General features: G+C 42.7%; 1 protein-coding gene and 1 long non-coding RNA gene across 5 annotated transcripts; one reads left to right on the top strand and one right to left on the bottom strand.

Annotated features, from left to right (window-relative positions):
• Positions 1–50313: 50313 nt before the first annotated feature.
• LOC119483935 lies at positions 50314–52406 on the bottom strand. The gene is made up of 2 exons (XR_005205855.1): positions 52334–52406; positions 50314–50984 (listed from the first exon to the last, which is right to left on the bottom strand). It is a non-coding gene; the product is annotated as an uncharacterized LOC119483935 (long non-coding RNA).
• Positions 52407–52755: 349 nt separating this feature from the next.
• On the top strand, positions 52756–141235 carry zeb2b (zinc finger E-box binding homeobox 2b). 4 transcript variants are annotated; one of them, XM_037762438.1, is made up of 10 exons: positions 52756–53030; positions 53988–54128; positions 117792–118043; positions 122737–122805; positions 125806–125994; positions 127540–127754; positions 131313–131421; positions 132141–134140; positions 137603–137783; positions 139156–141235. In XM_037762438.1, exons 2-10 carry the CDS (start codon positions 54077–54079, stop codon positions 139725–139727), a joined length of 3639 nt encoding a protein of 1212 aa, XP_037618366.1. In that variant the 5' UTR covers positions 52756–53030; positions 53988–54076; the 3' UTR covers positions 139728–141235. The 4 variants fall into 4 exon arrangements, with proteins under 4 accessions (XP_037618366.1, XP_037618367.1, XP_037618365.1 ...); XM_037762439.1 differs by having other exon boundaries at positions 117789–118043; positions 137603–137705; XM_037762437.1 differs by having other exon boundaries at positions 117789–118043.
• The last annotated feature ends 2944 nt before the right edge of the window (positions 141236–144179 follow it).

The following is a 144179-nucleotide window of genomic DNA, read 5'->3' as shown; positions in this document are numbered from 1 at the left end:
CACTGTATCTACGGCTGCACACTGTGAAACGTCTTCTTCTACTGGTAGCTTTTATACAGGAGGCGTTCACTTTGAACCCAAACAAGCACATTTTCACCATCCAATGTTCACACATTCATAATAAAAACTATTTTGGTGTACCAAGGCTTAGTCCTTACCGCAGTGGCCTCAGGTTCGAATCCGACCTGCGGCCCTTTGCTGCAAGTCATCCCCTCTCTCTCTCCCCCTTACAAAAAAATGATCTCTGTCTCTGTCAAAAATAAAGGAATAAAAGCCCCAAAAATAATCATAAAAAAAAAATATATATATATATATATATAATATTAATTTATATAAATTTAATTAATATTAATATATATTAATATAATATTGAACAAATAATAATTTATATTAATAAAACATTATATAAATAAATAATAAATTAAAGAAATTCAGTGTATTAAATGAGTTAGCTTTTTTTTTATTAAATCAACTTTATTTAATGAATATTACTCGTCAGTTTATTGCAATGATCCATGATCTTTTTTGTAATTAATTAATTTACTATAATAGGTTGAGATGTTTTTGAAAGGCTAAACGCCAACAAATACGGATTGAAGCAGAATATTTGTTAGATTTTGCTTCTAAGTAGAAAACAATATATCTTTTTAAATAGTTTTATATACAGACTCTTGTATAAATTATTTTGTAAGTGTGTTATTATGATTTTAATGCAAGTCTAATTTTGACAACTTCAGAGCAGACAAATCCTGGCAAAACAATCATAGCATATTGGAGTAGAGCTAGAATTTCCCTGATGGGCAATTTGGCTTACAGACAGTCCTTAAATGAGCAAATTTAAAAAAAAAAATACAGCATTAAAAAGAAAATAATATCAAAAAAGACATAAAAGAATGAAACAGGAGCCAGCCCTCAGGTATCCGCAGTATAGATGAGTAGAATCCACTCATCAGTTTTCATTTTAGAGTCACATGTTGACTTGTTAAAGCAGGAAAAGCACTAATTGATTGAAATATTTGCTCGAATGCAGCATCAGTATTTGTTTGCAGGGCAGGGCATTGATTTGTAATTGATTTTACCTCTTACTCTACTGAATGTGCTGCAGACAAACATACTGCAGACCGGCATCAAATGTAATTTAGTCTAATTTGAAGAATTTGCGTTTGCCAACCGTGAACCGTGTCCTTTGTGTGTTTGTGTGTGTGTTGTGTGGGAGGGATGCAACGAGCCAATCACAGTCCTTAAAAAGAAATATTGTTTTTGAAATGTAAAATAAATCGCTGCAAACATCTGAACACATAGATGGAGTAAAACGTGGAAATCTGCAGCAGAATCCAAAATGAAAATGCATTAAAACTATATTTTCTTTCCACTAGTTTGACAGAAGACGTCTTATAGAAACAAAAATCTCAAAATTGACCAGTGCATGAAAAGCTCTGTTTCTGCCTGGGGTGTCTGGCCTTAAAGTATGTGACATCAATGTATCTCTTATGGCTAATAAACATGATCGTAGCATATCATATCTCAGCACAGTGAGTAAGAGTGAACACGGAGACAGAGACGAGGACTAAACTCGCTCACCCACTTTAACCTCTTTGTTTTCCGCCCTGAGCATCATAGCAGACCCCAGGAAAGGACGGAAAGAGGGGGTGGAAGAGTGAGGGAGGGGGTGGAAGCAGCAGCCTCACGGTGGCCGCGGGCTGGGTGTGGGGGGGGGAGGATGAGACGGGGTGAGGGGATAATTAAGCGAGCACGGTGACAGCTGCAGCAGGTCCCGAGCAAAAGGCCTGAGCTCCACTGAGCTGAATTAATGGCATCAGTGGAGCCCGGCAGCGCCGCCAACGCCGCTAACATTTGATCATTAATTATTAGCCTTTTGACAGAGCCGGGCCTCGTGACCCCTCACCTGCCCGTCGGCAAGGCCCCACCTGTACCACATACACTACACGGATACATGCACATTCAGACAGGACAGCGGTGCACAAACATCCATCTAACTATGTCATATTGATGTTTGATGATGATGATTTGCACTTTATTCTTGAGACGTCACTTACCTGCATCCTCCTTTTCTTCTAATTTGTGATTTCAATATGTGCAATTTCAGTGTCACTTCCTGATGCATTTTACAAACAAACTTTTGTACACTGTATAACTGTTTCAGTAACTAGTCCTTCATCAGATCAGGCAAATCCACTTCCTGCTGCAGTCCCGTCTCGTCAGATGCTTGCTGGGCTTTCACCACTCACATGCTGGTATAATTACACAAATTACATAATTGACGCAGATGAATAATATAACTGGATGCAAGGCACACGATCGACACTCGACAATACATACCTATAGTAAGAGAGGAGACACTGATACCATTATAAATAGACATCTACCTCTTTCTGTGCCACTCTTTTTAAAAACTTTATGCATTTACAGTCGGGCTGTTAATACAAGTTAATGCAATAATAATGTGTTTCTTTAATGCATTAACGCAACTTGTGATTTTTAGGTTGTAGTGGGCTCAGTTTTAAAGCTAGAGTGAAGATACTGGTATCATATGAAACTAGAAAACCTAATGAATCCACTGATACCAACCCTGTCATACTAGCTCGTTGCAAAGGAGGTTAAATAACTCTCTAAACTTACACTAAATTTTGGCGAGGAAAACCTATCATGGTCATTTTCAAAGAGGTCCCTTGACCTCTGACCTCAATACACCATGCTATGATTTGAGCATTTTTCATGCTAAATACAGTACCTGTGAGGGTTTCTTGACAATATCTGTCATTGTTTTATGTTGTTAATTGATTTACAATAATAAATATATACATACATTTGCATAAAACATCATAATTCTCCACTCCCATGTTAATAAGAGTATTAAATACTTGACAAATCTCCCTTTAAGGTACATTTTGAACAGATAAAAAATGCGATTAATTTGCGATTAATCGTGATTAACTATGGCCAATCATGCAATTAATTGCGGTTAAATATTTTAATCAAATTTATACAGCTCTAACCTGTATAGAAGGTGCGATACAAATCAAGTTGATGGATTGATGATCCCGTCAGTTGAAGGTAATTGCAGTAACGTATATGAAATTCTCACATTTTCCTGGTTTTAACGAGGTGCGGTCACACCTAAACTGCTTTGCTTTAAGTGACATATAAGTGTAAATATAGCTGGTGTAAAAAGCAAATTATTTTTCAATGAATACATGATTTATTTGAATAGTTACAGGTTCGTTTATTTGGATCTCACAGGTGAGTTTTAACCTGTGTCCAAAACAATTCACCATATACAGTAGTCGCTGCTATATATCAGTATCCAACACCATTCCCTGCACAGGCCGTATGATATGTCAGCGGTTCCTCCCAGTCTAAAGGCCAGAAAGGGGAGAAACGTTTTGACTGGCTGGTTTACACTCGACAGACGAGCTCGCCCCTTCACTACGTGAGAGGTCTGTTTCATCATTCCCAGCGGTCCCTCCATGCATCCTCCGTGCTCTCCTTCCTCCGTACCTAGTTCTGATCTGAACGTAGGCATGGTGCGCGGCGGATGAGGTAACACCAGGCAATCTCAACATGGTGCCGCTTACATCAACCCGCCGGTTCAGATGAGCTGCCAGACCATCGCTGCTAATCAGAATTTCTGCTCTTATAATTGACCTTCCCCGATTGAATAAAAATTAAATAAAATTAAAATAGAAGACGCTGGTGCGGATCCACGGCGGGCCTGGCGCGCTCACAAAGCTTGCAATTAACGCTAATCGGGGACAGGCCGTCCGCTGATTTAGGTGAGGGCGTCTCAAGTCTGGAGAAAACCAGAGTGTGCCAAGCGAGCCTGTTAGGGAGAAGCTCAGAGGGGCCCTTTTAAAGATTGAAGCCCTGGCATGTTGCGACGGCGTTTTGATTGCACTCCACAGAGCGAGAGCGCCGGCTCGGAGGAAATTTACATGTCACAACCTCTGCAGAGAAGATACAGTTAGTAGTTAATCACAGCACACACAGCGGCCGCATCACAATCATATTAAAGGGGACACATCATGAACAACTTTATTGACTTTGTGCACATCCTTCTGGGTATCTGGAGAGTCTACCAAGACATCCAAGTCAGTTTTTTCTGGGCCATTCAGATGTGGCTCCCCTTCCTATGTCACATGCAGGCTCATTAGAATATACCGCCAGCCAATCAGAGCAGACTGGGCTTCTTAAAGAGACAGGCCCTAAAACGGAGGGTGAATACAGATATATTTAGACAGACAGGATGAGAAGAATAAAGTGTTTTTTGAACATTAAAGCACGTTAACATGTTCTAATACAAACCCAAAATACAAGTTCTGTATGAACTTGAAAATGAGCATATGTCTCCTTTAAATAATTAAATAAGTTTATGCCGATAAAAGTTAAACTTTTCCCAACTTTTCTTTAATCGCACTTCGCTGCAGAATCAAACGGCTGCAGCTTCTCATAGACATTGCATGGCAGCACGCCGCAGGCAGCATTTTGCCGCTGCTTTGGCGTGAATTCGGCGTATCATTAAGTGTCGTCATTAACCTTTTGTTGTCCCTTAAAGGGGAACTCCACGGATTCCACTGATTCGGTTCACAAGAAGCATAATCGCCGAGAAAAATAACACTTTTAATGTCATCAGGGTTATCTGATCTTGGGATTGAGGCTTTTTAAAAGACGGTCTTCAGACAAACTCAGCCTCTGTTGATGCAATTTTGACTCTTCAACTTTATGGAAGACAAACAAGTGTCTCAGTATTACTTATTAGACTTGTCTCCAATGCAAATCCGTATCTACTTGTTCTTGGTTGCAGTGCAGCATCCTGCCTTATCGCGTCTTGTCTCACAGAGAGCATCCAGTGTTGGTTCTGACCTGCGTCGTGGATCCCGGCCCCCAGGTTGAGAACCTCTGCTTTACTTAACGTGTTCATTTACCTTGAGCTATATTTACCCTGATCACAAAGAGAGTCTCTTAAGACTCCACTTCCACTCTCTCTATTGAGTCTCCTCACAAACGCCTCGCCGTGCACAATGAGAGTGGAGAGCATTCAGTGTAACGAATGGGGAGATGTGTGCACAGTGTAATGGCCCGCGGGTCCTAATTGCGCCGATTGATTCGAGTTGCCGACTTCGACCATAGAATTTTTATCTGAGGAAACCATCTTGAAGGAGAGGCCAATGATGACATTTATTTTTCACAGTTAACATCTTTACCCCCCCTCCCCTCCACACTCACCAAGTTTACATTAGAGATGGAGATCACAAGATGTGCTGACTGTATGTACCAGCTGTGTGTGTGTGTGGAGCTCTCATAGACCTCCTTTCAAAGCACTTTAGACGCTATTCAATTGATATGGCCATTAATGCGTGGAAAGGGAACCATTTCAGTGTGACTCTTGATGTGTCTGCATTTCACTGCCACGTTTTCTATAGAGAGCTTCTATAGAAAGCTTTCTTTCTCTCTCTGTTCCGCAGCATTAGTAATTATCACGAGGTTGCCTCCTAGCCTCACTGTGGAGAAAAAAAAAAAAAAACACACGTCTTTACTCGTCAGAGAACAGAGACGTCAATTTAGGCCCCGCTCCCCCCTGTTAGTGCGGATTTTGAATTAAAAACATCCTTCACAGGTCGTCTCTTTGTACGCAGCCGTGCAGCAGCAGCAGGTTCGGGAAAACTTCAATTATTTTCCATTAACAGGGATACAATTGATCTAAACATGTGGTGAATGGGCCAATAGCAGTACCTTAAAAGGAGGCGGTTTTAAGGGAGTGAAGTTGCACAGGCTGAGCACCCCTATGGATCAGCCCTCTGGATCTATACAATCCAGAGGCCCTCCTGCCTCAACCTGATTGAATACCACGCGGAGGGCCTGTGGAGAGACTCCAGTAACCGTATGCCATTGTCCAGATGCTCACCTACAGTCACCAAGTGGGGGTAAAGAGAGTGCAGAAGGAGGCAGTGGCACTATGGAGGCTAGACGAGCATGTTTTTGACTTTCTGCCAGTTCGGATCTGCAGCGGGGGAGCGACACGTTTGGCAAAGTGGTTTAAATTTTGAAGACTTAAGTACCCAGAAATCCTGACTTCAGTAAACTGTACACAGCATGTTTACATGTTTCCACAAGGCCAGACTGATGCTCCATATCCTATGGTATAGTAGTTTGGACAGACATGGATGTAAACTGCAGCTTGACTGTTTGGCGGAGGCATACAGCCGCGAGGCGATCGTTTTAGTTATATACAAATCTGGCCTGGTTCAACTTTAAATGCTAATGTCCAGATATTTGTAGAACAGGGCAGCTCCCATAATAAAATCTGTGGAAATGTTTGAAGAAAGAATCTTTTCTACATAAAGACATAAGCTGTGAGCACACACAGACTCCTGAAACACAAAGTAAGAGTCAGTGTTCAGCGTGAAGCAGCACAAATCAAGTCAAACATCGACCCTCCAGATGTCTTTCGCAAAAACCTTTTTGCAGCAGCAAAGTGTGGAATAAATTCCCTGCTACGTGTAAACATATTCATGAAACACCTGATCTTAGACTCTTTTCATGTCACCTACGTCTGTGTGCTGATGTGTATTTTGAAAAATATGAAAGGAGAAGAAATCAGACATCAAACCGGGATGAAAGTTGACTATGACAATCCGTAATCGCTGGGAAGAGGTGTTGTTGTTGTGGAAACAGGTTTATGCCGACACCTTGCCAGAGGTACAGAGGAGCAGAATACTCAGCCGTGTAATTCCTCAGCTCGCAGAATTCCTGGTCATCCTACCTTCAAAACGTAAACATCGACGCGTCTCCAATCGCATTAAGTTGTGACGCCATCGGTGTTGCTCTTGAAAGGGCCACAACTGGAGCCGACGCCAGCAAAGGCTTCTCGTACAAAGGCTCATTTTTCAGTGTCTCTTCTCGCCCCGGAGCTGTTTGCCAATCTAGCTCTGAATACACCCTTCACTGGCTTGAGCACCTTGAGGTGTGCTCATCTCTAATCATTATTTGATGACAGAAATCTGCAGGCAAAAAACCAGGAGACACACAGTTCCTTAGCAACGGGCGCCGGTAGTCCAAACAATTTCATTAAAGCGTGGCACCTCTTAGCAGGTGGGTGAGTGTTAGAGGAGATAAACATTCATGAGCAGATTGGCTGTGGTATTTGCCAACATCACAATTGATGATATCAATTTGTTTGCGAAGCAGCTCAAATATTGTAAGTGGATTAGGCAAAGGTGTCGGGGATGTTGAAGGAGTGTATCACAATGTCTTTTTTCATTTAATTGATGGTGAGCAAAATGTGTTTTTTGTTTTTGAAGAAAATTACAATTACTTTAATCCCCAAGCACAGCAAATATATAGACATTATTGATACACATAATACGGGGTAATGTATTGGTGTTTTTAAGATGTGCACAGACATTTACACAATTTTGTTATCATGTTTAAGCAACCTGATTTCATGGGAAGGCGTATAAAAAGCACGACATTACAGGGACAGTCTGCGTGTCATGAGAACGCAGTTTAGCTTTTCCACATGTCATTTGTACGTCTCTTTTCACGTTTCATTTTTACGCAACACAACAAACGGTAATGGCTGCAGTTAGATTTAGGGAAATGGTTGGGGCTTAAAATTAAGAAATATTAGTCAACCAAGACCAAAAACGACCAACTAATCAACTATAAGGAAGCATCATTTCAAGCAATTTCTGATGAATTTGGTAGCAGATGTTGTATTTTTACTCATTTTATTTATTAAACGCAGCACACTTTGTCTAATCTTTATGTCGTATCTGTATTTCCTGAATAGTGTGAATCAAAAAGTCAATAAAATGCATCAGTAATATTAATTTTTAGTGAGTTGTGTATGTTTTTAAATGGTAAAAAGGTGATATTGGCTAACCTGTTGAGGTGGTCTGACTAAAGGACCGGTTAAACCCTGAACCTGTTGAAACAGGGTACAGTTTAACAGACACACCTGAGGTGTTTCTCAAAGATTAACTCGTCTTTAGCATGAAAACAGACATCTCCTCCAACCTTTATACATTCAGGTTTAATTAACAGGTGAGTTCCACCTGGCCTCGCGCTGACGGAGGTAACTGATTCTTGACTTTGTCCCGGCCGCTAACAGGTAATATGAGATCATTTACAGATCTTGTTTTAAGGGCAGTCAGGTGTCTAAAGCTCTAACTTTGTTTTCCAGTAAAGTGATGACACTTCAGGTACATAGTGTGTGGAGTGTAGTCGAGGGTCGTGGTATTAGACTGTTGCTAGATGTGATAATGTGAGATATGAGATGTAATAAGCTGGTTTCTGTTTATTTCCCACCATAGAGAAGCCTTTGTAGCCTCCTTACACCGGATTTATTTCTTCCTTTACCCCAGAGAGATGGTCTGTTAGAGATAAACTTGTCATCTGTAGTGTTAAAGACAAACACCACTTGATTCCAGCTCTTTTATTCATTATCACTTTGATCAAGGCCAGTCCGTAGACAAGAACAGCTCTTTTGAATCCAGTGCTGTATGCTGTAATGTGTGGTGCTGTACTGTACTGTACATAGCCCAGAGGTGCTACATTGACCATGAATAAGATGAAAGAAAAGTGTGATATGATGCTTTTACATCCAAATGTGCTTCATATCATCGTCACAAGATCGACTGAGAGACAGAAAATGTGCCCTGACGTCCCGAGATATGTTCTCGTTGCCCTCATATTTCAGCGTCTTTGTAGCTGGATCACTGGTTACGGTCCGGGACAAAGACCACCTCTTTGTTTTTTAGTGATGAGCAGCAGCGGTGAATGATTATTCAGACACGTTATACCGTCTGAACACACCTGAGTAAGAGAGGAAAAGGTTGAAAGGGTTTTTTAAAGGCTCCTGTAGGTCGTCTTACACTGGATGTGAGGTCTTATTGTCCTCCTATCACCTCTATTCTAATGTATTTATGGTAAATATATATTTGAATCATGCTTTTTATTGTTTCCTTAAGAAAAATGACTACAACAACCTAAACCATAATGAATAAAGTAATATAATAATAATAAATATAATAAAAAATTCAACAGGTATTCAAAAACAAGGGAGCAGAAAAATGGTAATAATAATAATAATAATAATAATAATAATAATAATAATACAAATTAATAATAATAAATATAAAAAATAAGATATATAATAAATTAAAAAAAGGTTAAATAAAAAACATAAATAATAATAAAGTAATATAAATAAATACCAATAATTTTATTAATAAAATAAGTTCACACACCAGATTCCTCCAACTTTCTTTAGTATCTTTTGACACTTTCAGGTTGAACATTTAGTAGAAACAGTTCATCACAAGCCTCCAACACCGTCAGCATCACTCTGCACCAGCATCAAGCCTAAACCCTGTGTATTTATTGTACTTGAATGATGAATTGATGCAGATTTACAAGGTGTAACTTTTATACAAGCAGAGTAGATATACTTCATCTACATTTTTATGCAGCGGAGCGGAGTGACCTGCGGCTCTGTGTATGTTAACGTATGAATTTACGGTCGCCATCTCCATCAAAGATTGACGTAAATGAACTGGCGTTGCTTCCTGCTCATGACCCTCCCTCCCTCTGCCGCGTTTCCCTCTGTCATCTTTCTGACACCTCCAAAAGATGACATGGAAATACATGTGTCGGCAAGCCTGACAATGAGGAGCCATAAAGCAATAAAGCACAAAAAAAACGAGGAAGACGGGGACCTCGGAGTGTTTGTCACTGTCATGTCTATTGATTGATGACAAAGAAAACGATTGAGAGGTCCTCGACAGAGGGGCAGGAGGAGACAGACACAGAGAATTTCATTTGTTGAGTCAAATATTCAGAAAGGAGACGTGCGCGGGCATTTTAGCCTCCCATTTCTCTTATTGTATTACATTAATCAAAGGGCTTCCGGGACGTTCATCTGAACCGATTGTCACCGTGATGCTCTGCAAGCGAAGAGAAAAAACAACAACAAAAAAAACATCCTTCAGAGACGTCTCTTTTCCTGACAGTGGTATCAATTGTCTTGTCTTAAATGATCACGGCCACTGCATTACTTGGAAATTAACAGCTAGAATTTATGTGAGTGCCTCTCTCCTCGCTTCCTGCCGCGGCCGAGTCGCAGAAACAAATAATTGAATTGGTACAAGTACATAAAGCATTCCAGCGGCTAATGTAACAGGCCTAACTGAGTTAACGAAGGCGAGGGCACAGACAAGAGTGGGGTTATAAAAGAAAGGCCATGCAGATCTAAACCTTTTCCCTCTTTTACCAGCCCTGTTTTTCTTTCTCTCGCACGTTTTATCTCTCATCACCTTCCTCCGTGTCACTCTTCATTTCTCCCTCCCTCTTTAATTGGAAGTCTCCGCCTCAGTTGTGTATCACCTAAGATGCCGGGGAAACCCAAGCTGTCACAAAGTGTGCTTATTAAAATGGACCGGAGAGATAAAAGCCTAAACCCCCCTTTTTTCTTTACGAGGCGGTGGTGACTGTCTGAGTGCATCAGTCGTGGCTGAATGAGACACTTCCACCCTGAAGCGGTGTGTTTACAAAAAACTGGGTGAATTGTCCCTTTATAATCAGACCCAAAATCACTTAATGCACCATGTAGCATAAATGCACAGGAATTTGTCTTGGAGGCAGCGGGGCCAAGACATACTGACAACATGTACAGGAACACAAAGCATACTTGAAGCACATGACGCTGGGACGGATGCATCGGAGACCGCCAATAGCGTATTGTGTACTGATATTGGATAAAGATATTGTACTGTTTTCATCCCAAAAAAAGAAATATTCCCCCTTCGGCCGGACAAGCCTCTGAAACTCTTTTGAGTGAGCTGATTTAGTGCAGATACAGAGCTGTGGTTTATAAATCATTAGAACTAAAGGCCCTATGTATCTCGGACACATCCATCACTAAAGTGACAATGATGGAAAGGCGTTTTATAGCCCACCATTACGCAGTCATATTGCCTGAATGTACGTCCTATCGGAAGGCTGAATGTGGACCCGTGTTTTATGTGGACCGTCTGTCCAATGGTTTTCACTATTCCTTCACGCTGTACAAAAGATTTGGCACTTTATGTATCAAAAGTACAATTTGAGCCGCCGTCAAATACAATTCAACATGCTTTACACAATGACATTTATGTTCTGAGAAATGTCGCCTACTCTTTTGCAGGAATGCCCCGAACACACCCACGAAGTTACGCACATTCACAACAGCATAATCTAGACTTCACAACCTTCAGACCTTAAAAACAAACTGGTCCTCCCGCAGAAAAGTTTAGAGTTTCAGAGACTTTGAAACTTTTGATTTGACCTTTAACTCCCAGGAAATACAACTGAATAGTTCTCCCCTCTGAGGTGAACTTGGCGTGTAAATCTCTGGTATAAACTAATATTTATCTGAGTATTTCTTTCTCTTAGCTCTCTCTATTTCTCTCTCATTCTCTCACTCACTGAAGGTCCTTTCAGACACAACATGACAGCGCCACCACTGCACTCTGAAACCCGTTATTTCCAACAACTAGCGCCGCACCATGATGGCTTTTCACTGCATTGAGCAAAGCCCAACTTTGGGCGCTGCACTCTGTGGCGAGCGCAGCTTAAACATGAGCTTAAACTGCACTGTGTGGTGAGCATAGACCGCCGGAAAACAACAGTTGGTGTAGCTCTGTTGTCGTCCGGGTGGAAACAGTAGGGATTATACACACTGTTCAGTTCCAGAAACAGGTTGAGACAACGAAAAGTGTGAAAATGTGCAGATAAATAATCAGAAAAGGTGCTGCAAAGTGCAGCAGGACGTACAGTCAGTCACCAGGATTTGATTTCCCACTGTGGTCCACGTAGCGCTGATGATGCAGGATGACATTTAGCCAGCATTTCAACATCAGTCACAGCTTTACGACGAATTACGAACGGGTCAAAATCTGCCTGTGTATCCAACCTCTCTACATCAAAGCAAATGGGGAGAAAAGTTGCGTCAGATGTTTTGCTAAATATAAGCTCAGGAAAATTCTTTGAATGTGCACAGTGTTTGCTGAAATGTTACACTGCACATCTTGTGCATAATCAAGAATCAATGCTTCATGCCAGCGTATCGCTATGCAACAGTGTGGTGACCCATTTGGAAAACCTCGAGTTACATCAAATTGGAGTTCCCCGAATGCCATTCCCCGTCCACTTAACCAACTGCTGTAAATGTCCGACTCCTGAACAGCTTCTGTTTTTTGTTGATGTTTTTTTTTTTTTTGTGTGTGTGTATTTTGCTGAAGCTTTAGACTCTCATTAAATCAACTGAGGAACTGCAAGCCTCTACAAACATCAAATCTATAAATTGCACGGATGGTCTTACGCTAGGTCTCAGACAGCACTACCCTTTGATGAAAACTTCTGGGACAAAAACAGAAAAATAACTAGAGATTCTGAGGCAAGAAGAGAAAGTCTTGTTTTGACACTAAGATTAATTTACAAGTTTTCCCTCACTGGCAAAAAGACGGGGTGTGTGTGAGGGGGGTGAGTGGAGAAAGAGCAGAGAGAGATGAGAGGAGCTTTTGATATTTATTAGGCCTGGACCTCACCAAAGACCTCTCCCAGGACTGCCGATGTGACAATTAAGCCAGGTTGTGCTTTGACACTGTTTCCATAGGCAAGTGGCCAAAGTATATCTCCAGTCAAAATATCCATGCCAGCTAACAAGCTTGTTCCCTCTCCATAGAGCCGAGAAGAAAGGCAAGCTGCAGCCTTGAGACATGAACAAAAGCAAAAAAAAAAAAGCAGGACGAGGGGGTTGGTGGTGAGGTCGGGTGTTAAGGCAAAAAAATATCCCCCCTCCCCTCCTCCCGAAAGAAGCCGCTGGAGTTTGCTGAAGAAAACGGTGTCAGCGACTCGATGTGATCAAGGTGTTGTGTGCAGCTCGCATCTGAAAACGTCCAAACGCCGTCACAATGCAGCCCGATAGGAACCCGGCCCCTGGGTACGCTCCCGCTCGCTTTTGTTCCGCCTTAATGACCCTGCCTTGATTCCATCCATAACGCTCGCAGCTCTCGCTACACCTTGCCTATTTAGCCCACAGTCATGTCAGCTCGCTTCTCCCATTGCTCAATCTTCGCCCTCATTTCACTTCTTTTTTGTTATGTGTGTGTGTGTGTCCGCGAGTGTGTGTGTGTGTGTGTGTGTGTGTGTGTTTGCTGGAAAATGCTCTTGTCTTAGAGGAGCTCCCTGCCACACAATGGCCATCTAAACTCATTAAGAAAATTCCGTAAAGAGCCATTAACAAACGGGTTCTCTTTGGCCAGAGATATCAGGTCTAATTAGGTGACCGTTCTTGACAGGGTTGCAAAAACAAAAGGCGCGCTCGCATTTGAAAAGGTTCAGGTCCCGCAAAGGGCCTCACGTTTTTTTTTTCTCCCTCCTCCTCCTCCCCTCTTCTTCGTCCCCCCACTAGCCAACTAATGACTGTCGGTTTAACAACAAAAAAGAAGAAAAAAATACCTCTCTTCCCTGGGAAGGCGACGGGGAAAGGTTTGCCATCCGCCAAACAAAAGCCTTTCCACTTCGGGACCTTTCTCCCCCTCGCCAGGTGACTCGCTGTCCTCATTTACGAGACAATGAAGCCACAGACAGACTTATTGTAAACACTTTGCATGGGCTGCTAAATGGACTGCCATGCCAAGCCAGCAACTCAAGCTTCAGTGCCCCCCCCACCCCTCCCGCGCCCTCCCTACCTCCCTCCCACCGTGGTCCTCCTCTCCCAGTTTCAAGTACAGTGTGGACCGCTGCCGTTATTGTTGTACAGGAATTTGTTGTGGTGACAGACACTGGAGCAGAAACACGGTTAGATAAGTGCATCCTGGCACAGCGGGGCCTCATATCTAGAGCAGATCATGATGCACAATACACAATACCAATAAGCCTTGATGGGACCTCTGCTTTTTGTCCACTGAGAGATGGATTATTTGTGATTTTATTTCACTTTAAAAGTCTGCAAAATGAAGCTTTGTTTAGGATATTCCCTTGTTTTGGTGCATGCATGACATGATCTGTGATTTGGCCAACATACTGTAGTTTTGGACCAACATCTGTTAAGTCTACAAATATCAGAAAATAGGGAAAAAACACATCATATCTTCTCCGAGAAGAGAACTTTCTGAGATTGTTTACTGTAGACAGCTACCTCATAGCATGGTGACATATTTTCACATCAACTTACATGCAGAACAGGTTGTATTGTATGATATTATTTTAATTAAATGCAGGCAAATTTTCCTTTCGTTGCCTTTTAGTTGATGGTTCTGCATTTACAATGTCCGCTTCCGTTGTTGTGTGACGTCAGAGAGTTGGGGTAGATGGATTTCCCCCAAGTTTAAAGGAGTTTCCTGTCCGAGAACTAGATCGCCAGGTTTCACAGCTCGGTCCAAGTATTGTTTTTTCCTCCAGTTCTCTTAATACATCCATGCGTCCAGCCAAAAAAGGGGGAAAGGATGCTTTTGCATTTCCCCTTTTGGCTTGAGAATGATGCTTTTGAGCCTTGGTGACGGGAATGTCAGTTGCTCTATCATATTGTATGGGACCATTGTCCATCGCTAAGCAGTTGAAAACGGGGTGAACTGTGGTTGAATGGGAGGAATCAAATAAAAGTCCAATGGTTGCAGAGACCTTTAAGTGTGATTATATAACCCCATAGAGCTGTACCTGTGTAGGAAGAGAGTGTTCGCCGTGTGTGGCCTCCTATTGGCTGTCCCTGTCTTGTCTCTCGTTACCTCTTCAAATGAGCCCGGACATCAAGCGTGCCTCCTTTTGACGGCCACATCCGAATCTATTTACGGTCGGGACCTTTGCAGCCGGAGTAATCCATTCATGTTTGAATGAAAAGATCTTTCACCTTAATGTGTAGCGTTCCCGAGACAGATGACGGTGACCTTTGTTCTGTTTTATATTGTATGTGTGAAATATATGGGCTCTGTTTTCAGTGAGTAGCTCAGCATAAATAAGACACAAAAACTTAGACGTGCTCTTTTATTTACCGAGACATTAATGGGCTTTTTTTTGTTGTTCCATGCTATGATATACTGTATGGGAAAGAAAGGCCTGGTATCTTTCACTGTGTTTGGATGTTTTTCAAGGAATTGCTCCGCTAACACTGGGTTTATAAAGTATACCACTCTAGAAAATTACATTTCCTCTGTTCTGCTGTGTGTGTGTCTTCACACATTTGCTTCTCCTTTATTCATTTTCTGTTTTCTACCCAGCAGAACTCCTCTGACATGATAACACTTATTTTTGCCTTTTCATTATAATCTAACTCTCCTGTTTCACACAACTGCTTTAGATTAACATCTCCTTTAGCTCGGCTTTTTTCCCAAGACAAAAGAATTTTCCCATGTTTACAACTCAATCCAAACCGGCCACATTTAGATGCACACAGGCAACACAGCAGGAACATGATTAAGGAAATGGCCCATGAAAAACTTTGATTATTCCGCCGTCATTCTGCTCTTATCTCCAGTAAAACTACAATCACACCTACGGTTTGTTTTCTTTGGTCCGAACCGGAGTGGAAAATGTAATTTGAGTTTAGTTTCACACCGACCCAATAACACGCCGACCACGAGTTGTAAATAAAAGTCCTGTAGGTTAGAGATTCTGGCAGCAGAGGTGGAGCTCAAATTAAATCCACATAAAGAAATGGCCGACTTTGTTCTGCTTGGTTTTCCACGCAGGCAGCGCTGCTTCTGTCTCCTTTTACCCATAATCCCTCGAGCTGTTTCCTGTAGTTGGTTTGGATTACATTTGAACTTCTAACAAACCACATCATAGTTCTCTTGTCAGAGGATGGAGACGTTTGCAGCCATCATGGTGCCATTATTACCAAAAGAAAGAATGAAACTATGTTCATAAGCATGCTCCGAACATGCTCCATTTAAACTCAACGTATGGTTGCAGTAACACTCTACTGGATTATGGTGCATGTGTAAATACAGCCAGTGTACAGAAACAGAGATGATCAACATGATGAAGACTCACCTCAGCGGAAATAAAGGGTTTTAAAAGGGGATTCCTGCGATTGAGTCTTGTACTTCAGAAGTTTGGGGGACTTGCAAGAGACAGATTCAAATTATTAAAGTGTCCTCCTTGTAAGTGGAACGTTTCGGAAAGCTCCGAGTTGTGACGTGTTTGTTTGATTATTTTATTTTATTTTTTATTAAATTATTATTATTTTTATTTGATTTATGATTATTTATTTTAAAGCTATTTTACTTTATTTTTGTTATATTACTATTATTTTTATTTAATTTGTTGTTATTTCTTTTATTTTTTATCTTTTTATTTATTTAATTAATTTTTCTTTTCCTAATCTATGGCATCACGATGACAGTGTTATGGTTAATTTTTTCAGGCTTGACAAATTTATGCTGCGTTCCAAACAACTCGGAGGTTGCAATTTTCCCAGTTGAAACTTCCAACTTCCAAACTCCCGGCGTTCCAGCTGCACGACGCAAACAAACGTAAACAAAAGTCATAACTGACCGTGACAAACGGTTTCCTTGGCCTCCATATTTTTTGGGCATTTTTACATTTTCCTGAATAACTTTTGTGCAGAGAAGATAACTTTCAGAGATTGTTTACTGTAACCAGCTACCTAATATCAGTTTACATGCAGAGCAGGTTTCACTAGATGACAGTACAGCCCGGTCGCATGAAATGGTGTATGAATGACACTGTAATCGCAAGTCATTTTGCGTGCAATAAGAACGCCTTTCTTGCTTTTAGCGTGTCAATTGTAGGTTTCATTACGTCGTCTTTATGTATGTGTTGTTTTAATTAAATGCAGCCAAGTATACTTCACGTTGCCTTTTAGTTGATGGTTTACCGTTTACAGTGTGCGCTTCCATTGTGACGTGACGTCAGATAACTGCTTCTTCGTGAAGACGGGGGAAATGGATTTACAAGTAGGAACTCTGACTTTGATCGGCATTACATTTTACTTTTTCTTTTTGAAGGTCGGAAATTTTTGCGTCCCGAGTTGTGTGGAATGCAGCGATACTGACCTGTGTGAAATCGGTGGAGTTTCCCTTCAGATGTCTTTGCATAGCTAACCACAGTTATGAACTTTAAATTGATTGTTAATACCAATAAATCATTGCTTTATTCCTGCTTTACATCCTGCTAGCTGTTCTGAGACCCTTCCTTTTGTTGTCATACATATATATAAATATACATTAGTGCTCTACACAGGATACTAGTGTAACTGGAGGGAGGAGCACCGTGTGGAAATGTGATGTCAGTGTGATGGCATGCTGTTTGGAATACGAGATGAGTATGAGTGTCGAATCTGTCCAGACAGTGACAATGACCTGACCGCTCCCACCCATCGCCTACACACACACGCACACACACACACATACGTTAACTCATCTTTCCAAACACATGACTAAATGACTCCTGTCACACACACCCATTTCCTCTCACTAGTCCTCCAGGAGACGCCTCTATACTGTAAGTGGCGAATGTCACATTATTTGATTTCTATAACACAATAATCATAAAAAAAAGTTTTATTCACTATCTCAAAATATATAACATTACCATCTTTCTTAAGAGTATATTGGGTTAGTTGTTGTGACATCGCTAAAAAGGGCAATGAGGTGAGCAACGCGAACAATCAGAAGCCAAAATGCCGAACACAAGGCTTCAAAACGACAGTCCACAAACCAACGGGTGACATCAAGGTGACTACGTTGAATGGGGGACTTTCCTTAGAAAAGAACACATATAACCCATCTCACATGAGGATTATACAATTTGTCTCACTTTATTAACTTTTGATTTTTGTCGTCTTTTGTAGCCTTCTACTGTAATGAAGTTAGTCACAGTCTGCGTTGGACTTTTCTCATTCTTTCATCCCGTAGTTGGATTCCTGCCTCTCCATTGTGCTACTTTCATGTTTAGCAGGTGCAGTAAAACTTTATTAATAAGAAAAATGAGAGAAAACTCTCTGGAGACCCATTGGATGATGATTCACACCAGATTTGTGCGTACTGACAACGACTGGCAGCCGCGCTCGCCGCTCTAACCGGCAGCAGGACCGTCTCTTTGGCGAGTCCTCCGGTTGCTCAACAGGTGCCAGGTGAAACCTCCCCAGCTGTCTCGTGGGTATTTCCTCTCTCGGAGAAATGTCTGGTGTGTCTCCGATGTCCCGGCGCTGCATTCCTCCTCGCCACAGGAGCCGCGTGCTCCTCTCCCTACCTTAGCTGAGAAGGTTAATCACCAACAGGTGCTGGTTTATGTGCTGCTGCCTCAGCTGTTTACCTTCACGGCAAATGTGTTGCAGCAGCGGAGCTTTGTCACGGTGGGATTTCACTCCTTCCTGACTACACGTTATACGTAGATTTAATGTTTTACATACACACATCACACCTTTTGAGATTAGAAAATGATGATTTAAATTGGATGAAAACAACGTAGAGAACCATTATTCACCAGAGGAGAGCTATAAAGTCACTTTCTGTCTGCTTAAATGGAACGTAACATTAAATGTAAATCTATAACCGTCATTCTGTGTTTAGCTGAACCTGCAGCCAACATGTAGTGATGTGTGTGTGTGTGTGTGTGTGTGTGTGTGTGCTGACGGTGGGTGGGTTATGCCACACACACATACACACACCTTTCTTTCACCATTTATAACTCTCCTGGACTCCTGAAACTCTGTTTGCAATTTAAGGCCGCAAATTAGAAGCGTAAGTCATCTGTTTCCTATAATCCTGCTGTCAGACCAGGAGCTGGCTGGCCCCCACACACACACACACATACATACACACAGCCCTGAAACAGCACACACACACACACATGCATACTGTACACACAGCCAGGATTTACATGGATATTCATGCAGATGCATTGTGAACAAAACAGCAAATCACACACAGAATACCTGGACCCTGAACTTATTTATACTCTCTGTTAGTTGGAGAGTGTCTCTCTCAAGTGTGCACGCTATAGAAAAGACAATCCCGACCTGTTCTCGGGTTATTTTATGTGTCAGTTCATTTTAAAGGCAATTTGATGAGACCAGCCTTGTCTCCTAAAAATGACTTTCACATACGACTAAACTGCATTCTCAATTACGTTGGGAGGGAAACGTATTTCACTGCGGGTTACGTTTGTCTCTGACGTATCACAAATACATCCACGGAAGGCCGCGGCAAATGACATTGTACAATTAGCGACCATTATTGAAAGTTACGTGGTATAACAACATGTATATAAAGAGAGGAAGTCCACTACTAGAAGTGGACGGGTCCAGCAACTGTAGTCATTTTTGTTTCGGTGTTGTAGTCAGTTTAAACCTAACCATGTTGTTTTGTTTCAGTTTACGTTAACCACGTGTCTAAAACTGTTGAAAACTGCGACTGTAATCCGGGATAAAATACGTTTCTACGTCACGTTGTATGGGAACGTAATTTTGTAGGAGACGGGGTTGTCATGTCCTAAATCCGAAACCTAAATGTTGACATAGGACCCCTTTAAAAGTTAAGATTATAGTTACTTTTGTATTGCAAATTTCTTAAAAAAATTCCAATTAATCAAATTACTAATGTACAGACAGTGAGTGAGGTTTTTGGGCCACTGAGGTCTAGAGCCCTGGAGCAGTTTCCCACTTTGCCCAGTTGGTAATCCAGCCTTGTACAGTAGAGATCTTTAAAAATGTATTTATACAGGCAGATTGGCAGAGCATGCATGCTCTTTAACAACAACGCCCTCTGAGTGTTTGGAGTCGTCTCAGTCTTTACGATCAGCTCTAGTTTGGAGCTCCTGAAGCATCAACAAGTTCCTGAACAGGAATAACTGTTGGCCAGAGAGCCAGAGCCACAAAGATGGGACATAAGATTTGCAGATGAATAAATACCAGTGGTTATTACAGCTCACACACTGGGTATGCCAATCAGATTTATTATATACACATGTACTTCTGTTTCTTTGCTTTATTCAACGTTTCTACCAGCAGAGCATCTGTTAAAGTCAAACTCTATATCTGTTCTTTCAATAAAAGTAAGTTAGAATTTCATTTCCAGCTGTAGCAGTAATATATTTACAGGAATAAAAAACCCACCTGGTTCACGGTGGATTCATCTGCCTGGGTGTTTACTTCGTGACATAACGTCCACTAGCAGCAGCAGCAGCAGCAGCAGCGTGTAAACACTCGTGATTCTTCATACGCTGAACGACTCTTTAAACTGTCAAGCTTCCAATTTAACGTATTACAGAGACCCGCCGTAATCTGCAGAGGTTAATACTGTGTGTTTATCTGCAGTGTGTGGATCTGACGCGTGAATGTGTGCTTTTAAATGTGTAGCGCTGGCTTGTTTTTCTTGTGTGTGTGTGCATACCTTTGTGCATGTGTAACAGAGGCTGTGTGTGATAGTGCAGCAGCTCTGTGGATATGTGTGTGAGAAACCCCGGCAAAGGTGACGTGTCCTACATGTTCACTGACAGCTTTATAGGCTCTGTGGCTCTGTGAGGGGAACACGATTATGGGAAAGGAAACACACACACACACTGACACCGTGGAGCTGGCTATTGTCCCAGATACTATAGTCAGGTGAGGTCCAAGGTCCAGCGCTCATATTAACAGGGACAAGCCGGCGCCCAGTAAACACACCTACAACTTACTGGAGTGGAAAGCTGAATTGCTGAGGGTCAAGAGGGGTCGAGGAGGTCGGGTCCCGGTCTGTAATTATCTGAGTGGACAGCCGGCTGATCCACGGGGTCCTGAGAGCTGGACACGATGTGTTTGGAGAAGACGTTTCATGGTCTGTTTCAGAGTGACTTTAAAGCAGGAGTGAGCTGCCGAGCTTTATCTTTGAGCTCCTGTAGTTCGGTTCATTTCTCCACATGACAAAAATGTCATTATGTCACCAAAGACACTTCAACGTGTGAGACTCTGAGCTCATCTTTGTGTTTGTTTTCATTCACGGACACTAGATGTACATTTACTGCAGCTAACTACACTGTTTTTTAAAGTTATTTTACAGAAAATGTTCTGTATTTTTTACGTATTTTTCATAAAACAACTAAATGCATGTACATTTACAGATACTTGCAGTCATTTTAATCTTAATATCTTCTTTATATCTATCTTTCTTTTATGAAATGGCATTTTGACATTTCACATTTTGCCTTTTTTAAAATATTGCACAATTTGCACGATTTAAAAATTGCAGTAAAACATATTGCAATTTCGATAAAATGTTGATTTGAAAATGTTTTTTTCATTAAAATTACAGGTCATTAAGCATGTGGTTAAAAAGTGTTATTAAATTTACTGATTTTCTAATTTCTTTCTGTGAAGTAGCGTGGGATTATGGGAGTTGTTGTCTTCCCCACCACTACGCTGGTTTCATGACACCTTTGCTCCAGCACTGATTCATCAATTAAACTTTAATTGTGGTACTTATCACCTGTCACCTTGAGTAAATCCTCCGTGCAAAAATGACACTCAAATAGGATTTCTTTAACGGAAACCTACCGTAACATCTCTAAAGTAGTTCTCATCTGTAGTCAATCAGTAGTTCTGTGACCCTTCGAGTTCCTGCTGTTGGTTGCTTGTAATTATACTGTGTAGATAAACAGGCTTAGTTTACTGTTGCACTTGTATCTAATCCACTTTGCCAGAGAGCCTGGTGAATGCATGAACTGTAGATTTAATATGCAGATGTTCCTCAGTTCAGTCAGGTCCACTTTCACAGTGTTGAAAGTGGGAATTACCACATGCTTCCCATTTTCTGCTCGGCATCCAAGAGACTCCAAGAGGGAGTGAATGCGCATCCAAATTTTCTGACCAGGTGCTTGATACAATTGGGAAGACAATTAAACCGTCTCAGTGTGGATCTACGGTCCTTGGTGGACTATTTAGGAGCATTTGGGGCTCAGCTGTTCCTCCAACAAGGAGAACAGGTTCGTTTTCAATTTGAGTGCCAGATCCGCAGATGTAAATGTGAGTTGATCTGGGGGATACAAAGTAAAAAGCCTCCCATTATCTGACTTAACAATCCTCACCATAAGTGTGGTAACTTCACAGCACGCAGAGCACCGTAGACCATTAACCGTAGGACTTGGACATCAGTGATATCTGTCACAGATTGGACGTAATGGCTTTAGACCCTGTCTTGTGAAAATCTACATCTCACCACTGTTAACCCCATAAGAAACAAGAAAAGCATTTGACTGCAGCGGTTGGAACTCCTAATTAGGTTGAAGTAGGTCTCTTTGAACCGACGGTGTAACAGAAAAAGCAAAATGTGAAACATTTTCGGCCTCATTATAAGTTATCTAAAAGGCAAGGGCTCGTGATAATGAGGGCCATCCAGTGGGATGCGATGCGGTGGGAAGAGAGTGCCTAATTGTGTCAAATGGCTGGAAGTATTTCACTTTGAATTATGGGAGAAAAGGGGGGAAAATAAAGCGGAGACGCACAACACGGACACAGTATGCAGCATTAGTGTCAGGAAATAAATGAGGTACTATAGAAACTATAAGTGTGTGCATTTATTCAGGACTGGCTAATATAAAGGCTGTTGTGTGTCTTACACTTTGTCAAACTCACACCTCCATGTTTAGTCGCAATAACAACATACATCTAATTTAGTGAGTCCACGGGCGGAATTAGGTGTCAGAGCTTTCAGCTGGAAAACACCAACTTTACTCACATGTTTTTATTTTCTTACTCTGGAGTTTGTCAACATTTCATCACAAAGTGTTGGGGGCAAAATGATGGAAGTCTTTGTCTTAAAGGGTCATTCCACCTAAATCAGATATAACTGTTTTTTTCTTCTTATGGTATTTAACTGTATAGATAGTTTTCTTGTTATTTGCAGGTTTTTATATCTTTTCTTTTTATCTTTTCCAACCCAATTCTCATGGGAAGGAGTATAAATAAGAACGCATTTTAGCCTGTTCATATGCCACGCAACAAACTACGGTAACAGACCAAATTTGGTTTAGGCAACAAAACCACTTAGGTTTAGGAAAAACGTCATGTCAACGTCAAGTTACAACTTAAAATAAGAATGTGAACTAAGTAAAATATGTAAACTAAGTAAAAATACGTACGGAAACAACATTATATAAGTACGGAAAACACGTCGCTAACAAAATGACTCAACACTTTGGGACACAGACACGGTTATCCTGGTTAAAAGTCCTGTGTTGGTTTGATCCATCCATCATATCTCACTTTTTATTCTGTCACTACCTCTAAGCGTGGCATATTTACGTGGATGCGTTTACATTGTATTACATTACATTTCATGGCGCACAAATCTAGGGCTGCAACAAACGGTTATTTAGATTGCCGATTAATCTGTTGATTATTTTCTCTATTAATTGATTAGTTGTTTGGTCTATAAAATGTCAGAGAATGGTGAAAAAGTGTTTCCTAAAGCCAAAGATGACGTCCTCAAATGTCTTGTTTTGTCCACAACTCAAAGATATTCAGTTTACTGTCATAGAGGAGGAAAGAAACCAGAAAATATTCACATTTAAGAAGCTGCAATCAGAAAATTTTGAGTTTTTTTTCTTAGAAAATGACTCAAACCGATTTAACGATTATCGAAATAGTTGTTGATAAAGAATCAATTAATCAATTAATTGTTGCAGCTATTAATATTATTATTGTATGTGAAATTATTTGCCAATTACCGTTTAATTCCAACGCCATTTAGTGCAACCAAGCTGGTTTTTCATGGTGTTCAAATTATCCCCAAAAATTACATTTGAAAATTAATTTCCATAAAATATTTTTTTTATTTTACATTTGGTAGGAAATAGTTTCCAGTGAAAATCCCTGATGGTGAGGTCTGCTGATAATAAAAACAGCATGAAAACATGGTAAAAAAGAAGCATCTTTAGTATGTTTGTAGCTTTTCTTCCAGTCAAGGCTGCCGCACCTCTCCTCATTGGCAGTAATGGTAGCAGGCTGCACCAGTAAACCATGCCTTTGAACAGTAATTCCAAATCAAGACAAGAGGTTAAGAGGGTGGGGGTGGTGGTGGTGGTGAGGGGAGAAGGAGGGGGTCTCATTGGTGAGATGAGAGCGGAGACGTCGCTCTGACAAAGGATGAATACCTTGTTCTCACTAGCTGACAGCCACAATAGAGCAATCATCACCAATCTGCCTTGTCGGCCGATACACATCACAATGCGCCTCTTGAAAAGGCTCATTTCAGCGACAGGAGTTAAAGTGCTTCATACAGGTGACAGTCGATAGGCCTCGCCATCTGCATTTCAAAGCTTCCCCCGTCTCGTCAGCGCGAGTACGGGCGCTTGGCTCTCGGCGTCTTTTGGAGATTGCTGGTTCTGATGAAGCCAACAAAGCTGGCAAACTGTCTCCCTGGCCAGAAAATCAGGATTTAGTTTGTTTTTATTCCTGGATTTAACCAAGAAATGAACAATGTGTGCACCTGAGTTTTTACAACAGTGATCATACAGTTAGTATAGTTGCTATGCAGCAGTTCAATAAAATAGACTGGGCCATAATGGCATATTTAAGAGATACTGGAGGTTATCACTACAACTGGTAAATAGATGGTTCTCTAGTCCACCTTTTTAACATTTAGGCTTCTTTACCCTAATTTATGAATCAAATAGGTTGCATTGTTTGAGAAAATCATAATTTTTTAGTAGTTATGAGTAGTTATCTATCATTAAGACTGACTTTAAACCTTTTTGTTCACTACTTTCTATCTAAACTGGAAAAAGAAAGTTCGGAAACTTGTGTTTGGTCGATTATTTCTCTGTTACAATGAAAAATTTGCCAAAATGCTCTGCCCTATTTTTCTTGGGCGCTACCCACATAATCAGCTGTGCTGCTCATCCCACAAATGCATGATCCTTACAAGTTGGACATCATTGCGGAGGTAAATAAACAGGCTTTCCAACGATGTAAAATACAATGCAAATTAGCATTGTAACAACAGAGAAATAATCCACCAAACACAAGTTTCTGAACTTTGTTTTTCCAGTATATTTGTGGCTCTTGTGTTGAGGGGCGGTGCTTCAAGCTGATGCTCGTTATCATCCACCTGTTGTCCCAATCAGTCAATTAAACACACCTGCAGTTGATTGGGTGTATGAAGGTCACACTGGTGCTTTTGTTCCTGTTTTGAACCTGAACCTTCTACTAACTAAAAAGGCTTTTTACTGTAACGTCAATGTTCTTACACAGGTAAGTCCCTAAATGTTGCTTTTGTATACATTTTGAAGTCTATCATCTACAGGCTGGGACAGCAACACTTTACTTCTTTAGAAGAAGTATATTACTGTACTAAAAGTTGGTATATATTTGCTTGTTTGCACTGAGAAGAAGTCGTTTTCATGGTATTCGTGTCAATAAAGACACACCTATTGTTGAATAAGTGTAAAAAAGGTCAGACTGGTGCTTTTGTTCCTGTTTTGAACCTGTTTTGTTTAACTTCTACTGTGCTAAAAGTGATTTTATATTTGCTTTTTTGCACTGAGAAGAAGTCTTTTTCATGGCTGACGTGTCTAAAATCTCTGGTCAAGTAATCAATCATTCATTGGTATTGATCAGCCTGATATTTTGCTCCGTTTGTGCGATGAAGCAGCAAAATTTTCCTTTAATCTCTTCATATTTTTGTTTATATTTTTGGCTGCCAGCCTCTCCGGTAATAACGCTCGATGGGAGTTAAATAAAGGATTTAAATCTGGATTTTTTTTGTTGGTACCACACATGCTGAGTTGTTCAGATGTGGCTCCATAACATAATACAGTGCCTCTACACAGCGTTTAGCGAGTGATCTGCGTCCCAACTCTGTGAATTCCCTTAAGTTTGACATGTATCCAGCCTTATGTAAATATTCATTAAATTTACTTCTTTATTGGAAGCCGTTTCGCTCATGGAATATATATTTTTGGACAAGCTATCAGCCTGTATAGCCTGTGTTAAATCTAAAGGAGCTTTCTGCAGCCAATCCAAACACATTTGGTCATGGCTTTGAAAAACATTACCTCTTACAGATATATAGTATTCCAGACCAGTGGGGAATATGGGTAAACATTAAACTACAGCTCTGAGAAGAGAGCAGCGGTGCCAGCGATGCTCTGCTGGAATTACCCCTGTATCCATGCGACGGTCCTTCGAGGGGTTTGAGCTTCGCACAGGTACTCGTCATTGGTGAAATCCGAAGCCACAGGATTGTTAGCGAGGCCGTTTAATTCTCATGACGTACAGCATGCTGTCATGAGAAGTTTTATTTCATTTTGTGATTATTTTGGGAGGATTCCACAGGACATAGTGCAGAGAAACCTTTTGGGTGGAGCCCTTTTTTTTATAGTGGAAAAACCGCGGTGCTTCGAAAGTTAGAAATGTATGGCTCGCTGTCGGCATTCCAGTTCATTCCAACGCTGTTGGACGGGGTGCAAGTTCTTCCAATAACTGGGAAAAGCATTTCTTTATGGAGCATGGAGGCATTGTCATGTTGAAACAGAGGAGAGCTTTCTCCAAACTGTTGACACGAGATTGAAAGCTGTTGGCTAAAATCTTGCATGATGTAGTACTAAGCTTTCGCCTCATTGACTACGATTACATGCACATTAATATTACACTGTTATTCCAAATATGACAATATAGTGAATTTGATACGGGTAAGGTAAGCTTTATTCTGAATTGAGCATTTTCCCATGAATTCATGTGGGATATGCTGATATTATTCAGGTCCTTGTCTTTTGGAAATAAGGGAATAAACACATGTAAACAGTCATTGTGATGTCCACACACTTTTGGCCATATCATATTCTAACACTAGAAGCCTGTCTCCATCACTAAAGTGGAAATAAATCAGAAACTTATGAGACATCACCTTCCCTTTAAAATCCCAAAGAAAAACAAAACATCACATTTTGGCCGGCAGCGATGAGCTGGGATCCGTCCAACCGGAAAAGACGCCCAACAACCATGTAAACCTTCAGTCATACAGCAAACCTGACAGCAATAAAACAACTTTTAAACAGTTACTGTTGTGAGCCAAAGAAAGAAAGAAAGAAAGAAAGTCATGCTCTCTTTGGTCCCCTGTCCACCTGCAGCTCTCAGCGGTGACATCATGGATTACCTCACCATGAGAACATGTTCACCAGGGACGTGGCCTACATGCCGACACCGCTGGACTCCGTCCCGAGTCGCCCTGGATGGACGCAGCTTGTCGCATCTCAATCCCTCCTGCAGGAAGCCTCGCCGCTCAGTGGACATAAATCACATGGAGTAAGTAGACTGACCGTCATAAACCGCCTTCACACACTTAAACAAACAGGCAGGATACGCTATCCTCCGGTGCTCTGTTAAGTCACAGCCAGCAGGCCTTTTTACACACGTCTTGTAAATGTAGTGAACTGATGTTTTCAATTAAAGTGGGCTCAGAGGTGAGTCGCTACCCGTGATTCATAAACCAACCTTAATAAGTTTTCATCGAGTCGTATCTCTCCAGTTGTTGTGGAGAAATACGCTCTGTGAGGTGGAGGCAGCGAGGCAGCAAGGCAGCGAGGCCGGCCACACAAGAACAGGTCCAGCTGTGAGAGGAGGTGAAGGTTTGATGTTAGCTCTGGGAGGAAGTTGCTCTTATTCCAACACTCTGCTAATCAGGGATACACTAATCTCTACACTATTTGTACTCAAGTCAGAAATGTCTGTTTTTGAAAGAGAAGGTCCATCTGCGTTCTGTTTCATTTTTGTTTTGCAAATAGAAACGTCCACTCAGCCGTTAGTTAAAAGCAGTGATGTAGGTTACCAAAGTAAGCTAAGCAATAAGGTTATGAATGAACGTCAACGTTAGCTGTGTTAAGTCTGGAAGTAACTGAAAGGGGTTGTAGGTATACTCCAAGTTCTGCAAGGTAAAATGACTGCTTTGTGAATGTAGTCTGGTGGCTTTGAAGAGAGCGATATAACGGCTTCAGTTCCCCATCAGGAAGAAGTCGTATGCACTAAACACAACAAAAAACACATTTCTAGACACATATTGGGTCAGTGAGTATAGAACATTTTCAGTCTCATAAAACTGAACAATTGTAGAAACTCAAAAATACAGACTTGTATGTTACCAACACTTTTTTTAGGCTTCTAAAAAGCCGACATTTCCATGATACAGACCTGACAGCGAGGGCGCGTTCACCTTTGATATCCAAACAGGCATCAACACACACTGACTGCATTCATCAGCCTGAAAGCGTGTCTGCAGCATCCTGCAGCCGAGTCAAGACTGATGTTGTTACCTTATCAAAGGTGGAGGTGTCTGCCGCTCCGGGAGAGAGGAGCCGGGAGGGGTGGACGGCTTCCTTTGACTGGCTGGCAGCCGACGGGACACCGGGCGTATTTATCCCTCGCCGCCGGCTTATCAGCGGGGCTTGTAAATCTACCTGACAGGTCTTTACAGGTGCCGTTAATCCCGCTGATTCAATTCATTTCGCTAACTGCTCGGATGCGGCCTCTCTCCGCGGGGAAGATCAAACCCTCGCTCCGTTCTCGCCGAGTTCGTTTGTGTTGTCCTCGTGATGGAAAGCCAAATCCACTCTCTCTAACGTGGAGATGAAAGGTGTAATGCAGCCGGCGTGGCAGTCAGATTATTCCTCCAAACATGTTTGTGCTTCTTTATTTGCTGCACACTGGGGTTCGCTTTTTTCTGACTGTTATTTACAGACGAGAGATTTGCTGTGCAGGTATGCAGTTTTGTCAGCGAAGCGCTGCTACACGCTCACATTTATCTGTACCTCGGAGCTGCCTTGTTAGTTTTGTACTACACAGACAGCTGCTGCCGAGAGAAGAGCTTTTATTTTCCTCTGTGTAGTTTTTTTCGGGCTCTGTTAAGCTGATGATTTCCATTCAGATTTCACTTAAACATTCAGTGTTATTTCAGTTGCTTATAAAGTCTGAGATTTAGCAAATCCGAGGTCTGAAACCAAACTCTGCCCGAAGAAAATCATGTTTTTACAAAACCGCTTTTTCTTTTTTCCCTCTTTCGCTATCAGTGATCTGTCAGACGGTGCACTGCGGTGTCTCAGTCTGTGTTCACACTGTGAGCAATAACATCCACGAGGCACTGGAAACATGAGGACGACCAACAAACTGGTTGGACGAGCAGGTCTTGAACTTTTCACCTCTCGTCACGCTTCCTCATTTCACAACCAGGATCTCTGTCCGTCTGATACGAGGTGGAGGAGTAGGGAGGACGCGACCTGCCAAAACCACAAAATGAATAAATAAAGAGAGGTTCATTCTTGCTGGTCAGAGCATCATGAAGACATCATGCTGTCGTTGCAAAACTCAACTCTATGAAGACATTTAGTAATGTGTCCCACTTTAAGAAAGGGCAGAGGTCATGCACCGCTGCAGAACAACCTTGCAGCTGTCATGGTCAAGGGTAGTAGAATACAAGAAGGTTTTGGCGTTACCTCAGCTTACCCTGCGAGGGCTTTGCTGAGCTCAGTGCTTTAGAGCAAGGCCGTCCCGATCACTCACTTTTACATTGAAGTAATAACCTTTGTCTGCCCATCGTACCGTACTCTCACTTCCTTCCTAAATGCAGCTCCAAGCTTCCAGTCAGGGATTCTCCAAGGCCTTTTTTTCTGATCTTGAGAGGACCACTCACGAGGAAAAACAAGAGCAGATTGAATCTTGGCAGGTTTGCGTGTTTAAACGGAGCGGTCACCTCCGCCCGGCTTCCTGCTGCAAACATCAAGCACCGACCTTATCGTTTCCTCGCGGTGATTAGGGCCGCTTCCTGGTGACTCCGGCGCAGGTTCAAGTTCATTTACGCTCGCTGTGCTTTAGAGCAGCGATTCTCAACCTGGTGTGAGTCACACTGTGATTCCTGCTCAGAGGGAAAAGATCAAAACGACGACCTTTAAAAGTAATCAAGACGTTAATTGGCTGGTTCCCTCCAACAATTCTTAATCGGTTACATCTGTCTGTAACGCCAAAAGTGGACCTTTTCAGATGCATATGTTTTTATGAGCATGCAGTTATTCACGTTAGTACTTTTCTTCTTCCTGCTGCACCTCTTGGCCATCTTTACATGCAGACAACTCGTCTGGAGCGCTGGACGTCTGGTTTATTGTAGCTGTAGTTTAGGAGGATGTATTGATCTGTTGATAAAGACAGTATCTCTGTGGTTGTTAATAAGGGAGGGAGGTGAGTCTCATCCATCGCCCCCCCCCCCCAGCGAGCTGTTTTCCGGCGCTCTCTCTCCGTCTCTGATGGGACGTCCTCTCTCCGGCTCAGAGCTGAGAGGGGCGTTTATCTCTGACCCGCAGGTTCGGCCCCGCTGTCTCAGCTGCCAAAACAGCCCCATTCAACATTGTGCTGAGTTCATCAATGCTCCGCTGACACACACACACACACACACACACACACACACACAGAGGGAAATGCATACACAGATGCACACTGCAAAAAATGTCCACCATAAAATGTTAATCTTGTTTTTTTAGAGTAATTTCTGTGGCGTTTCCTCACTGCTTCCAAATCACTGGTCAATCAAACAATATGAGCTGGATTGTGGCCTCTTCTATCTTCTCTTTCTGCAGAAGTTTCTGTAGTTAGCGCTCTTTTATCGATTAAGTTAAATTAATAAACTAATCAAAAGTACGAGTGTTAGTCGACTAAGAATTTCTTTGGTTGAGGACAGAACTAGATATATTATAGGTTGCATCAGTTTTGTATTATAGAACATGATGACTGAGAATAAATGGATATTTATACAATGTTTAAATCCCAGAGAGTTTCAATGAAGATATTTTTATTTCATGAAATATTCCACAAAACATTTTCACTGTAATTTAAACTAACAAGAGTCTTGATTAAAAAACATATTTAAAGCATTGGAAATAACACTCCAAATATGTTTCCATTATTTTACCTTTTTATTATTATTATTGTTAATATTATTATTAATATTATTATTATGTATATTATGGATATTTTTTCCTATTATTTAAAACAATGCCAAAAAATGCCAAAAAATTCAGAAAATTCCCAGTCTTAATTTTACTTGTTTTATTCAAGCAACAGTCCAATACCCAAATATATATTTTTAAAATAATATAAAACAGAGAAAAGCAGTAAGAAGCTGAAATAAGCTTGAGATTTTAATTAATTATCATAGATGGATCATCCCCCTGTTGTTTATTTATTTTATTTTATTTTATTTATTTGAATTAATAATTTTTTTGTCTTTAAAAGAAAACCTTATAAATAAATAAATAAATAACTTAATTATCCTACTACTACTGCTACGTAACACTTGATTAATGAAAAATGTCAAGACTGAAATGTGTGGATTTTCTTCTCATAAAAAAAGGAAACAGATTCCAAAGCTTGATATTCAAGATAAATGAGTTAGTAAAGCAGATATTTCTTGTAGTGTGCACACAGGAAAGCCCAGGACCAGCTCGGTCCGTTTGGCTGGATATCTGGGGACCTCTGTGACAACCTCCACCCCCTCCGTCGCCTATAGTGCCTATCAACCTCCGACAGGTCAGGTCCTCGCTCGCATACACAGAGGTCCCAAACCCAGAGAGCTCTCCCCTGTCACAACTGTCACTGGACTTGAACCGCGAGCAGAAAGCGCTTTTATCAGAGAACCTGAAGCGCTGCTCTCACAAAGCGGAGGAACTGCCAGAGACTGACCCCTGTGTATATTTAGCAGCAGCTTGGCAGTCGCCCATCCCAACTGTCGAGGCTGTCAGAGCCAACCTCCCTCCTCCCCCCCGCCTCCCTTTGATTATGTAGAGAGGGAGCGCTTTTCATGTTCATTTAATCGCATGCAGTCAGGTAAATTCAAACAATTAACACCTCAGCCGTGTTTTGCATCAGAGTGATGACTCTTTTATCAGTGTTACATCCTCTACTCTTAAAATGAAAGCATGCCTGAGAGTCAAAGGTGGTGTGACATGAGCTAGCGTCCTGGCTAACAAAGTGTCCCTAATGTGAAGTTTGAAAGGCCCAGCTTGGTTTTTAAAAACATCACAGGATATCGTGTTGCATCATACATTTAGGGCGCTTTCACAAGCCAACATTTAGTCCGTTTTAATCGAACTCTGGTGCGATTCGTTTGGGCAGTTGTGAGCACAGTAAGCGTCAGCTCTGGTGCAGACCAAAACAACCAAGTGAATGAAAACACAGGCTGCCTGTGCAGCATTTGTTGAGATGGACTGACCTGGATTTCTGCAGAAGTAGTGCCGTTTCTGTAAGGGATAAGGTACAGCGAGTCGGTCATTGTTGTGAAAGAAACCCTGACAGGGCGATGCCGCACCCCGACGCGGTCATGGTCACATGTCTACCAGCTCTTCCTCCTCAGCTGTCCTCCAAAGGAACTCCCTAGAAATGTGTCATTTCACCCGGGGGGCAGTGCCTGACGTCCTGCGTCACACAGAGCGCTGTGTGCCTGATGCGCGTTCTCATCAGCTTGCATCGGGTTGCCTCGTCACTTTTTTGATACGTTGACAAAACCGTCCTCCAAAACTTGCAGCCCTTACCAGAATCCAGGTTTTTGTTTCAGTCTTTTAACTTCTTCTTCGACTTGTCTCTCTTTGTCGTTTGATGATTTTCAGAGTAGCCCTGCAGATGTCACTTCTGTTCAAACGGTGAATATCTGACCATTTCATCTTTTATAACCTCATAATTGATGAAGTAGGCCAGAGCAAGCACCTAAATTAGACATTCAGCTTGAATGCAGAATGAACGAGGGACCCTGTGCACTCTGAACACTGACTTGTAAAGATATCAAAAAGTTTTCCTGCTCTTTGTACTTCTTGCTCTTATTTCTGGAGCAGAACATGCAGCCGCACATTACCGTGGAGGGATGTGCTGTCTTTTTGATGTTTCAGACCTCTCCATATTGATAGACCTCATAACGGTGAGATAATTTCTACTTCTGAGGAACCTTTGCTTCTCTAAAAACCTCAATCAGTCCCGTTATCGCTTCATCCTCCAGCTCTGAGGATGAATCAGGACCGTCTCGCCGAGCCAGTGAGTCACACTGCAGCTTGTTAGGGTGAAATAGGCTGCGGTGTATTAGCATACGAGCCTACCTTTGTTTGCCCTCTTGTGTTTATTGTGTCAAATCGATGCTATGTGTCGTGTGATTATTGTAGTGTGAGAAAACTCATGAGGCCTCCCTGCTTACCTTCCTCTCTGTGACCTTAATGCAGCGAGCAGTGAGCAGTGGTGCAAACTTTGAGCTTTAGATGTCATGGAAGTCATTTTTGACTGAAATAGGAGACAGAAGCATCTCTTCATGATTTGGTGCTCAGTGTGTTCACAGTCTTAGTGATGAGTTATCTCTGAGGCCCGGGTTAAGTTCACACACACTGAGTTTCTCTGTATTTCAGCGCTCTCTCTGGCTGCGTGCCATGCGCTGCTTAGCGGGAATCTCAAATTGAACCTAATCGGTTCTCCAGTCACCGTGTTTAAACGGTCTTTTCGCCAGGTTAATGGGATTTCCGCCGAAAGGTCTGCACTCGACGTCTAAAGTGGTCGAGACAATCGCAATGAGCTCTGAGTCAAGTGTGATTAACCCGCTGACCCGCCTGTAGCCATCGCGCCTCTGCTCCCTCGCAGCTCAACTGTGTGTGCGAGTCAAGTCACATTTACTGATGAGGATGTAAACAAGGACGAGGTGAAACAGATAAATACGTCCCAGGTTTCAGGGAACAGGGACACAAAAGTAAGACTCAGAATGATTCATTACTTTACTTAAAGACTATTTTCATTTCCTTAAACTGTCTCAGACTCCAGACGGCGATGATACAACAGCTACAGTCTTGTTACTTAACTCATAGTCTAACTACACTAACCTCTGATAATGGAGCGAATTGTTCCGCATCGATCCACGCCGCGCCGCCGTGCTGGTAATCATCCGCTTGTTTGGGTCAGCGTCTGTAATGATTTCTCTCTCCTCCTGCCCTCTGACCTTCACGGAGTGTAGAAGCATGTGTGTGTGTGTTATTGTTGAGCTTTAGCCAATGAACCGTCTTCTGACATGTCACAGAGGCAGAAATGAGCGGTGTTATCACCTCTGATGGCGTGTTCACTTCTTCTTCTTCTTCCTGATTCAGTGTGTCAGTGAAGCGTTGCTGCCTCGGCCTTTACCTTTATGTACCCAGTGAAGACTTCCTCACATGTGACAGCGTTGTTTTCTGTTGGCTACAAAAAGAGACCTTCAATATTGCAATAAAAACATGCAAGCTTAATTCAAGTTTAATAAGTTCCTGTGACATGTTGTGCTCTGCAGGTACAAAATACTCGCCGTCAGACAGCCCTTTCCTGTCTGTTTCTCGATGCCGGGGGCGTGCCGACCACCATCTACTGTAAGTAATACTCCTACTATGGATAAGTACCTCATACATCCCCACTTCTAAACACCTGAACTATCCCTTCAAGTGGGATTTTATGGTGCAACACCACTCTACAGTTCTGCACATTACAGGCCTACAACTGGGACCCAAACCCAGCCCAGATCCACGTCTTTAGGACCCAGTTGACCTTCACCTCTGCAGGCTAATGCGAGGCCTTTACTAACCAGACCCAACGAGAGAACAAAGCTTTACACATCTAATTGGCCCGAAGTCAAACCCACTGGGTCGCAGCAGAATATAGTGTTTCAGGTCTGGCTGGTTTGGGCTTTGGTAGAACTCTGCAACACTTCCTGTGAGGTGACTGGACCAAAGTGTAGGAATACTTCATTTCTCCCATGGTCCTTAGCTGCAGAGTCTGTTGTGTTAATGATGGTTTTTCAATAACAACCTGCTTTGTTACAGATATCAGGTGGTATCTTTAAAGCCCATAGCGTGTAAAACACGTCAGCCAACGAGTTAAGACACACCTCCTTTCTATGGAAAAGTGCCATCATTTGTTTTAATTTGGTTCTTTTTGATGTGGCTTCAGTTGTCAGTGCATATCTCGTTTGGGAGGAAATCTTCACATGTTCACTTCAAACGCTGCAGGCAAAGGATTTCTCCTCCTTTTTTGTCAAAAGTAGCTTGCTTTAGAAATTAGGGTTGATTCAGTGACAGCTATAGCACACGTGTGAGAACTAGGTCACACAGTATTTAGACTAAAGAGGTTACTCATGCCCACCTAGTGTGTTTTAATGGCATCGGAGTGATTCCATCAGCTCCGACTGAAGGATGTCATTTTAGATAAGACGAAGTAAAACATGCTGCGTTCATGAGCTGGTGGGAAAGTCCTGCGTCCCGGCCGTCCACGCCGCTGGGCGTCGTTGGTGGATGTTGTACTTCTGCACTGAAACAGTTTAATTCTCTCCAGCTGAAGTCAGCCGAGCAGCTTAAGCACAGAAAAGGATTTCAAGTGTAACTCCCGAGCCAAGCGGGCTGTATTCAGTTACTAATGTTTGCGTTGTGGCTCGGAGCGGGTGACATAATATTTGACATGAGATGCCAAGTGTGAGAAACTGTGTGTGTGTGTGTTTTGTTCTCCTCAGGGTGTGAAGGTATTAAACCAACTGGCAGCATCGGTTGAGAGCCCGTCGACTGATGGACCAGAACAGCTGCACAGGTACAAAAGACACATTCACAGGATATTATAATGTCTTTTGTTTCATTTTGGTTGCTACATTTCTAAATGTTGGAAGGTTTGCTGTTAGTGTTATGTTGTTTTCTGTATTATAATTTATATGAAGTTAGATTTTAAGCATCTGTAACCTAACAAATACATCAATTTAAGGCGTGTAAAACATTGAAATGCATTTGAAGTGCTACTCATGAAGACATTCATTGTGTAACTCGACCCTGAAGTTGAATCCTGAGGTGAGAACGAGCCAAAACGTCATCCCGTACAACGACTTGTCCTTAAAATTCCTGTGAGCAAATCCAACCAAGAACACACACAATCCTCCACACACGCTGTTTCCCAACAGGTGCAGAAGAAGATCAAGTTGCAACACTTTTCTTCCTCCCCCCCTTCCTCTTCTTCTCCTTCCCGCCTCTCTCTTTCTCAAATTAATGCCAGCGAGAGCGGCTTTACAGACGTTTCTGACGTGTGTGTGTGTGTGTGAGGGAGTGGGGGGGGGGGGTCGCTAATAACCAGGCAAGGTACACTAATCTCCGATGGCAACATTTGGTTTACCTTAAGCTGGAGGGACAGCTGTATTAAAAGCAGGAATTATCCTAATCAGTTCAAACTCCATCCTCCTCCCTCCCCTCCTCCCTGCTTCACCTCTTTGCATATAAAACTTCCACATTAGGCTTAAGAGTACAACGGCTTAGCTGCTGTTCGCCCTACATCTGTCTTCCCTCGGCGACGACCAATCAGAGAGGTGGATGGAGGGATGACGGGAGGGAGGAGGAAGGTGGTTCGAGAAGGAAAAAAGATGGAGGGCAGTGACAGGGTGGAGAGGAAAGGAGTGAGAATGAAGATATTGTACTACAGTTATCTGCATGCATCTATTTACTGTTTATTCATATGCATGCTTGTGCACGTACGTTATGCATGTGTGCATGCAAAGTTAGCGTCATCAAGTGGTTTCCAGGTGTGATTTAAGCTCTAGGAAGTATAACAAACTTACATAATGACACTTTGTTCATGTTTTCATTGGTTTATTTTATGTTATTATCTCAGTAAAGCATCCTAAAGCTGTTTTTCTGAGGTGTATTTCAGACCTGTTCTGGCTGCCCTGCAAACAGCTTCTATCTGGCTCTTTTCTTTTTTTTTTTTGCCTCTCTCCGAGGCCCTCGGCACCATAAATCCGACTGATTACTCCGCACCCCTTTTGCTTGACTGAACCTTCACAATCAGCCGTGGCCGCCAACAATGAGGCCCTGATGAATCAAACATCCATGGCATTAGTTTCACCTTGCTGCCCCTTTCCCATGCGCCGCCGCCTCTTTGTCAGGCCTCGGTTTGATGAGAAGGACTACTGACACTGGCTGCACCTATTGATAGACAATTCTGTAAGGACGGACCCCGACTACCCTACCAAACCCCAAACGCTCCTCCCTCTTCTTCCCCCCTTTGCCCCCAAAAATAAGCAACAAAATTTGATTGGGGCGCTGCTCTAAAACCCCCGCTGTCTGGTTTGCAGGAGGCTTTGTGTTTAGTTTTTGGCTTTGGGGGTGCTTTATAGCAATGTCTCAATATTTGCCTGTACTTTTATGAAGTTGTCCTTCAGCACACACAGACGAAAACCTGTCTAAACACATCCAGACCAGGTCTCGTGAAAGCGTTAAATGAGCATGAAAACATGTATGTGTCCTCATTAGATAGACATGTGACAAGAAACAGGAAGTAGTGCAATTAGGTGGTAGGAGGTACAAAAACATTTACCTTCAACACCAACAGCACAAGTTAATTCTATAACTTATAACAATTTAACATTTGAGACCAATGTATGCGAAACAATAAAATTATAAAAATGTAATAAAATAGAATTAAAAGCTATAATAACAGTAATAATAATAAAACAGTGTAAAAAAAAAAAAATAGATTAATACAATTATAATAAAATAGAATCAAATTATACAAATTAAATACAATAAAATAAATGATTAATAAAATAACAATAAAATAGAATCAAATTAAACAAATTAAATACAATAAAATAAGTGATTAATAAAATAACAATAAAATAGAATAAAATTATACAACTTAAATACAATAAAATAAATGATAAATAAAATAACAATAAAATACAATAAAATTGTACAACTTAAATTCAATAAAATAAGTGATTAATAAAATAACAATAAAATATAATAAAAAATATACAACTAAAATAAAATAAAATAAGTTCTTAATCAAAGGCCTGGCTGAATAGGTAGGTTTTAAGTTTACGTTTAAAGATTTTTGTATGCCACATTTTTACCCATTTATTTTGTAATAGTTTGGTTGTTGCAGGTGTTTTCTTCAAACCTTCACATTTTAGAGCATATTTTACTCTGCATTCAAAGTGGAAAATGTTGTCTTTACACTTTAAAACTTTATGTGCAAACCCCTTTATAACATAGATGCTGCTTTCACCTGTCTGATGTCACACAGCAGCTATTTATGAACCTCTGCAGCCAGCACAGAGGTGACTTCCTGGGCTTTCTAACGCTGGCTTCTGCAGCGTGGAGCAGGCAGCTCGGCCATGCTGCAGCATCGTATCACTAGCAGAAGATCAAACCCTAAATGTACTGTGAAAGTGTTTGGGGCCACTAACAACTAGCACAGATCTTGGCAAACAGCAGTGTGTGTGGGGAAGGAGAGAGAGAGAGAGTCGCTATAACGCTCAAGGCTGCTTATAATGAGAGAGACCCAAAACACCGCACACTCTCAGCAGTGAAAGCTCATCCAACGTGCTACCCACAATGTTTTATTCATTGAGATATATTTGATTAGATTTGAATTTAATTGACATTTGGAGATAAATGAAGAGTTTCATTCCAAAAATGAGACATCCACTATTTAACAAAATGAACACCTCTTAGAAAGTGATGACTGGCATGAAAGTAAAATCACATTAAAGCTTCTTGATATTGTTTATTACCAGAAATAAGCTTTATGGATGAAATATGAGAATGTTTGTCATGACTGCAGTGATTGTTTTATCTAAATCATGTAAATTATGTACATAATGCTACAATACATAACCCAGTATATATAGATAAATATAAGTAAATAATAAAAACAAGAATAAGAAATGAGAATATAAGAAATATATACAAATATTTGCATGAACACATACAATATATAACATATAACCACAAGTCAAACTTCAATAAAAAATCATATTTGATTTTAAATCAGTGTATATTATTGATACTATTAAGGGAAAAAAAGTATTTCTATTTCATGCTACTTTATACTTCCACTCCAGTATATTTATTTTAGAGCTTTAATAAAGGTCTACTGATATTACTGTTCATGCATATTGGAGTAGATCGTTGATTTGCAGACGGGAGGTCAGCAGGTGCATTCCTCAGAGGTTGAATTGGACATATATTTTTTTTCAATTTGCAGGACATCTGGAGCCACCTCTCAGCTGTTATGAGGTGATATATGCACCATTCATCAGGTGAATCGTGTCCAGCCATCATCATTATTCATTTGCCAGTATTCAACACAATTTATTGTGCTGAGCTTCAAATTATTTTTGCAATATTGCAGGAAATATTTGATCAGTTTCTTCCTGTTCAGATTGTCTAAGTGGAGGTGTGTATTTTGGTTTCTGCAGAGGTTGTGGATAAAAAGTTCTGTCAGTAAAGCATCCTGTTTGTTTCCTTTTAGGAGACTTTAGTCGGAGCACTTCCAAGGCTTGGATGGGCATGAAACTCTCCCAGTTGAACCATCAGTGCAAAACACTATGACTCCCACGGATCATTGTGGTAAGAGACATCCAATCACAGAGCTTTAAATACTGCTGTGGGCACTGCGAGCAGGGGGTAAAGATTAGGGACACTGTGTACCCTGATAAAACATTCAGCAGTTCACTTTTAAATTCTGGGTCGTTGTTAGATGAATCCGGCATCTGTGGCGTTTTGTTCCCATTCGAAACAACAAAGAACTCTGGGATATCTATAGCTCCGATTTACACTTTCTACTGGCAGCAACGGTCACTGAGGCTCATGGGTATTGTATCGTATTTATAACCAAACTGAAGGAAAACATGATTTCTCAGTAATCAGTAAGAGTTGAAACATTTTAAAACGGAGGGCCAGAACAGAAACGTAGTTAGTATTTTGATAAATGATCCAGGAGACGTTGATGTTTGGTGTGTTGAGGAACAACTGTTCGTTACATAAGGGTTCGTTACTTAAGTACAAATGACAAATCAATCAACGTATACTTCTGGTTTCACACGGGACACGATCAGCGGTCACCCGGTGTCTTTAGACCCACCCCAACCTTCTCCCTACGGGCCCTTAGAGTGCATTACTTTTCTTAGTTATAGCTATGAGCGGTGTATGAGAACAGCCTGCAGAGAGCATGTAATCCTCTAAATCTATCTGATAATGACAAACACATTTGACGTGTTCCACTGGACAGGGCCAAAGTCCAGTTGATACCTTTGAACATACTAGTATGGAGAACCTTTTCAATGTCCATCATTAAAACAATGTGACCTTGGTTCTTTGGAGAACCTTTTATTGTGTTAAATCCTTTTGTAAAACGGCACTTTGCAGCAGCACATGGATTGTTGAAGCTTACATGCAACAGAGCCGTTTTTGTAGCACATACACAGACATTTGGAGTATTTCCATGGAATAAAAAATCCCTCTTTGTTCGGGATGATGGCTTCCCTTCAGTCTCAACATGTGTCCGGCCCAGCGAGGTTTAAATCTGCCCACCTGTCCACACACTAATCCTCCCAGCCTTATTACAAAACTGTGCAATTAATTAAAGGCTCAATCGTTGGGATTAGTAACCTACATTCAATTTGATACTCATATCGGTAACTCAAGTATGTAGGAAAAGTGTGTTTTCCAGGATTTAGGAACAAGAACGTTGGCTCAAATGTGAAACTCTCAAAAATGTTGCCAGGAAAATGATGCAAAAACAACGAGAGGTGGTTTTAGTGCAACAGCAGTGTTATTCTCGTTTACAGTGGCATTACGGAGATTAAGATTATCTCCGCTGTATGTTTACAGCATAATGAAACAGGCCTGATATAATGACCATCAAATCTGGATTAGGTCATTCACAGCAGAGGAGGGAATTTATTCCAATGATTATTGTGAGCAGGTTGCACCGCAACACAATCTCTTTCTGGGCTGACGTATGCCTGAACACCTCTTACACCTATGCACACACACACACACACACATGTGGTGGGCTTGTGCTTTAAAACACACTATTTTGTGTCATGAATAAATTTCCCATCTTGCTCATTCACATGTAGAAACACACGCATGTCCACAGAGAACAGACGCACTGCTGCAAAAATAAAATAGCAGGACAAAATAAGTGCAAACTGTGTGTGTTTACATGCATGTGTGTGTGCATGTGTGTGTGTGTGTGTACAGGGCCGTTACAAAAGCAGGTTACGGCAGCACAGAAATGACACGGTGCAACAGATGATGGGCATTATCCCATCAACCTGCTGTTTCAGTACACACTCTGTCCCCTCTATGTTCTCTTTGAAAGGACAGCAGGAGTGTGTGTGTGTGCGTGTGTGTGTGTGTGTGTGATGGGTGAAGGGGGGGGTCCGTTCACACACTCAAACACACACACTTTCATGCACACACACACTCTGCACCTGTCACAAACAGCCTGTCAGAGCAGGAGAAAAGAAACTTCAGCCATGAGGAAGAGCGGGGTGTCTGTTTAGGCCATAACTGATTCAACTGAACTGATTACAGACAGGAGATGTGTTGTTTTTAAAGCTGCAGTAGCCACGTTTAAACACTGAATTCTGAGGACTAAAATACCCATAAATCCTCCAACATGACATCACTACATTTCTTACATTCCTAAACCCAGACAAAATGTTATGAGCTCAGTTTTCACTCTGAGATTTTAGTTTGAGGAAGCCGGCCAATCTGTGACAGCTATTTAACTTACAGTAGGTGTTGTAACAATAAGATGAAGCACAATCCTGCAACACAACGGCCTAATTAACGCTGACTTACAACAGGATGAGCTCAACTTTCTGCGTCCATCTGATCCATGTTTGCCGCCATCGTAATCCCGCCTTCAAAACCCGACGGTTGTTTTTTTTCTGCATCAGCTGGCAGAACACCAAACCAGTTTAAATAAATGAAAACATCTGAAATGTGGGCAGGAATTCAGGCTAATTTGAAGTAATTAAAGTAACAATCCCACTCATTCAGCCACTAAGAGTTGAGGATGAGAATATGAAGCGTGTTTGATAGAAGTCAGGACGTCCCAGACGACCATGTGAGTGCAGTTAAATTCAGACATGGTAACCCTTTAACTGCTCCATAACAATCCTGCCAGATATTCATAAAAGAAGGTGTATCAGCAAACACCAGATCTACAAATATACAGGTGTAAAGCGTGTGTGTAATGCACCTTGCCAGAAGGTTAACTCCGCCGCCTGTAAATTGCCGCCGCCCCCCCCACCTCCACCACCGGACAATAGGCTCAGCAGTGGCCTGGTGATTGCCTCTTTTCAAATGGAAATGCCGGTCGCCTCTCTTCTGCCAGGTTCCCCTAAGCAGTGTACAAATTACAGTTTACAAGGCATGGAGGAATAAAAAAAAAAGAGCGAGAGAGCAGATAGACAGAAAACGAGAAGGTGGGAGGGAGCAGAAGCAGAATATCTTTTCTCTCGCTATTTTTTTTTTTCTTTTTTTAATTCGGCAAAGTGACATGTAAATTAGCCTTTAAGTGCTCCACTCGGGGACTGTGATCGTGCCCTAATTGTCGCAGTCAATTGTGGCCAACAGTCTCTTCAATCCAGGCAGCTTTTGACAACAAGCACGCCAGGATCAAAAGACGAATCATCGACTCCCCTCCCAACACACACACACCAACACACACACACACACTGTGATTTTAGGCGGCTACAAAGAAAAATGGTGAGAGGTGAGAATGATAGCAAGATGGCAGGAAGTGGTGAACACAACAGCAATTTGCTTCCTACACCAGCTTATATCAACATTCCCCAAAATCCTTTTGAGTGTCAAGATAACAAACGCCACGGATGACAATGCAGGGAAGGATGGTATGTCTAAAATGAGCAGTGGAGGTATACAGTGCATCCAGCAGACCGTGAATCGACTTTCTCCAAGTCCTGCAGGGCCATAAACTTTAGCGGAGGATGAAACAGATATGTTTGTCTGAGGCAGCGCTGAAAAATAATGCAAACATTTGAAACCGCAAACGAGCAAACTGCAAAGTCTTATCGAAGAGGCCAAGGGTTCAAAGCTGACTTCTCTGCAAAACTTCTGCCACAGTAGGTGAAAAAAAACACCAGTTTGTTACCGTTTAGTTTATAGTTGGACACACACACACTTATTGTAGCCATGTTTGGAGGCAGTATAGCAGCAAGTAGACGAAAACAAAGTCAGTTTGTTGTACTATACTATATGCTGATTATTTGCGTATTGTGATTTTATAGATTGTTAAGAGAAGGTGATGTCATGTTACAAGACATAGTGCATACAGATCAGTTCCACATTTTTATGTTGTTTTATAGAACTAATTTCCATCGACAGATATGTTTTGTGAGAAATGTAATACCGCCCATTATATATGTTATGTTTATATGTTATGCATGTTCGGAAACGGTCAATTGCTTGGTCCCCAGAAGTTCTGCTACCACAGTATGGCTGCTTGTACCTGCCAAGTGTGAAGTTGATTGGATAAACGGTTCTGGAGTTAAGCGAAGGACAGTCATACAAACATACACAGACAGACAGACTTTTATAGTTACATGCTGCTGCTGCTACAGCGCCACCTATTGACCAAATGGCACTAAATTTGCCATGGTCACTCAGACGTCATATTTTTACATGCCTACCAAATGTGGTTGCTGTAGCACAAAGCGTTTTTGCAGAATCCAGGAAACAAATTGTTGTAGGAGTTGTTGTAATTTTGTTTCTGAGATTTACGGTTAAAAAGTTACAGGCCAAAATGTAAAGTTAATTGTTCTAGCGCCACCATCTGGTCAAATTGCACCACGTCGGACACTGAGCACTACACCCGCCATGTGTGAAGTCAATCAGAAGATCGGTTCCGAGGCATATGAAGGACACGCAGACAGACAGACAGAGATTCCTCGCTTTATATTTAGATAATTACTCACTAGCTGTATGAGCAATAATCCAACAATATCTGCCTCTGGCAACTAAAACATGATTCAGATTTTTATGGCTTTGCTGAGGCAACTCAAAGCACTTGGTTACATTTAGGGAAAGATTGTGGTTTTGGTTTAAAGTCAATGCATCTGGTCACTGCTTTCTTTTTCCAACATGTAGCTAAAAACCAACCCTAAACTTAACCAAGTGTTTCATTAATGTAAACCTAACCAGAGACATGGGCCACAGGTCAAAAACTCTGGTTTCCAGTGTCTTTGTTCAGTATGACCAACGTGACCACCGCCATATGTGCGGTTAAAAAAAAATCATGACACTTCCTGAACTGGAAAAAAAAAAAAAGTCCCTTTTTAAAATGTGTTTGGCACAACAAATTGGTAGTAAAGGAAGTTATTTTGTAGATGAATTGTGGATATTTATACTTACATGAGTCACGTTTCAGAACAGTATATTTAACCCATTTGTGTCTGCAACTGAAATGTTCTTTTGGTGGAAGTATTCTCTGGGCTCGCCTTAAGCACAAATATAAAGACATTTTCATTTAAGAGTTTTTCTTATCATACTATATATAGGATTTGGGCACATGGGACGACTGTTTGGCAATAGATTCCATTATATTTTAGGAAAAAACCCATGGAAAAGTCCCATGTGCCCGAAGACTAGAGATAGTATCATAAGGAAATGTCTGTATCTCAGAAAGTAAAAGGAGAACAATCAAGTATTTGTTATCTATGAACTCGGAACAAGTTGAATATCAAAGATATGCACACATATGCAGTGTAAATAAATATATATTTCATATGGAAAACATTTAATAAACACAATTTTTCCAAAAAGCCATTCTTAGACAATTAATAAAAGTCAGATTTTTTTAATGTTATCATTAAATCTGTTAAAAATTTGTATTGTAACGTACAAAATGTCAAGACTTTTGACCAATCAGAGAAGATATTGTGGCATTTCTCGTCATCTTTGGGCACAAATGGGTTAATATACATATAATATTTGATATTTACATAATATATAAAAAGGAAAAATTGAATGAAGTGATCTTTAGGCCTCTATCCACCAAATTTCAGCAACATGAGTTGTATTTAAATATCATGCCAACAAGTGAGTCTATCTGCCTTCATTCAAATAAATAGTGCTTATAAGATGGTTATCATTCTACCTTTGTTTTATGTAAAAAAAGGAAATGCATCTCTTGGGAGTTGGTGTCCAGTTGCATGATTTCTTCTTCAAAATTCAGTTACCATTCTGTGCTGCAACAGTTCCCTTTAAATAGAAACACCTTACCGAGCAGCTCCTTGCTGTTTGTTCATGTATCTGCGTACGTGTAGTTGCAGTGTTACATGTGATTGCAGGTCTTGTTGTTCTCTCTGCAGCTGCTGCCCGGTTGATGTGGAGAGATCTGACTGAGCCGGACGAGGTTTGTGCACATGTAAGTCAGATCTTTTAATTCTATCTCCGTGTCCTGAGAGGATGTAAACTCATATACAGAGGCAGATATTAAGAGCACGCCGATATGCAAATGTCTGTCGAGATTAGAGCTACAACAATTATTCAAATGTTTGATTAATTATTCATCGGAGACGCCGTCAATTATTAATTTCAGCGAGCGATAAGTCCTCTTTTTTTCTTCTTCTTCTTCTTCTTCTTCTTCTTCTTCTTCTCAGAGTAAAAAGTTTTCTTGTGGGATCTATCAGAGTCCCAATCAAAAGCATTTTATTTGTCAAGTACAGTAAATGTGAAGGAATTGTTTTGGTGGCGCTGCAACAGAGACGAGACAGACTGTATATCACATTAGATATATGCACACTCTGCCTTGATGTCTATCTTATCAATTGGTGTCGTCATGGCCTAGTGGTTTAAAATACATACCATGCATCACAGCTTCCCTTTCTCTTCACTGTCAGCTGTCAAATAAAGGCAAGAAACGTCACATTATTAGAAAGTTAAAAGCCATGCTGTAGAAATATAATTGTATTTTCAAGCCTGTCTGCATTCATATTTGAGGGATGGACACTTTTAATTCAATCTAATTCAACACCATCACAAGCTACCACATCCACAATGTAAACAGCAGGGCTGTAAAGCGATTAAAATATTTAATCATTCACATATCTTGAGGTCAGAGGTCAAGGGATCCCTTTGAAAATGGCCATGCCAGTTTTTCCTCGCTAAAACTTAGCGTTATTTAACCTCCTTTACGGTTTTCTAGTTTCATATGATACCAGTATCTTCACTCTAGCATTAAAACTGAGCCCGCTACAACCTCCGACCTCCGTCAGATTTTTAAGAGGTTAATTAAACATCACGTTAATGCGTTAAAGAAATGAACGGCGTTAAAACTAATTTGACGTGTTATTATCACGCTAACTTTGACAGCCCTAATAAAAATAAAGTTTTTATATATTGCAGGACTTTAGTTTTAGACGGCATTAGCTTTAGCTAGGTGTCCTTAATAAACTGGACACTGAGGGATTCATTTGGTATTTCAGCCCTCAGAAAAGGATCTATGTTACTCCTCACTTTAATACTGAGAGATAACGAGCTTCGCTTTCATGCCAGCAATCAGTGTTTGGTCATAAGTGAATACCTAATCACATAGGTTCAAATGTAATTTACTACACTACATTTTATAGATTCACATCTAGGGCTGCAACTAATGATTATTATGATTGTCGATTATTTTTTTCAATTAATTGATTAGTTGTTTGGTCTATTAAATGTTGAGAAATGTGGATCAGTGTTTCCCAAAGCTCAAGATGACGTCCTCAAATGTCTTGTTTTGTCCACAACTCAAAGATATTCAGTCTACTGTCATAGAGGAGGAAAGAAACCAGAAAATATTCACATTAAAGAAGCTTTTCTTTACAAAAAAACAACATGAATTGATGTGAAAGTAAATTTTGACTTTGTAAATAGACCAAAAAGATCTTAACTCAAGGTCAACTTACTTTTATTTGTTTATTTTTTTTAGCTTTCAGCTCCGTCTTCCTCAGTGGAGAGGAGTTCAGCTCGCTCTGCTGTCATGCATATATATTATTTATTGGTATTTTTACATTTTAAATATTGATTCATGTCCTCAAAAATGAGAGAATGAAGACAAATATGAACATTGCTGGTAAAAAAGGGCAGAAATTAAATCAAGTACCAGGTGGAATAAAAGGTATCAGTTGTGTGTGTGGTGAAAGCAAACAAAGAAGAGTTGTTTTTCCCAACTTGTTCTGTGGAAGCCACGAAGCATCTGACCTCTCTGCATGAAAAGAAGAAGAAATAACAGACGCCTAACACATGATACGTTTGTCTTGTTCTTGTAAGAGTCTCAGTCGAATAAGTGGTCATTTGTGGAAGCCTCTGCACAGTTTCCAGCTAACAAGAACAACATAAAAAATCAATACTTTTTTGTTGTAAGCATTTGTTTCTGCAGCAATCTGCTATGCAGCAATCTTGTTCTCTCTGCTAGTTTCCTTGTTCAACTGAGAGAGATCAGAAAGGAGTTTTTTCTCCCACTCTCTCTCGCTCATGGCGAATGTAAACTAAATTCATTTTGCATGTTTGAGGAGTCCTCGCAGATCACACGCTGGAGCCTTCGCCTCTCGCTCTTTAATTGTCCGTCAATCTCTGGAGTTGTTGTGGTGTTGAGGCTCTTGCGGTGGCTATCACAGAGCCAAACCCCGTCGAGAGATGTTCAGTTTGATGTTGCAGAGCTGGAAGAGCCACAAACAAGCGCCGAGAGGAGCCAGAGAGGAGATGTGATCTAGGATGTTACGGCTTCGCTGTCATGCATTCAAAACCTCTGAACGCCAACAACAACCGTTATTTTAATTAAAAAGAGGCAAAAGTTGCTTTCAGGGCTGCAGCACAAACTGTATGCGGAGGGTTTAACACTCGAGAGGCCGCGCCGCAGTCACTTGACAGCTGTTTTGAATTGTAGAAGTGAATTTTCTAAATGTCCCTCCTCTTTTTCTAGACCCACTTTCTGGTCAAACCAGCTTTGTTTGATTGTATTTACACCAACTCCTCCAGCTCAGGGCTGACTGCTCGGGCTTTGTTTTTCTCCAAACACTCTGTAGTAATTAATAAAACATAATTTTATAAAGTTACTTAACATCTAATGGACAAAGTAATAGAAAATAGAGTTATTATTTGAGCTAGTAATCTGTGCTGTGGGTGAATCTGAGTCATCATGATGAGGCGTTTCATCCCAAAAGAAAAAACTCCCCTCTTACTTCACGTCTTACTTCATGTTAAATGCTGAGAAAAGCTTCACCACCCAGAGCATGACTTGTTATGTGAAAAGAGCTGCTAACTCACCTTGAATTACTCTCCATTATTTTATTGAGGGTTCCCATGTTTAAGCTGATGTTATTATCCGATAAGAATCAGACTGTGGAGGAAAAGCTGAATCACTGTTTTCCCTGGAAAAGAGTCAGAGTTGTTTGTGCCAACGATTAAAGTGTTTTGTCTACTTCAAGAAAAAAGACTTGAGTGTAGCTTGTAGCTACATCAGTCTAGCACTGTGTTGCTTTGACCTTTGACCTCAGGATCTTAAACCTAATCTACAGCAATACATCTAATCTAAATGATGACCCTTCTGTCTCTGTGTTCTCTCTTTGTGATGCATCATCGTTATCAACAGTGATTCTACCACCGTCGTACTGTGATGACATCCTGCAGCAGCTCACCACATCTGGGAGACACAAGTAAGTTATTGCAAAAATAAATACACCTACACCTGTGCTTTATGTCGGGAGAAAGAAAATAATTTGATGCAACTTGTGATTTGTAGGTTGTAGTGGGCTCAGTTTTAAAGCTAGAGTGAAGATACTGGCATCATATGAAACTAGAAAACCTAATGAATCAATAGGTACCATGTCATACTAGCTTGTTGCTAATTAACGCTCCAAAGTTACTCTAAATTTTGGAGATTAAAAACTATCATGGCCATTTTCAAAGGGGTCCCTTGACCTCTGACCTCCAGATATGTGAATGTAAATGGGTTCTATGGGTACCCACGAGTCTCCCCTTTACAGACATGCCCACTTTATGATAATCACATGCAGTTTGGGGCAAGATTTTTATGCTAAATGCAGTACCTGTGAGGGTTTCTGGACAATATCTCTCATTGTTTTGTGTTAATTGATTTCCAATAATAAATATATACATACATTTGCATAAAGCAGCATATTTGCCCACTCCCATGTTGATAAGAGGATTAAATACTTGATGAATCTCCCTTTAAGGTACATTTTTAACAGATAAAAAAATGTGTGATTAAATATTTTAATTGATTGACAGCCCTAGTTTTACCAAGAAAACGTCTTTTAGTTTCCCAAATGAAGGCTTTAAACATAATTAAAAAGCACAAATGACCAAGATGAATTTTTGATGGAGAGTGAGACTGGGCATAGATTCATCCCTGGATGCACCACGCTGTCATGTGACTCTCACTGATCTAAATTAGGCCAATAATCAGGGACGCCTGGCGGCTGAGTTGTTGAATGCACAACATGTACATACAACTGTGTTTCAGTCCCGAGGCGTGTTCTGCTGCTCCGTCTCTCCCTCGTCTTAGTTCACCGTATAACACCAGAGCAAAAACAAAAAGCGTTTCTTCTGATGGAGAATGAGAGCAGGATGTGTTGTGTGTTGGATGACGGTATCACTGGTCAGCGATGTTGACTGCTGACCTGATTTAAGTGGGGATCTTATTTCACTCTGTAATGAAACCTGCTGCTACTCAGCTTCCAGTTGAGCGTTTTATGCTGATCTGATGTCTGTTTTAGTGAAGATGACACTTTTATTTGAAAAGAAAAAATCTGAATTTTACCTTTTAGATGTTCAAATTTGACAAATTCACCCCAAGAATTTGGCATCAACTTGCAAAAAATGCGTTTTCCAAAGGATGCCGTCATGCTGCAGTGACCTCTGACCTTCCTACTGTTGGTTGCTTGGTGCGGATCTTGAATTTAAAGTGTGTGCATGAACAAGAATATGATCAGCTTGACTATAAAAAACATCCAGCGAGCTAAAATGGTGATCTTTGTTTGCTGCGTTGCTCCTGTTGCATAAACTTTGCCGAGACGTTCGGTCATGTAACAGCAGCTGACACACAATCCAGCAGCGAGTGTGACTCCTCTATAGTATGTCCAAACAGAAGTCGTAATTAGACCGACAGATTCTCTAAATACTACGAAACATTCCTACAACGCCGCTGCAACGCTGTGTTTGTGTTGACGCTGTCAAGAAACTAAAAGTGGGCCTCACACACACACACACACACACTCACACACACTCACACACACTCACACTGAGGCAGAGAGAAAATTAGGATTATAATCTTGGTAATCAGCAGTCATGCCCGAGGCAGACAGCTGCACAACTGCACAGCTCCAATTTAGGTGTTGGACATTAAAAAGCATTAAACCCAAGTGAATTTCCACTTATTGATTTTTCTGGGGCAACATTTCAACTTCAGAAAAAAATAAGCCGGGGCGATAATGTGCTGCAATATTTTTTATTTATTTAGAGAAAAAATACAAACACAGAGCAATACAGTTAGAAATCAGCACAATTCATTAGAAAATATTACAATAATTACAAATCTGCAGCCAATTTTTGTTGACAATTAATCTCATAAATAACAATTTTCTCATAATTAATTTAATATTATATAATTTTAAGAATTCATGCACATGTATTTTTTTTTTTGGCCCCTCATTTAAATCAATATATTCATTAAGCACAAGGTCCCCCTATAGGTCACACACCGACTGTAATCCGGTTTCACGGTGAATATGCGGCCCCGCAGTGTGCTGCGTAAAAAAAAAAAAAAAAAAAAAAGGTGCCACTCCAGACTCGCTGGGATGAATGGATGAATGGGACGCAGAGCTACGGTTCAAGTGTGTGTGTGTCAGAGAGAGAGTGTGTGTGATAGAGAGAGAGAGAGAGAGAAAGAGAGTGAGAGTGTGTGTGAAAGAGAGAGAGAGAGTGTGTGTGAGAGTGTGTGTTCCTCCTCTTCCTCTCTGTTGTTCGATATGAAGAAGACAAATGATGGAAACGATTCAAACACTAAAGAGAATAAAGTAAACTCACCAAAAAAAAACTCTATTTGGCATCTTAGTCTTTGGTTTGGAGTCCTCCAGATCCACGCAGACAAGTTGATATAGGAACTAAAGTTGAAGAATAATAATTATTATAATAATATAAATTTAATGGTATGATAATAATAAGTGTGTTCCACCAAAAAAAGTAAAAAATAAACAATAAAATAAACAAAAATTGCTCCCAGAAGCTCTACGACTCTGTTGGTTTGTGATTTCTTTTTGCTGCATCTGATTGTTTTTTTTTTTTTTAGATGGGGGGTGTATAAGGGGGGGGGGGGGGGGGGGGGCATCAACCAGTTCAGCCCCTTGATTGATGATTTAATTAGCCATACAGTGGCGAACTGCAGGAGGACAGGACACAAAATAATGCTTTATTTACATAACCAATCACTGAGCTGCAAAGGTGGAGCTTCTCTCTCTCTCTCTCTCTCTCTCTCTCTCTCTCTCTCTCTCTCTCTCTCTCACTCTCTCTCTCTCCCTCTCTCCCTTTCTCTCTCTCTCAGACATGGCTGCTGCTGCTGCTGCTGCTGCTGCTGACTTCTTTAATAAATGCGAGATTCATCCTGTTAAGTGGCGTCCAGAAGGAAAAATGTGTCTAATAATGTTGGAATACTCCTGTGATAGTCCTGTAATATCCCCTCAGTGTGTCTGCGGCTCTCTGTAGGAACTTTACCGTCACTTTATTCTACTTTATGGTCTTTTTGTCTGCTCCTTTATAGTAGCAGCAGAATATTCCTACCGAGGCTGCAGAGCTGCAGAATATCCCACTTTTATTTGGGATTCACAATTTTAGGTTATGGGAGTGTGCAAATAAGCAAGAATGCAATTATTTTAACCCCTGCAGAGTGTGACTGTGTGTGGAGTTTACATGCACCTGCAGCAGGCGGTGATGCTGCAGGTGCATCACAGGTAATAAAAGAACAATTATGAACTGTTACACTGCAAAATATAAAGTGTTGCAATCTTAATTTTCCCCAAATTCAAATTCCCAAAGACACAAATTCTGCACAACTAAACATCTGCTACAACAAGTAAGCGTTTTATGCTGATCTGAGGTCTGTTTTAGTGAAGATCAGACTTTTATTTGAAAAGAAATGTGAAGAAAAAAATCTGAATTTTACTTGCAGATGTTAAAAAATTGACAAATTCACCCCAAGAATTTGGCATCAACTTGCAAAAAAATGCGTTTTTTTAAAAAAGGATGCAACTTAATTTTCCCCCAAAATTCAAATTCCCAAAGACACAAATTCTGCACAACTAAAACAAGTGGAAACACATTAAAACACATAAATTACGCACAATATTATGAAATAAAACGTGCGTTTTGCAATGGAAACAAGTGGAGCTATGCAGACTTTTTACGCACAAAAAAAACACAAAATGATATTTTTTGCAGCGTAGATAAAAAGCCAAACCTTTTGCAGCCAATTAGAATAATGCAGAATATGTGGGATTTGCATCTCTGCATCTCTCTGCATCCTGCCATTTCTGCAAATTAAACAGAGTGCAAATAGAAATAAATATAAAATCCTTACATGATTGCAGCAGCTCCAAGTTTTTTTCTCCCCCTTCTCCTTCCTTTCTCCACTATAACACACGAAGAGAAAGGGAGGACAAACACACACACACTGTGTCGCCTGCATGTTTCTTTGCTCTGCATCGAAGCTCGACATAGTTGGTTTCACTCAAAAAAGAGAAGAGAGAGAGAAAGGAGAGAGGGAGGAAAAAAAGAAAAAAACAAGCCAGAAGATGCTCACGTTTGGCTCTCCTCAATTATCCCCTCCCGTGAAGATAGGTGGCGTGCGTTTCAGGGGGCTTCTCCTCCTCTCCTCTGTGTTGCACGGTGAAGAAAAAGGAGGTGGAAAGAAAAAAAAATGTCATTAGAAGAGGCGTAACACGTCAGTCCCTACCCAGGTTTGTTTCCTGGAGTGGGTGTAAGACATCAGTTGTAAACCTGCCCTAGCAGGAATAACGGTCCCTCCCTCCTCCCAACTATTTCTAAGGCTTTTATTCTAAGGCTTTATTATCACCGGTGGAACAGGATCCTGCTCACCGACGCGCTCCAGAATCATCCAACTCCTCAAATCCACAAGACACCTCTTTAAAAAGCAGGTATGTGCATCCTCTATTTCTCATTTTACGCACAAATGTTGGAAACTTCCTTCAGAGTTGGAGCTCAACTTCGCCTCACCTGCACAGGTGGAAATCTTTTTCTTTTTTTTTTTCTTACCTCCATGGTGGTGAAAGAGGCGTCCTGAGCAGCCGAGGATGATGCGCTTTTTTCGGGGTTGTTTGGCGCTGAACACCGCGAAATCCTCTGGAGGAAAATACGCGTTTACATCTTGTTCTCCTTCTTAGTCTCTCCAGCTTTTATTATATTAGTGTGTGTTTGTTTCATCCGGATAAACGTCCCACAACTAAACAAACATCTTCTCCTATAATAAAGGTATTTGCGCTCATAAATTAGACGCGATTTGAATCTTATCGCTTATAGTCCGGACGCTCTTTTGGCACATTTTAACAATTATTCCCCATCTGTTATTTATTAACTCTTCACAAGAGGGTTTATTAAAGCTAGAAGTGTATTTTTCTGAGGCGGAACCAAGTGTTTATTGAAGTTTATATGAGTTTTTGAATCGGACCACACAGTTGAAGCTGTGATTTTTGACCCTAGAATTAGATTTTATTATAACATGTTTCGCTTTCTGTTCCTTATAAAAGCGCTCAAAGCAAAAACGGGAACAAAATCTAATAGAAATAAGTATTTATTTTGTTAAAAGTGAAGAAAAATGAAACTTTTCTGAATGAAATAATAAGCGAAATGAAATGTGGTTTTTTTTCCTATAATAAGAAAAAATGACATTTCCCTTCCTCCTGCTGCTTTTAATGCCACTAAGATGAGAAAATCTAAATTAGATGCACACTCTCTGCTCCTTCTCATACTTTCACCTCTTTTTTTTTTCTTTTTTTACAATCTGTCCCTCCATCCAACTTCCATTTCTTGTCGCGCGTCCTAACAGCCACATTGTTGGTGTCGCTCTCTCTCTCTGTCTGTGTGTTTCTCGTCAGATATCAAGCTGAAAATCAAGGAATCGAGTCCATGCGAGCTGCCATCTGATCCCACACACTCTTATCAATGAAGCAAGAGATCATGGCGGATGGCCCCAGGTGTAAGAGGCGAAAACAAGCCAACCCGAGACGGAAAAAACGGTAAGAAAAAGCATGCATGTACGGCTGGTTTGAAGGTTCCCACTGCGGAGACTGTGCCCTTTTACGCACGGATAATGCACCGCTATCCGGCGGAGAAACTGTGCGCAAATGCATCCCAATGCGACATTGTGGAGTCTGCAAAAAATAGTGTTTTCAGGGTTTTATTTGGTGATGATAGTTGGAAACTTGTGGATGTTTTTGGAAGTTGGAGCGCAGCGGTGCAAGGCTGCTTTCGAACCCGGCCATGGTGCACTCTGGAACGGCCACTCAGAGAGCAGAGAGCAGCCTGGAGCAGGCTGGAGCAGCTCACTGTAAAAGAGTTCTTCTCTTTATATTCATTCCTTTACATCACCTCCATGCAGCACATTTTTCTTTTTTTTGTCACTTTAGTCTTTATTGCTTTTATGCAAATAAAACACAAATATAAACTTGCAACAGTGCAGTTTACATTTGATGATGCAGTATACATATATAGGGTTATTTTCTTATTAAAACATTTTCTAATAACTTACAGTATTGTCAATACAATTATACAGTGCTTATGTCTTTATTTCTATACTTATCCATTTTTCACTCTTAGAGAATAAGTCATTTTCTCCATCAAAAATATTTCCTGCATGAGGCACATTTTCAAGTTGATTTTACCCCCCTCATTGTCGCTGTTTTCCTGGGTGAAATAATTCACAGGAGATGTGGTTGTTGTTGCTTTAGTTTTTTTTAAAGCTGTGCGTTTTTTTGTTCTCTATAAGTTTATTGCAGTGGAGGCTTCATATATAAATTGGATGACATGTATATACGATAAATGCTGGAAATTAATTGGGTCTGGACTGGAGCGCTGGAGGTGCACATTTGTAGCTTTTCTTTCTCCATTTGACTGCACAGTTTCCCACAAGAGGCAAATCTGCAGTGACATTTCCTGGCCCCGTTATTCCTGATTATTCCAAACACACTGAAGCTGTGTATGTGTGTGTGTGTGTGTGTGTGTGTGTGTGTGTGTTGGAACATCGAGGCTGCTTTTATTTGCTTTCTTCACAACAGTTTTTTAATCTCTGCCCCCACAGGTTATTTATCTAGATCAGATTTCATTTATTGATTTCATACAATCAATAGCAGACAAGCATTTTGTTCCACACTAAATAGCACAACAGTGGAGCTGGAGATCTCCAATATATATTTGCAGTAAAGAAGGAAAAATAGAAGACACATTTAGAGATGTGACAGGCTGTTTGTGTGGCCACCTGTTTTTGTAAAGAGAGGGAGAAAAGCTAAATAATATTAGCAAAGCAAATATAATTTTCACACCCTTAAAGCTGACGAGAGACGTCGAGCTTTGGCACAGAATATTTTTATCTCTTGTAAAAAAATTCATCCTTTAAAGAAATATTCTAGTTTTAAGTCCTCTTTTTCTTCCATAACAACCAGCTCTGTCTGATGATCCCCCCCTCGCCTCCTCCCCTTCTTCCCTCCTTCCCTCCCCTCCTCACCCCCTATCCTCCCCCCTGGGAATGCAGAGGCTTATTGAGGCTTGGCCACTCTCCTCTCCTCTCTCTCTGTCCTCTTCCTGCCTGGCTCTGTGGAGGGATGGCAGGGCAGGGCGAAGCGTGTGACGGCCGGCAGGACAGCAAACTAACAAAAAAAGCCTCGGATGCACTAAAAAAACGCAGAGTACATTTTTCCCCACATGGAGAACGGACGCACTCGTCTTTCCTTTAACTAACAAATCACATGAATACACACAAATGTGTACAGCTTATTTTCTCTGAGGTGGTGGCGCGTAAGCAAAGCTTGTTTTCATGTTTAATTTGCCACCTGTAATTATTTCAAAAATAGTGTTGCTCAGTATATTTAGTATTTAATGCATCCTCACAGAGAGAATTATTTTTTTTTCAGTGCCAATTAGTATTAATGAGGCATTTGCTCACTAAGTTGTCCAAGCAATGACATTCTCCTCCAGATGACTGTTGGCCTTCAGGGTTGGAGGTGCTACAGTAGCTTTACTCACTCTCTGGCCAGCCTGTCATGTGGTATTTAACCACACTTCATGACTTATATCCCCTCCTGCACGCCGCCGCTGATAGACAGCAGCAATATTTAAAACCTGAGAAATTACATTTTCTATCTCCCCGCTGTTACACCGCTACGAAAACCCCTCTCCTCTCCTGGTGTGAAACTTGATCTCGGCAGCGTGAAGTGTTTGAGAGTTTGGCCCTCGCCAGGTGTTGCTTGTCACATCCAGCTGTGAGAAACAGAGAACGCACACCTGTCCTTATTTTTACTCAAGCAGCATCAAAAATCTGCTTTGTGCTCATGATTTGTCTGAGAGAGAAAAAAGATGAAACACAGATGTCGCATTCTTTTTGTTAAATGTTGGATTCTGCGTCTCCCACTTTTTTTTCAGATTTTTCTCCGCGCTCCAGATGACATTTTATCATCGGGACAAACCCTCGGAAATACACCGATTACATAATGTGAAGCAGAAAGACGAGGCCAACCCCCCCTCTCTCTTTCTGCGTCTCTCTGGCTGCTGGAGTTTGATATAATAGTGTGAATGTGAATGTGGTTATTAAGGCTATCACAGGAGAAATAGGGGGATTTGTGTGGGTAGCCTTGCTTTCAGTGTCAGACAATGGCAGATTTCTGCCAGTCTAAACAGTTTGTCCATCTCTATTATTTAAAGTTGTATTCTCCCGCAGTAGAGATTTGGAGTAAGACAAGGTGCTCCCTTTCTTCCTCTTCCTCCTCCTCTTCTCCCAGATTTTCCCTCCTCAAGGGAGGGGGGTGAGAGGAGAGAAAAGAGGGGAGGAGGAGGGCAGGTTTCGCAGGGCGCTTGCGGACAATTGATTGTCAGTGGTAATGTGTTTCATTTACATGTTTATACCGTCAATAGTGGCGGGGGGTTGTCCACGGCGCCATTCACTGCTGCCATTCCCATACGGGTTGGCAATTGTGTGGAGCAGCCAACGCAGACACCTTGCACTCCTGATGGCTTTTTTCTCCGTAGGAAATGCATGTTGAGAGAAATAAGGGATTATTTAGTTTAAGCAAGTGAAATAATTACTGTGAGATATTGCAGGAATCAGCGTGCAGCAGGGGGGGGCACCGGCAGATAGCCGTGGACGGAGTATTTTTATAACCTTGTGGTTGAATCAAAATAGACACATTCCAATTACCCCATGTAAAACGGCGAGCAGGTTTCCCTCAACGCAGGCTAATAAGGAGGCATATTTGTCCTGTCACAACTACACATTGCACTTTGGCGTGCTGCGTGAGGCCTTATTATTTTCCGGTAGCTTTTTTGCATCATTTTTTTTTCTTCCTCTCCCTCTCTCTCGGCTGCAGAGCTAAATATATCCATCTGCTCAAAGTGTGTGAGTCAAGTGTATATAGCCAAGCACATAAAAATGAATGGACTTCCCTTACGAGATGATTTGAAGCGTTGGTATATAGGAGCAGGAGGACGCTCCCTTTGGGTAGTTATTGTCATTTTATTTTATTTTACTGTGCGTGTCACAGAGTCAAGCTGGTGTGTTATTTAACAAATCCTCTAATATGTGCTTTCCACCAGGAATTAAATCAGCACACAACACACATGCACAGTTTTTTTTCACGCTTTGATAAGGCAGATAAAAGCAAATAGCATGGCTTGTGGCTGTACACCCCCCCTCATAACACACACACACACACACACACACCACCACCACTAAAAAAAAAACTAATGATCTCAACTCCATCCTGGACACTGGACAGAAAACTTTCATCCCTCCTCCTCCTCCTCTTCCCCCCAAAAAACAGCCAAAAAACATTTTTGACACATTTTTTTTTTTATTCTTCCTCTTCCTTCGTCGACCGCCCTGCTTGTGTGAAGATATTTTTCGCCTGGCGGCCAGAGAACACACACTTGCAGAGGCACCGCGAGCCCGGACCCCTGACACCGCGGGTCTTTGGAATGCCTTAGGTACGATTTCACTTTCGCTCACATCAATGCTGACCTGAATGCCTTTCATATCTGATCCGCCGTGTCTCTCCTGGTAAACATCCCCCGGGGGGAGAACAAAGAAAGGAGCTCCTCTTCTTCTTCTTCTCCCTCTTAATCACAATTCAGCCCCTTTCGCCGCCAGCAGCAGGGCTACACATTTGCATTCAGCATCAGAAAAGGGCCTGAGATGAAAAGGGGGGCGAAAAAAAAGGAGAGGAGGAAAAAAAAGAAGGAGGAAAGGGTGGGTGGGTGGGTGGTGGAGAGAAATAACTAGGGTGTTTGTGGTTGTTTGTTGGTCGTCCCCTGGTTACAAGCCTTTTATAGCCTCCCTACTCTAGCAGGGACCCCTCCTGACAGACAGATAGTGTTACGAGATGGCATGCCCACACTATTCGTGGCCACTCACACTTAAGAAGAAGAAAAAATCCTGGCTGCGACCGATTGGATTGTGCTTAAAGAAGTCGGGAGCAGGTGTCTCTTCACGATGCGCTTTTTTTCCTTCCTGTGTCTGTTTGGCAGCTTCCAAAACTTAAATATTAATTTGCAAGAACACTTTAGTGGTGCTCTTTTTGTTTGTTTTTTATTGGTTGAAATTCGTAATTTAATACAAAATCCCACATGCCCTTAGTGAGATATCTTTATCATCTGATTCCCAGGCTGGATGTATGCAAATGCTAAGCAAAGATGTTGAGATGGATCATGTGATTCTTTATTCCCTTTCTCTTTCATTTCCTCACCCAGAAGTTTTTTTTTTCTTTTTGGTTAAGAAGAAGGATTATCGGTACACCTTCCCTCCCTCCTCCTCCTGGCCGAGCTGCAGGATTTAGGCAGATTTACTTCAGCAAACACCTTTGGACACTGGGGGGAAAGTAGGAGTCTGTTTGCAAAAGGGGCCTTTTGTTCGGATAAAGCCTTACCAGGCAGCCATGATATTAACCCGTGTTCTGCTGCTTCTCTGTGGCCATCCCTCCTTCTCTTCCCTCTTTAGAAAAGCTGCTGCTCGGTTTAGAGTTATTTCTGTGATGGGACATATTGGTTTGGAAAAGCTGCACAAGTTGTATTTGGGCTGATGCACACACACAAAAACACACACACGCACACACACATGCAGAGAGCAACTGCCAAGAACGATGAAAGCGAGCGCGGTGGCTGGGATCCGTTGCCTGACTAACACCGAGGCATGAATCAGCCAATAGCGAGCCAACTCTGCCCCTGTGACTTCCCTTTATGTTTCAACGGCAATAATGATGTATCGCCCAAAACAATGTGGTGACACAGGCAGCAACGTGGCATTCCCTGCATGCGCTTGACCTTAATCTTTTGCATTTTTTTGTGCATCATAAAAAACATGTAGCCGGTGCTTAAGACTCAGTTTTACTGCTGAACTGTTGCTGAACTTCTGCTTCGCCCCCAGAAGGAATTGCCTCAGAAAAATCGCCTCTTAGTTGCTTGAAACTAACAGCGAGGGCTCTGCTGTTTCTTGAGAAGTTAAATTATGTTGCTGCATCATATGAGCATGTTGAAAATAGTCTCGGTGACGTTGTCAGAAGCGTTCGGACATCGTGTGAAAGAAGCAGCAGAGATGGAGAGTGATGGAGCAAAGGTGACAGACTTAAAGGTGTTTCTGGGGGCGGCGTTCTGCCTGTCAAGCTCTGACCCACCTCCTTCCATCCCTCCTTTTTCTCAGGATTTGACAGCTCGTATCAAGCCTGTGATGTGCGCCTGTTCTGCGACACGCTACTCTAAGTAAAGTTGCAGTGCAGTCAGATGTCTTTCTCCTGCTTCCCTGACTTTATTTCATGCCTTCTTGCTTGTTTTTCTCTCTGCGTCTCATCCTCTTGTTTTCTCTGTTTTCTCCTTTGCGATTTTGACAAAAAGCAAACACAGAAATTGAAACTTCAGTGGTCCGGCAAATGATTGCATGCATTTGGACTTTTCATTTACGTGCGTGCACTCTTTACCCCTAAGCCGGCATGTTTTATGCATTGCGTAGGAGGAAAATGCATTTTGAAATATCATGCCTCATTTGAGTCTTTCTCAAGTGAAAATGCAAAGTCTTTATTTGGCCCATCCGTTCCGTCTCGTCCTGCTGTTTGCACTTATTCAGTTGTTGCGCCGCGTCTCGCCTGTGATTTTCGACATTTTCCACGCGTCGACTTTTTCCCATTTGCGAGGGAGTCTGGGCGCGACAGACGACAGGTTGCTGAGCAGGTGTAAACTAACATTCGGCTTTCGTAATCAAATGGCAGGGGGGCAAAAAACAAGTTTAAAAACACCTTCTTCCTCCTAACAATGGTGCGTGTGTGCATGTGCATCCAGACGAGGAGCTGTTCCAGCACATTAAATGTTTTAATCCGAGCAGATTTGCCTTTTGCAGTGTGCAGATTTAGCATGTTTTAATGATGCTACTGTGTTTAGTTTGGGTTAGCAGACTTTGTGTAAATTGCATGTTATTTTTCATGTTCTCTGCTGATCAGAAAATTCCGCGACGTCGATCACAACCTGTCCAGTCAGATGTGTTTTTAACAAACAGGATTGTGTCTTAATAGAGCAACAAAAGGAGCAGATATAGATTAAATCAAAAGAACAAACACATCACAGCTGGTTGGAGCGAGTGTGTGTGTGTGTGTGTGTGTGTGTGTGTGTGTGTGTGACTTATCACTGCTGTCATCTGTAAAGCAGGGCACAGCTTCGTGACGTTTCTGAGGAAAAGGAGAAAAAAAAGCCTCAATTGCCCATTAAAATAATTTTTTTTTCCATTTTTGCGGCAGCTGCTTCAGAGATGACACCTTTGTGCAAACAAGTGTTGAAAGCAGCCTCCAGTTTTCTGCTCTGATGTCGGCGCCGCTGATCTGCAAGCGCCGCTTGCTGCTGCTGCCACATGTGCACACACACACACACACACATTTAGGGAGAAACACACACACACACACACACACACACACTCTTTGATGTATGTTTGATTGTCGGGTGGAAGAGCTCTTCTGGCAAGGTCACGGCCACGTGGAACAATCAATAACAGATCACCAGATTAAGGCACGGTGACATCTGGAAATCTGGGCCTTTTCACACACACGACTCGTCCCATTTCGCAGCACCTTTAATTCAGGATAATAGAACATGCTATTTGATCAGCGCTAGCTTTCTTACTGCGCTTCATTATTCAGAAGGTGTCCCGCTTCTCTGCCACCTAAGTGCGCCCCTCTCGTTACCTTTTTCTGTTTTTTTAACGAGGACTTGTCTGCTTTCGTTTGGTTTCCCCCGACTCGCGTGGAAGTAAATTCAGATGTGTTATCTCAATTTAATTGCAGCCGATTGCCAAGCGAGATTAAGACGAAATTAGGTCATTTTGCGGTTGCACAAATTCCACTCACTTCCACGCTTTCATCTCCGGGCTGATCAAGCACCTTCCTAACCGGAGGTTGCAGCCAAAAGAGGAAATGGTCAGAAATTACACTCGTTGTTATTCAAACATACATTTAACCTTTGGCAAGAGTGAGTCAAGGAGACACGGAGCACATCTTCCCCTTTAAATGTCATCTGCGCTGCAGTCAGACATGTGTAGCGGAGTCGACCCTGTTAAAAACTCTGAGAGGTGAATTCACGTGTTAATGGATTGTGACTGGAGAGGGAGCCCCCTCTCCTGAACGCCTCGTGTCCCGTCGCTGTCAAACGCGAATGTCAAACAAACACCTCCTCAGGTAGCGGGGGGATAATCACACCGACAGGCCTGTCCTCAGCCTTTCTGACATGCAGGACTAAGCGGCGAGGAGAGGAGCTCGCTGTGGTTCCGGGCTGCAGTCTGGGTTTAGGGGCGAGGTGGTCAAGCAGGAGGTCAAAGACGTAGAGGTTTAATACGTGACGGTAAATTAATCAGTGCGGTTTCAGTTTGACAAGGCCGAGCTCTCTTTTGGTTTCAAGAATCCAGGATTTGGTTTTGGTTTCTCTGAAGCAGGATTCGGGGGATGCTATGTGATCATTATCTACTTTTTTAAAGTCGTGATGAGGTGATAAACGTGAGGTTTGTGGCTGCAGTTTGCTGTTGACGCCTCTCATTCTTGGCTTAAAGTCGAGCGATGTGACCCAGGTTATGGCTGAGTTTGGTTATGGCTCCTCTTCAAGCTGGATTGCTGGAGCTACAGAGGGCTGGATGGGTATTTCCTGACCTAGAAAGCTTGTGGGAGACGGCGAAGATTGGGTCATTTATGGAGACTTGGCCGTGTGACTCAGCCTGAGACACTTTGGTTTAGGTCAACGCTTTATGACTGGTGGGTGTTTTACATCCCTGAGCTTTAAATGTTTAGTGTATTCTTGGTGATTTGGTTCTCTGGGGACGAAGATTACACTCCTTTTCTTGTAAAACGTGCAGAATTTGTTCTGTTGCACCATGAAACCTTCATTTAGACGCCTAAAATGTTCTGTTCTTGTTTAGCCAGAAGTCATTCTTGGACTTTTCTGCCTTGAAACTTTGTTTTTTTGCGTCCCTTTCCCCCCCCACCTCTACCTCCATCCATCCCGGTCAGTCATCTAACCAGTCAGCCCACTCTAATTACTTCTCCCCCACCCAAGGGAAGCTACTTCCTTATCGCCCGGCCGTCTTGCTCCGGCATTCCTGAGATAAATTCCCCACCACTTTGTTATTCTTACTACTTAGGGGTATTGGAATTAGCATGTCCATCAAAGCAGACCTTGTACTCTGCCTTTTTTCTCACCACCCCCCCCGTTACGACCTTATCAGTGGTCGTACATTACAGCCAGACATGGGACGTGCCCACGAGCTGCAGAGGTGAATAACGGACGGAGGTATCGAGCCTCTGAGGGATGATGGAGCGATGCTAATGTGCAGCTTGTGGCGCTTTACTGTAGTCCAGGTAGCTGTGGTGCATATTCTGTGTTTGTATTCATCTGAAGCGGCGTCTTAAAGAGCTCCACGTGTTTCCAAAAAGCTGTCATTTACACCCCGAGTGAGTTCCACAACCTTTTAGCCCGTTTATACCTGTTAAACATTCATAATCAGAGCTCCATTCATCCCCACTTTTTTGCAGATGCATGATGGAGCCCTCGCTTCCTTCCTTCCGCTCCTCGCCGTATGTTTCCCAACACGGTTTATACCTCAACAGCAAGCAGACGCCGCCTTATAAACTGGCAATCACAGTATCCCTAATGTTATTACTTTTCATAATTAGTTACAGCAACACTCATTCCACGACTGGCGGAAAGGAGTATTCCTTAGTAATTAAGGTAATGAAATATTCATTTATGCTACCTTTTCAGCAGTCTCACAAATGAGCCAGCCATGCTTAATGTCCGCCCTGCCTCTGATTTTATTATGATGGCAGACTGGCACATCTGCAATTAGTACTCGCACTGACAGTTAGCGTTTTTTGCGCGGGGCGGTGAGCAGAGGGAGGTGAGGTGGAGCGGCGGAGGGTGGAGGGTGGAGGGTGGGTGCACCCTGGTGCGACTACAAGCCCCCTCTACTCCTCTAACCTTGCCTTTTTCTGAGCTACCTTTATCTCCTCCTCCCCGACGGAGAGGTTACCTTTTCCCAACGGTGCGAAATCGACTTGACATAACTGTTCATCAGTTTCAGCCCCCCCATCCTCCTCCTCCTCCTCCTCCTCCTCCTCCTCTTCTCTCGCTGCGACTCCCCCTCCTCACCCCGAGGTAGTTTGCATCAAATCAGGCCCAGTCAAGCTTCAAGTGGAAATTGGCAGCCCAGAACCTGACAGTGTAGGAGAGGAAGAGGAGGAAGGGGGGGGGACTGGAAGAAGACTGAACTACATCCAAGATGGTGATCGGAAAGGTCAAGATTTGGGGTTAAGTGCTAATAAGTCAGTTTTAAATCAGCGCTAATTGAACTGGAGAAGATGCTTTTTTTTCATAGTTTTGATTTGTATTGCCTGAAAACATCTGTGTGACCACGTTTGTGATGTCGAGGCCAAATCACAGACTGCAGAACAGAGACGGACAGGGCTGGGACGATACAATACTTGGGTGCCGATACGATATATATTGCAATTTTTGTTAACTTTTTTAACACTAGACCTTGGGAGAAAGTTGAATCATACACTTCTAGGGACTTTTACTTTGGAAAATATCTAAATTAATAACCTAAAAATGTTTGATATTATGTCCTGAAATCAAATATATCAGCCATTGTCATGCATTATTTATTTATTCCCCTCACAAGTTAATGGTATTCTCTTTTTAATTTATAAGGGACATGTAATGTTTTATACTTCTGGTGAATATAATCCAATCAATATTATTTCTATATATGTATCTTGTATATACAGTTCCTTTGTTAACACCTTATTTTGAAAACCGTAGTCACACGTGTCTACTTCCTCTAACTTCTCCAAGGTGGTCTCTAGCTCTCCCGTCAGCTCCGTTCTCTTTATACATCCATGGTCAGCTCCATCGGGGCCGTTTCAATGCATTTAACATAAATATCAGTATATGGGTGCTCTACAGTCGTAGCGTCGGCCCATTTGACCACGGAGACGAGAGCGACCGCCGGCTCGACCGCACGTTACCGCGATACGATAACATTTCGCTTTAGCCGTGATGTCTAGCTCTGCTTCTCCTGTCAATGTGTGAAACCCAAAGTGTTTCCATCCTTTACTGGATGTGTAGTGTTTACCACGCTGGATTTAACATGTGAGGGTGCAGCTCGTATCCACGCAGACCCTACAACACTTTATACTTTCTGCTTGTTGTTTTTAGTGACGGATACGGAACGGATATGACGTCACGTTACTCAGACTACAACAAAGTGATTTCAAAATCGTAAATAAAAAGAGAAATAGCGATACGTATGTGAATGTATTTTTTTGTGGAAGGTTCTGCTCACCAGAAATATATTTTTTAAGATTTTCAAGGGTAAAAAAAACCCAGATTATGACCCACTAAAATGTCCTTTATTTGAATATTCCCATGAATATTAATCACCAGCTGGGGTGAAAAGTAATTTAAAGGACTTTTGCATCATATTCTAATTTTTTAAGAGGGCACTGGTCGTTTATGTTTCGTCGATCTGAAAACGGCTGACACTTGCAAACAGTCACACATGTTGACCAGGCACATATGGACACGGGACACACACGATGCATATATACACTATGCAGAAACACACACACACACACAGTCATGGCCCTATATATATCACACACACATGCTAATTGGCAGACAGACAGGTCACAGCAGACGCAGATGTGCCGTTTCTTTCTTTTTTGCTGCTGCTGAAGCTCGCCGCGGCCCTCCGAGGGAAGCAGATAAGGACTTTGTAATGAAACTTTTAGTGAATCTCGCTGCTCCAGTTCTGTCGCCGCCACGTCACTAAGCTCAAAACGCCGCGTCCCCCCCCCCCAACACCACCCGTCCTCACAGCTGCTATATATTCTTATTAAGGTTGAGTGGGAGAGGTGAGTATTTCATGTGTTTTTGCTCCTTTAACGGCCTCGGAGGATCTCTTTTTTCACACCTTCTCTCTCTTTGCTACTTTTTACCTCTTGCCACCGTCTTATTCTGCCCTGCTTCTATCTTAATCTCTCTTTTCCCCGTATATTTTCCCCCCGTCTTCTCCTCCCTCCCCGCCCGTCCTAAGCTTTGCATGTGCTCTGATGGGCTGATGGCCGTTTCGACAGGGCAGCATTGAGGTAAAACGGTGTGACGGCAGAGTTTTGTTAAGCCGAGAACAAAGGCTCAGAGATGCCGGGCCAAGCCATTGTCCTGCGCCCGTATTGGCCTTGCCACAGTTTTGCAGGATTTAATGCTCTGTTTACCTCCAGCCGATCGCCACTAATATTCAAAGAGGAGCTTCTTCCTTTTAGACGCACCTCAGGATGATTTAAGATAGATCCATAAGAAAAACAGGAGGGGTTCAGAGAGAGAGGCACCTTTTAGAAACACACTTCTTTCTCTGCTGTTTATCTATTTTAAGCAATGAAAAAATGTGTAGAATTAAAATGCCAACCAAGGCCTCGTCTCATTTTATATAAAACTGTTTTTGTTTCTGCATAAAAAACACTTTTTTCTTTTCCAACAATTGTGCATCAAAATCATGCAAAGACTTCAGTAAAAGCTCGTTCTCCCACGCTTACGTTAAAGATGACCGGACTTATTTTAGCCTCCTCAGTACAGTAAGTGTCTGTCACTGTGACTGGGACGGAGATATGAAGAAATAGTGTGTGTGTGTGTGTGTGTGTGTGTGTGTGTGTGTGTGTGTGTGTGTCTGGTCCGTTGGACTTCCCCTGCATGGTCTTTGGGCAAACTGAAAGCAGCGCTCAGTGGGATTAGAGAATGAGTGTTGCTGGGGGTGGATGAGGGCGGAGGACAGAGCACAGGAGGATTCTGGGAGTTTTTTTTCTGCCCTGTAGCAGGCCCTTTGCTGTGATCTCCATATAGTAGGTCTGTAGAAGAAGCTACGCTGACTGTTTTACTGTTTCCAAACATACATCCTCAACCCTGAACCGTCCTTTTGGACAACATTTTAAACTCCCAGTACGTCTAACAGAATAAACCTTTAAAAAAGATAATGAAATGTTGCTGAATTAAACCATGCTCAATCTCCAAAATCAATATGCCTGCACCTCAAAGTTAGTGTGAGCTTTTTACATTTTAAGGGATCCATCGGTACCAACCATGTCATACTAACTTGTCATGAAGGAGGCTAAATAACGCTCCAAACTTACACTAAATCATGGCCTTTTTCACTGACACACTGACAGCTGTTGTTGCCTGTTGGGCTGCAGTTTATGTTATGATTTGAGCATATGTTTTATGCTAAATGCAGTACCTCTGAGGGTTTCTGGACAATATCTGTCATTGTTTTGTTTTGTTAAATGATTTCCAATAATAAATATATACATAATTTGCATAAAGCAGCATATTTGTCCACTCCCATGTTGATAAGAATATTAAATAATCTCCTTTAAGGTACATTTTGGACAGATAAAAATCGATTAATCGCGATTAAATGTTTATTAAAATCATTTCCCGTTAGCAGCTGAAGAAGTCGGCAGCGTTTTAAGTAAATGCTCCACAGCGGTGTGTTTTTGTTTTTACTGCGACAGTCACTGTGACATCAACATAAAAGCGAAGTTTCAAAGAACAAGGGGCAATAAACGCAGTCGAAAGCGCCGTCATCGAACCCAATGATATTTTCACGAGCACATAAAGATTATGAGTCCATTCCAGTAGCACCCATCTGTGCTTTCATTTGCGACTATATGCTCAGTAGTTAAAGGGGAGGCTGAGGAAGGAGAGGGGATGACTTTCATTTGGTTAAATAGTTTGTCGAGGTCAAAAGAGATAAGAAGAGTGTAATTCCCCCCCCAACAACGAGCCCTAAAACCTCCGCGTGATTGACAAGAAAACACTTCCTGCCAAATCCTCTCCACGCTGCTCTGGCGATTAACGGGTTAACTAAATGAAACAATTTGTCAACACACAAACTCTATCCAAACCCCTTTTTTTTTAGCAAAACAATTACAAAATTACAGTAGATAAAAATTGAACGGCGCCAGTATTTATGCAATCAACATAACGAAGAAACAAAACAATTTAATGTGGAAAAATCATCATTCATCTGCATTATAATTGCTTCTCTTTCACATCTACGGGATGGTTAATTAAAATTGTGATTAAATGCGCCTGCACTGCCTAAGATGTCTTCCCCCTAAACAGGTGCTACAGAATTTAAAAGTAAAGAGAAAAAGCTAATTAGCATTGGAAATTGAGAAATTGCCTGCAAGAATCAGTGTTAATTTCAGTCACTGATGAGGTAATTTATAAAGGGGGAGCGCCGAGGAGGCTGTGCAACACGAGAGATTGCAACGCCGCCTCCCCCCTCGCCGCCTCCCCCCCTCGCCGCTACATCCCTGCTTTCTTTCCCAGCGTGCAGGTGAAGCTGTTTGGAAAATATTGAGGCTATTTTATATTCCGTCTTCGTTAGCGTCGCTTTCGGAGTTCATCTGCGCCCTCACAACAAACACCCACGACTAAATAATGGTACGTAAGGGCCTCACACTCTTCACAGACAGGAAGAGCACTCGCGAGCGCCAAGACGAGGAACAAGGAAATGCAAGTCATTAGGAAGCGGTTTCCAGGTGTAAAAACACACACGATGCATCTTCTGCTGTTGTTGGAGAAACGCCACACATCTGTGAAAAGAAAAGAATAAAAAGACTCAGGGTCAAGCACACAAACGGCAGTTGTAAACTTTTCAATTCAACTTAGAGAAAACACAACATCAAAATTGCGGCGGCGTGGTTTTTTCCTATTGGACCCGACGCTCAGGATGTTGGCCGCCGTCCTCTGTCCCCGTTCACAGTTTCCAGAAACTTCACAGATACTGCTGATCTCGGGCTCTGCGTGTACGCTGTGCCTAGTAATTACCTGTCATTGTCCATCATTATAGTTGGCCTTGGAGGAACGTCAGGCCTGGAACGAGACACAGCCAAACTGTTCCATGAACTTGGCCGCAAACGGGTCGCCACTCTCTCTGAATTCCCCCAATAACCTGTCTGTCCGTTGATCTGGAGATATGTGAGTTTGCGTGCTTCTGCGAGTGCTTCTTCTCGGCTCAAAGTGGTCTGCAAAAGTTAGATTTGTCACCAGCGTTGATTCTGGAGAACCGACACCGACAGAAATTGGCGTTCCCGAGCCGTGTGTCCGTTGGACAGGTGGAGAATGGGTTGAGCTAGCAGGCCGTAGGTCATTAGGCCTCCACGGCGGTGGAGCTGAAGCATCAGCCAGTGCGAGGTATAAAGCCAATTTGCTGAGACATACTCTGTCGACCTTTCATCATAACTGAGGCCTTTTTCTTTTAGATTAAGTCCAGTGAGCAGCCGCCTGTCAGCCCCTTAAACCCAACACCCCCCCTTCCTCCTCCTCCTCCTCCTCCTCTTCTTCTTCACTTTTTAACAATCGCCTCAAAGCTCCCCCAACTTTCTACAGCTGCTATGTGACAAATCATGAACTTTACAGCCTTCCTGACATCTGAGCTGCTTGTTGCGTTCATCACCAAACCTGAAGTGTTTCAGTGTCTTTTTCAAAGCTTTAGGGCTGTCGATCCATTCAAACAGTTAATCGGGATTAATCACAAATTAATCCCACATTTTATTATTTTATTTTGTTTAAAATTAACCTTAAAGGGAGATTTAAGTATTTAATACTCTTATCAACATGGGAGTGGGCGAATATGCTGCTTTATGCAAATGTATTTATTATTATAAATCAACTAACAACACAAAACAATAACACATATTGTCCAGAAACCGTCACAAGGTACTAAAGTGGGCATGTCTGTAAAGGGGAGACTCGTGGGTACCCATAAAACCCATTTTCATTCGCATATCTGGAGGTCAGAGGTCAAGGGACCCCTTTGAAAATGGCCATGCCAGTTTTTCCTCGCCAAAATTTAGCTTAAGTTTGGACCGTATTTAACCTCCTTCATGACAAGCTAGTGTGACGTGGTTGGTTGATGACAGTCGTGCAGTTCGACCACGAACAATAAGGAAAGGGACCCTTAACTTGTGATCTCACTTGTGGTGACATGTCAATATCACGGCGTGTGTTTGGAGTCGTTTGAGTGTGGACGGCTGTAAAACAAAGGTCATGTAGACAGAGAGGAAACGATCCGGCCTCAAAGCCTTGTGGTGGTTGTAGTTTTGTCTACTTACTCTGTGGATTTGGATACAAAACAAGCGTCCAAAGAAATCAGGTTGCTTTTGACGATAAGTCAGCGAGACTTCGCTCAACGTACAATAACCTCATAAACTCAAATGACCTGCCAACGCGTGACGAAGTGGTGCCGCGCGGCCAAGCATTGTTCAAACCCACAGAGCTTTATTTTGAAATCTAGAAGAGATCCCAACATGTCCAACGATACCAAATGTGTCAGGATGAATTTGAGGGAAATGTGTATAAAATCAGACACAAGACATCCAGACTTAAACACAGACATAACAAAATGAAGTTAAGTGTAAAGATGATACAGAATATATGTGATTATTCCAAGTTTAAAAGGAGAAACTGGAGTATAAATGTGTCACAACAACAAACAAGAATGAAGGAATTAGTCTAAACTCTTTGATGCACAGCAGAGCTCCTTCATGATTATTTGATTTTATGATATGTTCTCTCCTCTGCATCCTTCTCCTTCCTCCTCTCCTCTCTGAGTCACTCCGCTGAACAGGTCAGGCAGTAAGTGACAAGGTATTTCGTCGTTTTGTGAACCTTTGCCAGACTGATTGTTCGGTGCAAGTGTAGTGTAACTGAGCCGCTTGTAGCTCGCCGGAGTGTGGAAAATAAGATCGAGGACTGATTTTTTTTCTCTCTCCCTCTCCCTCCCCTCTCTCCGTCTCCCTCTCTTGGTTTTACAACGATGTAAGATAGTAAAATAGATATGTAGTGGCTCAGTGAGAGCTCCGCCGTTGCTGTCGCTCTTCATACATTTCCGTTCCACCTGACAGCCCGCTGTATCGCTCCAACATTTACACTCGCACCGGGGTGACCCGTGACCACTTGTGTGCTATTACCGCCCAGGCACTAGCCAGACTGACTCCTCTGCTTCACCCGGGTTATGAATGAGACACCAGGACTTACTCTACCTCTGTTTCGGCTTTCTTTCCATTCTATTAACTCCACTAAAACATGAGTGCATGCTGAAGAAATACTGCTACAAAAATAGCAAAAAAAAAGTAAGAATATGTCTGACTGTTTCTAATATATATATACTTGTTTTTAAGTATATCTAAAATTAAAAAACGTCTTGATTCTAGTGCGTTATTCATTATGATGGGTGGGTCAAAAAATACCAACATTAGTGTCTGTTAGTGAATATTTGAACTCAAACAACCATCTTTTCCTAATCCTAACCAAGTAGTTTTGTTGCCTAAACCTAAAGAAGTAGTTTCCTGTGAAGACGGGAGTTTATTTTGAAAAGACTGTATGCATGTAACGAGCGAAAATTGATGCGTGTTGCTGGACAATCGTAGGAAAACGCACGGAAAATGAGGAATAACTTTGCATGAGATATATACGAACCGTTGTATGAGGATATGTTGCATTATGTAAGGCAAAAATATTATTAATATCTTATTAACTCTATATTTTAGCCCAAATCTTGACCTTTGGGAGGTGAACCCCCAACCACTCGGAGAGTTAGTGTCGGCTCCACTCGGAGCCACCAAACAGTATTTATCTTGCAGCAGATGGAGGAAACCTCTGGTGTGCATTGTTTATTACTTAAGGCCTAGTTGGGCGATGAGGGCGTATTTATCAAAGAAAATCATCCTGTACTGCAGCTTGTAACTGTCTCTCTTTGTGATTTAAGAGGTGGAGAGGATTCAACGAAGCTGGATTTTAAATTTATGTTTATACGGCTCATAACAAGGATGTTTGTGTTGATGTAGTGCTGGTAGAGTTACAATTTATCGGGGTAAAAGGGATTTCTACAACTTCACAAACAAGCCAGAGAGACACAGAGGGGAGGCCTCCCTGGAACCCTCCGGGAGAGAGTCGTACGACGACACCGGGGGTGAGAAAACAATCGCTAATATTAGGAGGCGAGGAGGAGGAGGAGGAGGAGGAGGAGGAGGAGGAGGAGGGACACACACACCCTCACACAAACAAAAAAAACTCCAGTTTGTTTATGTGCACATAATGCGAGTCTGTGCGCCCCGGTGAAGCGCCGCAAATGGGGGAAGTATGCGTGGGTTTCTCAGGTAACAGGATTACGTGGGCACATAATTGATCCATTTGGGGGAAAAATGACAGGGCTCTAAAGAGGCCCCGGCTTTGGAAATGGAGTTTATGAAACAGGCATTCGTAAATTCAAAGGAATCAATATGTCAATTTTATTACATCTCCGGGCCAGATGGGCATTAAAGGCACAGCTCATCCCTCTGCTGCTCCACCTCTCTCTCTCTCTCTCTGCTCTGTCATCTCCCTCTCAGCGTCTCCGTCACTGTCTGTCTCTTTATTCTGCACCTCACTATTGTTCTGCTTTTTCTCTCACTACCTGCACATGTTTCTGTGATCCTTTCTTTCTCTCTGTGGTTTGTAGTGACGTGATCGCAGCTCATAAACGTGACCTGTTAACGAGGTGAATAGTCAACCCGTACTCATTCCCTAAGCGTCAGATACCGACGCGGCACTGTCCTGAAGCTTATACCTATAGTGTGGACGTAGGGACAATTAAAGGGAAGAAGATGGTTTCAAATGTGTCGACGTTTTGCTCACTCTCTTCCTCTTTATTTCTTTCATTTTTACGTTCTTGTCTCTCTCTAACCCTCACCATCTCTCACTATCTACAATTGTATTTTGACAAACATCTCACCGTCTTCTTGTCATTTTTTCCCTCTTCTTATCTTTCTGTCTCTTCCTCCCTAATTCCTTGTCTCTCCTCCTCCCTCCCTCCCTCTCTTTTACCATGATATGCACATTACCAAGGTCTCTCTTTCTGTGTTTGTGAGGTCCTCAGTGGCCAGTTTTGCTCGGTGTTCATATATGTGCATGCACATCTATGTCTCTGTAGCGGCTACTATCAGTCAAAAAACTGACTCTTTACTGTGTGACGCGTTCAAAGAAATCCACATGTCCGGATACGTTTCTTTTATAAATGAAAAGAATTACAAACAATAACTGTACTGGATTAACTAAAGTAGATCCAAGTGCTCAGGTAAAATGAAGTGAAAAGCATTATGCAGCCTAAACATATAATAATAAGACAGGTTAAATACACAGTTTGGCTCCTACGGTGTCTATATTTGTGTGTGTAGAAGAGGAAGCTGTGTGTGTGTGTGTGTGTGTGTGTGTGTGTGTGTCTCAGAGGTATCAAATATCCCTGTCCAGGCAAATGCATCAGCTGAAATATGTTTGTCAATGCAGCTGTTGACTCAACACTATTATTCTTAAGAAGGAGCCGTTTAGAGCGAGCGGCGAGCACAATAAACTGTTTCAAAGCTCGGCCAATAAAAAGGCAAAAACAGAGCGAGAGGGTGGAGGTGGTGGAGGGGGGGCAGATTAAGCATTTCCCTCACTAAAATATTCACGTTTCATTTAAATACAACGGCATCCCAGGCAAGATTTAATTACCATCCAGCGCTATAATGCAAATGAATAATGCAGCAAAGACTGATGCAAACGGATAGAAATATAAGACTCCAGCGCTCGATACATCCAGAGGAGCCAGAGAGGAAAAGAAAGGGGGAAAGGTTAAAAATCTGTTCTGAAAGAGAAGATGGACAGGAAGGAGGAGAGAGGAAGAGGAGGAAGTGAAGGAGTTAGGGAGGGAGGCAGCAGCACAATAACGAGGCTCCCCGCCGGTTGCCAGGATTTTCCGTCTCCCATTCCAGTAGTTCATTTTTGGAGTAAGTAAATAATAAGAAGTTGGTGATGCTTGCATTTTTAATTCCACCCCCTCCCCTCGCCGCACTTTTTTTTTTTGTTCAGTTCACTGACTGACATCTGCTATCAATGCTAAGCAGGTGTTCCCGTGCAAACAGACGTGCCCCTGTTTGTGTTTCGCCATCCCCGCCACCGTGCACCCAAATGAGCAACGTGATTAAGAATCCTGTAAATTTTTGAAAGGAAACGGATGGCTGCCCGGCTAGAACGTAATTACACCGCCGCCGACATCCGCAGCTCACCGCTGCAGCAGCCAGAGCCAAAGCAACAGCAGAGAATTAATAATATATAATGGCATCTTTCCTTGTAATTCATAAATGAAATAAAATGAAGGAGGAGTAACCGCTGATAAGTTTTTTTCTTTCTCTCTCTCGGGGGTGAAGCGGGGGGGGGGTGCAGCAGCAGTGGCAATTTTCAGAAATTGAGTCGAGACGATCATCTTCCGCGATGCAGCTCGGGGTGTGTGAGCGGAGCAGGGAAGACTCTTTCTCCTGCTTCTTCTTCTTCCTCCTTTTTAGCTCATGTATTTAGTAAATGAGGCCTCGGCGTTCGTCCCTTCACTCTTCCCTGTTTTGTCATTATCCGCCTTCACTTTGCTGTATGATCATACATGCCGGAGCAACGGACAATTAGCTGTGATATCTCAAGTGGCGGCTAACTTCCTTTCCCTTGAACTTCAAAGGCGGTCGGCACATTAAGTTTGCAGTTTCTACAGTTTTTTTTTTTACCTTCACTGATATTTTTAAATGTGAATCTGAAGAAAAAAGTTGGAAAACGATTAGAAGAACAGAAGAGCTGTCAATTAATCACACGTTTTTATCTGTTAACCTTAAAGTATTTAATACTCTTATCAACATGGGAGTGGACAAATGTGCTGCTTTATGCAAATGTATGTATATATTTATTATTGTAAATCAATTAACAACACAAAACAATGACAGATATTGATCCAGAAACCCTCACAGGTACTGCATTTAGCATAAAACAATATGCTCAAATCATAACATGGCAAACTGCAGCCCAACAGGCAACAACAGCTGTCAGTGTGTCAGTGTGCTGACTTGACTATGACGTGCCCCAAACTGCATGTGATTATCATAAAGTGGGCATGTCTGTAAAGGGGAGACTCATGGGTACCCAGAGAACCCATTTACATTCACTGATCTGGAGGTCAGAGGCCAAGAGACCCCTTTGAAAATGGACATGACAGTTTTTCCTCAACAAAATTCTGCGCAAGTTTGGAGCGTTATTTAACCTCCTTCATGACAAGCTAGGATGACATGGTTGGTACCGATGGATTCATTAGGTTTTCTAGTTTCATATGATACCAGTATCTGCACTATAGCTTTAAAACTGAGTCTACTACTAAGAATCACAAGTTGCATTAATGCGTTAGAGAAATTAGTCGTGTTTTTTATTGCGTTATTATGGCGTTAACTTGACAGCCTTGTGGAAGAACACAGAGAGGAGATGAGTCTGCAATGGTGTGAGGAAATGTGCTGAGGAAGAGGAGGAGGAGGAGGAGTGTAGATGGTAACCTCTGGGGAGGATGAAATGAGGTGAAGGGAATGAAGCAGGAGCAGGAAGGTAGCGTGACACACACTAAAAACCTCTGACGAGACCAATTTTGTCCGAATGTGTTTTAACGTGAGAGGACGATGATTGTGTTTCTGTTCGAAGAGCTGCTAGCTACATATTAAACCTGTTCTATACAGGCTGACACATTGATGCATGATAGAAACCTGGTGTAAGTGCAAAGGGACGACATGTTCACGGCTGCTACCTCCACACGGGGATTTGCGGAGTTACCAGAGCCTTGTAATGCACTTTTCACCCAATTTATATCCATTTCTCAGCCTGTACCGCGGTCCAGCCACCTTGGCTACTGTTTCCTCCCACGGTAGCTATTGATAGCGGCTGACAGACATTGTTTGGACAGTGAAAGGTGCGCCTCCCTGTAAACGCTGGCTTGCAGAAGGGAGGCGACACTCCTCTCCTGTCCCCTCTAATCAGAGCCAGAGATGGTTGCATCCTCCCTTTCGGATACACGATAATTACCCTTCTCTGTGAACGCCGGGGCTTCACTCTGAGACGGGGAGGGACAGACGCTGACAATTATATTAGGGATGTATGTGTGTGTTTGTGTGTGAATCCCTGTACACTGCCTCGTAGCTATCTTCCCCCTTGCCACAGCTGAAAGAGTTAGTCCGGAGCTCATGATATGAAATAATAAGGTGTAGTTATGTGTGCGGCGGCCGACTCTAGCAGGACAAACATTGTTTCTGTCTGTTTGCTATCTCTATAAAGAGCCGCTGTGGCACAGATCAGTGGGTTTACTGGATGTGTCGCTCAGTGGGAAGAACAAGGCAGCGACACAGCCGGGGTGACGGAGTTCAGCTCTATTTGGGACAACAATGCCGAACATCGTGACAGACGGTTATTGCAGAAAACGATGTGTCCTTTAGAAGTTAAGCTCTCTCTGTTGTCTCATTGTGTTGTAGCACCATTTATTGAGACATAATCGACTCAAAGTGTTTCATCACGCTTCGACCAAAAAGAGCGGCGACCCCGCGGTTAGGACGGCTTCAACTCTGAGTGCTAACACAAGTATCGTTGTCATGGTTACCTTCTGTAATATATCGATTTAAAATGTATTCTGTGACAATAATCTAGTCTAGTCTGGTTTTTCCGAAGCTTTCAATCACATCTCACGGTCTTCATCAGCGGATGTAGTTTTCTAGAGCTTTACAACCCAGCCATGAGGGAACAAGTAATGGATAATGCACAGTGAGCCGGTCATTATTGTAAAATAAACCCTGACCCACATTGCCCTGTCACAACAATGACCCGCTAGCTGTACATTATCCCGCTTATTACACGGCTACCTACTTAAGAAATCAATAATTGGTCACAAAAACGGTCCTCCAGAGTCCGACATCATCTGCGTCCATAGCGACAGTCTGTTATAAATCAAGTATTCAACAAAGCCGTGTAATAAAATACGTTAATCGTCACAGTTAATGGGCCATTAAAATGACTCTCCCACAATCGCTGCAACGCCTGATCTCGAGTCTTAGGATTAGGCAACAGAATCACTCACTTAGGTTTAGGAAAAACATCAATGTTGAGCTTAAAATACGTAAAATAAGTACGTAAACTAAGTACAATATATACGGAAACAACATAACATCAATATGGAAAACTACACTGTAAAAAATACACTCTAAAAATAAGTAAAAAACAATGAATAGAAGGTGTTTTCACTTGTAATAAGTCAGAAAATCTGCCGATGAAGCAAGTGAAAATTCTGTAGCTAAGATTTCTTGAAATAAGATGTACAATTTAGACATTTCAATCATGAAATGATTGACTCAATGACTCATTTTGAGCTTTATTTCACTAGTATAAGTAGTATTTTGTCTTATGCATGCTTGTGCCTTGTGTCATTCATACAGTAGACTGGACTCACAGTAGTATAGTACAGTGCAGTGGATTGTTGTATTGTATTATTGCAGTAAATATAATGCTAATGTGCAGTACTGGGCTGTAACCTCATAGTGCATTAGTGTTAATATGTAACAGTAGTGTTAGTGGGAGACAGGAGGTGATACAGTAGCTCACTGTTGGAGCCTATAGAGAGCCTGCTGTATACCGCCGGTGACAGTGTGAGCAGTGTTATCAGAGGAGAAAGACAGCACAACTCTGTCTCAACTATCTGCGTCTCTGAGCTCGTCATCGTGTGCAGACGATGTTTTCCTCCTCCAGCTGCTGGGAGATGATTCGGGTCACCGCGGGCTGTGAGGAGGGAGGGGGGGCAAACTGACGAATCAAGGGGGCAATTGTGTCTGGTGCCAGTCAGTCGTAATTAAGAGCAGGATCAGGGGGTGGGTGCACACACAGATAGACCTACAATCACATAAATACACACATGTACGGGGACGCTCACACACACACTTAAGCCCGGCGCTCTATAGAGAGCAGCTCACCTGAAAATAATCGCTGCGAGGGGCAGCAGGGGATGCAAATGAGGCCGGAGGTTAGCGTGGGAAAAGTGGAGCAGCGTAGCCTGGGACTAGGTGATCCTCCGGGCAGGGGGCCGGCCTCAGGAGGGGCCTTTGTTTCCAGCCTCCGTTTAAAAATACCCAGCGTGCACCTCCTCCTCCTTCTCCTCCTCCTCATCCCCCACTCCTCTATCACCTCCCAGTCCGGGCCAAGCACAGAGAAAGCACTGATATATGGTTTGTTTAACAAAGGGAGAGGTGTGTGTGTGTGTGTGTGTGTGTGTGTGTGTGCGTCGACTCAACGTTCATTCACGTTATTCTCATCTGAAGTGACAGATTTGTTTTATCAGTCAGATGCGGAATTATGGAGCAGATTTTGTGCGGATATTTATTATAAAAAATGAGATTTATTCAGTGTTTTATCAGTGATTATTTTTTGTCTTGTCAGCATGGAGATGAAAACCGTCCACTGGAAGTTAATTTTTGGTTTATTAAGCAGCTCTTAAAGCAGAATTTACTCACAACAATACATCTTAACGATGATGTAGGGCTGCAACTAATGATTATTTTCATTGTCAGATTAATCGATTAGTTGTTTGTTCTATAAAATGTCAGAAAATGGTGAAAGAAATGTCCAAGATGACGTCCTCAAATGTCTTGTTTTGTCCACAACTCAAAGATATTCAGTTTACTGTCATAGAGGAGGAAAGAAACCAGCAAATATTCACATTTAACAAGCTGCAATCAGAGAATATAGACTTGTTTTTCTTAGAAATTCACTTAAACCGAATTATTGTTAATCAAAATAGTTGGAGATTAATCGTTCAGGGGTTCCAAACCTGTGGTTAGGGGCCCTCCAAGGGGTCGTAAGATGAATCGTAGGGGTCGAAACAGGATTGACAATTAAGAGAAGAAGAAAAAATGTCATTGTGGCACAAAAAGTTATGTTTGTTTTTCCGATTTTCTCAAATATGTGCCTTTCCCTTGTAAAATATTTTAAAGTATAACACTTTTCGTCTAAATAAAACTGTTCAAATATTAATAAATTTCCCTTTTCTCTTTCTCTTTCCGGTACCAATCCATCTTCCTCTTCGCTCCAAAGCAGGTAAGCACCTAAACTCCATCTCTTCATGCATGCTGCATTATGTAAACAGCACCTGTATCACCTCCTTACATGCACCGATCACCGCAAAACCCAACATTTCACACAATACGCACACGGACACGTAGCCGGAGCCCCGGTGAATATCCCGGCTATAACGAAGAGGGAAATATTGCTTTGTGAACACCACGTTCTCATCAATATTCAGAGAGTTGAGTACGAGCGAAGCTGTAAAAACGTGTGAATGTGGAGAAAAAACAAGATGCTCAGCGGCGTAAATGTAAGAGCGCGGTGGCAACCTGTTTGACGGCGCGCCGCTGGATGCTGGATGCTGTTCACACCGTCCTCCAGACACCCCGCCGCTGTAATACCTCTCTCTCTTAATTATTATTTATTGGCACTACCTCTGGCTCCCCTCGCCTCTCCTCTGTCCCCTTTATCGCCTTTCTAAATAATTTCTACAAATGAGGAGGTTTTCTGTGCAGCGAGCGTGCATGTACGCTCAGCTTTCACTCATCAAAGTTTAATCGAAGCCCGCGTTTTAGTTTTTTCGAATAAAGCACACTTAAAAAATTTAGATGCAAATTATTTTGCATTATTCATGCATTCTCCCAGTCCTTGTAGATTTAAACATTTCCGAGGCCACCTTGATTCAAGTAATTACCTATGCCTCGGCAGGCTCCGTCATGAATAAGGTATTTCCTACAAGCAGAGTATGCGCCTGATGAGCTTTTAAAGTGGCTCTACACCCAACTTGTGTATTGCTTCTCCTGCATGAGTGACTAGAACATGCATCGCAATCGCTCTCAGGTGGGGGCGGGGGGGCAGCAAGGAGTGACAGCGCTCTCACTTTCATGCACTGGGGGCCTTCAGGTCTCCGTGTCCTTTGTCTTCGTCAGTCCCTTTGCTTCTCCTGGTGTCACTGCCCTCCTCAGTGAGACATCGCATCCTGTCATGATTATACATCCATGTGGTCCAGATCCAAACCCTGCACCTTTTGTGCCGTTCACACCGGTGAGAACCAGATTCACATCCTCTCTTTCTGTCTTCCCTTTCGCTCCCCGCCTTCGGCTCTTTGTATCTTTATCCATTTCAGTCTGAAGGATCCCAAAGTGTTTCAGATCTGAGCAGCCTAATACCCGTCTTTAAGCCGCCGGCTTTCAAATCTCTTTTTGACATAACAAGGGAACTTAGCTTTCCCCCACTTTACCTGAGTGCCGGTGAAGATCCTCCTAAATCACACCTGGCTTTGTTGGGCAAACACTCCCTCCTCCCTTTCTCCTCGCTAACACCCTGTAAGCACTCCTCCATGTATTGCAGAATGAGATCCCTTTTACTGGCTGATGGAAGTCATTTACATTTTACCCAATGTTATCTCAAGAATGTAGAAATGAGCATCAGGTGATAATGACTTTCTTTTGGAGTGAAGACTCACCTCAGGGCTGCATGATTACGGCCAAAATGATAATCACGATTATTCATAGATTTTAGCAGCAACATTTTTATTGCCATTTCACATTAAAATAAACAGAGCGCTGCTGGTGTTGTGCTACATTCCAGCTAATGCACAAATTAGGGCAGCACAATGTTGGAAAAAAGCATAAAAATGACTCTTACCTACCCGTTGAACACATTTTCATTCACATATCTGGAGGTCAGAGGTCAAGGGACACCCTTGAAAATGGACATGACAGTTTATTTTCACCAAAATTTCGCATAAATGTGGAGCGTAATTTAGCCTCCTTCATGACGAGCTATTATGACATGGTTGGTACCAATGGATTCATTAGGTTTTCTAGTTTCATATAATACCAGTATCTTCTTCTAGCTTTAAAACTGAGCCCGCTACAATCTAAGAATGGCAAGTTAATGCGTTAAAGACATTAGTAGCTTTAACACAAATGTGCGTTAACGTGTTATTATCGTGTTAACTTTGACAGCCCTAATGATAACTACTTTCTTTTTGGAGTGAAACCTCTTGATGTCCACTCTGAGAAATGACCGTCACCTTGACAGAAAGCACCTTTTAGCTGCTGTGTTTGACTGCATCTCAATAGGAGGAGGCGTTTACATCAAGTGCATGTTGTTATACCTTTAACTGCTCCGAGCGCTTGAAACCTGACCTCTACCTTCAGTCAGGAGTATTGATTGTCAGATCAAAGCTGGTCAGATGACACGTTATACCCTTCAGATCCTTCCTGTAATATAACATTTAGTTTAAACATCAAACATTAGCATGTTAACTGCGTCTAAAGAGTGTGTTTTCCTGCAGGAAGAGGGAACAAAGCGAGGTTAGATGGGAGAAATGATGCAGCTGTGGCCTACGAGCAGGGGGAGGAAAACAAAGTAGTTGACTCTGCGACTCGATCATCTTTACTACCCAGCAGAAGAATTAATATTTAAACATTCTAATAATGTAGCTCGCCTTGCATGCACTTTTAAGCAAAGCAACAATATTTTTCACCTGGGGTAACACAATGATTTTTCTTCCCGCTGTGCGCAATTTCCCTTTCTGATGATCTCCTCCAAGCTTTCCCACCTCCACGCTGCAGCCGGCCGCACATCCCCCCAAACGCATTTTGTGATTTCATTTTTCACCCCACAAAAAAAAAAATATTCATGGAGATAAATATTGAAATGAATTTTCCCTGTATATGAGCAGAGACGATCGAGGCCGCGGCTCGAGGAATGCACAATGCGTTCCCTTGAGGAGCGAGCAGTGATTCATAAAATCGAACCTGTTTGAAGGAGCAACTCGGTGTGAGCAGAGAATAGAGAAACAGAAAGCACGATGGAGAACAAATGTGTTGTTTATTTTTTACATCTGCTGTTGAGCTTCTGTGGCTTTTGCCCTCTCATACTGGAAACTGTAATTGTAAGCTTCATTTAATTCAACTCTGGTATTTATCGCCTATAAATTCTTCTAGTCAGAGCAGATAAACCATCACTAAAACCAGGACAGACACGGCTGTCTTTAAGGTAGTAGTAGCTGAGTTTATTCATTTAGAAGGAAATAAAAAAAACAATTTAAAAAAGATAAAAAAAAGATTAAAAATTAAATAAATAAAATAAAATAAAATAAATAATAATAAATAAAATACACATTAATGAGAGTAATAATAATTATAGGATAAATCCCAAAATACAGATAAAATAGAAGGTCAGTTTTGCTTTTGGGCGTGGCTACCTTGTGATTGACAGGTCGCTACCACGGCGTTGTCCGGTCTGGGAGTTGTCCGTGTTTCCGTCTTATAACTTTAACCCTTTCACAGTGTGTTTTCACTTCCTCAAAGTTAATTATAACATTTTTGGTCGCCTAAAAATGTCTTATTCAGCGTTCAGTTGTACTACTGGTTGCAGAACACCAAGATGGCCAAAATGCCAAACTCGAGGCTGCAGACCAATAGGCGATATTTGATATTTAATAAATGTAATAAGATGTCAGTGTGGGCCTCATATATCAGCTTGAGTGCCAGATCAAACAAAAAGGGTCAAAGTGAGGTGAAAAGGTGAGAGGTCAGGATTTGGAGAAGCCATTAAATGTGACACCAGCAGAGACAAACGTTTGCCTTTTTCACTCAAGCTCTAACTGTTGGGTTTATTGTCATATTTAAAACCAGTTCTCAGTTCAGTCAAATACAAAAGAAACAACAGATTATTATGATGTAATAGTAAACCCTTTCCTCAGTTGCATCTCCAGCTCTCCACCACACAAATTACCTCTTCTCTCATGTTGTTGTTTAACATCGGTGCAGTCAGCTACAGACACACCTCACACAACTGTGAGAGTTAAACGCAACACAAAGCCTGCTATTAGCATCAAAGGTGTAGGTAACTGTTGGCTCCCGGGGGACAAATACAAACAAATACTCGGTGAAAAGGAGGAAAATTAGCCAATTGAAGGTACTCTCAAAGGCGCTGGGGTTGAATATTTTATAGCGGCGTGTTGGAGCGAGCGTCTGTGTGAACGCGCCCTGTCAAGCCAAATGCATTACAGATGCCTTAAGGTTTAGTAATTGATCATGAAAATGAATTGCGGAGCGTCCAGGGCTAAATTGAATGACATAAATAAGAGTTATGCATTAGGAGTCGCTGCCTGGATTTGTTTGTGAGTGATCGGGAGGTTCATCTTTCATACATCATTTATTGTCTTCCTGCTCACACCTTGTCTGAAACCTGCACACAAGAGCGAGCTTTCTTAAAAGATCATGTCGTAAGCTGATTTCGACATCTTATGCAAGGTGCCTCGCAGAGGAAAGAATAGTTTGTCTGCCGCCTCGGGGCGCAGATTAAAGTCGATGCTAAGGTGTAGAAGCACCTTTGTGTTGATAATACTCCTTCCCTTTGATACATGGTGTAACCGAGTGAAATCCAACAAGCTCGGCGCTAAACGGTGCACAGCGAGGCTTAAACCATTCCCACCCTTTCCCACAGGTTTGGAAGTTTTGGTGGCGAGTTGATGGAGTGCGAGTTTTAATGAACGCAAGCGGCAATTTGGTTTTAAATGGAGGTTGAAGCAGGGTTCATCTGAGTAGAAAGTAGTGGTCTTAGCACCAGAAGGAGCCAAATCAACTCAGCTCTTTTCAATTTTAAATTGGATTTATCTCGGCTTTCTGTTCAAAGTAGCGGTGTCAGGAGTTCAGGAGCACGCAGGAAAGTAGTCGTCATGTTTTCAGGCACCATGTTTTACTCACATGGTTGGCCGTCTACACAGAAATCTACTGCAAATGTTGAAAAGAAAGAGGAGAAAGATGAGATGAAGGAGGAATGGAGGAGGAGGAGGAGGGAGAGGAATTATACTTTCAACAGGTTAAAGAGGCCAAGAGTCAGTCGACACTAAAACAACCATGTAAACTTTCAAATCAGGCACGACGGCACCGCCAGATTCTCAGTTATGTGGTTTGCTACGACAATGGTGCCATTGAGGTGTGTGATTATGTGTGTGTGTGTGGTTTCTATTTAACCCCCACGGGACCTCCCCTCCTCCTCCTCCTCCAACTCCAGCCTCCCAGGAATAAAGCCAGACACTGCGTCCAGGAATCACCTTTTTAAACCTTAATTGATTCCCTTAAAAAGAGGCCTGCGCTGCCACCCCGCATTAAAGCCCGGGAGACGGGCCTCATGTCAGATTGGCCTGCCGCTCTGCATTTGTGCTGCTGCCGCCACTGCCGCTGCCGCCGGCCCGGGACATTAGCGCAGGACCGTCAAGAATTCAGTCTAGACTTGAAGAGCGGGGGGATTTAGCACAGTGAAGGTTGGAGCAGATGACTTTCACCAATTAGATTAAATCCCCGGCTAATTTAAGGTACCTCTCTGGCCATCTCAGCCCCCCACGGTGTTAAGTAATCTGATATTTTGGTGCACACGCTCAGGGAAACCTGCGTGCAACAATAGTTGGATGAGAAGTTTCTTCTCTGATGATCAGAAAACATCTTCATGCAAGGTTTGTAGGTTTGTGATGTAGCCTTAGCCCGCTCTGTTTCTTTTATCTCCCGAGTTGGCGTTGTTGTTGTAATTTGGATTTCTCTCCAGATGTTACAACCTCAGACTCATCCGTCTTTGGTCAGTTTTGCATTGTTTCATGAGTTGTTTTTAGTGATAATGGAGCTATGTATTGGAGCGTTGTTTGTCCACTCATGCAGCTCCCAGGTGATAAATTACCTCTGAAATCTTGTTGATTTGTAGATCTGTTGATCTAAACGTCTGACTCCTCGTCCAACAACCTGAATATTAAATTATAGCTTCTACGTCTGCCGTCTCCGCCGTGAAGTGCACAATGTGTTCCTGAGGAATGCAGCGAGACGGCGTGCAGCTATTTCGGTCGCGGCGCAGCAACGTGTTGGGACGCCCATCTGGTCTGAATCAATCAGACGGTCCCCACGCCAGCGTCTCCCCGGGTCTCCCAGCTGTAATAATACGTCCCGGCTTCATCAAGAGCCCACCTCGGACAGGGGTCAGTCCCGCGCAGATGACCCGACACCTGAGGAGAGGGACGCCGACGAGGCCGCTCTCTCTTCTCGCTAACTTTTATTGCTGATAACTAAAGAAAACAATCCGAATCAGACCACATTGAGACCTTTCCATGAATTCTGAACTCATGACTTCCAAGTCAGTCAAAATAGCAAACCATGACCGAATGAAATGAGAGCACGCAGTCTCACCCAGTTTACCAACAAGCTATAAATAAAAGCCGTTTGATGCTGAAACTAGATCAATGCATCAGCTGGCCTCAGCCGGCCTTGAGGAGCTCTGTAGTCTGCGGGTCTGAAAAGAGTAAAACAACCCAGAACTTTTGGGCCCAGATACAAAGATAGCAGCACAAACAACCTTTTAACATAAGCTCAACTTTGTTTGAAACTCGCCACTGTCGAGCCACAAAGACGTGCCCAGAGAGCGGACCTGTTCACTGACCGTCACGGACGTCTCAGAGTTTCAGCGGTGGCGACTCGAGCCTTGTTTTCAGAGGTGTTGGAGGCAGGTTGTTTTCTCTCCTCTCTGAGCGACGGAGGAGGGAGGGAGGGAGGGAGAGAGGGAAGGAGGGAGGGAACACTCTGCATGACAATACCTACATCTGTCTGCCGTTTTGTTCTTTGTCATATCAGGGGCTGTCTTTGTGGCAGAGCGCTGTCGTGGTAACAGGAGGTTAGAGGTACGGGGCGGCGGGGGGAAGAGGTGGGTGGCGGCGGCGGAGGAGGAGGAGGAGGAGGAGGGAGACTTGTGACTCAAACGCCCCTGTGACACAGCTTTTGTTGTGCTTCGATATTTGATCCTCTTAGCAGTTTGCCATGCCTCCGCCCCCTTACTACCCTCCACCACCACCACTACTACTACGACTACACACACTTTCATTCGCTGTTTGTCCTGTAATCTCCTTTATTCACTTTCTCTTGTCACCTGTGTGTCTGTTCGCAGATAGCTCAGTGTTTGTTTAAGCTCCAGATGGGTGGGGTTTCCCCTATCAGACCTGTAATGACTTTTACATCCAGATAAGCACGTTTCTTCGCTATCATTCATCTCATAAATCTTACGTTCCCCTCCCTAGGTGGCACCCTTATTGCCGTCAATTTGCACAGTCGGTTAAAGAGCAGGAAAAGTTTATAACCCGAGCTTTCTTCCCCTCTTCTCACACATTCAGGAGAAACAAAGTTGAGGCAGCAGGCCTCTAGAGAGACCATTACAGGCCCTTTATTGTTTCAAAGCTGAGGTCATCCTTCTGCTCAGCGCAGTCGAAACAAAGGCCGCGGCTTTATTGCAGGCTCAACTGTGTGAAAGGAAACGCACGCCAACATTGTTTGATTCTCAGAGATAGTAGACAGACATCCCCGCTGTTTCCTTTACATGCTATAGTATTATTATTACGCTCAAGCTGAAGGTTTGTTTTACATTTTTGTTCAATGCCCGCGAGTGGCCCGGCCGAGGTGTCGGGCGTGACAGTTTGCTCGTGTTGGGATGTCATCCCCGTTTTCCCTGACATGTTGACGGCCATCAGAGGCAGCGAGGAAGAAGCAGGGGGTGGGTGAAGGGCAGCTGGAGTCAAAATCACACAGGAGAGATGCTTTTTCTGCTCTTTTCCCAGAATGAAAGCAGGATTTTGAGTTTATTAATGGGAATCAGTGACCTCCATCAAATCCTCTGCAGGCTAATTGACTGATTTTTAGGAAATTCCAGCAGACAAAAAGCCGTTTGAGTGTCATCTTTACTAACATGTCAAACCCTCCTAAATGCTCTAAAAGTGGACCTTTAATCTGCATGTATCACTGTAATATTTAACACCACGATCAGGCTAAATAATAAAGGCTCCATTGCTGTGGTCATAATGTCAGCCCCTTTTGTTTTTGATGCGGTGACCTTGATAATTGTGATGGTAATTACAATAAGTGGCCATTATATTTCAAGGTGCAGCGACCTTCATTATCCAAATCAATTTGAGTCACTATCAATTTGATAATACCCTAAATGCGTGGCTGCATGGAAGATGCACACTCGGCACGGCTGTCGGCTGCCATATAATGGAACGCTGTTATTGAGATTGAGCCGCCCCTCTCTCATCCGCGCCGGCAATCAATATTAACAGCTTGTAAAAAGTGCGGCGAAGGATTACCCAACAAATGGAAAGAGATACTTAAACAAAGTGCAGCTCCAGTTCGCTAATGTTTGCGTCCTGTGGAAGTCTCCCTGCTTGATCTGTTTGTATTGAGGCTGCAGATGGATGTTTCACATGAGAAGGGGTCAGATATCAACGTTTATACAAACACAATTATATCTTCATCTGGTTGGGAAACATCTAGACCCTCATTGGGTCCTTCAAATCCCCTATTTTAGTATATATATTACTGTACACACTCAGGCTGTTCTCATGCACCGTTTGTAGTTATACGTACCTACTAAGTAAACCTAACTAAGTAGTTCTGTTGCCTAAACCTAACCAAGTAGTATCCTGTGAAGACGGAAGTTTATCTTAAAAAGACTGGAGCGGAAATTGCCGCTGGACATTCGCAGGAAAACGTAATTTCTACTGAGATGGAGCTCCTGGTAAAAGGCCTACAGTACCCCCTGTCTCAATAGATGGCAGCCTGACAGATTAGGACACTTTACAAGCCTCTTTATGCTCCAGGAAAACACAGCGCTGTTAAATTCTGCACCTGTATTGTGTTGCAGGAAAAAGTGCAAGCCAGGCATTTCTGCTGGCCTTGTCCAGCAGCAATATTCAGAGCTTATTAATAAAAAACAGACAATTGTTTGGCAGTTCTTTTGATGTATGTGCCTATTCGCCGGGTAACCCCCCCGTCTGACATCGCAGGAGAGAGATTGTTTTCCTGAAACGGACCTCCCCCGCCGTCTCCCGGCTGAAGCAGCTCGGCCGGCCCCGGGCCTGATTTGCGAGCTACCTGACATAATTTACCGTCCGGGCCGCTCATATTTCAAAAAATGAGGACAAACAGTATTGAATGAACCGCCAATATAATTAATGGCAATCATGATCATGAGGAAATTGTTTGCCCCCTTGCCCCATTCATACATTTAACAGATGTAGAATAGAGATCTGGATCTGTGTTCAGGGTTACACTGCAAAACATCTCCATATCAAGGCTTTAAAGGGAATCTATGGAGGAATCAGACACTGCTGGTTAACAGTGACACCTGTGGCCGTTTAGTGTAACCAAAGAAACCCATTTACATTCACATATCTGGAGGTCAGAGGTCAAGGGACCCCTTTGAAAATGGTCATGACAGTTTTTTCTCGCCAAAATTTAGCGTAACTTTTGAGCGTTATTTAACCTCCTTCACTACAAGCTAGTATGGCATGAGTGGTACCAATGGATTCATTAGGTTTTCTAGTTTATTATGATACCAGTATCTTCAATCTAGCTTTAAAACTGTTTCCGCTACAGCCTAAAAATTGCAAGTTGCGTTAATGCGTTAAAGAAATTAGAGGGAAATTTGCAGTGACTTTGACAGCCCTAGTTTATACGCGTAAAAACGTACATATAGTCCCATTAATTGAGCTCCTTGAAGTAAAAGTCAACTTAAAATGAGTCTTTTAGGACTCAATTTGAGGCTGGAATGACTAACTGGAGATAAAAGAGATCATGTTTGTAGTGCAAAAAGGACAAAAGGGATGTTAACAGTTGTGCTCTTCCTTAAGAAGAGTTGACAAAGAGCAGCATAGCAGGTGAAACATGTTGTTCTGTAACAGTGAGATGCAGAATGATTTTGGCTAAACGACGTGTTCAGATGGACGCGGCAGCAGAGCAGCCTGTCGTTCTCACTTAGACTACAACGTTGAGTAAAAAAAAAAAAAGAAAAAAAAAACGGCAATTATTTCAGTGACCTCATTGTCATCCGCTGGAAAAATGTGTAATTAGCGCGTGTTTACAAGTCTGGCACACCTGCAGCTCATCTTTCGCTGTAATGTTTGCCTTCAAGAAGCCGGGCGGCTGCCAGCCACTGTCACTGGCTGTCACCGAGACGAGAGAGAGGAGAGAAAGAAAGAGACGAGGCAGAGAGAGAGAGAGAGAGGGGTGAAGTAGAAAAAAGAGCGCCACTGTGTGTGCCATTCTTCCAGAAATCTCTGACTGGCTTAATGCCGTCGTTGCTGTGCATGTGAAGAAATGGGCATTTACATGGGTATACAATAGAGACTACATTACTTACACAGTAGCCTCATTATATCCCCGACGCCTACCTTCTGCCCCGCACTGGTTTACTCACTCCTAGCTCTTATTGTTGGGGTATAATGGCGCTTGGGCATTTCTGAAATTCCCTCATTATTCAGCTTATTAAGGCTGCACCAACTCGATAATCGCGCCGCATTTCGTGTCAAAGGGGGCGACTGTGCTGATTTGCCACATTTGAAGGCTAGACAAGGCTCCGAGCTCAATCCTCCACGCATGCAGGCGGGATGAAATTGCTCTGTAAATACAGGCGACGTGTAATGCTTTTTTTTTTTTTTTTTTTGTGTTGCACTGGCTGACACAATGCACGCTCCTCCCGGGAGTCAAACCCAAGGCGAAGTGCACCTAACAGATAACCCTGCCGATTTGGATGCCATTACAACAGGCAGGGAACACACGGCACAATCCGTCAGTACAGGAACATATTGTGGGAATGCAACAGAGCGATGGGGAGGGGGGGGGACGCCATCGTTTCCAGGCTTGAACCTGAGGGGTTGAGAGAGGAGAGATGTGAGCAGACGTCTGTCGAGCTGTCACCGTCATGTTTAGTTTTACAGGAGATTCACTTTTTTAGCGATCAGGAGTCCTACTTTGAGACGAAATGTCACGTCTGCTAATGGCGCCGACTGCGAGCAGCAAAATATACAGATTTGAAAGTGCCACTGTGACTCGTCAGCCTGTACATTAAAAGGAAAAATGGGTCACAAAGAAACAATTGCGAGCCGTCGCACAAAGCTTCTCCTTCTCTTCTTTCTGTCTTCACATGTATTGAGTTTAATTATTGTGTGAGGCGCTTAAGCTCTCTTTGGGCTGAAGCATCCTGTCTGTTTTTGAAGAATATTCAGAATATGTGGCCGCCTAGGGCTGGCCGCGGCTGCATTTTGCCATGTGACATGTTGTCATATACAGGGGGGAGAAAAATCAATTGGCAATTAAATGATACACCTTGTGAAGATGACAAGAGGCATTTGGTTGCACAGGAAGAAGTGGGTAGTGAGGGGCTTTGTAATGAAGGCCTAATGACTATTCATAAGCGATTTTCAGTCCGCTGATCCACTCGACTGGGAAGCTCTGCCCTGGAGAGTCGGCGCTGTCACTTTCCCTCACCTCAAAAAGGCGCCGCGATCGACGGTGTAGGATGCGAGCGAGAAATTACCCAGAATTCAGCCGCGGGCCTGTCTCAGGTCACATGCAGGAGGATGGGAGGGAGGGGGGCACACATCTGGCACACTATAGGTGCCACCGGGGGACAAAACTGTGAATCAGGAAGCTGCGATTGACAGCGGCGGATACCTTTCTCACACGACAGCGAGTTCTCTGCTTTGTTCTTCTTCTCTGCCCGCATCCTGTTGGTATTATGGAGCTGACAGAGCTTCGCGGTGGCCATCTGCGTGGATTTATGACCTCGCCGTGGTCAATAGGTGATAAATTTGAGAGGCCCCCTCTTTGCGGTGGAGTGGCGCTTTAAATGTGAGATCTCCAGGGAAGGATGGCCAGCTGAAGTAAAAGGACTCATTGATGACCTTTTACCCCGCGGCGTCAGATCATCAGGTCACTTCCTGCCAAAGAGCCTGATCGCCACCCTGCCCTCCCCTCCCCCCGTCCTGCTCGCTGCGCTGGAAATATCATTTGGCAATTAGAGTGGCGAGGTATTTCAAAACCCGCTGACCCTTCGTCTGATTACTGAATTTCTCCAGACTTACATCACACTGGCTGTACTCGAAACCGCCTCCTACTACATACTACTGACCAACGCAGTATACAGTATACAGCATACAGTACATACTACATACTACTGACCAACGCAGTATACAGTATACAGTATACAGTACATACTACATACTACTGACCAACGCAGTATGGCGAGGTAGACTGACCCGATGCATACTGGAGACTTTGCTTTTGTTCGCATACTTCATACTACATGCTACATTTTGTCCAAATCAGTATACTACTAGTATAGTATGCGGTTTCGAACACAGCCACTGTCTCCTATCTGATCCTCTGCTATCGCATTCCTCGCTCCAGCCGCCATGTTTTGATACAACTGACAAATACCACATGTATGTATACATTCACCGTTCAAACACGGCGTTATCCGGCTCTTATCGCCCGGCGCAGCTCACCTTATCTAAGGTAAATACAATAATGGGCTCATTAGGCTCTGCTTCATGGCTACTTGGCAGGCGTGTTTGCTCAGTAATAAGAGCTTGTCAGAAGCAGGCCAGGTCAGTGGAGTGTGTGTGAGTGTGTGTGTGTGTGTGTGTGTGTGTGTGTGTGTGTGTGTGCGTGTGTGTGTGTAAACGGAGGAGGCTAAAACCCAGAAATTATGCTTCCAGTGCAGCTCTGCGGTGGAGTAATTGAATAAGTCCCGAGTACCTGAGCAAGTCGGCGTGGCTTTTACGCCAACAGTCTATAGCTTCTTTTTTTTCCCCCCGCTGCACGTGGCGCTCCGCCAAAACGACTATTACATAATTAATCTGCATTGATCATCTGGTTAGCACATGAATCAAATGGCGGAATAATTGAGTCATGGAGTTTGAGGTCTGTGTGCCGCTCTGTGCAGCAGCGGACAATGGTTTCACATTTTGAACTCGAGGTGAGAAGTCAGTCTGGGGTCTTAACGCGGTTACAGATAAATTAAGGGAAGCTCAGAAGAATCAGTTCGGTCCAGATTAGATCGTCTCAAGAAAACTGGGCTGCATTTCCTCTCTTTATTGTGATTGTTAGGAGCTTTCAGCATGCACAGCTTAAAATGGCAGCATGTTAGAATAACGAACTGGTGGGTCAAAAGTGAGAGATTTCCTCTGTGTGTCACCCGGTGTTGAAACAGAGACCTGGACGGCGTGTTAGTGAGTGAATCACAGCTCAAATAGTGCTTGGCAAAGCAAGTCCTGCGTGGCGAACGGACCTCATCAGCAGAAAAAGCAGAGCTGCGTTCACTGCTGCACAAACTTAGCAGGAAATTTACAAATAGGTGCAGTGGAACGGCAGGAAAAGGTAGCTGGGGGGGAGAGAAACGGAGACGAGCGGTGCAAAACAATGCCCATCTAATTTAACTCTTGAACCAATTTCATACTGGGAGATTGTCTGGCTTGTTTAAAGACTGAATAAAACAGAAATGACCTGATTACAGGAGGATTTCACAGAGGAAAGAGGGAGACGGAGCTCTACCTCTCCGGCGGGGTCACAGCAGCTGTAGTAGCTAAGTAGTTTTAATTGAAGTAGCAGTGCCATCATTAACATTGCTATCATTATTACAAAGCGAGCGGTTCGGATGATACTTCTGTCCCCAGCCGCCGCCGCCGCCGCCGCCGCCACCGCTCCTCCCCACCCCCAGACACCCGCACATCATTATGCGGTGGCATCTATCAGATACTGGCTTAATTAGGGCCTGTACAGCACATTAAGCAAGGGGAGTAGCCAAGCTCAAATATTTATAAGGTTGAGTATATTTATGATCTGTGTCATAATCCCTTATTGGAAGATTTCAGCGGAGCTTTTACAAAGCAGACCCCCTCCTCTTCCTCCCCCTCCTCCCTCCTCTTCCTCCTCTGCCTCACTGTTTTACATTTATCCATAGAAACGATTTATGTATTTAGATTTCATTTTGTCATTATTCTGCATTAAAGGGAACTTTAACACGTTTAGAAACAGCTTGGAAATTGAAACGAAACACACAATAGACACGACAAATGTCCCTGAAAAGAAGATTAAACTAATCAGCAAAGAGAAAGTTTTGGTTTTGCGGAGGCTGAACTTTTACCTGTTGAACTCTGGTTGTTATTTTGTCTGATATCTGCAGGCACACTGTGCTCTCAGCTTCAAGCATTCAGCTCCTACTCTTGAATATAGGCAACATTATGAGCAACCAAACACATATATCTTACATCCACGCTAAAGGTCTTTGCACACCAAATCCGTATTTTTTCTTCGAATTTGTCGCACGTTGTGTCACGTTCACACACCAACTCTGAAACTTTCATCCGTCTGTTTTAAAACGTTTTAGTGGGGATGTAGTCGATATCGTAGCCTTCTTAACATCTCGTCTACTGAGCATCATAAAGTCAACTTGCTGCTATTTTTAGTCCCGAGGAGTGGTGCAGGTCTGAGTGAATGGCACTTCATCCTCCTCTGCGATAACTCCTCTTGTCTCTTTGTTGGGCAGGAAGGTATCGTTGTTGTTAAGAGCCCTTCCCTTTCTCCCGCACTCTTTTTTCATGCCTCGCCTTGGGAGAAACCACAAGGGTCATGTTTATTTAAAATACAAAAACACGAGTCTGTCCTTGTCCTCAAACATTACCCCCCTCTCCCTCCTCTCCCTCCTCTTCCTCCCTCTCTTCAGTGTGAGGAGGAGGCAGGTAAGAGCTGCAATTAGGCTTCCTGCTTGACTTTTTCTCTCTTCACTGGGTGCTGTTGTGGGGTTGCAGAGGGTTTAATGAGTACACATCTCACAAATGGAGATTACTTTCAAAGTGGCTTCATACGAGAGACTTTCTCTGTGTGTAAAGTAGTAAAAAGCTGTTACATAAATTAGGGATTTTATGTGTTTGTATATTCAAACGAGAAAGAATAGAATCAAGAAGAATTGAATATATAATTTTTTTATATTCGTATATCAGTGGCCGTATAAGAGTCTCTCTCGCTTTTTATTCTACGTCACTAGCTCTGAACGTAGCAGACTACATGTCGTACAAATGACACCTAAAGCAAGAACGGCGTTCTTATTGCACGCTAAATGCCTCGTGCATTATCGTGTCATTCATACACCTCTCTGGGTGACTTGACAGACTTGATAAGAATATTTTTGGAACACATCTTGAGCTCACAAAAACAACAAAAACTGCTGAAAATACAATTTTGCCACCAAAACACGATCTCCTCTCTGCTCAGAAAAGAGCCAGGAAGAGCGTAACCTCCACCTCCACCGTTACTGCGGCGAGGTCCAGGGCAGTAGCTGTGACCTCTATACCAGACATTCGTGATGAGGTCACAGCGTGGGCGGACCTCTGCTGGAACACGCCGGTATCCAGAGGTGGTTATCCAGAGCCAAAACCTGTAGGGGGAAAAAGGGAAGGTAAATACTTCCCGGTCACTAAAGCCCTTCCTCTAAGACGCTCTAATACAGATTGCGAGGCAGGAATGAACCGCGAGACTTCGGCTGACCTCGACCGCAATACTCTCTCCTCTCCCCGAGTAAGTGGAGTCGAGGAGAGCAGAGCGGCGCTGCTCTGAAGAGTTGAGCTCACAATCACTCAGGTGGGGAAGTGAAACGTGTTCACCTCTGGGTGTAATTGAGATTAAGTCGCCCTCGTGTTGTGTGGGAGGAAACAACAAGTGCTCTCTTTCCAGGGTGCAGCGGCGTTTTAAGGCGAGCCACAGTTGGAGAGCATTATGTTGTTTAGCCATATGTTGCCAGAACAGTGTGTCAGAGAGAGAGAGAGAGAGAGGAGGGGGGGGGGTGTTCAGTCATATTTTCATTTTCAGCTGATGTGGGGCAGGATTTCTAGGAGTAACCATGTGTGATACAGGCATGCCCGGTGAGGAAAGAAAGAACGCTCTTCAAAGCTTTTATTATGGTGAGCTCATCTTTAAACCGGCTCCAACTGGGTTCTGGGAGGTTTTTATATACAATTAAATGTGTGTCAACAAGTGAAATCAGCCGTTAAGCAAGTAGACTCTTGAGTCAGAGTGGTGCAAATGGCGTTAAAAACACACCGCACTAAATGCAACTTATACAAACATGCAAAATGTTGCGTAATCTAGAGAGATCTGACGGTGCAGAGAGCAAAACGGATGTCTTGATTTGAGCATATTGGGCCTTAAAAGTAGAAACAAGTGACCTGGTATAAACTAAAAACTTCTCCAAAGGAGAACCTTGGATAAGAAAACATTAGCATCTTAAATTATGATAATATGACCTTCTTGAAATGCTCCACTTTCAGTAACCTGGTCTCACGGGAAAGCGTATAAATAGTACGACATTACACGGATGTTTACGGCTTTTCACCTCATTTGAAAGCCACGCAACAAAACTACGGTAACGTCAACAGTTACGAGATTTTGTGCGAACAAAAACCTCCAATGCATTTGAGCAAATTGTGTTTTATTTAGAAGTTATCAGGACAAAAAGACAGAATTTCTCAGTGAAATTCAGAACAGATCTGAGGTCAGATTGCGTTATGTAATATTTAATATCATCAGTACACGCAGCGGTTTGTCTACAGGGTCCTCAAAAAGTTTGTTCCAGCAGCGCTCAAGTAAAAAGCTAGATATTTGGTTTTAACCTTCCTAAACTCTCGTTCGCTTCACCCACCTTTCATTTGCAGAGTGGAGTTCACGCAGCACCACCCACACTATTAGACTGCCAAGTGATCTCAGGGAAACTGCTGAAAATACCTCAGCAGTGTGACCGCTTCCCGCCAAAGACGGTAAAAAAAGGAGTTAACAATGAGCACTTTAAATAGCTTCAATCTAACTTTAGGTATCAGCGGGGGTGGTGATCGTGTCCAGCTACTCTTTGACCTCCTGCCCCAACACCTGAGCAGCGCCGCCAGCCCACGGGCAGCACTGTGGGAGGAGCCCAGCTGCTCCTCAGGCCTCCTCCTCTCCGCTCAGCCTAGCGTAGGAAGGAGAAACCTAGGAGCGAAAGCCCTCGGCCAGGTGGTTGTTGGTGGGGTCTTGCTTTTATTGATTTTCGTTACTTTTTCTGACAAACATCCTCCTCTCCGTTTGGCCACCGAGGGCAGCGCGAGGAGCGAGCAGCGTGGGGTGTTTGGAGTTTGAGAGAAAGAAACCAACAGCGCTGCGTGGCCTGGGAAACCTTTGCCTCTTTATCTTCCTCTCTCCGTTTTCCTGCGCTCCCACCGGAGAGCTAACACATTATTATGCATTTTGCTTTATTTTACTGCATCGATTTAAAGTAATTTGAAGGTTCTGCAGGGACTAGTACCTGGGTTTCTCTCAGATAGCTCCGTGTGTTAAAGCAGCAGGGCCTCTGCTACATTCAGGGTCTATTTATCCCAGAGGGAAATTTAAGTGTCAGCGTGAAGGTGGGACTCAATAAATACATGCTATATCTGTGAAATACAGACGATCCAGGCAGTTAAAGCGTTACTTACTACCGTCGTTTTCTTAGGTGTTAACTTTTTAAATCATCAAATGTTCACTTGTTAGGTAGAAAGGTGATTTTAGTTATAATAATTCATATTCAGCCATTTTTCAAGTGGATTAAAACAATATTAAATATTAACAAATATTGATAAAATATAAAAAATGAACTGTACATATGATAAAATAAATAATGTGTATTTAAATATAATAATTTAAATACAATAATATGAAGAATATATAATGAAAAATATTAAATAAAGGCCAAAACATATGGAATACAACTGATAAATTATTAAAAAATATAATGCACATATGATATAAGATATAGTATGTATGTGTATTTAAATATAATAATAATTTACTTATACTAATATGAAGAATATATAATGAAAAACATTAAATATGGACAAAAACATACTAGAAAATGGATAGAATATGAACAAATATTATGTACATATAATGCTATATTATATAATATATAATAGGAATATAGATATAATAGGTTGTTAGGTAGAGAGGTGATTTTTATTTCTGCACATCCGTACCAATATCATCCACCTCCCCTTTCATATCTGCTTCACCAAGGTGTCCGTTCGCTCACGGTTCCAGCCCTTCAACCTGTCAGACACACTTTTTGTGACGCCAAATCCCTCTATTCATTTTTCTCTCCTTCGGCACAAATATATTTTCCTTTTTTCCCCCCCTCTCTTTTATCAAGGGCAAACCTGAACGCCATGGAAAACACACACACACACACACATCCAGAGCAGGGAGATCTCCAGGGCCTGTCATTTTACATTTACATTTTAGCCATTTAGCTGACGCTCTCATCCAGAGTGACTTGCAAAGAGTGCAGCGGCAGACTGAACCTGAATGTTCACATGGAGGTGAAAAGCTGAGGAGGAAAGGTCGGGGTTTTATGTGTTTATTATGTGACCTTTTGACCCCTGAAATCTGTTAAAAACTTCAAATTTAACCCTTTGACACCCACAATATTTGTCTTTTTTAGGGGGGGGGTACAGGGGGTCTTTAAGGGGAGATAGCAGGTCAACAGTAGATGTCACATAGAAGTGGTGTACATCATCTGAAAGCTGGGAACCTGGAGATTAATTTGAGATGCTGCTCAGCACTATGTGTCTTTGGAGCTCCTTCCCAACAAGCTAGTATGACATGGTTGGTACCAATGGATTCCTTAGGTTTTCTAGTTTCATATGATATCTGTAGCTTCACTCTAGCTCTGAAACTGAACCTGCTAGATCCCGCGGGGTCTCAGAGGGTTAAACGAGACAGCCCACGCTTTGTTTATGCAACACAACATCTCTCCTGCCACTTGCCCCCCCCGTATCTTAACACCTATTTTAATCTTTCATGAAGCCATTTTGAATAAGCTCTTTTACCTTCCGGGAAAAAAAAAAAAAGGATTGCAGCAAGTATTCTGAGAGTCTCCACCTGGCCGTGTGAATTATTCAAAGGTGCAGGAAGTGAAGCCCACCCCTGCTCTCTCGCAGGTTTTAAAGGCCAAAATTGCTTCATCATGCCCAAGTGAAAGTATGCATACATTATTCAGTTCAACCTGAGAAAAATCAGACGTCTCCCTTGGTATTTGTGCCAGCGCTCTTGAATTCCTGAGTAGTGGACGTTTTCCTCTCCTCTTCCTACATCCATTTATTGATAGAGTATTTTCCAAATACCTTAAAATTAAGATAAAGAATCATCAAAGCTTTTACAGTTTTACGGCCCGTCTCCGTATCTATCACACACACACCTAAAAGTGCACCTCCACGATCCATACCGGATGCTTTTCTCTAATTGTTTCTCTCTTCTATCGACCGCCTTATTCAGCCCCATAATGAGAGATAAGTCGCTTCACACCGTCAAGCACCTTTCCTCGTTTGTGTTGCATGCTCACACACATCCACTCATATATATATATCTGTGTACAAACACACATCCTCCCCCCACTCTCTGACATTGGGCCTAGGGCCTACTGTATGGCACTCTTATCTTCAACACACAGACTTAGCATTATGCCATCAACAAGCTAGTGTCTCCCAGACGCAACCGCCGCGCTGATCTCCTCTCAGGTTGGACTTCTTCTTCTCCTCTTCTTTCTAAATCGTCGTTAATTTAGCATTGCTAATCTAATAGGACGCTGCCTTTTTTAAACACATCACTAAATTCGTTCAATGTCAGAGGTCCTTTTCCACACTGGCAATATTGTCTCTTTTTTCCTTTTAATTCTCTGTTCATGTATGCTATGAATATCCCCGCGCCGTGCATAATGTAATTAAGTATGGCCAATGCAGTGTGGGCAGCCGTCCCAGAGCCAGTCACTTCACTAACTCACAATGTGAAACCTTATGAACTGCCACGGCTTTGCGTTGCCGTCATTGTGGCAGTAATGCACCAAGCAACATTTTGATGAAAAGCTGTGTTGCTGCAGGAGTTGGTTGCATCTCTTTTGCTTTAAAAAGGATGTTTCATATAAATATAATGCTTTTAAGCATCTACCTGATGTGCACATTCAAGAAGTGCAAAGGGAATTGTCATATTCTTGTTGAAAGCCAACACAAAGTTCAGCAGAAACTGGCGAGCTGCCTAGTTAGCATGAGTTTGTTAACACCGAGAATCCAGACATCAGCTGATGAAATGTCTCTTCTTGCACAACAACAAGGGAATGGGTGCAGATGTCGAAAGAGAGGACAAGACTAAAGTTCACTAGGAAAAGTGAAGTTGAGACATGTTCAACAGAGAGAAAGGTCAATTCAAATATCTAATCGTGATTAATTGTAAATTAATCGCACATTTTTTATCCGTTCAATTTGAAAAGAGAGATGTCTGTAAAGGGGAGACTCGTGGGTAACCATAGAACCCATTTACATCCACATATCTGGAGGTCAGAGCTCAAGGGACCTCTTTGAAAATGGCCCTGACAGTTTTTACTCGCCATTAAATTGGTGTTGTGTATTTCCGTTGTGTGAGCCGGATGCCATATTCTCAAATTCTCCTCGTCATCAATGAACGTTTAGTTTGCGAACATGTTTTGGCCCCTGCAGAGGTTGCAACTGTTGAGCTTCGGCTGTTGGACGCTGCTCCATATAAATGATTGTCTGACTGAGAAAGCGGAGAGTGTCACTGTGCAACAACTCAAGGAATCCCAAAAGGAAACAGCTGCGTGGACAGCCTACACTGTGTGTGTGTGTTTAATGCAGGCATGTATCTGCCAGCATGTGTTTCCCCAGAGTTTCCTAAAGCTCCTCTCGCACATGTTCTCACAAGGTTTCCATACATTTAGCTGTGTGGGGTTAAATCTGACATTAGGGTCGGTCCTCACAGGTATAGCAGCAGTAACGTGTGTATGACTGTGTTTGGCGTTGGAAAGACGTTCGTTTCCAATCTTGTCAGCTGTTGTTCTGTCGTTCCAAACGGGGCTCAGGAGAGATTTGGGGGTGGGGGAAGGAAGAGCCTGGCCGAATGTAATTTCTTGCCATCCTGACAGCACCGCGGAATAAAGTGGCGCTCTCTTCCCGGGTGATTGGAGGGAATTGCTTCTCGGGGTGACAAATGATTAGCTGTTATCTCAGACAGGATTTGAGTCCCGCGAGCAAGACGGCAAGTCAGCGGAGCGACCGGCCAGTCAGCCACCCGGCCGACTGACTGACTGCGCTGAGTCAGGTAACTCCGTGGGAGGATACAAGGGCGTATTCACAGGAAATTAAGTCGCCAGCCGCGGTTAACCGCCTCCTTCCTCCTCCTCCTTCCTCCTCCTCCTTCGTCCCCCTATGAGGCCCCCACCAGGACAAAGCCTAATCCGCTCTGTCAGGGGCAGATTACGACTTTGTTTAATTGGAGATGGGCTTCGCTGACAGTGTTGTTGCCCAGTGGTGCAGGTGTTTTCATCAGTTCACCATTTGTATTCTTTACAGCCTGTGAAACTACATTCTGAACAGATATTGCAGCAATTATAGAGTCGAATTCGACAACAGTTTGGTCCATTAATAGCTATAGAAATGTGAAAGATCCACATATTTATGGTGTAGCACCTCACACTGTCTTAAACCTGAGGCTGTAATGACAGCTGCTGTAAAACAGTTCAATTTATCTTTACAAGAAGAGGAAGAAGAAGAGCAGAGTGCACGCTGAGATGAGGAAATCTGTCTTGTTCCTTTATAGCAAGCCCTAATGAAGAGGGTTGATTCCTGTGTATCACACACGGATTTTGACACATTAATCCCTGGGTAGACTTCAAGCCTTTGTCCGTCTAATGGCTCTTTGGCACCTTGGATTCCTGTTGGAAGCCAATTTGTAGCACTGACATCGAGGCGGGCGAAGCCTCTCAGCGGCGGTGGCGGCGGCCACATTTGGAGAGAAAAGTCAAGGTGTTAAAGCCTGATTGGTTCCACTCTGCGGTGCATCGGGCGGCTGGTTGTCACCCCGCGAACACATGCTTCTCAAATGGGAAAATGTGCCCTTCTTGCACCTTAACGTGTACAGATAAGAGAAGTTGAGAGTTATAGTCACATTAGAAGAAGGCTTGAGGGGAGGGAGAGCGGAAATATCCCTCCGTCGCAAGAGTAAATAAGTTCTCCCCATGCCAGTGGAACCCCATGGGATCAATTAGCTGCCCATTACCATAGATACAGAGTTTCTTACGCAACAGCTTGATGGGAATCTGAGTGGAGGGACGGAGACGACGAGAATGTTTAAGGATCTTGTCAAACTTCACCTCTGGCTTGTACAAGCGTTGCGGGAGGCTCTGGCATGTCGTCCGGGTCACGAAAACAACATGAAAACGTCTCAGTCAGCCGCTCTGTTTTCATTACCTGAAACAACAAACAGAGGAGAGAAAAAAGGAGACGAGGAAGGAAAGAGTGAGTGCTCCCCTGGGGCGCCATTTACTTCCTGTGCAGATGAGGAGATAGGTGAGATTGGGCTCTCTTTTCCCTCATCATCTCTTGTGACTCTTGCATTTTTGGTCCCTTACTTTGAACACTGTGTGTTCTGCATTGGAGCTGCAAGGGTTAAAAGGTCCATTTCCCCATGAGCTAGTCGCTAACAGTGCCAGACTACTAGTCCCACTCCCACTGGGAGCACCCATGCTAAAAATGTATGCAGCTTTGGATAAAAATGTCCACCAACTGGCTCTTGCTATGTTAACTACACTTGAGGGAATTGTCCCACAATAACAACCACCCACCCGAGGTTCTGCATGAATCCTTCTCCTCTGCGACCACAGGGAAGAGGGCATTGTTCGGCAGTCCCGCCCTCGCTGGCCTGAGGTTGCTGATATTTTAACTAAGGTGATGATAGCCTCAGAGGGGCGTTCCCGCCGCCCGTCTGCTACCTCTCTCCCTCCGTGGGAGCTCGACTTTTTCAACTTCTTCCCCGTGATTTATGACCTCTCCATCAGACACATCCCTTGGGTCCTCCCCCGGTGCAGACACAGCCCTGCCACAGCGACTCCTGACTAAAATGGATTAGGTGCAGTTATCCGCAAATGGATCCTCGACTACCTCTGTAACTCGCTGGCTTAGATGTCGCCCGGTTTGATTGCAAAGGTGGAGTGGGGCCTGAGCGGCTCGCTCTGATCCGTGGCGTCTCTGTTTGCCCGCCGTAATTACCTGTTTTGAATGAGTTAATAGCCATAGGAAACCTGCTTGCCGGGATAAAAGGGACAGTATCTGGCGTTCAAAGCGATGAGAGGGTTTTAACTGCACTGGGATGTGTGTGTGTGTGTGTGGGAGGGGGATACTTTTCCTTTATGCGCCCTCGAAAGGGAAGAAAAAAAGTTTCCTTATCAGGTATGTACTTAAAAGGATCCCAGTGCTGGAAGCGTACTGTCTTGAGGGAAAGCGGAGAGAAAGATGAAAGGCTTTTGTTAAAAGTGACGCTTGGCCCAGGTTTCCTGTGACTCCCCTGTCCCTCCCCGCCTGAGTGCTTGCCTCTCTTCCTCCCACTTTTGCCTTCGCCGCCTCGCAATGCTGTCTTTGAGGGGGGAAAAGTAAACCCGTCTTGCCGCCTGCCGGTGTTAGATTAAATACCGAGATGGCGACAGGAAAAAGGCAGGGAGGAAAAACAAAAAAAGTGGCTGGCTGCTTAGCTTGCTGGCTGGGCCGGGGTGAGGGATGTTGGAGGAGAGTTATCAGGTTGGCGACGGAAACTGCCAGTTAGTCAGCAAGACTCCCAATCTGGCGTAGTCCAAACATGCCGCCCCGGGTTTTCGATGACACGGTAATCTGTCCCAGGGAGTTCAGGGTTGATCTAAAAGAGAGCTCATCTTTTTTCTCCCCTTATCACACCGACATAGCAAACTGGAGGTGCCTGAGGCCACTAACACAATAACAAGAGAATAAAATGATCTTCTTGAGGGAGGCTGTATTGAGTGCATTTTTCATGGCTTGAACTATGTCCTGCTGGGCTTTAATTCATTGGTAAACACAGCATTATTGGACACATTTACACTGTGCAAATCTTACACAGGAAAACAGAAATGATATGACATCTGGGAGCTGTGAAAATTGGAGACCTGTGGAGGCTTCTTGCGCCTCTGAGACGAGCTTTCTAAGGGATGTGAAGGAAGTATCAAGAAACAATGAGTTTATGTGTTGGCTTAGTTCCCCTATCGCTCTCTCTCTCTGACTAATCAGCACTGCTAAGAGAAACGGTAATAGCTTGCGTGCAGTGACAGTGCCCTGGCAGGTTTGTAAGCGCTCCACTAGGGAGAGAAAAAAGCAGCCGGCTCTATGCATCCTAGAAATGAGACTCAATAATGTGTTTAACTTGTAAACTAGTGCGGGTGACAGATTACGGGCGGTCCAGCAGTGTGGCGAGGCGCCCGACGTCTCCGCCGTTCACCTTTTGCCTCTACATCTGTCCTGCTAATGGGCTCCACTTCTCTGAAAGAAACCCAGCTCCTAAAATCCTCCGGCGAAGCTCTCATTCCTCCCCTCATTCTATTTCCCAATTAGACGAGAGGGCATGATTAGTTTATTAGCAGTAGCAAAAGCTCCGGCGAATGTGTTTGCGGATTCTTAGCCGTTAATGAGCAAATTCAAACCCTATTGAACGGACGCGGGTGGGAGGGGGAGGTTATTCGCGTGCGCGCTCGGCTAATAATAGCGTCCCAAAGACAAAAGATGGAGGAAATAGCATTATAGGAGGGGGGGCAGAACAATGGGAGCCTACCGGCGCTCTTAATGGCATGCTCTTTCATTTTTTAAATTGTTTCCCTTTTGGAATTATGTATGCTCGCCATCCTCTCCTTCAGGGTTTGGCAAAGCGTATATACACTCCTCTTCTTCCTCAGCCAGCCCTGCTAACACCAGGGAATAGAGGCAGGTCTTGAAGCACAGGAGACAGTAGTTCCACCTGTGGGAAATGAACTCCAGTGCAACCCCCTCTTTGTTTTCCCTCAGCCTTGGCAGGCTTAACCACCTCCTTTACAAGGCAGGTAAATTGTTCATTAGGGCTGAGGTAAAAGGGGGGTGGGAGGTGCTGAGTTTTTTTTTCTCCCTCGCACGGAGGCTGAGAAGTGCGAAGAACAAACAAGTCGGAGCATTTGTTCAACGGTGTAATCTACACATCAATTATCCCGCCGAGCTAATTAGCACCTCGGCGTACCCCAGGTACCTGAGCACTCACACATGCTCGACTCTTTCAAGCCACTGATCAAAAAAAGGAGAGGATTGACAGAAACACGGGGAGGCAGAACCCAAGGGTAGGTGGTGGAAGTGGGGGGGGGGAGCCTTAGATCAAAATTTCCTTTTTACTTACAGTATATGGAGACTACAGAGTGTGTGAATGTGCATGTGTTGCAGCCATTCACGTCATGCCAATGGAGCTACTCAATTATGTAAGCCGTAATATATATCACTGAGTATATGCTATCTTAGCTGATGGTAAGAAATCATCTAAAAGTAGCCTTTCTTTTGGTTAATTGTTGTGTTTATCCTGAGATATACTCACCAAACTACCTCCAGTAATGTCACAAACTATTAAATCAGAGCGATATTAACGCAAATTTGTTAAACGCATTAACACAACTTGTGATTTTGAGGTTGTAGCGGGTTCAGTTTTGAAGCTCGAGTGAAGATACTGGGATCATATGAAACCTAAAGAATTCATTTGTACCAACCATGTCATCCTGCTCCTTGAAGAGGTGCTTGAAGTCCCGCCTTTTCTTCCGTAACGTGGTGATGTCACCAAGTAACACATTTGCATAACGGCTAGTTTGGCTCGCCCTCAAACAACGCTAGTTAGAGCGGAGCTGGAGCCGAAGAGTATCGAGACAAACCAGCAATGGAAGCATAATAGGTCCTCTTTAAACACATTATGTCCATAACAAAGAATCAAAAGGTGTTTTTTATTCACTCTTTATTCCATTATTTTTGTTGCTTGTAATTTTTGTGATCTAGGAATTCATAGTTAATGTCACTCAGGGTGAGAATTACACTTTAATACCTGAAACACAATTAAAAAATCACCACAACCAATCATAGATAATTTGTTAAACATCATCATTAGAGTATTTTTTACAACTATCATGCGGCTGACCCTTATTATTACCTTTATATGCTGTCATTCTGGGGATTTAAGCCAATTATCTCATAATTGCACTCATTGTTCAGCATCTAAAATGGAAAATATACAGGATTTAAATGGCAGGGATGGAGCTGTTAAAGACAGAACGAATGAAATAAATGGATGTATTAAAGGCTGCACCTGTAAACATGGAGGTGGATGCTGTTTTGAACTTGCCAGTTAAGCTTTCTTATTAAGGTGTAGCTCGGTATGTGAAAGAGCCGTAGGTATCCACCTCCCCCGCCGCTCCCCCCCTCCTGCTTCCACCCTCAACTCCCACCATGTAATTAAAAGTGTAGTTTTCGCCCTCCTGCGGCTAGATAAGAAAGACAGGTACAACATGAAAAAAAGAAAACACAACTGGCGAGAGGGAAGAAAAGGAAACAAAATGCCTCGGTCTGCTCCTGTTTACTCCCACCCACGTCATGTATAAGTCATGGGCTCTGGGGCCTCCGACTGCAGCGCTGCCTGTTTGTGCCGTTTACCGAGATCGAGAGAGAGGTTAAGTTGTGTCATCTCGCTGCTGTCTTACACCTGGCGTACCTTGCCGCTAGCGCTGGCGCTGGCGAACGCACACACATGTTGTGGTGAAGAGGAAGGTGTGCAAAACGCTCGCAATAATCAAATCGATTCAGAGATGCATTAATAAATGTTTACATCCGTACTGTAAAGATACCTGCAGGCTACAAACTTTACACATCTCACTGAACAATCAAGAGCGACCAGGAGATGCTTTTGGACGCTCAGGTCGTTGCCGTGACAATAAGCTATCCTCCCTCCTCCTCCTCCTCCTCCTCTTCCTCCCCCCGTCTGGCTGGCTGGTAGCTAATTGGGAAGTTGGTAACAGTGTCAGAGAGAGTCGCCTTTCTCCGGAGGGCTCTCCCTCTCTGCGAGGGCCCAGGCCACCTCTCCAGTGTGTGTGTGTGTGTGTGTGTGTGTGTGTGTGTGTCATTTACTGATTGGAAAGCCCAGTTTGCCGGTTGCCTGCTGGGGATGACACACACACACACACACACTCCCCATTTCCTGGTGCTTGTTTGATACCTGGTGGGGATGCTATTCAGGTGACAAAGGTCTGCTCTGTGTGCGTGTGTGTATTGGTGTGTATGTGTGTGTGTATTGGTGTGTGTGTGTGTGTGTGTGTGTGTGTCGGTGGGGGTAACAGATGTGGTTTTACACTCTCATTACCATGTGAATGAGGCCCTGGGCCCCCAGATTGGCTCGGACCAGAGAAGAGGAGGAAGACGTCCCCCCTCCTCACCCTCCTGTGGCCCCTCACCTGGACCCCCCCAACCCCACCCCCACCCCCCGGTTCATCCTGTCTGATCTCTTTAGTCCATCTGAGGTCCCTGCATGACCCCCCCCCTCCCTCCACACACACACACATTGATCGACCTTTAAACAGCTGGTGACTGGCAGAGTTTATGACGGCAAAGAGGTCTCACTCTGCCCTGTTTTGTCTTGACGTTCTCCTACTTATGTAGAGTGGTGCAGGAACGAGTCCTAGAACGCGGACATGATCTTTGCCTAAACCTAACTATGTAGTTTTATTCTGAAAAGACTAGAGCGGAAATTGACACGTGGATTTTTTACGTGTCTTTAAAAAGGCGGTTGCTAACAAGTGGCTAAATGAGACTACTTCAAATCATCACGCCGACTCTCTCTGTAGTTTGTTTATAGCCTAACGTTAGCTTTTTACTTCTGGCAATTGCATTCACGCTTCAAAAATCATAAAAGTGGTGTTCATTTGTGTCGGAAAAAAATGTAAAAGCATCATAAACGTGTTTATTTTCTGCAATAATCCAAAACCCGAGGGAACCAGGGCGATGTTAACTTCCTGTTTGGACAAAAATACGTCATCCCTGCACCACTCTGTTGAAGATAGACAAACAAACAAGTGGTCATCTTCTTATCACATAGGACTCTAATAATTCCATTAGAAGTATGTTCCACACACTCTCCGTTGTTGTCTTTGAGGAGTATTGGCCGGTGAGAAAAGGTTGTTTTAGCTCTCAGGTGCTGTTTTGTTGAGATAAACGTGGCCATGGCCCCGTCGTCGCTGTGGACAGGAATGCAAAAACAACCTTGGCCAGATCAAACCGGCTGCTATCTGGCGTCCTGCTCCACAGTGTTGGTGTCTGAGGAGAAAGGTGAAAGAGTCTGTAACAGCTGCATAAAAAAAGAGGATTTCACTTTTAGAAAAGAGCCCTGGCTGCGTTGCTCAACTCACAGACCAAACGAGGATAATTCATGTCCTGAAATGAAGTCCTCCAGCCTGGATTCCCTTGATTTTTACATTTCTAAAAGATGAACTTCAAGCAGTGATTAATTCTTTTCTTCCAAAATAGATGCATTTGAGAGGAGAAGCCTTGATTTGTTTCTTCTTCCCGTCTGGATCTCATTCTCTCTCCTCCTCCCGGTGAAGGAAATCAGCATCAAAAGCTTCTGTTAGCCCGTAATTACAGCTCAGGTTCTGCTTAACTGTTATTAACAAAAAAGTACAGTAATCTGGCCTGGCAGTGCAATATGTTACCGTAGCTTTCTAATTAATCTTACAGGGAGCGTAATAAATTTACAATATCAGATTGGCGCAATACTGTATATAGATTTATTAAAGCTTTTAATCAGTTCTGGCAAAATTAATTTTGCAATGATTGCTTACATTTGAATTTGCATATACTTAGTGCAAGTAATTTATTTTTATAGATTCTTTTTTATTAAAACGAGGCACGTGGGGGCCGTCAGGGATGAAGAATTGCTGGGTTTTGCCTCTCTGTGCTGCGAGGGGAAGAGTTTCCTCATTGCTGACGCGACACCTGTCCTCATAGCAACTTCTCTACCTCTCAATCATCACAAGTCATCTGAAGACACAGGGAGGTTTTGTCTCCCTGTTTTCCTCTCTTGTAAATACTCCTATGAGCCCGCTGCAACCTTAAAATCTCAGGTTGCATTAAAGAAATTAGTGCCGTTAAAGCGTCAAAAGTTGACTTGTAAGCAGCATTTCTTACATTGTTTTGGTTGTTTGTAGTTTTTTAATGTCGCTCAGGGTGAGAACTACACTTTAATACCTGAAACATAATTAAAAACTGACCAAAAACAATCATGGATGTTTTTTTCTCTTGATTTAATCTGTTAATCATCATCATTAGAGTATTTTTTACACCTATCATGCAGCTGACCCTTATTATTACCTTTATATGTTGTCATTCTGGGAATTTAAGCCAATTATCTCATAATTGCACTCATTGTTCACCGTCTAAGATGGAGAATATACAGCTGGGAGGTGATTTAAGTGGCAGAAAAGAGACAAAAGAATGAAATAAATGGATATATTCCAGTAAAGCTGAAGGTGTAGCTCAGTTTTCTACCTTTCTCTGAAGTGCTCTGAAGCCACAGGAAGGTTTTATTAGACATAAAATCATCCTAGAAATGTCAAAATGCTGTTTTCTTCTCTTGTAAATACTCGTCCACTCCCACACACTCACACTTCCACACATAAACAGGAGCGGTGTAGCACTTCCAGGCCAGATAAGAGTGATTCATAAACAGATGAACCCAAAGCAGATGTGTTATCACGGTGGCGCTGCGCACAAAGTACTGCAAGGCCACGCCGGCTCTCATGGGGCATTCGAACACACACACACACGCACACACACATGAAGCTAGGTTGTGATATTAAACAGTCGGAGCTGATAACAGACGGCTGCGACGCCCCCGCCGCCCCCGCCGCCTCGACATCTAACCTGATACGAGGCGGCGTCAGCAGATTCCTCCACCTGAGTGGGTCTTTTCTACACGTGTGTGCTCCTATTTATAAAAATGTTCTGCATGCCGCGTCCTCATGTGTGAGTGTGTGCGTCTATTTTTATGAATGCATGTTGCTGCTCGATGTAGGTGTGTGTGTGTGTGTGTGTGTGGAGGCCGGGGCGTGGACTCATGGCATTGAGCCACGGTGTCCCTTTGAGACTGGGCAGGAGGAGGAGGAGGAGGAGGAGGAGGAGGAAGAGAGGCCGTAGAGAAAGAGGAACGATTTAGATAACAGTCTTTTGGCGTACACACACACACACACACACACACACACACACACACACACTGGCTGCTATCGGAAACACATTATTATTGAAGAGAGCTGACCACAGGAGAACCCTGAGATAGGCTCTTATATTTTCCTCCCTCCCCAGGGGAGAATTCATGAATTAAATCTTTCTATTAAAGGTAACCCTTCCCTCCTCCCACAAGAATACAAACCAGACGAGAGAGATTCTTCATCCTGCTGATTATTCCCATTATCAATGAATATCTTGATTCTTTTTTAGATGAATTGATCAATTATTTAGTCTGTAAAATGTCAGAAAGTAGCTCCCAGAGCTCAAAGTGACGTCTTAAAAACAGTCAAGAATTTAAAGATATTCAATTTAAAATGATGTAAAATAGGAAACCTGTGAATATTTCACCTGTTTGCTCAAAAATGACTTAAACGTTCAGTCAAATTTGTTGTTGATGATGTATTAATTATTAAATTATGAAACAGAATTTAGAAATTCTTCCTTCTAGGGCTAAAACTAGTGATTATTTTCATTATCCATGAATCTCTAGATTGTTTTTTTAGATTAACTGATCAATTATTTAGTCTATAAAATGTATATGAAGTCTAAGAATATAGAGAAAAATGTCTATTTTAAACCCCCAGAGCTCAGGGTGACATCTTTAAAAACTGTTTAAAATTTAAAGATATTCAATTTATAATTACATAAAATAGAAACATAAAAATGTAAGTAAATATTTCACCTGTTTGCTCAAAAATTACTTAAATAATCAATCAAATTTGTTGTTGATGACGGATTCATTATTAAATTCTAGAACAGAATTTAGAATTTTAGAAATTCTACGGTTGCAACTAGTGATTATTTTATTTTTTGATTACTTGATCGAGTCTATTTGTCTATAAATAGTCAGAAAATAGAGAAAAATGCTTGTCGTAAGCTTCCAGATCTCAAAGTAAACAATCTGAAATTTAAAGATATTCAATTTACAATTATTTAAAATTGGGTGAATATTTAAAACCTGTGAATATTTGACTTAAACATTCAATCAAATTTGTTGTTGATTATTTATTTTATTTGATTTATTTTGAGAAAAATGTGCATTTTAAGCCCCCAGAGCTTTTTTTAAAGAGTAACGTCTTTATAAAACAGTTTAAAATTAAAAAATATTAAATTTAAAACAGAAAAAAACAGCAAATTCTCACATTTTAAAAGCTGATTAATGTTTAAAACCGGTGAATATTTGACCTATTTTCTCAACAACCAGACAAATTTGTTGTGGATTTTTTTTTCTGTCGATTAACTGACGGATTAATTGTTAAATTATTAAATAAAAGTGTACAAATTATGCAGATTTGCGTTATGTTCATGTTTGGGAAACATAGAATTTGTTAGTGAATTTAACAAAATAAAAAAGCAACAACTAAGATGCCCAAAAACTTCAATTAAAACTAAAATGTGTTTTATTTTTTGCTATTTTTTTACAAAATCCCCGCTGCAGCATTTCATATTAATATATGCATGTTTATCAGTATTCAGCTGCAAACACGTAAACACACACGAGCCCGTGCTTTTATTATGGCGAGACAGATTCCTCACATCTGCTTTATTAGCTCGTCTATATTAACGTGCAGGTGCTCTTGTCACCGTAGTCGCTGCTTCTTCTTCTTCTTTACATTTATATATACACACACACGCACACACACACACAAAGCCCCGCAAATAGTTTAAAGTGCTCGCTGCATTCATTCAGCTGGGAGCATAAAAAGGGCCTTTATAGTGGAGGGGAAATTAGCGATGGTCTCTCTTATGTGTGTGAGAAGCAGCGCTTCGCCTGCGTCGACTCCAAAACTGGAAGCAGTTCACCCGGCAAACGTTTTCTTTTTTTCCCTCCTCAGTGTGTATTTGGTTAGTTACAGTAATTACGGCCCAATAACTGACAGCCAAAACCAGGCAGGAGAAAGTAGAAGGGGGCTGTTTTTCCTCCGCCGCGCGCTGCCTTGCTGCCGAACATCTGCTGAGAGATTTGCATATTAATTAACCCATATTAACTCTAATTATTCTGGGAAATTATCAAATAAATTAAATTTTCTAATTTTAACCGTTTTTTTCGCCCCTCTTGCCGTTGCTTGACGTGTGTCAGGGTAACATCAGGAGGCTCACCTGAGCCAGGATAAAATATATAACCCTCAGTGGCTCCCCTCTGCCTCCCCTTCCTCCCCTTCCTCCTCTTCCTCTCTCAATCCTCCCTCCCACTCTCCTGGCCTGGGAGTCCTGAGGGCAGCCAGGGGAAGCTTTTGTGTGTCTTTTTTATTCTTCTTCTTTGGCTTGTGTGACGAGGAGGAGGAGGAGGTAGAGGAGGGAGGTGGGGGGGGTTTACTTCGAACATTTGTTGGAGGCAGGAACATGTGTGAGCTGGGGGAGGAGGAGGAGGAGGAGGAGGAGGAGGAGGAAGGGGGGCACAGATGGTGAATCCATGCAGGACCCAGCAAAGGTGGGACCTCTGAGCTGTTGAGCAAACCTTGCAGCTTTCTGTGCCTCGCTCTCTCTCCCCCCCGCCCCCCTCCCAGCCTGTTGCTCCGGCCTCCTCCGCAAATAAATGGGACTTTAATTGAATTAGAGTCAGAGCTGCTGCGAGGGTCTCCTCACGGACAAAACCCAGCGGCGAGGTGACGGATGCGTGGCGACGACGTGCTGGAAGTTTAAATCATTTAGGTGTGTTATATGTACTGTCGGGGGTTTAAAGAGAAACATTTAAAGGTCTAAAGGTCTTCTCAGACCAAACGAACATAATTCATGTGAATAAATCGCACGTCAATTTAAAATCATGTCTATGAGTTTATCCACACCGAATCCCAAACTTTCCTATTTCACAATGCAGTGATTTTTTGCTGTTTCTAAATTTGTCACTGTCATAATTCTGTTTATACCGTCGCACAACAATATGGATATGGACCTTGCAAAATAGTGTCTTCTGTTGAGGTTTGCCAGTGAAGTTTTGAACGTCTGTCACCATATTTTATGATGCCACCACCCTAAAAAACATTTTGTTAAATGGAAGTTTTAGTGTTGTAACTACAGTTCGGGTTGTAAATGTTGAATTAGATCTTAGATGACCACAGCCATACCTTTTAAAAGCACCACTTTTCTGCCCCATACGAGTGCCTTGAGCAAAGAAAAACATATTAAAAAAATAATTTCTCCTTGTCTTAATCTGTGAGGACAGACACAGCACTTTATATCTATTTATTTAACCTTGATTGAGTCCTGGTACCTGTAAATGTGTTTTAATGTGTCCTGTCTGGATGTGATATGTTGTCTTTTTAATAGCAGTTTTTGCACATGCAAACCAAACACAAATTTCTTCCTTTTGTCTGCAAAAAGTACACAGTAAAGTATTTTCTATTCTATTCTAATGAACTGTTTACCCGTCGATGCAGCTAGAAGAGGAGATGTGCAGCTTCAGACTACTTTTGTATTCAGTTTGAGAGGTTTTTACCCTCCTGGAAGATGCTGATTACTTTAGTAATACTTTAGTTTATTGGGCTTTAAAACAGTCAGGGTTTTATTTAACTAATTTATTAGACTTATTAATGTGAATTATGTTTCTTGATGCTTGCAGAGAGACTTATTTCACTGTTGTTTCCTCTTAATTTAAAGAGAGAAGTCGTCGTGCTGAACAACTCATATCAGTCAAACACTTCACTTTTCAGCGACACCCCTCCCCCCTCTATACGCACACACACACACACTGGCCAGACAGACACACACACACACACACTCCCAGGTTGCGTTTACACTTCACTGAGTTTTCACCATTCATCGTCTCGCCCCCTCCCCTCACCCCTCACTCTCTCTCTGTCTCCTTTCAGGGCTTTTGTTTGCCCTCTGCCACCGTCCTTTCACCGACTTGGCCCTGATTTGCCCCTTGTGCTCCGTCGCACCATTATACTGAGACAAGATAGCACAAAATATCCAAACATGTCTGCTATTCTTTTGTCTGGCGTCACTCTGGGTTTCAGTCCATTCCTACATGGCACTGAGGGAAAATCATTACCTGAGGAGGATTTATTTTAAACATTTAATCTTTAAAAGTTTAGTTTGGTCAAACAGTTAAAGCCAACTGTGTTTTGCTTCATCTGAATTTTATTTTCTCCTATAAATAGATGTTTTTTTGTGTCTTAATCTGTAATTACTAACAAATATTTTATAAAAGGTTTTACTTCTCGATGGCAGCGTCTTTGTCAGACTCATCGGTCGAAGTAAACCCGTTCTTAATGTCGTGAATTAAACAAAAACACTTGCTTAGGTACAGGCAACAAAAGAAAAACATGGTTGTGTTTAAAATAACTATATTTGTACAGTTTAAATGTGGCTTGACGTTGTGAACACGGGACACCAATGAACAGCTGATTGTAACGTGAAACTGAAACGTAAGTTCAGTTTAAGTTACTTACAATTAATTCATATTTCTTATCTTCTTACCTTTCAAAAGAGACCGTATATATGCTTATATGCCTTATGGTTGAGGAGCCGCTCCTGATTCATTTTGGGTAGTTATTTAAGCGTTTTATTCCAAGGAATATGGCCAGCACTTTCCCTGAGTGTTTAATATTGACGTGGATAGGTTTACATTGTAGTTACGCTTGAATGCTGACCGCCGTGACAAAGCCTCAGTGAATGAGAACGGGCTGCTTGTGTTAGAGGCAAATACAAGAATATATCAAGAATAGGGCCGTCAATCGATTATTTATCTGTTCAAAATGTACCTTAAAGGGAGATTTGTCAAGTATTTAATACTCTTATTAACATGGGAGTGGACAAATATGCTGCTTTATGCAAATGTATGTATATATTTATTATTGTAAATCAATTAACAACACAAAACAATGACAGATATTGTCCAGAAACCCTCACAGGTACTGCATTTAACATAAAACAAAATGCTCAAATCATAACCTGGCAAACTGCAGCCCAACAGGCAACAACAGCTGTCAGTGTGTCAGTGCGACATGGTTGGTACCGATGGATTCATTAGGTTTTCTAGTTTCATATGATGCCAGGATCTTCACTCTAGCTTTAAAACTGAGCCCGCTACAACCTAAAAATTGCGAAGTGGCGATAAAGAAATTAGTGGTATTAAAAACGAATTTGCGTTAACGTGTTATTATCGCATTAACTTTGACAGCCCTAATAAAAAACGGTGACAAAAAGCAAAAGAAAAAGCAACCAAGAGTCCGTAAAAGAATAAGTAGTTAATGTAAAGTGTCTTCATGTAGGTGTGAGGTTTCCATCAGACAGGAGTAAGACTTACCCGAGGAAGTGTTTAAACTGTTGCAGACAGGAACAATGGCAGACAAAAGGTCATCATGAGAATCCACTACCGCCGGCCGTAGCCACGAGGCAGCGACCTCGCTTCCACCTTAATGCCCTCCCACACACACACACACACACACTGCTCCCCCATCTCCCTCGCAGTCATCCAGGTGATCCGCTTGGCTCACATTCATGAGACAGGGAGCGAGCGTGAGCAGTTATCGTCCAATAGGGAGAATGTCCTGGCTCATTATCGGCGTAGGAGGCCGAGCGTGTCACCTGGAGCTAAGCCCCGACACTCGACTAAAAAGTCAGCCGGGGTTAGCGTGAGAGCGCCAACGTGGGTGTTAGTCATTCTCCCTGCAGCCATCACCTCCACCGACAGAAAGAGCTCTCCTTCTCTCTGGCAGGAAGGCTGTTAGTGCAGCCTCCTCTGGGCGCTGGACGACTACTCTGGGAGTGTTAAATAAATGTGATTATACCTGTTAGCGTTGTCAAATGGTTTTCCTCGGCAGAGTGCAGGTGTAGCACCTCTGAACTCGGCTTTTAGAGCTGCAGAAGGGAAGATTATTACGTTTAAATATGTTTTAAATAGGAGAAAAGTTCTCTCATTTGGTTATGCAGTTTAGTTGTAAGGGTACCTAAATATCTAAAACTCTCCTTTCTCTTTAGTTTAATGGTGTTGTATTACTGAATATGAGGGTAATGAAACCTGGCACTTTACATTTCATCACCTCTACAAGACCTAAAAGTAAATTCCCGTTCAACAAATGTGAACACAAGCTCATTTTCTGACTCTCAGCTTGAAAGAGATTCCTGGCATACATACCACGCAAAGTTTCTCCACAAACAGATGCATGGGGTCATTATCAAAAGCACGACTCGGTGGCCGCGTGTTCCTCCGAGTGACTTTGGGTGTCTTTGAATGCAGCGTGTGGTCAGACGGAGAGGCATTAAAGGCTGTTTTGATCACTGGAGCCATTCGGTGGCTGTCAAACCTGAAGCTTTGTAAACACAATCATTTCAGATTTCAGATTAATTCTTCTCAGTATATGCAGAATACAACTGCCACAGCTTCTGTATTTATCTTCATGAAAGAAATGATGGGATTTTAATAAGACTTTGCTCTCTGCTCTGTCACCGCTGATGCTTCCAGCCATCCTAATCAATACACAATATTCCTCTCCTCTCTGTGCTCTCTCTGAGTGACACCATAATGCCAGGGCTGTGAAAGGGTTATGTCAGATAGTTTAAAACCCCGTATTAAACAACGCTGTTACATGTGTCATTTTAATTATCTGCAAGTCAAAGAGGCTCCTTTTATTTACCTTTAAACGGCGGGAGGAATAAAAAAGAAAGCAAACAGGTAGCAGGAGTTTGTAAGACGTCAGATGCTTTTGTTGAGGATGACACTTAAGGTAAGAAAAGGAGTAAACATTATCTTTTCTTTGTCTTTCTCTCTCCTCAGCAGCACAAAAGGCTGATTAAGAGCGAGGTTTGGAAGGGGGGGGAGGGCGGCGAAATAACTGCCTGCGAAATATTAGTAGGTTAGAATTACTTTGTTGCGTGACACAATACCAATAGATGCTTCTTCAAGGCTCTTGTCAGCGGTGGCACCTAAACAATGGCGGCTTTCTTGACGTTAATACTACGCGTTTGACTTGACGAGCACCCCACTGTCATTTCGCCTTCTTGGAGGTATACGTTGAATGCGGAGGAGACAGTAGATTGCGTCTACTGTAGACAGTTCAACGCCCCCACGCTTAAATGTGTTCAGAAACTTGAGAACAAGACGTCACGGGAGAAAAAACAGCAGGAGACAGAAATAAAAATGAAGGCTCCACTTTGGACTTTTTTTTCTCAATCATGCCCTGAAAAGTTTGATCCACAATGGTGCATGTGGGAGTCAGAACGGTGTGCGTTGCCGCGGTGGATGTGTTGCTAAACAAAAAGAAGCTCCCTCGCTCCTTTTATTGGGGAAGAATAGGCCCTTTAAAACCTGTCCAGCCTTAGATAATTTCATTCAGCCGGCCCCTGCTCCGCCGTCATTGAATCTGCATCCAGAGATCAGGTTCACAGCGACGGGTTGATAGCTTCCCAAGCCTCTTGGCCTTTTGTTCTACCAGCCCCCTCCCTCCTCTGGAGGCTGGGGGACACAGAGCTGATGGGACATGGCTGAGAAAACTCAGGTCTGACGGGCCTCAAATGATCATTTTATTGTTTTGCGTTGATTCCCAAGTTTCAATCATCAATATGTGAAGCTAAACAGGTTCCCTCTTTCAATATATATCCTTTCAAATAAAAGCACAATATGAGTTGTACCAAGGTGGACCACCCAGGAGTCCTAACGTCTCCTGGTCTCCAGCCTCCGCTGCCTTTTTTGTCATCTCCAAGGAGCATTACTGAGTCTGAACTTGCCTAAACCCTTGTGATCACACCTCTTGAAAAGGTTTTGTTTCTTCCGTCGATTGGTATTCGAGGCAGGTCACCGCACTCCCACCCTCCTCCTCCTCCTCCTCCTCCTCCTCCTCCCTCCTCCTCCTCCTCCCTCCCGCCTGCCTCCCCTCCCACGTTTGAAAGCCCTGTTTTCATTTTAATTTGCACCTGTTGTGCAGTTGTTCGCTGAAGGCAAGTGCGGACCAGTCAATCGTAGGGAGACGTGTTAGGAGGAGATGTGGGGAGGCTTATCTTTTCATATGGATAATGTCATGCATGGACTTCTTGATTCTGGGGAAGTTCAAGAGGCAGCGACACTTTCAGGACAAAATATGGCACGTAAAATGCTGCATATTAAACACCATTTATAAAACAATCTATTAGATATAAATGTGTTGATTTCCACCACAGACTTATGAGCGTGCTGCAGCTTTTTTTATTGCTCAGAAACATAAATTCAACACATTAAAAAGCTTCTTCGCCATGGTGGCTCAAAGTCTGGGTCCTCCCATGATCGGCTCCCACCGCAGAACATTCTTGCACAAGCTGCCAATGAGGTGTGTCCCCGTGTTGATGCCATGCTTCTGGCTCGCCTCGCGCTCCATCTGCGCCCCCGCCAGTTAGTCTTCTGACGTACCCGTTTCTGCCACGATTTACGCTGCGGCGAACCTGCCGATGTTGGTGACTAATTTGCATGCGAGCCACCTTTGATTGAGTTCACAGCCCCTTATTCATTTACAGGCCGTCTATTTTAAGAAAAGCAGACATATGTGTTGGTGTTATGGAAGCGGGCGGGCCCTGCTGATGCTGCTTTTGAGTGTGTGTGTGTGTGTGTTTGTGTGTGTGTGAGTCTACCTCCTCAATAGGCCTCAAGTCCTATCATTATATTTTCATATGTTAGGAAACATTTATGTTCACAGTTCACTGAACGATGCAAATGTGAAGACATCCAAGGGGCACATGTGCTGAATAATCTAAATGACTATAGGTTAAGCCTTTTGTATGCATAGCAACAACATTTGTCATATTGTGCGAGCTATGCGGAGCATCTCAGACGTGGCGGCTATGCTCCGGCAGCAGAGCCGTCCTGAAAGGTGCAGCTCGTTGGCATCCCAGGCATGTGAGCAGGACTGAAAATTAGTGGCTATTTTGGCTCGCATCTCCTCGACAGCTGTCTGCCCACCGCTGCGGTTCAGTCACAGATTCCAGTCGCGGATGCTGTAATTGGGGTGTAACCCACAAAAAAAAAAAAAGAGAAGCGCCTACGCCTTGGACCGAGCAGTGATGTGGGGTGACCTTTTTAATCTGGGAATAAACCTCAATTTCCAAAACAAGTCAAATCCCTTCTCAGATTCCTCTGTCACTTTATGTTTCCAAAGTCTACGCCTACATTCCTTCATCAATATCATTACGAGCTGCCACCCCGTCCCTCGGTCATATATAACGTTACACCACGTTATGCCTCTCCTGTGCTGACCTTCCTTTGTGTCTCTGTGTGTTACAGCTCTGAACTACGAGAATGTGGTGGAGACGGGCTCAGAGACGGAGGAGGAGGACAAGCTGCCGGTGTCCGAGGAAGACCCCCTGATCAACGGCGGGGGCAGCCCGGCCAGCCTCACCAACCCGGAGGCCTCGCCGCGTGCCGAGAGCCACGGTCTGCTGACCAAGGAGGAGGAGGACGACGAGATGAGGGACAGCGGCGTGGAGCACATCTGGCCTGACAACGACATGCTGAGTGCCTCCGTCGACGGTACTGGTGAGTGTCTGGACTTCCAAACTATACTATTTGTGGTGTGAGACACGTGACCTCTAAGAAGCACAAAAGGGCCCATAAAATGATAAAATAACTTTTCAATATTTCTGGCACTAAAACACATCTAGCCTTTGTTCTCCACCAGATGTGTGGGGTTCAGGTGAGCCGTCAATCACCAAAGCTACCACTAAGCTGACTTCCAGATACTTCACAGCGAATGTGTGCACATCCTGCCACTCGCGGTGTCGTCTTACGCCGTAAACCCCACCCATCTGGTGCCCGAGTAGACTTAAACAAACCCCACGAAGCGGCGTGCAAACAGTGCTTGAGCCAGGTCTGACGGCGGAGCCCCGATGATGCTCCCTCAGCAGACAGACGCGATAAACAGTTTCTCTGTGAGCGACGGAGACCATTTGGTTCACGCTTAGAGAAAAGTCCTGCCTCTGAGCCAAACAACAAAAAATATTTACAGTAATGTAAAAAAGCCTGCAGAGAGCTGCTGCAGAAAATGAAAAGCAGCAGAATGTGGTTGATGTGATTCAATGTTTCAGATGTGAGACATGTGAGGCTACTCTTACTCCGAGTGTATCAGTGTATATGGCGTTTCAGCAGCGACGCCTCCTCCCTATCACGCTCCTAATCCCCGCCAGGTGACACCTCCCAAACTTGACTGACTTATCGTCTCTTTGTTGAGCGACTCCGATTGCCGGGGCCTCGGTCACGGATGCTTGAAAGATAAATACTTTTAATTAGGGGGCAGGGTATAATCATTAAAGGAAGCCAGACTGCTGCAAAAAGTCATTAACAATCTTAAATGAAATTTTTATTTTTATGATAGCCATTTACATGTATAATAAGAGTCAATGATTCTTGGAAGCATGTGACAGGAACAGAGTACGGCGAGAAGTCATGTAAGACAGCCAATTTAAATGAGCTGGGCTCCGCTATTCATTTCTGCTAATGAACTAGCTGTGCACGCCGCCGAAAAACGGAGGAACATTCAGCAGTCTTAAATTTTAATATGGGGGAAAATTGCACATTTATTAGGGATGAAAAAAACTTCTAAATAACAGTTCATATCGGCTCCTTAAGGGGGGGGGGAGAAAAGACAGTTTGGTAAATAAATCAAGATAAAGGATAAACAAGCTGTCGTTGCATACGGTAATTGTTTATTTGATAAAGACCCGCGGTGCCATAATGTCTGTAATTCAACTATGTTGCAATTCCCAGATAATATGCTTCTTGTGTGATAAAGTGTCTGACATATTTCGGAGAGCAAGGCGAGTTCATTAGAGCGTTTGGGAGTCTCTTTCCCAATCTTGCGGGTGCTGTGTTTCCCAGCCTGTTTTTTTTTTTCTTCTTGCTCGGTGCCTAAGTGTCTACAGTGATACCTCAGCACATAACTTAGGCCTGAGATAAGTCAGCACCCCCCCTCCTTCCTGCTTCGACTGATTTGCTCGTCACTCCCCTATCAAGGGTTTTTACGTAGCTCTTGGACGTGTGAGTGAATGTCTTCAGAAGTTTGGCAGTAAAAGTGTGGACAAATGTCGCCCAAAAACACAACCAGACGCTCCGAGGACTCATTACATGTGTTGTGATGCTTTAAAAGTGTCTTCTGCAATACAGCAACACACTTCAGATGGGTTTCAGAGTATTGCGTGTAAGAAAAAAAGTTTATCGTCGATCCAGGGCACAATCAGAGTCTTGTGTCTGGCGTTGTCCTTGACATTCCTTCATCCCACATTGAGGCTGGACGCGATGTGCTGGAAAGCATGACATCATTATCACTGACAGACATTTTCAAATAAATCACCTGCGTTCTCCCTTTGCCCTTTTTAAACTCCTCTCTAGGGCGTCAGAAGGATTTCTGACTTAACGTTGGCTTTAAAAACACCACTTCTTTTCCTCATGTTTGCTGGAGACATGTTATTTGGAAAGAAAAAGTTCTGTTTTATGACGTTTTTGCCAAATGTGTCCTTCTGTTTTTGATCAAACAGTGGTTCTTGTTGTCTTTGGAGATATTAATTTGCCATTTAAACACCTAGTGCATCCAGGAGTTTCTCACGTTTTTCAGTTAGTGTCGTGTTTCAGATGCTTTTCCAGCCTGCCAAGAATAAAAAAACACTGTTTTCTTTGGCTGCTCACATTCGAAGGGATTGACACAAAATATCTACAGTGTAAAAATATCAGCGATGGTTGTTTTGTGTCTGAGACTGTGAAGCTATTGTGTGCAGATTCAGGATAAATGAGGCACAAAGGCAGAACTTTAAAGCGACTGCGGTGACCGGCCGTAAAAATAGGAATGTTTTCAAAATAAACAGCATCAGAGCTGCTATGAAAATAGGTGGAATTACGGTCTGGCCAAAGGTATTCTGGACTCCTCCTGAGTCTCAAACCTCAACATCGCTCTTCAAGGAGGTGTGTACCTTACTGCCTCACGTCCTCTGTGATTTACTGCAGACAAAACACCAGCATTTAGCGGACGTCCAAAATGCTTTCCATGACCTAAAATAAGCGCATATTTGTGGCATAAATGACTCCTGAAGAAATCGAATCCCTCTTTTTTTCCCTTTTTTTTGTGACATTTTTTATATGTTGTGCACATTTGAGATACTCAAAGAGACACAGCTCTGGAACTAGTCATGCAGCAGCAGCATGAGTCCCTACAATGACACTTTGGCATGGTTTTATACGTGTTATGTGTGCCAGAGGCCGTAGCAGTGAGGTGTACGTGGTATTAGCCTACCTCCTACTGGAAGCAGCCGTCCCTCCTTTCAGACCACAGATAACAAAAGTTTTCCAAGGTAAATAGGGGAGAGTGGAGGGCCAGTAAATCCCACCGGTCATCCCCTTGCGTCAGACTAAAAGTATGCAGCCAAATTTGATTACCCAAAGCAAACACGGTGCCTACGAGGACGCAGAAATGTGAGGGAGTTTTCACCGTGTTCGGCGTGAAAGCGGGGAGTTTTTCATACGAGCTGATATCTGATACATGTGGGTATATTTTAATCTGTGGTGGAGGGTTTTTTTTATCTGTTTTGTTTTGTCATAGCTTAATTTATGTTGTTTAAAACCCATTCATTTTCTCATACTGCAACTGTGGTTTGGATGCTGTTTGGCAGACGTGCAATCAAATGTTCAGAAAAAAAAACGCCAGCAAGGGGAAAGTTAAACTAGGACATACCCCTGCAGAAGAGTCTGTCATTATTCTGTGAAGCCATTGACAGGGGTATTTATCATTTCACCGCAGAAGCCAAATCTTTAATTTCAAGAAAACCCGGGATTGCGAGCCTTAGAAAGCATTCCACAACTATTAAACCCATTGTGTTCAACTAAAAATACAAAAGTGTTTTGCTTCTGGCTTTTGTGTAGCAGGATAACATTATTATACACAATACACCCACTACCTTTCCTGTCACATCTCAGCCAGGTTTCTATAATGTAGGCGCTCATCTTTGTTTAATAGCTGAGGGAGAGTCAGATACATCAGATCCTGCTGTGGATCTGTAACAATGCAACGCTTGTAACGTCCTTGCAGGAGCAGCAGAGCAAGAACAGATGCGTGTAAAACACACAATGCAGGTTTTTTGTTCCTTTTTCCCCCCGTGTTCTCGGAAGCACCTTGATTTAATTTTTACCGACGAGGCAGGAAGGAGGGACCGGGGACTTCTTAAGCTGATTGTCCAGTCGGTGTCCTCCCGTCGACCGTGGAGGGATGAATTTGTCAGAAGAGGGTCTGTTTACGAGCCTGTCAATCCACCGTTTATTTACAGCCACGTCCTCACCTGTGCCAGGACAATATCTGCACAGACTGCCTGCCATTATCCTGATTGGCAGTAAGAACCTGTGCTGTTTAAACCAACGCTTCACGAGGGGTAGTTACTCAAACATTTCTCAGATTGGTTCATGTAAATCTCAGTGGGTGGGACCAAAAAGTCCGAGCTGAAAGTAATGGATAAACAGTAGAAATAGAGATGAGATTTTACCCAGTAAGTATTGATCCCAACCTGTAGCGTCGTTTTATTCTAACATGTTGTCAACATACTTTACCAGAGGACATTAATTCTTTGTCTCCACCCACCTGAGGTTTACCCCAACCAATGAGGTTATTCCTGCCCCTGAGAAATGTTTGTGCAACTAAAACTCTTAATTTGTGGTTAAGGGTTGTATTCTTCTTAGCTGGTAGCGAGGCACTAACTCTCCGCTGACAAATCAAAAGAATGTGTGCGCTCACAATACTCCCAAGCAGCTTTGGAGGAAAAGCATCCACCAAATGACATATGATAAAACAAGCGTGATCCTGCATGCAGAGGATTGCCGCGGCGTCACAGCCAGGGAGTAATAAGCTCAGCCGGCGTGTTGGCTGGAGCTCTATGATTGCTCAGGTGGATGTGCTCCGTGTTGTATTTAATCGCTCTGTTTGGCGATTGAAGCTTTCTTCGCCTCCCCCACCGCTTGTTGTCATGTTAAAGGTAAATAAGTCACTGTCTGGCCTAGATGATAGCATTCATTAAGCATGCCGAACAAAGCCACGGCGCGCTGCGATGCACAGCGGTGCCTTTATTGCTTTCTCCATACCTTCTTCTTAAAGGCCTCATTGTCAGCGTTTGTTGGTTTGCATGGTGCAACGAGATACTCACCCCTCCCTCTCTCCCCTCTCTCACCCCCTTTTCTCCTCTCCTCTGTTTCTGTGCAGATGAAATAAAAGATGATTTCGACACCCTGGGGCCTGACGCCACTTTGCAGGCAGTTGGAAACGGTACAGGTGAGTTGACGGAAGATTTTCTCTTGCAGTGTACTTTCTGTCTCAATCTTTTTTGGCTTGTGACCCTTTAAAACGAAGCAATGTCTGCTTACAACATCTCGTCACAGGTTGCTCAAGTCTGTTTTTTCAGAACCTTTAGGGATTGCTATTGAGGAAAGTTGCATGGATATAGACGTGTATTGTAGCTTATGTATTCAAAAGTTAGACTCTTTTTTGTCCGGCAGTAAATATTGAAATACTTAACATCCAGATTCATGGTTCTTAAAGCGTGAAACGTGCTGGTTCCAGCCTTCTTGGTGAGCCTCAGTGTGTGTTTGCGTCCCGTTGCCGACTCCTGGTGGAACCGAACCCTACCTGCCATTTTCCATTAAGCCACCAAACGCTGATTTGCGGCCACACACCCCTCCCTTCCATGACATCATCCTGGCCACCCTGACAATTGGCCCTGGACGCTGTTATGGTAAACCAAACTCACCCCACAGAACGCCACGCAGCCCAACCTCAAAGCCCTCCCTTCAGCTTTAATTACGATTACTTTTCTGCTCTTCGTCGTCGTGGTGTTTTCTTCTTCACTTTATTCCCTCTCTCTCTTTCTCTCTGTGTTCTTTAAAATCCAAGCACAGCAAATGTTTTCCATTTTCACTGCTGCTTAAAGGAGTTTTTGGAAACAATACTGTGGCACCGCTGTGGAAGCTCGCCGCCACTAGATCACATGTGATTTCATTTAAGCACATGAGCAGTTTGATCACGTCCCGGTGCCAAAGCACACTTTGATCCAGGTGATTTCCTCCTGCGCTGGAAGAAAAGTTGGTTGTTCCTCCTTAAAGGAACATTTTACTTTTATATTTTTCGTCCAGAATGACTCAATAACGTGAAGAATGAGAACTCTGCTCTGACGGAAACATAAAATAAACATGTCATTACCCTGAAAGGTCTTAGGTTTACGTCCAGAAAGTGATTGCACCATCAGTCACCCTTACCAACAAGTAGTATACTTCAAGTTCACTTAAGTAAAGTTCAAGTACATTTCCCCCAAGTATACTTTATGTAGTAAGTATACTAATATCATGTACTAGTATTATACTTGTAAGTGTACTACTTCAATACTTATTGGGACTAAATTGGCCAACTTTTTAGTTAATAGAAGTATACTTTTAAGTATAATTTAAGTGTATACTTGTCAGTATAAGCCAAGTATACTTAGACTTATCTTAATACTTGTCAGTATAAGCTAAGTATACTTTGATTTTTATGTATACTTGTCAGTAAAAGCCAAGTATACTTACACTTTTTTGTATACTTGTCAGTAAAAGCTAAGTATACTTTGACTTTTCTGTATACTTGTTAGTATAAGCTAAGTATACTTAGATTTTTCTGTATACTTGTTAGTATAAACTAAGTATACTTTGACTTGTCTGTATGCTTGTTAGTATAAGCTAAGTATACTTAGATTTTTCTGTATACTTGTCAGTAAAAGCCAAGTATACTTAGATTTTTCTGTATACTTGTTAGTATAAGCTAAGTATACTTTGATTTTTATGTATACTTGTCAGTAAAAGCCAAGTATACTTACACTTTTTTGTATACTTGTCAGTAAAAGCTAAGTATACTTTGACTTTTCTGTATACTTGTTAGTATAAGCTAAGTATACTTAGATTTTTCTGTATACTTGTCAGTAAAAGCCAAGTATACTTAGATTTTTCTGTATACTTGTTAGTATAAGCTAAGTATACTTAAGTATATATCTGATAAGAACATAAAAAGTAAACTGAAAGTATACATTTTTATTTGAAATTTAAAATAAGTATGCTAATAGCACACTTGAAAGTACTTGTATTTGTTAAGGGCCAATCTTAAAACACTATTATCACAACACTCAGCCTCTCACAATTAGCTTAGCCGTCCTCAGAAGCTAATGAGAACGCCGTATATTCTGCGTTATCAAAAGTGATCCATTGGCACCGATGACATTTCGGTGCCATTTTTGACAACCAAATATCCACTACCTTGACCTTTCGCAAATTGGACCGCAAAGTCATCACGGCCTAACAAATGGCTCTTTAAACCTCACCTTGGCTCGCCGTCTAAAAGCCTAATTAACAGTGGAAGGAGTCTGATGAGACGTCACTCTTTTTGGTTCGATATGGCCGTACAGCCTCCAGAATTTCCTCAGGTTGTAAACAGCGTGTGTGTGTTTTGAAAGTCGGCCATCCCCTTGACTAATGAAGGCTGCTGATTTCTTTTAGCTCCGGTTTGTGTTTTGGAGGCAGCTATCTCCACGCTGCAGCTTAAGAGTTTCCCTGAAGAGAAGGGACGGGGAAATAATTTGAGAAAACGCATTGTGTGGCCTCAGCACTTTGGCTGGCTTAAGATACATTCTGCTCAGCTATGGCGAAGCTTTTTTCTCTCTCCTCTTTTTTTTCTTTTTTGTGCGCTGGTTTGTGGTTTGGCCGCCGTAATCTGTTCAACACAGAATCAACAAAAGCCACAGTCTCTTGATTGACCTTATATGTGAAAGTCGATACAAAGAAACGTGGCTCTGTTGCTGATTAAGCCAGGCTTGTGTATGTATATATATATATATATATATATATATATATATGTGAGTGTTTCCTTTTTTATTTTTAACTCTAAATCTGATTTGATGTCATGAGTAAATTAGGTCAGTGAAGTTTTTTGACACGTAGCTCCTCAGCAGCTCATAGTAGCGCGTTTATCTCTGACTTTTGGCCGGATTAAGTTACAATTCTTATTTTAGCCGGCATGGCGTGACAAGCAAACCCCGTAATTTAGATGTATTCTCCCCAAAGCACGGCTGTAATGTTTTAGGGTGGCTGTCCTCATCGCATTTCCACCCAAGATGTTCCCAATATCCTTCTGTAAGACATTTCTCAGGGGAAGAAATGAATCCAATTTATTCCTCCCCCCCTCTCTCTCCCTCTCTCTCTCTCTATCGGCCTCCTCCTTCACCGACTCTCCTCTTCCTCTCTCTCCCTTCAGTCAAGAACGTCGATTGCACTTCAGAGTTCGAGGACTTCTTCGCCAAGCGGAAGCTGGACGACGGCGACAGTCACGTGGTGAGCATCGCAGAGTACCTGCAGCGGGGCGACACCGCCATCATCTACCCAGAAGCCCCGGAGGAGCTGTCCCGCCTGGGCACGCCGGAGGCCACCGGGCCGGAGGAGAACGGTACGAGTCCTGTCAGTGGTCGGGGGGGAGGAGGAGATGAGTCACGGGAGGAGTGAGATGTCTGTCACTATCTAAAGTTAGCATACGGTGGCTAACATTAGCCTCCATAAGCTACTAGTCATATCAGAAAGCCCCCCCGAGGGGGCTGACCTGAGACAGGTCACATTTTAAAAACCTAAAAATAGAAAATATATAATGTGTTATTTTCTCGTTAAAAAGTTACACGATCTTGCTTTTAAAGCATTTTTATTTGTTTATAAGTCGTTAAGGTGGCGTGGCCAGATTATTCGCCTGCTTTTTATTTTTTATTAAGTAATATAGTTTGACTAAGATTATGATTATTATAAGTATTATCACTTTTGTTTTCCTTCATCGGCTATTAATTTGAAAAAGTAGAGGAGGGGCTCAATAAATAAAATAAATAAATAAATATATAAATAAATAAATATATAAATAAATAAATATATAAATAAATAAATATATAAATAAATAAATAAATAAATAAATAAATAAATAAAAATATCTAAACAAAGGCAGTGAATATGTTTGTGACGCCAGTATTAACTATTTTAAAACGACAGCCCTAGAGAGATTCATTTTGAACTATTTAGAGCTGAAACAATTAATCGGTTTGAGTCATTTTTTAATAAAAATTTCTCTGATTGTAGCTTCTTAAATGTGAATATTTTCTGGTTTCTTTCCTCCTCTATGAAAGTAAACTGAATATCTTTGAGTTGTGGACAAAACAAGACATTTTAGGACGTCGTCTTGGACATTTTTCACCATTTTCTGACATTTTATAGAGCAAACAACTAAGGAGAAAATAAACGACAATGAAAATCATGGTTAGTTGCAGCCCTAGTACTATTCCTTTAATATTCTTTCTAAAAAATCTGGGTGGAAATTAAGCAAAAACTCCTCTAGCAGAACATGCTTGCTCAGCTAACCTCCCTTGTACAACCAAAGGTTAAAAAAAGGCGTCTGGACAGAGCAGCAGCTCTTCCCGCTGACACAACCGGGCAGCTGTTGGTCCCACAGATTCACCGGATGCCTTGGTGTTTACCTACAGTCTTAAGCAACAGCTGGGCAGGGGCTTGAAATCAGATAGCGCACCTCTGAAGCTCCCCGGAGGGAGAAAACTGGGGGGGGTTTGAATTGGAATGAGCTCATGATTCATGCTGCAGACACGATGAACGTGTCAGTGGGAATGGCATTAAAAAAGAGGGCTGTTTAAGGCAATTAGGGAGGTATCTGTGTGTTAGAGTACGTACAGTATCATGTGTTTGTTACTGTGTGAAGGAAAGTGAGACGGAGGGCTGTGTGTGATTGTGAGAGAGTGTGTGTGAGGAGTCGGGAGGAGGTCGTAGTGCAGCGGATGCCAGCCTGACACCGTGGCTCTCATGTGGAGCAGATTGCACAGATAACTCCCATACCACTCTGGGCAGCCCGCCCGTTAGCTGCCATTGATTCGCTGACCTTTTGGCCCGCTTTCCCTTCCCCTTCCTCCCCTCCCTCCTCCTCCTCCTCCCGCTGTCTCCCGTGCAGACCTGCCACCTGGAACGCCAGATGCCTTCGCCCAACTGTTGACCTGCCCCTACTGCGACCGGGGCTACAAGCGTTTGACATCGCTGAAGGAGCACATCAAGTACCGCCATGAGAAGAACGAGGAGAACTTCGCCTGCCCCCTGTGCAACTACACGTTTGCTTACCGCACTCAGCTTGAGCGGCATATGGCCACACACAAGCCTGCGAGGGATCAGGTTAGAGAGGGTTTTTTTCTTCTTCATCCTTCACTTCTCCTCCTCCTCCTCCCTGTACCCCGCTTCATTTCTAATGTTCCTCAGAGAAGAGAGATCATTTTTTCTGATTGGCAATCATTATTAATTTTTCATGGCATTTTGAAGATGCAGATCCTTTAATGGTAATAACTTTAATTGAGGCCCTAAATGGTTTTTTGATGGCCCTCCCTGATATAATTTTCCAGTCTCGTGTTCACGATCGAATGATTGTGTGAATTTCCAATTTGGAAATTTTTATCAGCTCCTTAACTTCACTTCACTCCTGGCCTTTAATGTGCAGCCTGCAGTCGTAGTACTCCATCAAACCTCACCCCCCCACCCCCCTCTTCTAATTTCATGCACTGCATAAACATCTGTGTATACTTGAATTTTCTCGAGCGATTTATACCCTATATGTCTGAAATATAATGTGAATCTGCTGGCAGTTAGCATGAATCACCTTAAAGTCCTGCGAGGTGAAAACACATCCAGCAGTCACGGCTGTTTAACTCGCTTGTCAGCTTTAAGTTGAAGATGTGGGGCCAGATAGATTGTGGCGAAAAAAAAAAATTGCACGCTTACAGAGTTTTCGCACATTGGGGGATAATTATAACTTCTCAGTGAACTAGAATTGAGCAGTAAATTTTAAAGTAGATGGAGTCTGTAGTTGGGCTTTGGAGGGTGTTTATAAGGGAGGAGCAGTGTCGCCAGATCTCGCGAGAGAAACAAGCAATCAGGTCTATAGAAACAAACAACCAGGTCTATAGGAACAAGCAACCAGGTCTATGGAAACAAGTCTATAGAAACAAGCAACCAGGTCTATGGAAACAAGCAACCAGGTCTATAGGAACAAGCAACCAGGTCTATGGAAACAAGTCTATAGAAACAAGCAACCAGGTTTATAGAAACAAGCAACCAGGTCTATAGAAACAAGCAACCAGGTCTATAGAAACGAGCCCAAAAGAAGCAACTCTACCTCAGAAAAAGCCCAAAACAAGCGGCATTACCTCCCTACCTATGAATTTATTTTGGATTGCATGCATTTCCTTTCATATTGCATACATTTTTAGCTTTTAACTTTACATTTTTCTTGTTATAAACTTAAAGAAGTTGAACTTTTCATGTAATTTTTGCAACAATTTTTAGCTTTTAATTTTAGATTTTTCCAGTTCGGCATGATGTGAACAAAAAGCAGCAAACTGCCTTTGATTCGTCCCCCATTTGAGGGAGAATCTAATCTTTAAGTCCCCTTTTTTCCCAGTCTTTGTTGTACTTTTTAAGGCCCACCTAGTAGCTGGCATTGTTAGGTAAACTCCATCATTAGAGGAGAAAGACAGGAGCCCAAATAAGCAACTACACTTAAGAAACAAGCCCCAAAAAACTGTGACTTTTAAAAAAAAAACAAGCCTAAAGTCACTTATAATAAGCAGACTTGGTAACTCTTTGGAGGAATTTGTTTTAAGAAATCTGTAAAATGTAATGTCTACTTTTGTGATTTAGAGGCACACTGAAATGCAGCTTTGAGAACCCCTTAATTTAAAAAGAATTAATTGAAAACCTCCAGGATAAACATGATCAAAATAGGCTCTTTTTTGTTCATCTGTCGCGTATTAGATGACATTATCACTGCAGGTTGTTTTAGCTGTGTAAGCACCCTTTTGATATCTAATTTTCTCCTGAACGTCCTCCACTAGCGAAGCCCGATAGTGTACAGTAGATGAGCCAGATGATATCATGTACCCTGACGCTCTGCGGTGTTCAGTCCCAGGTCGTGGGTGTTGTGTTGTGCTCTCTGAAGCGAGAATGACAGGCTCAGACTGTGGCTGATTTGATCAGATGTCAGCAGCCAGCTCTTTCACCTGATCTACCAGCTGGGTGTAAACGTGAGCAGATGGGCCGCCGTCCCAATCCTCATATTACAATGCTGTTGCTGCTCCCCTCCGGAGTCAATGGCCTCCTATTCAGGCGCTGCAGGTCCTTCCACAAAGCCGGTTATCTTGATTTGTAAATGAGCCGGGTTGTTTAAGTGGTAATCCTCGAGATGAGGCCGAGGTGATGTCTTACTCGGTGGATTTTCTCTAGGTGGCGCTCTATCCTTTGTCTGTTTTATTTGAGACAAACCACAATATCACCTCCTCTTCCGCGTGTATTCATGTACAATTAACAGCCAGCTCAGGAGATTAACATAAAGAATAATGTCCTGATAGGTAAACATGTGCTCCGCTGTTCTGTCTCGTATGTTTACAAGCCTTAATACTCCTCCTCCTCTTAACCAATTAGCTGAAATATGACTAATTAGAGGTTATACATATGCAAACATGCAGCCGGGTCCCCGCCCACAACCAGCAGTGGTGGCGTTCACACCGACAACGAGCCACGGAGGAGAGCATTTTGCCGGTGCCATTCACAATTAAGAGCGCAGAGCGATTGTGTCTTATTAGCAGTGGTGGCGAGACTAAACTTTACCGGGCAGGGGTCCTCAGGGGGACGTAAGGGGATGGTGGTGGCGGCGGTGGAGGTGGGGGCGGAGGCACCGAAGCAGCTGTTGCTGTTTGTTTATGCAACTCAGCAACATACGAGCGGTGGGGTCCCTCTCCGGCGCTTGGCGGGGCCCCCGACTCTCCCTGCTTGATCTTTGAAGGTTGGGGCTGTTTGAACAATTCCTCCCAGTCCTCCCAGTGTCCTGCGCGCCACCATCTGTCTCCCCAGGAATGTGGGTAGAGTCAGCACACACCCCAGCATTTGTCAAGGCTGAACTGGGAGGAGGGAGGCGCTGTGTTTTTCCCCCTAGCGAGCTCAGAGAATATGTGTCCTTTTTTTATTTACTAACCGTTTAACGTCCTCAACTCCCACTTGGTATTAATTGTTTCGTGAGTGACGAGCCAGGTTTACACACCCGGTGTTGTTGTTGTCGCTGCGTATTATATTTTGATTTCCTTTCAGAGAACAGGGCTTGTTTGAATTGCAAATTTGATGGATTGCAACTGATGTTTACCTTTGAACAGAGAATCAAGGCCGAGCCTATACGCTCTGTTCTGTATCCTCCCATTATTAAAGAGGCATTTAAAAAAGGACCCAATTACTGTAAGACATTTGAAAGTGTTGTGAAGAAAGTGTAATTCAGATGGTGTGAATACAGGTAGGCCGGGTGAAAGAGCCCACAGATGATTGTGAATACCTTTCAGACTGATTAGGCCCAAATTAATGAAAAGTAGATCAGATCGGCGGCTCTAATGAAGGGGAAACGCTCTAAAAAGACTCTTTTCATTTATTCTATTTTCCGGGCTGCCAAATTCTAAAGGCATGCCTCCTTTGGCTGCGGAGCCAGGAAATTAAAAGGTATGTGATTCTCTGTGTTATCGCCGCCGCTGCCTGGAGTCGCTCTACGGAGGTGGGAGTAGAAAGCCAAGATGCTCCGCTGGCGACGGGAGCCGCTTGGCTTGTTGCTTGTTGTCATGCCGACCGCTTGTGATTATTTACATTTTTTTTTTTTTTTTAACGTGAATCTCCTTCCTCTCTTTCTCTCTCTTTCTCTCACAGCACCAACTGCTCAACCAAGCGGCCGGCAACCGCAAGTTCAAATGCACCGAGTGTGGCAAGGCCTTCAAATACAAGCACCATCTGAAGGAGCACCTCCGGATTCATAGCGGTGAGTCGCTGCCCGGCTCTCTGAATATTCATAACGTGATTTAACATCGCCATGAAATTCCTCTCGGTTTATTTTGGAGCGTCTCTGCTGTTGATGGACACTGAACTGAGCTGTGTTTAAGAATCAGTCCGGTTGCCAACGACAATATTTGCTCAGAAATGTGTGTGAAGCAGTTATTAGTTTATTTGTCAGGAACATTGATCAACAGAAACACTAAATGAGGCTTTTTCTGATTGCTTAATTTTCTCTTCCAAACTTTTATATCCTCTAGTAAATTTGGAATAATTTATTACTGAACTCTAACTTCACTGCTTTCCATGTATATTTATTTATTTTATTATAATTATTTGATGTTCTAATACCGCTGTAACGCCCGGGTTTAGGGGGGTAGGAGTGCAACATAAAAGTGCAAAGGTCCCCGGTCCCCAAAGCAAAGTCTCAGGACTAAATTGAAGTTTAGTAAAAAGATTTATTTCTCCAACTCAAGTTAAATTAAATATAAATTGAAACAAGTGGTGAACAAAGGATAAAACAACAAACACAGTAATTGGGGATGTCAATTGATTAAAATATTTAATTGCATTCATGATTATCCATAGTTAATAATGATTAATTAATTAATTAATTACATTTTTTTAAACAAATAAACAGTAAAAAACTACTAATTTGATGATGTTATTCATATCAGCCATCTTACAATAATGTGTTTTTGTTTTCAGGTGAAAAACCGTACGAGTGTCCCAACTGCAAGAAGCGCTTCTCCCACTCGGGCTCCTACAGCTCCCACATCAGCAGCAAAAAGTGCATCGGCCTGATCGCCGTCAACGGCAGGATGCGCAGCAACATGAAGACGGGCTCCTCCCCCACCTCCTCCTCCTCCTCGCCCACCAACACCGCCATCACCCAGCTGCGGCAGAAGCTGGAGAACGGCAAGCCGCTGGGCCTCGCCGACCACAACAACCACATGAGCATCAAGACGGAGCCGCTGGACTTCAACGACTACAAGCTGATGATGGCGTCGCACGGGTTCGGAGCTCCCGGGCCGTTCATGAACGGAGGCATGGGGGGGAACAGCCCGCTGGGGATCCACCACTCGGCCCAGAGCCCCTTGCAGCACTTGGGGATGGCCAGCCTGGAGTCGCAGCTCCTGTGCTTCCCGGGGTCTCTGGGGAACAACCTGAGCGAGGTGCAGAAGGTGCTCCAGATCGTGGACAACACTGTGTGCAGGCAGAAGATGGACTGCAAGCCCGAGGAGCTCTCCAGGCTCAAGGCCTACATGAAGGAGCTGGGCTCCCAGGTGGAGGAGCAGAAGCAGGTGCTGACATCTAGCGGGGCTTCGGCTGGTCTTCCACTCGTCAATCACAACGGCGCCACCAAAAGCATCATCGACTACACGTTAGAGAAGGTGAACGAAGCCAAAGCCTGCCTCCAGAGCTTGACGACAGACTCAAAGAGACAGATTAGCAATATCAAACGAGAGAAATCCAACCACATGCTTGAAGGAGGTGTGGAGGAGAAGGTGCAGGAAAATATCATGTTTACACCTTATGCTTGCCAATATTGCAAAGAAAGCTTCAACGGGCCGATACCTCTGCATCAGCACGAACGCTACCTGTGTAAAATGAATGAGGAGATCAAGGCCGTGCTGCAGCCCAGTGAGAATCTGATGCCCAAACAACCGACATTATACGTGGAGAAGAACGCCCACTTACCCCCCTCCATGATGTCTGAGAAGGGCTTCACTGGGCCCCTCCACCCTTACAGGGACCACATGTCCGTGCTGAAGGCGTATTTCGCCATGAACATGGAGCCCAACTCGGAGGAGCTGCTCAAGATTTCCATAGCGGTCGGCCTCCCTCAGGAATTCGTCAAGGAATGGTTCGAGCAGCGGAAGATGTACCAGTACGGCACTACCAGAACCCCACCACTAGAGCACAGGCACAACATGGATATGGTTGTCGGAACAAATAACCACTACACTCCACCAAAAGACTCTATGGCAGCTAGGTCACCCGTGTCTCTACTGAAACCTGCCGACCGCATCACGTCCCCCTCCATAGCAGAGCTCCATAACAACGTTAACAACTGTGACAACCCGCTCAGACATTTGAAAAACCACCAGTACGGCGGCAGCGCCAAACCCGCCGGCGAAAAGTTGGACCACTCCCGCAGCAACACCCCCTCCCCGCTAAACCTGTCCTCCACATCTTCCAAAAACTCCCACAGCAGCTCGTACACTCCAAACAGCTTGACTTCAGAGGACCTGCAGGCCGAGCCGCTGGACCTCTCTCTGCCGAGACTCATGAAGGAGCCCAAGCACGCACACTCTGTCAAAAGCAGACCGAAAATCAACAGCATCTCCATCGACCACAGCAGCATCCCCTCTCCTCGAGAGCACTTCGAAGAGCCTCTGAACCTGGCCTATCTCAAGAAGGAATTCTCCAACAACAACGGAAGCCTTGAAAAAAGCACTAGCCCCATCTTCGGCATTAACCCGTTCGCCGGCAAACCCCTATACACGTCACTTCCACCTCAGAGCGCTTTCCCACCGGCCACATTCATGCCCCCGATGCAGGCCAGCATCCCGGGCCTCAGGGCCTACCCGGGCATGGATCAAATGGGCTTCCTACCACACATGGCCTACACTTATGCAGCAGGGGCAGCTACGTTTGCCGAGATGCAGCAGAGGAGAAAGTACCAGCGGAAACCAGGTTTCCAGGTAAATAAGCCACCTGTGGTTTTGTGAAAAGCCCCAGGCTCACTCAGACTCCCGAAAATGATCTGAACTCATTTCTGTACTAATTAAAAGAGTCAGGAGAGAGAAACGCTCACCTGAGGTAGACCGAACCGGCGAAGGAGACACAGATAAACAGCTGGGACACCAAATGTAGTTAGTGGTGTCATGGAGGAAAGAGGTCAGAGGTCAATAGAGTGGGGTAGATATATGGAGCAAATTACAACAGTTTTAAGGCCTTTAAACACCAATTCATTCACACATTGGTAGATTTTTTAAATTGTTTTTTTTTTCACACAGAACGCGAATATTACACTGCAAAAAAACTACGTATTTTTGGCAATTTTTCTGGACTTTCACACCACGAAACAACCAATCAGGTTGTGCACAACGGGTTTAGTTGCACCTATATTTATGAAGCAAAAACACAGGGCCTCCGTAGTCTGAACCAAGACGGCAAACTTTATTACTCTTTTCATCCTTAACAAAGGCAGCTCAGACCACTTCCCTTCTTATCTTTCACAATAAAAGCCCTAGACACATAATATTTGTAGGAGATTATTATTCATCACGCCCCCCGATATGTAATTGATCAGTCATATTAGTCATTATCTAGCAAAAATAACAAATATTTGCTGTTTGTAGCATCTCAAATTTAAGGATTTACTAAATTTCTGATTGATACTGTTGTAAATGAAATGTCTTTGGGGTTTTGGACTGTTGGATTGAAGAAAAAATCTGTATATTTTGTGACATTTCATCGCCTAAACAATCGCTTACTCCTAAATATTCTTTACTGTAGAGCCGCAACGATTAATTGATTAATCGATTAGTTGTCAACTATTAAATTAATTGCCAAAGTTTGAGTAATTTCTTAAGAAAAAACAAAAAAATTCTCTGATTGTAGCTTCTTAAATGTGAATATTTTCTGTTTTTTTGGAAACACTGATTAACACTTGTCATTTTTTAGACCAAACAACTAATCAATTAATCGAGAAAACAATCAACAGATTAATAGACAATGAAGATAATCACTAGTTGCAGTCATATTTGTATTTTTTTGTTTTTACAGCTGCCAGATTGTGAAAACTTTAATAAAACCTCCTAGAGTTTTATAGTAGTCTAATAATGGTTCAAAACAGTTTTAAGGGTCCTCCACTGTAAAACGTCACCATGAATATTGGTTTAATTTTTACCCTCATAAAGGTCCAATTTAAGCATAAAAGCACATATTGGCACCGAGTACCAAACAGCATCAGGTTCAGATAAATAACAGGAACGATATTGGCCCTAAAATCTCATCTGAGTGAAGCCATAATTGTTACCACTCTGCACTGTAAATTTCTCCCTCTGCAGTGTGTGGAATACATTAATGCTGCCGACTCTTCCAGCGCTGGCCTGAACTCAGACATTTGGTTATTAAATATGGGTGAAAGGCCTTTGTAAAAATGACAAAGGTGAGCCCCGGAGCCGTGCACTTCTCCCAAATCTCCCGTCGCAACTTTGCTGCATTTTAAAGCGCGAGCTGCAGCCAAAATGAGCTCCTACATGTGGATTAATAATGCACAGTCTCCATGTTCATTACCACTGAATGCTGAAGGCTGTTTAACATAGAGGGAACCATTTTGATGAAAAAAAGTATTAATAATGTTTCCTATTCTAAGTTATTAAATTAGATTTTAAAAATACAGCTACAGGCGTTTAGTTCAAATTGATTGCAGAGTGATAGTGGTCCCTTCTTAAAACACACATTATCACACACATAGAAGCATTGAAGGGAGCCACCTTCTGATTTTAATCATTATATGAGTTTGCAATTTCCACAACGGCTGGCTGAGCCTCCTCTAATGTTGTAATATTGTTCATGTTTAAGACTAATCTTCATCATTAAAGGGAATTTTAGAGGAATCTGCAGAATTAACGCTCCTGTACAAAATGAGACCACACTGAATACACCATTATGGCTGAGTTTCATAATGGGGAGCATGTCAGTAATAGATGGGGGATATTACTACAGAGCTGGAAGTTTTATAAGAAATCAACGCGGGGAATTAAAAATGTATGAGAACATGAGGCATAGTGTGATTGTTTGGGAGGTTTACGGCTTTATCTGGTGACGTAAAGTCAGTTATTAGAACATTAAGGAGCTTTTATTTTAATAAAAACAAGATTTGCACACTAGAATCTGGTGATACAATACGTATCATGATACAGAGGTTACTACTCAATATACTGTGATATGTATATATATAAACTGTCATAGTATAAAACACATTGCATAGCACTTCTTTGAGATAGCATATCTCTTTGCAAATTAAATAAAGTATGACTGAGTTAATCTTTGCATGTAAACTATTAATTAAAAATGTATACCGTGTTCATGAGAATCGACACGGTATCACAAAACGTAATATCACGATACACGTAGATTTACACACCTACTTACACATCTTATAATTGCAGTATTATGACATTTAGTCATATCAAGAGATTATATTACGGCTGGGTGATAATTCAATATGATAATTTATCATCTTTCATATATATCGAGGTATCGTGATACACAATTACGTCATCTAAATTGATAATAACAAGCTCACACTAACTACAATTTCTCAGAAAATCTCACAATTTTGAACTAAAGTTCTTAATTGAATGAGAAATAACTTTTCATTTTTCGAGTATTTAATTCACACAAATAGGATTTACCATGTGGTTATTTCTTTCATAGACTATTTATTTTATTTATTACATTATACACATATACATTTTTAATAATTGATCATATTAATCATTATCCAGCAAAAATGTCCAATATTTGCTGGTTCCAGCTTCTCAAATTTGAGGATTGACTATGTTGTTTCTGATTTATACTGTTTAACTGAAATGTTTTGTTTGTTTGTTTTTTTGATATTTGTTAGAAAAAATAATCTAGATATTTTGATGATTAATTAAGGATGAAAATAATTATTAGTTGCAGTCCTAGCTGTCAGATTGTGAATGAAACCTCCTAGATTTTTATTTTAATAATGGTCCAGAAAGACAGTTTTAAGGGTCTTTCACACTAAAACTGTGAAGTTTTTTTTAACCCTTTATTGTATTACCAGAAATCTATCTATCGTGATATATATCGTTATCGAAATATGAGTATAGAAGCAAAGAGACGAAACTCTGGTGCTTTTTAGGCGCCAATTTGGACTGAAAACGCTCATTATATTTAGAATATTGTATTGTTTAACGCAGACCATTTCAGTAGAATATAAATAATTTAGTTTTACTTTTGTACGGCACTTTGTAGCCGGACACTTTACTGGCGTCCGATAGTCAATTTCAAATGATTCCAAACAAAGTGACCAACTATTAATAAATATACTGCAACCCTTCATGGTGCACCAAATTCATTCTAGTTTCTTGTCTTCTCTCTTCTTTTCGTTTGTGTTTTTGAAGGGGGACCTGCTCGACGGTACACCAGATTACATGTCAGGGCTGGACGACATGACAGACCCCGACTCCTGTCTGTCGCGGAAGAAGATTAAGAAGACCGAAAGTGGTATGTACGCGTGTGACTTGTGCGACAAAACATTCCAGAAGAGCAGTTCCCTTCTAAGACACAAATATGAACACACAGGTATATACTGTTCTAGACCCTTATTTTAAACCCCATTGCTTTTTTTATGTTTTAAATGTTTGTGTTTCCAAATCCAAAACCCCCTTTTCTCCTTCTTTCCTTCTCTGTTTGACCCTTAAGTTGTTTATGTAAACCAACCCTTAACGTGCTTCTTCATTGACAGGGATGCCAACGAATGAGTAGATTTCTAATGTCATGTGTTCTTTGCTAAAATCAAAATGTAATTAATGCAGGTAGGCCAGCAAAGGGAGCTTTTCAAGTCATTGTGCTCTTTATTTTCCAATCATATCCTGCTGTATGAACCATTCTGCTATCTTAAAAGACACACATCAATTCACCTCGATATATAAAGCCAGCCCCTAATGCCTTTATCGGCCCCATTATTGGCGATAGATCACATCAGCGGAGCGGCGCTCAGAAGCTTCACAGCGCTGATAACAAGTCTTTCATTATAGTTATTATACAGAGATCCTCTTTCACGAGGTTGCATCATTTATTTTATCCGCTATCTAGCCGGGCGCTCGCCGCTTTATGCAGCCGTCGTGTTATCTGGTCGGACATAAAAGGGAGGGAGGGGGCACCGCTCTTATCGGCGACGCTTTCATGCTTGCGTCGCTATGTGTTGTTTTTAACACTGTTATGAACTGGCCAGATGTTGGACAGAAGTGCAGTTTGAGAGGGGAGTCATGTGATGTGTGCGAGGCAGGCGGCCATGTTTCCACACGTGCTGAGCAGCAGTGAATGAAGAAGCCAAAATTAGAGAGTTATTTTAAAACAGATGCAGGTAACGCAGAAGAAGTGTAGCAGCAGCCGTGTGGCCACATTACAACCCGGAGGACATTTATTTAGCCAGACAGTTTATGGCCCCGTGTCATAAAACTATCTCACCCTGCCCTTGTGGCCAGCTCGGGTTTCTCATTTCGGTCTTGGCATCCGAGGCGTCCCGTCACATTTGTGAGACGGAGGAGCCCTAACGGAGGGCCGGGCGTCACCATGAACTTGAATTGTATTCGGAGATAAGCAGGGTAACCCCTCGGAGCCTCCCTCCTTGTTTACTCCTTCTGTTTGTTTGCTTTGCTTGTTTATGTTGCATCCATCAGTGTGCCTAAAATAAGTAGTTGTGGTTGAGTTTCTCCATGCTTTAACCACGGGAGGGAATTTCCATAATGTAGGCCCGTGAATGCGAGCGCACTTTCTCGTCTGCGCTCCCAATTTGAATAAACAAATAAGTTGGATTTAAAGCTCCGTGATGTCATTTTGCTCCATTGCATTCCAGTTTTTCCTTTGCTTTCTTGTGTGATTTGCTGTAGCAGCAGGACAAGCGAGGCAGGCGACTCACGTCCTCTCTCTCTCTGTTTCTGTGTCTCCGCAGGCAAGAGGCCGCACCAGTGCCAGATCTGCAAGAAAGCCTTCAAACACAAACACCATCTCATCGAGCACTCCAGGCTGCACTCGGGGGAGAAGCCTTACCAGTGCGACAAGTGCGGGAAGAGGTTCTCCCACTCGGGCTCCTACTCGCAGCACATGAACCACCGCTACTCCTACTGCAAGCGGGAGGCCGAAGAGCGGGAGGCGGCGGAGCGGGAGGCCCGTGAGAAGGGCCACCTGGAGCCCACGGAGCTGCTCATGAGCCGGGCCTACTTGCAGGGCATGGCTCCTCAGGGTTACCCGGAGCTGGCGGAGCGCGAGGCCATACTGAGGCACGACGCCGTGAACGGAGGGATCAGAGAAGGACGGAAGGAAGTGGAAGGAACGTACGCGAAGATCGGACGGAGGGACGACGAGTTTGAGGAGGAGGAGGAGGAGAGCAAGAGCATGGACACGGACCCGGACACGTTGAGGGACGAGGAGGAGAACGGAGAGCACTCGATGGACGATAGCTCGCTGGACGGCAAAACGGAAACCAAATCGGATCACGAGGACGCGATGGAGGATGGCATGTAATCGGCAAAAAGCTTCCCATCTTAAAGAGTTTTAAGTTTCTCTCTTTCGGTTCAGTATTCTTACCCGCTCGGTTTAAAACGCCGTGTTTTAAGCCGTACGTGCACGTGCCTGAAGCTTCCGGGAAGCTTTCTTTGACAGACTCCTCGGGGGGGAAAGATGTCTGCCGAACAAGACATGGACTCAGAAGTGAATCTGGAGGAGGCGTTGAGGGAAGGGAGGCATGGGTTTGTGAAATAAGCTGCATTATGCAAACCGAACAATGAATAAATGAATACATTTCAAAAAATGTACAGTACTAAGGCCTAAAAATATGTGTGGTGCTAACCTCCTCAAATAAACCCCCTGTGTTCCATAGTATTTATAGCACAACTAGTGACTTGTACAAATTGCACTCCGCTTCTATAATCATGAACAAAAATAATAAAAAGTATTGCCTATGTATATATTTATACAGTGTTGGAAAAAGAGCAGTAGTGTCTGCACTACAGTCCTTCAGTATTACCTTTGTTCTCACCTCCGGTGTTGTCTTTAGTTTGCCATGTTGCCCGGCCACAAACATCTCCAGCCACACTATTTACGGCCTCTTGAATCAAATGAAGGAATTTAAACAAACTGCGTGAAGGGTTTTTTTAAGAGGATGAAGTTTTAAAGAGACCTTGGTTTTAAGGGAAAATACAGTTTATGGACAGATGGGATGGGGGGGAAAAAATGAAGGAGGAAGCCTTTGTAAGGTGTTTTTGATAAGAAAAAAGAAGCCTTATATGCAAACCTTTTAACCTGTGTGTTTTCTGCAAGTGCCACCCTCGTATTGTGTAAAAGGAAGGTTAATTTTTGTCACCAGCTTCAGTATTATGAAATGGTTCACCGTTGTTCTTTGAAGCATCCGTGTCAGTATTAAGACTTATAGGCAGCAGTTCCTTAGTTTACATTATGTTGTGCAATGTTTTCTTTTGTCAGTATTACACCAAACCATTTTTCTTTTTTGAAAACAACAACATTTTATTTGTAGGTTGAAAAAAAAAAAAACATTATTTATGTGGCCCATTTTATATTTCCTAATTTTATTTATTTCATACTGTTGTGTACAGTACTATAGTTCTTCAATATATAGATATATTTTAGTAAAAAGGAACATGGTGTCGATCATAGGGGCAAATTTTACGTAAAGAGAGCATTTATTGTGTTTTGAAACATTGTGAAATGCGAAGTTTAATCTTATTTTATTTTATTTCCTTTATTTTCCAGTTACTGGAAAATTCCAAATTTGGGAACTTTTATACAATTGTGAAAACACTGTATTTTCGACTGAAAAAATTCCACTTTCTTCATCTTTGTTTCTTTTTTTAAGCTAAAAAAAATGAAGAGGGACTGTTAAATACTATGTATGATATCATGACTGAAGAAGAATCTTTCCTGAAATGTCTTTGTAAAAGTATTATTGAATTCTTAATTTGTAATTTCTCTTGAAAATGACCCTGCTCGAATAAAAGTAGCCAAATTACAGAGTACCCAACCGTCAGCGCTTCATGTTTATTCAGGGCGGTTCGCCTCCAGTCACTTTAAGAAGAAATCATATTTATACAGAAACCACTGCTGCTCATTATTATGTTAATTACATACACGTTTTCAAACGGATCACAGTGAACTGACCCCGGACCTGCTGCTTATTACAACACTACAACATTTACTCCACATCTTTTCACCTGGATTTGAATAACTGAAGTATTCTATATCTTTATTATTGTCAACAATGAAGTTTTATTTATTTATTTTTAAACTACGGTGGCCATCTTTTTTTTTTTTAAATGAAACTGTATAAGATTTATTTTTATTTTTTTATGGGATTTATTAACAGTAAGAAACATGCAGAAAAATTTGTGATTTGTCCTTTAAATAATCAATTTTAAACATAAAAAGAGAGAATTTTTTTTAAGAAATACTTTATATAACAACATTTATTTATTTATACATGTGCACGGTTAAAAACAAGTTTCTCTACTAAGTATAAGAAATAAGTACAAGACAATAGATACAGAAATAAAGAACACTATGTACAATATACAATAATACAAAAATAGAACATGGAAATGTCTCTTTATTTCTCAAACAAACCGCTTTTGACAACATATGGAATTATATATTTTATTTTACTGACGCACTTTTAGTTCTTTAGTGCTCAAAGTTAATAAATCCCTTAGCTGAGTGATTAAAAATGAATAAAAAAACATTTTAATAATCTATTATCACATTAAAAACCCCAAATATTAGCTGGTTCCAGCTTCTTAAATGTGAGGATTTGCTGCTTTTTCTTTGTTTTTTATCAGTTTATTTATGTATCACCTTGGATGTTTCACTATTTTCTGACATTTAATAGATTTAATGAATAATCAAATACACGAATAATGCAAATATCATCATCAATAATGCAAATGACTGCTAATTGCACCCCTAAGAGTATGAGTAGTTTTGGTGCCTGCTCACTGAAACAACACGTCTACTTCTCCAGATCTGATAGTGAAACTTTCCTGAGTCCTGACAGGTGGACTCCAGCAGCGGCGTCCTCTCCACTGAAGCAGCCGCTCGCCTCCGTCCGCCGCTCTCACTGCGTTATGCAGATTAAAGGCAACATCAAACGGCCCAGATGAAAGCGCCAAAGGTTGAGCGATGCCAAACATCAGAACGCGCTTTGCATATTCCGATTATTCCTATCGATCGGCGTGCCGTCGGATCACTCGCGGACCATCTCGCAGATAAAAGAGCGGGTCTTAAATGATTAGCTGATGAATCTGATAATGTGCCGTGAACCGCCTCAACAATCACACATGCGGAAAATGAGCGCGCGTGTCAAGGCGAGCAAGAGGGAATCCTCTGGAGGATATCGCTACCATTAAGAGAGAAACTTCAACCTTCCTCTGCTTTTACATTTTACATCTACTAGACTCGCATACAAGCCGGCATTCGGCGGCTTCACAGGCAACTAATGGGAAGGTCAAAGGTCGAGATGGATGTGATGAAATATTCCTGCAACCAGAGAGAAGGTAGAGGCAGAGAAGCAGGAAGCAAAGAGAAAATGAGATGTATTAGATCATGCGAGGGGAAAAACTGGAAGAAAGAGACTAAATAAATGTTTCTTTAATGCAGATGAGACGAAAACAAACTGAAATGTTATTTACCGTAAGACTCTACTGCCGTCCGTCTCCGTTGTCTGTTTGAATTCCAGTTGTCACTCTGTGAATATCGGCTGATACTGATGTTGATCCAATTTACGGATCAATACTGTCTGAGACTATTAGCCTGGGCTCAAAGGACGACAGCTTTTAATTGCAATCAGGCCGCTGGATTGATTTTTATAATTTTATTTTCATGTTTTGACTGAAGCATCGCTCCTTGTGTAATTTTTAAAATGCATACAGACAGAAATTAACATGCAATGTTTCTCCATAAAGATGCATGATCAGAAAGCGACTATCAGACACTAAAGAACTGATTTTATTGTTTGAATTTACAGTTTAAACCAAACACAATAATAATCTGTAACACTTAATCCCAGGTTCGTCACTTTAAAGGCATCTAGACATAAAAAAAAATGCAATTTAGATGTTAAAACACAGAAATGTAATCGTTTACATGTCTCCAACAGATCCTTTCAGTGTTAAAACCTGATTGGACCTGTTTCCCGTGTATAAATGTTAATGTGCAGACCTGTGTTGCAGTGATGTTGATGTGCTCTGATGTAAAACGGTGTTGGGAGTGCTGCCCGCCTCGTAGAACATTTAAAAGGGAGGAAAAACAACAACACGAGCGTGTAGTAGTAATTCATACGAGTGTCATGCAGCCATATGCCTGGGCCAGATTGGTGGTGTATTTTGGACAGCTGAGCTCTAATGATTCACTGCTGGGCCTCGTACACACCAAAGCTAAGTGTACGTTTTGCCTCAGGCTACTCTGCTGCCTCCGCAGATACACTTAGTAGTAACATCGACTTGTGTGCATCTTCACTCGTCCTCCTCTACCTGCATTTCTCACCTCTCTTTAGACAAACAGTAGCTCCTGCTTGTCAGGTTTTATTCATACAAAAGCAGCACGTGAATGCGCTTTAACAAACAGGAGGGTTACAATATGGAAAAAGGGAGGCAGAGCATGGAACATCAGCAGCGGGATGAAGACGTAAGGGGAAAAAAAGATCACGCTTTAATGCACAAAATAAGAGCGATAGAGCATGACAGAACACGGCGGAGGCCAGTGAATGAAATCAGGGCTGAGGTTTGGTCGCAGCGGAGGAGTTGAAGTGTATTTTTTCCGTGTTGGAGTCGGTCGGAGCGGCGCTGGAGAACAGATCAGTGACTCAGTGGTGGTTTTACCTCTGATGAAGAGGAGAAGCTCTCTGTGAAGCAGTGGAAGCTGCAGGGCAGGTAAAGCCGACAGGTGTTCAAGCCCGGTTCATCACGCTAA

This window comes from Sebastes umbrosus, chromosome 24, assembly GCF_015220745.1.
Source record: "Sebastes umbrosus isolate fSebUmb1 chromosome 24, fSebUmb1.pri, whole genome shotgun sequence".
NCBI classification, from domain to species: Eukaryota; Metazoa; Chordata; class Actinopteri; order Perciformes; family Sebastidae; genus Sebastes; species Sebastes umbrosus.
This window is presented reverse-complemented; position numbering and strand designations above follow the sequence as displayed.

Excerpts from the sequence above, each read along its gene's own strand:
- zeb2b (XM_037762437.1), top strand. The coding sequence starts at position 54,077 with ATGGCCCCAGGTGTAAGAGGCGAAAACAAGCCAACCCGAGACGGAAAA. Across the intron at positions 127,755-131,312 it reads ACAAGCCTGCGAGGGATCAG|CACCAACTGCTCAACCAAGC; the intron begins GTTAGAGAGGGT and ends TTTCTCTCACAG. Across the intron at positions 131,422-132,140 it reads GCACCTCCGGATTCATAGCG|GTGAAAAACCGTACGAGTGT; the intron begins GTGAGTCGCTGC and ends TTTTGTTTTCAG.